The 144,179-nt window shown below is 24.5% G+C and overlaps 2 protein-coding genes and 2 pseudogenes across 2 annotated transcripts; all 4 read right to left on the bottom strand.

Moving 5' to 3' along the window:
- Positions 1-12,526: 12,526 nt before the first annotated feature.
- LOC145844315 (uncharacterized) lies at positions 12,527-21,101 on the bottom strand. Its single transcript, XM_082951706.1, has 3 exons — positions 20,875-21,101; positions 12,789-13,182; positions 12,527-12,643 (listed from the first exon to the last, which is right to left on the bottom strand). Exons 1-3 carry the CDS (start codon positions 21,099-21,101, stop codon positions 12,527-12,529), a joined length of 738 nt encoding a protein of 245 aa, XP_082807832.1.
- Positions 21,102-45,300: 24,199 nt separating this feature from the next.
- LOC145844312 (uncharacterized) lies at positions 45,301-76,146 on the bottom strand (annotated as a pseudogene).
- A 4,661-nt stretch (positions 76,147-80,807) lies between these two features.
- Positions 80,808-101,877, bottom strand: LOC145844310 (uncharacterized; annotated as a pseudogene).
- Positions 101,878-101,923: 46 nt separating this feature from the next.
- On the bottom strand, positions 101,924-103,782 carry LOC145844309 (uncharacterized). The gene is made up of 4 exons (XM_082951701.1): positions 103,728-103,782; positions 103,221-103,394; positions 102,117-102,289; positions 101,924-101,959 (listed from the first exon to the last, which is right to left on the bottom strand). Exons 1-4 carry the CDS (start codon positions 103,780-103,782, stop codon positions 101,924-101,926), a joined length of 438 nt encoding a protein of 145 aa, XP_082807827.1.
- Positions 103,783-144,179: the final 40,397 nt, after the last annotated feature.

The raw sequence follows: 144,179 nt of genomic DNA, 5'->3' as shown, positions 1-144,179 counted from the left end.
AGGTTACTAGAATGATGGTTTGCGTCAAATATTTTTTGTTGAAATTTTTGGTTGTAGTTTAAATTCTTATCTACAGCGTATTTAGACCCTTGAACTGTTTTACCATTAGGAGTTGTCACGTTTGCGGCTTCTGACATGTTATTTTTACCTACGACAATATCAAACTTGACTTTTTCTCCTTGTGCAAGAGACCTTAAAAATTTTTTCGGTTTGTTTTGTATGATAGCTGTATAATGAACAACAAATATCGCTGTTCCAATCATCACGATGAATATGAACTCACGGCAATTGCTTCATTTATAGTATGTTTTATATCAGAAATTTAATTTAACTTATTGTTTGATAGTTTTAACACTTCACATAAAATTATTTTATGACAAGAGATAAACAACAGCAGGTGATCTAACGCGCAATCAAAAGTCAAACGCCGATTTAAATGCATTAGATCAAAGGTTAAATTCTTAAATTATCTATGCGGCAGCTCGTCAAAAAAGTCCTTAAGATAACGATTATTTCTAGATATCAGTTTCGTTCATAGTTCAAAAATATATTCTTTCTAATAACTATAAAACAAAATCAATCGTGCGGTTTGAAGTGCTATTGAAATCAAAAGATCAGTTGCGTATAATAAAATGTATAAAAAGTTAGATTTTAGAACAACATTATTTTATTTTATTAATAAACGAAAACTTATTCTCTTTTTTTCAACTTCAGTTCGCCTGATATTAAACACTACATTGAATATACTCTGCATCTGTATTTAAAAGTTCCGGCAATAATCTTTAACAACAAATAAAACAAACTAAATTGTTTTTTTAAACAAACACGGTAGTTGTGTAATAAACATAACTTGTATTTTGACGATTTTAGTTTATATTAATCGTAATAGATTGAAAGTTTAACGTTTTTTGTTCACATAAATAAAGTTTTTTTTTTCAATTTAGCTAATAGTAATTTTACTTTATTTGAAAACAAATCTAAAGTTAAATATAAACTAAAAATACGTACGACTCTAATGATTAGTTTTTAGTATAAAATAAGATATTTGATAAAATACAATTAAAGTTCATTTTATTTTCTTTAATCATTGTTTATAAACATAATTAATAAATATATTTAAATCAAAAAAATTTTTAATCTATATAGAAAATATAAAAGTTATAAGACAACATAGTCAAAACTAATAAATGTTTTCTAAATTTTAACTTTTAAAATAAATGCTTTAACTACTAATGACTTGTTTAGACACCTTATGAGAATTAACGTATATTATTTATTATTATTATTACAACTGATATCTATAATAACGATAATAATAAAAGAATCATGTTATATAAAAACGCGATTTAATTATTTATAAAAACATCAACCAGCAAAATTTAAAATAGTATAACTTGTTTTAAAACTGATATATTGTTCTAATAAGTTATAAGTATTTAGAATTTTAAACTTTTACTTTTCTAGGTAGTCAATAACTATACTTCTATATATTTTACACTTCAGTTCTGATTGTTGTTCCTTAGTTAATTCCTTATGATGAATACGTATATGCCTACAACGTTGAGAACTATAAGTTACCATTTTCCACATTCTGCACAACAATTTGGTTTCTCTCCTAAATGAATTCTAAAGTGATCAAATAAATCACTTTTCAGTGAAAACTTCTTCCTACAAATATTACATTCATGAGCTTCTACTTTAGTGTGTGACAACATATGATTTTTCAAATGATTTTTCCGAACAAGTTTCTTTTCACAAACTTCACACTGAAAGTTTTTGTTTCCGCTATGAACTAACATGTGAGTTTTTACATAACTTTTCTGAGTAAAACATTTGTCACATAGTTAACATTTAAATGCTTTTTCTTTAGTATGAGTTACAAGATGCCTTTTTTATTTACTATTTGTAGCAATTTCTTTTTTACAGAAATAACATTGGAAATCTTTTCTTACCACTATGTACAACTATATGTCGTTTCAAACTACTTTTTCGAGTAAAACTCTTGTCACATATATCGCATTTAAATGGTTTGACTCCTGAATGAATCTTGTTATGTGCAATCAGCTGTGACTTGTATTTGAAAGTTTTCCTACAAAAATTACAAGAAAATATCTTCAAATTGTTTTCAACAGCTTCTTTATTTTCCATGTTCACAATGAGTTTACAAACAACAATAGCTGGTTATAAGTATATTTAAAAAAAAAAAATGCACATTAAAGCAAATAATCGTCGAACATATTTAGTAAATTTAAAGAAAACTTTCAATTCATTATAGTTTTAACACATTTTTATTAAAACTTTATTTTTATTTAGAGTCTTAATGCGAAACTCTTACATAAAGCAGATGAAAAATAAATTTAAAAATAAAATTATATTAAACATTCTTTTGTTAACTTTGCAATTGGATATTTGGTATAAGTTTAAGTTTGTTAATGCTTAACTAAATAATTTGAGTTTTTTAAAGTTTTAACAAAAGCTAACACTTTAGAAACGTCACATCTAATTAGACTCCTAAATAAACTATGTTATGTACATAAATATGTGTATATATAAAGTTATCTTTTAAACATTCCATGAAATATCCCTCAAATTGTAAACATTTTCCGTATTCAATGAAATAACAAAACAACAACAACTAAAAATTAATAAAACTTTTGTTTAAAATTGCAAAAAACTATAACAAAGTTAGAAAAATATTTAAGCTCAGTATTCGAATTTTAATTGAATTTTATTAAGTTTAACAATGATAAGTTGTTTTTTATCACTTTATAACAAATATAAACTGTTTATATTAAATGAGTTAGTAATTAATACCAAAGGTGATGTACTTTTTAAGCAGATATAATTGAAAACTTATATATTTAATGGTGTCAGAATGTCAATTTAAAAAGCTTTGAAAAAAATTTATCAATTTTTTTATCAATTATCAGCAGAGGTTGCTCATTGTGCCCTGTATAGCGTGCTTGGGGGCAATCACCCTAACCTCTGGACTTTTGTTGATCTTTTAAAGACAACACAAAACTCCAGAGACTTGAGCGTTGAGCTATATCTGGCATAACACCGCCACCAAAAAACATTAGATTAAGACAAGCTGATCAGAGGTTGCACACTCTTGTCTCCGAATTCGGCAAAAACACCAATTTGATTGAATTTCTTAGGGTATTTCATACAATTTTTCTATGGACTAACATTTTTGTTTTTAAATTTTTGTTCATGTTCGTTTAATTTTTTGGTAAGATATTTTTTTAGACTAACTTATTAGTTTATTTATTTTTGTCCGAGTTCGTTTTTCTCTTTAATAAAAAAAAATAAAACTAAAACATTTATTCAATGTAATTAGTTTAGGTTTCGATGGAGTATTCTTAGGTAAGAATTATCAGTTCTTCAGATAAAAATTTAACTGAGGTAGAAATTTATCTTAATACATTTTACTAGCATATAATCTTTTACAGTTACGGCAGAATATATAAAATATTTAACTGACACTGTTAATTTTTTTAATCTTTTTTGTTACACCAAGCATTTCAGATAATAGAGGTTTAATAGAAATATTACCATTAAAACTTTCATTTAATTATTCAGAAACAATACGCATATTTATTATGTATGTGCCCCTTTTAATTTTCAGTTAGATACCAAGGGTATTGCCCAAGTTTTAATCTAAACTAGTAACAAACGGCGTTGACACAACTTGAGTCCTAATAAATTAAAATTAGTTGTTCTTAAAAATAGTGTATTAAATGTTAAGTTTATCGTCAATTTAGTTAATTCTATTAAAGTTAATACGATAAGTCTTTTTTATTTTTACAAAACTTTGTAGCCGAAAATATAAAGAATTAAACTTAGAGTAAGACAGATATTATAGTATTTTATTGCATATAAGGAATTAAATAGCATTCATATTTAAAACAAAATCAGTAGATAAATTTCATAATAATACAGTAAAAGCAGATTTTAATTTGCTTGTAAAACATTTCTGCTACTTTATATTCTTGAGTTTTATTACAAAGTTTTAAAAAACTCGGTTTTGTCTTAACTTTGTTATGAAAATAATATTTAATTTTCTATTTTTAATCTTGCGAATAAAAAAATGAGTTTTTTGTAAAAATAAATACATTTTCTAGAATTTCTAAAAACATTTTTCTAAAATCTTAAAACAATATTGTTTATTAGTTAGGAGTTAATTTCTTTCTAATAAAAAAGTAAAAAAAAATAAATAGACAACATTTTGAAAGTATGGGGCATTCGGCAGTAAATGGTGAAAGCGATATGCTATTTACCTAATTATCATAGACAACCCGTGGTCTCCAATATCTGTATTGAGATATTGGAGACCACGAGTTGCTTGAGCTTTAGGAATATTCCAATAGGAATCAGACGCCTAATCCGTTAAAAAATGCAGCGATAAAACAATTTAGATAATTACTAATCAATTTTTTAACGAGTTTAAAATCTTGACAATATTAATTGCGATAATGTTTTATTTTGCGAAGTTTTACTATTATAATATTAAGAAAAACTGTATTTTGTTTTAGCAAGTCTACAATTGTTTTACAAGTGTGTAGTTGTGGTTTATTGAGTTTTATTCAAGAGATACTTGATGTAGGGAATGTTTTGCTAAAAAAAACTAATTTATTTGCGGTTATTTGTACTTATACTTTTATCTGTGCATTTTTAGTGCTTAGGTGCACAATTTTATTTGCAAAAGAGCATTATACTTCTACTTCTAAGTGCACGATATATGTTGCAACTAACATAAGTCGCATAGAGGAGTAATATTTCGATCTTTTAAGTCAAATGCACAATGATTTTTTGAAGATGTTGCCATAACGTAAATCGTCAGCGAACGAAGTATTTTAGTTCAAAATTGCAACCTATTAAGTCGCCAAAAGAGCGCAAGTATTACTTTTTTTAAGCATCAAAACGTAAATAAGAACCGCATTAGAATTTAGATTTACAACAGCAGAATAGTTGTTCTCATTAACGTCTGAGTTTTAGCTGATAAAGCAATTTTTTCTATGTGTTTACTACTACTAGTTTAATGATTTGATTTGCTGATTGATTGTTCTAAAGAATAGATTGTATTTGTTTTAAATCAGAATGTTGCTGAAGTTTAAAAATATGCTTGAATGAGTTTTCATCTTTCTTAATTGCAAAATGGCAAGTCATTTGCCACATTTTATTTCTCGTTTCAATTTAAGTATACATTTGTTTTAAAGTTTTTCCATTCAAAAGAAATCAAAAATAAATTCCTATTAATTTTGGCAGTCGTATTTTGTTAAAAAAGTTGCTGCTTTTGCATCTTTGTGAACGTTGTTTGATACAAATAATTATTTGTCGTTTATTAAGCACAGCTTTTGAGCACACCTAACACCGTGCTACTGCTTAAAAATCAGTATATTGTTTTTAAGTACGACGTAGACAATAAAATGTATAAACATTACGTGTTTAACTTTATTTTATTAAGTCACAATCATAAATTCCTGCGGTCTTTGTTTTTAAAGTTAATCAATGTAATTGTTGCTGATTCTACAAAACTGGTTAGAAGACAGGAAACCGAAAAGTTTCCTAGAAAAATAAGATCGTTGTACATACCAATGAAGACAATGAAGTTTCACAACAAATCGTTCCCTCCCTTATTAACCACCGTGTCATTTTGTCGCTGCGCCAAAGTGACCCTCAGTGCCTAAGTGACGCACCGTGTCATTTTGTCGCTGTCCCAAAGTGACGCACCGTGTCATTTTGTCGCTGTGCCAAAGTGACGCACCGTGTCATTTTGTCGCCGTGCCAAAGTGACCCTCCGTGTCATTTTGTCGCTGTGCCAAAGTGACGCACCGTGCCAAAGTGACGCACCGTGCCAAAGTGACGCACCGTGTCATTTTGTCGCTGTCCCAAAGTGACGCACCGTGTCATTTTGTCGCCGTGCCAAAGTGACCCTCCGTGCCAAAGTGACGCACCGTGCCAGAGTGACCCACTGTATCATTTTGTCGCTGTGCCAAAGTGACGCACCGTGCCAAGGTGACGCACCGTGTCATTTTGTCGCTGTGCCAAGGTGATACACCGTGTCATTTTGTTGCTGTGTAAAAGTGACGCACCGTATCTATTTGACGACCGTGTCATTTTGTCGCTGTGTAATTCTGACCCGCTCCCTTTTAATATGTGAAGATAGATTATCTAGATGCAAAATTCAAACACTTAAAGTTAGTATTGGATGACTTTAAATATTGTTCGTCAGAATTCATTTATTTGAAATTTTAAATAAATGAAGCAACCTTTTACAACATTATTATCATATATCTCAAAAGAAAATGTTTAGTAACAAAAAATATAAACTAATGTTTTAACGATTGTTATTCAGCAATTTTTGTTTCATTTTTTTAAATATTTAAAGATTTTGTCTTTATCATTTAATTCTACCAAAAATGGTTGTAATAATAGGTTTCTTAATTTTTTAAGCTTGAATTAAAACAAACAAGTCTTTTATTATTAATTTTTAGAAATAAATAAGTTTTTTAGTTGTAATCGAATTTGTATCAAAGCATAAAACAGTCAAACATATAGTTTACACTATTCAATATCATTGTTTTAGGATCAAAATAAGACAAACTATTTATTATTTTGTACAATAAATGATTTATATGTATAACTTAAACTTTTAATTGTTTTTGTAAAATTCAAAAATTTTAAAATATTGCAAAAAATTGTGGATAATATTAAGTATACTATAATTTAATAATTACTATATAAGAATAAAGCTAAATTAAGTTTATAGAACCAAGCATATTTTCAAGTTGTGGAAAGTTTTATTCTATTATTATTTAGTACGCTTTTAAAACTTATAAAACAATCAAATCTTATGAAAACTAAGCATTATACTTTTTAAAATAGTTGTTCTAGTTAGTTCAACCTTATAAAGTTTTCAAAGTATCTCTTACACCAGGTAATCATAAACAATGCTTCTATATATTTTACACTTCAGTTCTGACTGTTGTTCCTTAGCAAGATCCTTATGATGAGTACGTATATGATAATTACGTCCAGAGCAATGTGTATACCATTTACCACATTCTGCACAACCATAAGGTCTCTCTCCTAAATGAATTCTAAAATGTGTGACTAAATATCCTTTCAGTGAAAACTTCTTCTTGCAAATACCACATTCGTGAGCTTTTACTTTTGTATGAGTCAACATATGTCTCTTCAAATTACTTTTCAGAGAAAACTTTTTTTCACACTTTTCACATTTAAAGTCTTTGTTACCAGTATGAACTAACATATGAGTTTTCACATTACTTTTCTGAGAAAAAATTTGTCACACAGTTCACATTTAAATGCTTTATCTTTAGTATGAGTAACAAAATGTGCTTTTAAGTTGCTATTTTTAGCAAAATATTTTCCACCAACATAACATTGGTAGTCTTTTCTTTCACTATGTACCATTATATGTTGTTTCAAGCTATCTTTTCGAGCAAAACTCTTTTCACATTCATCGCATTTAAACGGTTTGACTCCTGAATGAATCTTATTGTGTCTTGTCAAATTAGACTTAGTTTTGAAAGTTTTCTCACAAACATCACAAGAAATGTTCTTCAAATTACTTTCAACACCTTCTTTGTTTTCCATTTTCATAAAAAGTTTAAAAAACAACAATGACTAAAAGGATATTTTTTTAGTTTCAAAATTGTCTAAAAATTATTATTTAAAATTAGTGTTTTTTCGCCGATTAATTTTTTTTTACACATTTATGTTTATTTTTTTCAAGTTTTATTCTGAACTTTTGCATAAAGCAGAAAGATAATAACTTTACAAATCAAAACTACAAAACACTTTCTTATAATTTTTACTTGAAATTGCCTATTATTATCTGGTTAAGTTTAAATATGATAATGCTGAAAATAGCGAAGATATCAAGTAACTTTTTTTTATTGTTTGTTTTATAACGACAAAAATAAAAGTGCTCAAACTATTTGGTCCTAGGACCTGATGCATCAATAAACTTTTTATTTATCTAGTCGCACACCACGGATACATTTTAACGTCTTATCCAGGACTGAATTTGATTTTGTTATAGGTATAATTTTATTTCACGAAACCGCAATTAAATAGACTCCTTAATATATCATGTTTTGTATTATCTATGATTCATATTTGCAAGTTTTTTTTCAAACAACACAAAAATAAATTTTTCTAACTATTTTCGCACTTCCACTATTGTTTAAGTACAGATTGAGATGACTTAATAAAATAAACTAAAAAATTAAAAATAAAACTTTTTTTTTAAATTCCTAAAAATCTATAACTAATTTAGAAAAATGTTCAAGCTTAGAATTAGGAATCTAATAAAAAAATCTACTATTCGACAATGATAAGTAGTAGTTATGAGTTTTATTGTAATTATAAACAATTTAAATTAGATAAATAATTACTCATCAATACTGAAGATGTCGTACTTTTTGATTATAAACATTTAGTAAGTTTTATTTTTAAAATATTAATGATCATTTCAAAAACCTTTGAAAACGTTTTATCAACTATTTTTTTTTAATCAATTCACTGTTTATAAAAACGAGCTTTTTAAATTTAATTTAAAAAAAATCATTACCAACAAAAAACTTTATCTTTCTAGTTTAAAATCTATTCTAAAGTAGATTTTAGTAAATTTTTTATTTATATTTACATAACATTCAACAACTTTACTAAACTAATGACTAGTCTAAAACTTCTTAAATCGTTCATATCTTAATTTCAAAACATATTAATTAGTTTTCTAGTTTATTTGTTTATTTGTATTTTTATATTGTTTAAGTTGTATTACCTTTTAAATCCAAAATTAAAGGTTAACTAAGTTAAAGATAAATTATTCACAAACTAAAAAAACAGGAAATATTTTATGTATATTTAGCAAATATTTTGTCTAACAAATTGTTTGTATCAAATTAACGTATTTGCAAACTGTTTTGTAGTTGTTTTACAGTCAAAGTTTTGTAGACTAGTGTTCAATTTTTTAGTTTTACTTAATTGAATTGCAAATTAATTTTATATAAATAATATATCAATTATGATTTAAAATAGTTCGTTAAATAAATCCCTACGTACTGTAAACCACATATTATATTAAAACAAAATTGACAACTGAAAATAATAACTATTTTGTTACACTAGTTGTATTTGTATTATAGTACTATTAAAAAAATAAACTTAAAAAAACTAAATAAAAAGAATATAATTAACTTAGTATAACTTTATTATATTAAACTGTTTTAGGTGAAGATGTCATTACTTTTTTTTGAACAAATTAAACGAAAAAAACACTTCTATATAATAAATATTTTATATTAAATATCAGATGCATTTTAAATTAAATTTCATTGCCCTGTGAGTAAGTAGTTATTTTCTTATATAGAATATATGTAACTAAAATACTTTAAATCAGCTGAAACTCTTTTAAGGTGTAATCTATGTATCATAAGAAATTTATACCTTATGAGAGCCTATTTGTAATACAAAGCATTTCTAGTACAAAAATCTAAATTAAGTTTATGCCTAATTTTGCTTGTAGAATATTTATGAAGTAAAAGCAAAACTAATTAGCGATTAAACAATTTCTATTGTAACTACAAAAAAATATTTGATAGTTAAGTGCAGATTTATTGATATGTTTTATTTTTCTAAAATTTTCACAATCAAATTAATGTTTTATAAATATTCGACCTTCTAAAGTTTAGACTGTAAAGTTTATTACCGATTTCACGGTTCAATAGCATCAAGTTTTATTGATATAGTAAATAGATAATCATTTCTTTAAATTTATAATACATAGTAAATTTATTTTGTTCTAAATATAAAGTTACTAAAATGTTTGTTTTATTATTAACCAGAGTAGAGACACCGCTAGTTAACACTTTGCTACAAATTATACCTGATGTCTTTAATTAAAAACTCTTCTAGGCAACAATCTTTTGCATATATATTATTAATAATAAACTCATTTTTTAAGTAATTTGCCAAACAACAAAACTATACTTGTGATAAAATAACTTATTCCAATAATTAAGATTAAGTCTTAAAACTTAAAAATTCTAGGATACCCTGGTTAGAAATTAAAATTTTGCTATCAAAAAGTCTACTCAGTGCTAAATTATGAGAAAAAATTAAGTTAGTTTACATCAACCCGAAATAAAAATCTAATTTTTGTAGACTCGCAATTCCGACCCGATTTTTGAAAAATATATTTATTGTTATTGATATTTTTATTAAAAAACTTATTTAAGTTTGTCGTAGGTTTCATATATGAATTTGTAAGTATCATTTTAATCTTTATTAGGCACATATATTATTTGTCTTTTTGAAAATTTTTTGTGTATTTAATTTACTTATATTAAAACTTTTTTGACTGAATTATGTCTAAGAGAAATATTTATTGATCAAAATTTAAATAAGTTTCAATTTTTTTAATCATTGTTAAGCATTTGAATATAATTAAAATTAATATAACATTTCATTCATAGAAAGCATAAGTTATTTGAATACTGTGCGTTTAATTAATATATTGATTTAAGTTTGTGTAACGGTTTGAAAGAGGTCTTGTTTAACAGAATAAAAGTTTTTAGCTATTGTGTGTACTTTTCAAGTGTTGTACTTTTAATCTACTAGTCATTAATTGAAAATATTTACATCAGTGTTAAGAAACAATAAATTCATTACATTTGAACCTAATTTTAAATAACTATATTATAATTACTTAAGTAAAAATATCGATTTGATATATAAAATATGTTTTTTTTTTGGTCAGTCACATCAACATTGTCATCTCAACGTTTGGTACATTTTCCACAAGACAGCTGGTACGCTCGTATTAAATAAGATCAACAAAACATCGGCGAAAACCAATAGATCATAAACTTTTGTATGCAGACAAGCTCAAGTTTAACAAAAGGTTTGGTCATATAAATTAGATAATCAGACCACAAACTTTCGGTAGACTGGCACTGTTTTCGTTCTTATTCGTAGTCTAAAGTCACAACTGAAAAACGTATAACGTTATGTTTTCGTTGATCGTATTCAATACGAGCGTACCAACTATCATGCGTTGTGGACAATGTGTTACACGTTGCACGGCAAGAGACAATGCTGACGTCACTGATCAATACCAGCAAACGATTGCTTCATGTGAAAGCATCATAATCCGTTTGTAGATCGGATACTGTAAGTTTTACAGCTGTGACAGACTGATGAGTCGTAATAAAAACGAGGTATTGTGGTCTGATAATCAACTGGTATGATTATAGCTTATATTTAACATTAAGAATTTCACAGCTTTAGTGTTAATTAAAGTAAAATTTAGTACTAACTTTTAAATTTCACTTTTTTGCAGCCGTTACTGAAAATTTAGTTTTTGACTCGACGAAAGTTTTAAGTTTACAACGCTAACTTATTATTTTTTTTAATTACGATGTTGAATAGATTAACTTAGTTAAAAACTTTAGTTTAACTTTTGGAAAAATTTATTCTTATTTCAATCGGTTTTAAGAATGTTAGTAACTGTTACGTTGAGAACTAACAAATGTTTTTTTAAGTTAATTTAAACGTATTTAAATCTATGTTTACAAATTTCTTAATTAGTTTTCAACTATACCTGGTTTTAAACTAAAAAACGCCTTTGTTTATAAAACACAAAAATAAAATGAGTAAACTACTTTACCTATGTAGAAATTCAAATTTATTTACTTAGCATGCGATCACGTAATTAAAAGCGTTTTGTCTGAGCTAATCTATTTACACTGTAATTTTAAATGAAGACAGTACTATTTACTGAATTTTCATAAAAAGTGTAAATCATTGTTTTAAACAAAACCTCAACATCTAATACTTGGTGTTTTTTTAATTAAAATGGGTGCGTATTTATTTGTATTTATTTAAGCTATTACTTCAAATTTTAGTCATTATAAGCTTCGATATAATTTTATTTCAACAACATAAAGCTACCTAATAATTTTTTTTTTAAGTTTTATGTTATTTAATCTTGAGTAATTATTTTTAGTAAGTTTTAGTGATAATAAGTTAAATACCATAAGATACTTATTACAAAGTTTTTATTGTTTTATAAAAATAAGATGAAATTTCGAAAAATCCTTCAACGCAAAATAGTTTATCAGACTAATAAATTTTAGACTGTATTTGTTAATTTATAAAAAATTTATACAATTAGCAGTTGAAATTGAAAATACTACTCTAATAAAGAAGAAAAAAACATAAATCGTTGTTTAATTTATTCATATAGTTTACTATCGACAACATTTAAAACTATAAATTATACTAACGTGCATTTTATATATTAAAAAACTTTGCTTATTTGTCTTTGTATATTTTTATACTAAATTATAAAGCATAACAACTAATACTAGTTAAAAGATTATAAATATGTGGAACTTTAAACAGTTATTGCGTTTAGCTCAAAACTAGTAGGTTTATCATCATTGTTCTTACACTAAGTAATCATAAACAATGCTTCTATATATCTTACACTTCAGTTTTGATTGTTGTTCCTTTGTAAGTTCCTTATGATGAGTACGTATGTGCTTACAACAATTAGAACTATGAGTAAACCATTTTCCACATTCGGCACAACCATATGGTTTTTCTCCTAAATGAATTCTAAAATGAGTAACTAAATTAAACTTAAGTGAAAACTTCTTTTTGCAAATATCACATTCGTGAACTTTTACTTTAGTATGTGACAACATGTGAACTTTTACTTGACATTTTCGAGCAAAATTCTTATAACAAACTTCACATTGAAAACTTTTATTTTCATTATGAATTAACATGTGGACTTTCAAATTACTTTTTTTAGAAAATAATTTGTCACACAGTTCACATTTAAATGCTTTTTCCTTCGTATGAGTTACAAAATGCCTTTTTAAGTCACCATTTAGAGCAAAATTCTTAAGGCAAACATAACATTGAAAATCTTTCTTCTGGCTATGTACCAACATATGTTTTTTCAAATTTCCTTTTCTAACAAAACTCTTGTCACATACTTCACATTTAAATGGTTTGATTCCTGAATGAATTCTGTTGTGTGTTATCAACTGTGACTTGTATTTGAAAGTTTTCTTACAAACATCACAAAAGTTTTTTTTCAAATTGTTTTCAACAGTTTCATTTTTTTCCATGTTCACACTTTAGTTTACAAAATAACAAAAACTAATAGAAAACAACCAAAGTTTTGTTTTAAATTCTTAAAAGCCTATTTATAAATTATAAACATATTTAGCCTTAATGTTTGAATTTTAGTTGAAAATGTAGTAGATATTATTCACAATATTTTTATAATGAAGTGTCTTTTTAACAAAATACACAATAATAATATTTAACAGTGCTAAGTCAATTGTTATTTTTAAACCTGTAAAAACTTCATTGTATTATTGTATAAATACAAATTTATAAACAGTTACTAAACATTGCAAAACTTTTGAATTAGCTTAATATAAAAACCTGAACACTTTATTTTTTGAAAATTATAAAACTAGCTATAAATATTGATTTTCAACATCATACCTTGATTTAAAAAAAAACTCAAGTTTCCGTAATAAGTTTAAGTCTTAGTTATAATATATGTAAAAAGACTAATGAGATTAGAAAGAGCGAATTCAATCAAAAACGACATAGATTATATTACTAGTTTGCTACTTTTTTCTATGATAAATTTCAGTAAAACGTTATTTGTTTTACTAAATGTTGCTATATTTATATATATATATATATATATATATATCAGTAGCCTAAAACAATTTAGTCTGTAAAGTATAAACTTATAATTATGATTTAAATTTTACAAGTTACTCATATTTATCAGTATCTTAGTTTAGTTATTTTGTTTAATTATTTTGAAATTAAGAGATTTGATTTTAACGATGTGTAACATAACAACAATCTAAATTAATACTTACATAAATTAATAATATTATATTAATAGAAATAAAACTTTTTTATAACTTGAACTTTGTTTTTTAAATTATTTACAATATAAGAGATTTTAGTAAAAATGTTATCGTTAGTTTTAACCGTTAGAGCAACAAGGCCATAATTTGAAACTTACACTAGACATTCTAAAGTTAATGATCAAGAGCCAAAAAAGGTCTTAGGCGGTTTTAATGGTAGCATTTTGAGAAATCTTGATGAAGGAGACCATTGATTTAGCTTTTTTAACTTCTTAAAAGGGAATCTTTTAAACAAAATTGATTCATGGTCTACAGGTGAGCTTTATATTGATTTCGTGTAAGTTATTAAAAATTATATTTGTTTACTAATCAGTTTTATTAGTTATAGTTTTATAAAAAATTACAGACTAAATAGGTCCCTAATAATACACACTTTGCACTTTCAACTTTACAAACTTTATTATTTTTAAGTTAGTAAAAAAGTTACATTATCAAAATAAAAAAAGCTTTTTTGTTTTTACTGCTTTAGTTTTGTTTAAATTATTCGTAATGTATGTTTGCAATAAATTTTTGAACAAAAGGTTGTAAACTTAGCTGTGCTCTTTATTATATAAGTCAGTGCTTCTGAACCTTTTTTTAATGACGGAACCCTTTTCCAAAGTTCAACTTTTCCGTGGAACCCCTAATTTAATTTTACATAAAATGTCTAATATAGTATTTCCTGCAAAAAACAAAATAATTTCAGTGAAAAACGAACTTTTTAGCAAAACTATATAATTTTTAGAAATCATACCTATTGTAATAGTATTAAGTCGAGTCAAACTTAAAGTGCGACAGAGGCAATAGGTATTTTATGATTCTAAAATAAATAAACTAAAACAAACATGATTAATCGCAACGTCATAAATACAAACAATAACGAAATGAACATGACGCTAATCGAATTCACAGATTACTGTAATAAACGGGTAAGATGCCTAACGAAAAATAAATAAAAAACATTTAGTGCGAAACTTGAACTTGTCTCTTAGCAACAAGCATGTCAATGCGCGGCTGGATTTTGGATAGACTGAGACGGAGACAGGCAGATAAGGTTGGAGTCAGCATACAGTTTATTTGCTTCGTTTTAATGTTTGTTACATTCGAAAAGCCGGACTCGCAAAGATAAGTGGTGGTGAATGGTAAAAGAAATTTTACTGCACGCTTTACTTAGACTAAGCAGATCAATGAATGCTTTAATTAAATGTGATTTCCATTTTATGTGTTCCATTTTTTTTGAAGTTTTATGACTTTTTTTTTTTTTTTTTCAAATTTCTTTTTTAAATTTCGAAAGGCTTTGCGGAACCCCTGAGAGGCGTCGCGGAACCCTAGGGTTCCGCGGAACCCCATTTCAGAAGCACTGATATAAGTTATATGCTATTAAGTCTATCTTTGATACAGTTTGTATTTAGTATTTATTTATAACTACCTATATGGTTACGAGTTAGATAAAGTAGACAAATGTAAATTAGAATAAAAAAAAATAAATGTTACGTTTTATAAAAACAAATTACTTTCTTACTTTTACATACTTTTGTTATAGTTTTTAACCAAATAACCAATATAACAATTACAATTAAAACCACGTAATTATCTTTTTAATTACTAGCTTCTTTTAAAACATTAAGGATGTTTAATAAATAAATTATTAATGTTATTTAGTTCTTTTGGTTAAAGTTAACAATGTTGATTAGAGCTAGACTAGTTGTTTAACAGTTTACGTCGAGTTTCTTAAAACATTTGTTAAAAGAAAGTGAATTATAAAATTCAAGCAAATGGATAAATCTTTTAAACTTATAAATGTTTGAAGGTTTAATATAAAACTTCACAGAACTATATTAATGTGTAAATTCAGTTTTACATGATTCTCTTTTCGTCAAGTTATGTTCAAACCCGGCAGATATATAATTAACATTAATGTTCTATAACTAAAACATAAATAAACGGATTTGATGTCTTTGCTTAACAATTTAGAATAAAACATAACAAGGAAATAACGTTTTATAGCTTACTATTTACAAAATTAATTAAATTAGTTTTTTCAAAAATCTTAATAAAATTTAAATTTTTTATTATAACACATTTGTTTACAAAACACAAAACAATTTTACTTTTTTCAAAATATCTATAAAATTTTTAAACTTTTATGTATTGTCAAAATTGATGGAAACGAAAACTGGTTTTAAACCTTTTAATAAACAATAATGTATCGAATAAACTTTACCGTTAACTTAAATTATTATATAAAAAGTTGCTGTTACTGCGTACTGCCATAAAATTATTTTAGATAAAGACATTTGTTTTATTTAAAAACCTAATATAGTTTTATTTGTTATCAAAAATTAAATATTACTACTTAACTTGTGTTTTAAAGCTAATATTTCTTATTTTTTCTCACTTTCACAATTACGCAGACACTTGTAATATGTTTACTTAGAAGCCTGATAAAAGATAAATATGTGTAAAGTATAAAATTAGTAAGTATAAGTTACTTGGAACATAAATTATGATCTTTTATAGCTAATAACTTTTTTTTTTCCTGTTTCATACTATTGTAATAGAACATTTTTTAAACTTTGCTAAAATTATTAAAACTTTACTGATTTAAATACAAGTTTATTTGAAAAAAGTAAAAATGCATTTTTGATAAAAATATACTGCTTTTATTATTCATGATTCATCTTGACAAAATTGTAATAAAACAATTTTAGAGTGGTAATAAACTTATTTTAATTATATGCAAAACAATTGTTGCTTTAAATTATAAACCTGAGGTTTAGTTTTCTCTAGTAGTGCCGTAAATAAGGATAAAGAATTTCAATATCTGTGTAACTAAAATAATATTATTTTACGATTGTACAGAAAGAGTCTAATTGTTATTTTATGTAATTCAATGCTTTCAAACGTATAATCAGCTTTATATTTAACAATTTAATAAATAAAATTTAAGTAAGTCCCTGTTTAACTAAAAATTGGATGGGATTTTGTTTTTAATTTAGATAATTTAAAATTGGTACTGATATTTTTTAAATAGTTAAATAGCATTAATTGCTTTTCAGTTTTCTTCTGTAAAATATGATTTACAGAAGCTTGGTTAGATGTTCATAAAACCTCATTTAAATTGTAAAACTATTATAAGTTTTTTGTAATTGCTTTTAATTTAACTTAAAAACATTGATTAGAAGTATAATAATCTTCTGAACATAACAATGATGTCAATACAAGCAAATATTATAAAAGTAGGTTTGCGTAAGTGTAACATTTGACATAACGTATAGCTAGCTTATTTACCAAGTAGCTATTTTTGTTTTGATCAAAATCCAAACAACAAATATTTCGCACATGAATTAAATACAATAATAATAAATAATTTCTAAGAAAATAATATATAACACGTTTTATTATCTGAAAACGAAGTAGGACGGAGTTTACGTAAATTTAAAAAAAGTTTATGAGTATTTTAGTGGAAACAGTGATATATAACGTAAGAGAAAACCAAATTATATATATCTTTAATTCAAGCAATAACTATAAATCTGTTACGATATTGTAAAGCAGCCTATAATATTGGTTGTATTCAAATAGCGATGATTTTTGAAAACTTATATTTAAAGAGGTAAAACATTTAACTTATAATTCTTGTACGAATTGTTCAGTTTCAAAAACAATTTTTTGGTAATCTAATTAAGAAGGTAATTTAATTTTTACTAACTATATTTACGTAATTTTAGATTGATCAAAAAAAAAATCAAAGTTTTAGAAAACCACTTATTTCTATCAAGTATCTATCTCATAAGTTTCACTGACAAAATAACATATTTTAACCATATATAGCTCCTTTGATATGAATAATAATAAGAGGTTAACATCACCGTTCTTTTCGGTGGAGCTTAAGCTTCTCTTTAGCATAAAGAAATTTGAATAATACGTAATTGCTTATTTTTTTAGGCATCTTTTAAGCAGCTTCTCTGCTATATAAAGAGCCTAAAATCGTATGGAAAGGTTGCGTTGTCATTATAAATACTTTCCTCTATTCTGTAACTTTCTTAATCGACATTTAAGTAAAGATTCCGCTTGTATAGTTTAGATTTTGATATTAATCATAAAATTCTTTTTTGAGTAACCCGAATTTTTAACTCAATATTGAAAAAGTTTTTCACTCAGCAAACTCATCCTACTAATGCTAATTTACTCTTTTCTTGCCTTGATTTATTTAGAATTATTTAAAAATATTATGTATCAGAAAATTTCTTCTTATTTAAGTTTCCTAGTTTCTTATTTTATTTATTTTTACATATATTTTAGTGTAAGCTGATAAACTGCAGTTTATTATTTCGCTGGTTCAGTTTGAACTCTCTTTGAAGGACCACTTGTAACAAACTGAAAACTTGAGAGGACTTAAATCTAAGGCTGTCATTTAATATTTTGCATAATCAATATTTATAAATCAACTTTTGTTTTTTATATCCCTTATTTTAAGAAACTATACCTTTAGATTGGTTTCCTTAACGAATTTAACTTCTACAACATACCTACTATGTATACATATTTATTAAACACATAAACATAACTAACAATATACAAAACTAAGCTGAAACAAGGAAAGGATTTTATGAGACAGTGAGTATTGACGTCAAAGCGCCAACACAAACTGAATACATTTGTCTCTATTTCTTATGTTTTATTATAAAATACGAGAGAGGCAGAGAAAAGCTAGTCATCTAGCGGATTTAAAAGTAATTAAAACTTTCGAAACAAATAATTCAGGGCTTATAAAATCCTGATAATTTTGCAACTGTGCTAACGTCTCGAAACAATTAGGTAAATAAATAAAATGTTCATGTTTTTCTTGCATCTAGCGTTCGTAATGTGGAGATCTGATTTAATCTGATACTCATCTTATAAATTTCGTTTGACAATTTTCTTTATTTTTTTTGTTAACTGCTAAACTTACCTTGTCTTTTTTAATTTTTAAATAGCTTTTGCCTAAAAAAACTGATTATTATTCCTTATCGTCTCTGCTTATTCGGAATTATCAAGATTAAGATCGTCATGTTTTATGGTGTGTATTTTTTATACTGTCTGATTAAATATTTTAGAATTAAAAAACTTTAGTTTCTTAATGGACTTCAATACCAACACTAGTTGTCTTGAATGTATTGTGTAAATACTACTATCAGTAAATACTATTATAAGTGAGCGTTGTAATATATTGTGCTCTTAAATACGTTTCTCCAAATATTTATCTAATCTGAGCGCATTAATAACGTGTAGCCTATAAAATAGTGTACTTATTAAATATAAAAAATATTGTATGATGTGTTCATTTTTATCAGATATTCTAACAAGATTATAAGATATGTGTAAGTAAGACACACACTATTTGTAACTACAAGTATTTTGTAATCATTTTATAGTCCAAAGTAATAAATAAAAAGCTCAGAGTGTTTTCTTCATACACTTTTTAACAAAGTAAAAATAGTGATAAGTGATTGAAAAAAATAAACTAAATTACTACACAAGTAAAATTTTAAAAACAGATTAAATATAGCAAAGAAAACATAAACGAATAACAGTTTCGACAAATTAATTGTTTAGAAGGAACTCACGGCAATTGCTTTGTTTATAGTCGGTTTGTAACCGGAAATTTAATAATGTCTTTATTATTTGATAAATTGGAACTTAACTTAATTACGTGAAACTTACTTGAGGACAACATAAAATCGGTTTTAACGAGAAAACTAAATTAGCGTATAATATTATCTAACGACAATCAAAATTCAAACGCCAATTTATAAGCATTTTATAAAATGTTAGTAAAAGGGATGTTATTTATCTATGTGGCAGCTCGGCAGAATAACCTTAAGATAACATTATTTTTTTAGTTTCAAAACTTATTCATTTTAACAACTGTAAAACGAGCTATGTGGAGCACAGATTTTAATTTAGCAATTATCAAAAGATTAGTTGCGTAAAATCAAAGAGTTTATAAAATTAATTTTTAGAACAAAGTTAAGAGTTGTTTTTGTTAATTCAATTAATAAAGCGAAACTTCTTCTAATTTCTAACTTGATATTGACGGAATTAATTAATAAAAAACAAATTACAAAACTTTTGTTTATTTTTTTTATAGCTGAATTGAGTTCTGGCAATAGGCTTTAACAAAAAATATAACTAAATTAATTAATTCATTAAAACAAAAACAAGAGCTGTTAGCCCGACATATTAGTGTATTTTGCTGAATTTCACTTTTATAAATTAAATCAAGTTTAAAATTTTAGACTATATGTTTAAATAAGAACATGTATTTCATACAATACACCTTAATAGTAGTGTTACTTTATTTATAGACAAATGAGAAGTTATATAAACAAAAAACTTATATATCTAATTTAAGTTAAACCATTTAAACTGCATTTAGAGCTCAATACACTTGATTTTCAACATTGTTTGTAATTAGATAAACATTTTAATTAATTAAAATATATAAGTCAAAAATTTTTTTTTTCTATGTTTAAAAAAAAAAGTTATGATACAAGTTATAATCAAAACTGAACTACATTTTCATAACTTTAACACTTTTTTATAAGCAGTACCTACCGGAAAACTTATTTAGATACTTTACTCTAATTAATGTAGAAAATTTATGAAAATAGCATACATAATAACTATAAAAAAAGACACATGTTATGTAAATAAGTGCTTCACCTAATTGAAAAAAAGTTTGAGTATTAAATTAAGGGTGTAGTTTAATGTCTAAAACTTCTAATTTTCCAGGTAGTCATAAACAATGCTTCTATTAATTTTACATTTCATTTTTGACTGTTCTTTCTTAGTTAGTTCCTTATGATAAGTAAGTATATGTCTATTTCTACCAGAACATTGTGAATACCATTTACCACATTCTGCACAACCGTAAGGTTTCTCTTCTAAATGTATTCTAAAATGAGTGACTAAATGACTTTTATGTGAAAACTTCTTCTTGCAAATATCACATTCGTGAGGTTTTACTTTAGTATGTGACAACATGTGAATTTTCAAATTTATTTTTTGAGAAAATTTCTTTTCACAAACTTCACATTGAAAATCGTTTATTCCAGTATGAACTAACATATGCATTTTCACATTACATTACTGAGTAAAAGATTTTTTACATAAATCACATTTAAATGGTTTATCTTTTGTATGAATAACAAAATGTCTTTTTAAATGAACTCTACGAGAAAAATATTTTCCCCAAACATAACATTTGAAGTCTTTTTTAACCACTTTGAACTAACAAATGTTTTTTTAAATCACTTTTTCTAGCAAAACTTTTGTCACATACTTCACATTTAAATGGTTTGACTTCTAAATGAATAATCTTGTGTATTACAAGTTGTGATTTATAGTTGAATGGTTTATTACAAACATCGCAAGTAGTTTTATTTAAGTTGTTTTTCTCAGCTTCATTGTATTTCATTTTCACCTTGAGTCTACAAAATGACAACAACTAAAAAAAAACAACAAAAATTTATATTTTTTTACTAAAAGGTAAGTAAAAGTATTAAAAACAGTTTCGGTAAGCTTAATATCTTGATTTTTTTAATATTAAATGGTTAATTAAAGCATTGTCTTTTTGTTTTCATTTATTCTTTAAAAAAGGTCTATATTAAGACATAAAATTTTATTTGCTTAAGTAACAAAGGAGTTTTTTATCAGATATATTGCAAATATAAACAAATTAAATTATTCAAATATTTACTACGCAAAAAAAAAGAAGGACAAATAACTATAAACAAATAACAACTTTTATCTCTTTAGTTTTAATACTTTGAAAATAGTTTATCAAATTATTTTTTTTTTTGTTTAAATCATTGATTATAACAACAACAAGTTTTAAGTTTGTTCAAAAATAATAGTACAATAATTCCAAATTTAAAATTTAAAATTCAGTGAAACATTTATTTGTTTTTACTTAACATTCATTAACTTTGCTATACTAATAACAAGTTCAAATATTTAAATTGTTCGTATATAAAATTTAGAATATAATAACTAGTTTTGTTTTTGACTCACTATGTTTATAATCATTGAATATACAATATATGTATTAATGCAAACTAAAGATTAAATAGATTTGAAATACTTTATTCAAAAATTAATTGAACAACAGTATAAATGTATTTTTAGCAAATATTTAAACTTTAAAATAACTTATCTTATAACAAAAGAATTGTAAACAGTTTAGTTTTAATTAATTTTTAAAATAAAAGTTTTGTAGAATTGCGTTAATCTTATCTAACTGAAATGCAAACTGTAAAAACAAATATTAGGAGTTTTGTTTATCAATAACAAAAAAAAAGTTATTCAAAATAATACGTTAAGTACATGTCTACGTACTTTATAATTTAAAAAAAAATTGACACAAATTATTGATATCTATTTCGTTAAATAAAATATCTTTGTATTAAAATATTTACTTAATAACATCATTTTAGAGGTCATAAATAAAAGAGTACAATTAACTTAGCATAACTTTATAATATTAATAAGTTATGAATAGTTTAGTTTGTTGAACGATAAAAATAGATGGTAAAAATATTTGGTCTTAGGAATTGGTACACGACAAACCGTTCAGTTATCGAGTGCACACCACGGATAACATTTTAATGTTTTATTCAGGACGACGAATTTATTGTTTATTGAATGTTTAATATTTAAGTGTTTAATTTTCTATTTCGTTTATGCAGCTTCATTAACTTGTATGTAATAAACTTTTAGTTTTTAAATGTTAATAAAATAAATAAATGCTATATTTACAAACGTGACAAGTTCTAAAGTTAAATAAACAGTATTTAAAAACAACTGATTAAGTAAACAAATAGTCAATCTCTAAAACATGTTATTTTAATATGTAAAATTTTGTAAGATTATTCACAGTTTTAAGCATACGACTTGTAGAATTAATTGAAATTTAATCAACTATCTAAAATAAATACATAAATTTTTTTAACTATAAATGTAAATATAAACATGTTTTATGTTTTTGGAGACTAGTAGTATTTATGTTTCTAACAAATGATAATTTATATATAGCATATTAAATGCATTCGCATTACTACGTTTAATACTTAACCAATACAATGTAAAATATAAACTGACTATATCTAAAAATATTTAATAGTTTGATTTCTATTCAGAGACTAATTCTTTTTTATCAACAAATACTATAAGAAAAATGTTAAAAAAAAAATTCAATATCCAAATCATCGTAAATTTAAATATTCATTATAAGTAGTTATTAATGGAAACCAACTATCAGTATCTACAATTTTAGTTACTTATCAGGTTTTCTAAAAATACTTTTTATAGAACAACTTTGAAAAATAACAACTCTATATTTTAATGGGCATCAGTGTAAAAAATTATAAAAAACTTTTAAAATATAACTCAATAACAATGCTATTTGAGCTCAGTTCTTAAAATCGAAGTAGCTGAATAAAAATATTTTAATTAAAATATTTTTGTTCATGAAACTGTTTATAGTTAAATTTTAATTAGACTAAAATATTTTGAATGTTTAAAATAACTAAGTTTAATCAAATGCAACTAACAGAATTTATTATATATCTCAAAATTATTGTTGCTTTTTTAACGTAATTTAACCTTATAAAAGTTAAACATTTTTCTTCTATAGTTATACAGCTTACATGTTTTTCTTAATAAGTTTGTAATTAACATAATTTTAATTCATCAACTACTTAGGTTTCCATAATTAAAATAGTTTAAGGTTATTTTGTTATTTATTATGAGTTATAACAGAACTTATTTAAGTTAAATAGTATTTAATAACTTTACTTTATCGTTATTAGGCCAGTTATTTTGAGTACATTTTTTACGTTCAATAAATAACTATATACTAATAGTTAAAGTTGTAACTTCCTAGATATTTTTGAATAGATAACAGAGTAACAACAATTATTAAGTAGTTTTTTATATTTTTGTATTTTAACAATTAAGATGGTATTTGTCTGATAAATTAATAAGCTACAGCTAAATTGATATTTTAATTTCCAACGTAAATTATCATTGGATTTATTTTAACCAGTTTTAGCTAATTTTCTAATTTCAATTTTAGAAAGAATTTAATTTTCTGTTATTGATCCATTTTCTATTTCAAATAAAACACAATTTACTTTGAACTATGATCATTCTACAAATAAAAAGCAAAACTTTCTTTAAAATAATTTATTAAAAAGAGTGACCATAATATAAATATTAATGATTTTAAAAATGAACAAAATATTATGAGTCATTTTTATATAATTTGATATCATTGTTAATCATAGAACATTTTAAAAGTATACTAAAGTTCTCTTTTTGCAAAGAGTAACATAAAATTATAAATAACTTACTTAACATTCTAAATGTTGATATATGTTTTTCTTTGATTAAAACTGATATATGTAGCTACTTAGAAAAAAAATCGTAAGTAATAAAAGCTTTTCTTTGATTGATATAAAAATTTTGTTACAAAGATTTTTAAATTTATGATAGTTTTTTCATACTATAAACTGAATAGTTTTTTTTTTTAGGTTTTGTTGTTTGGTAAGCTTGTATTTTATTTATAATTTGTTTTTAATCAAATTTTAAGACTTTTTTTTTTCATTTAGTTGCTGTTATTTTGTAAAGTTTTTATGAAAATGAAAAATAATGAAACTGTTACAAAAAGCTTAAAGCATTTTTCTTGTGATATTTGCAAGAAAGCTTTTAAATCAAAGTCACTGCTTGTCATTTACAACAAGATTCATTCCGAAGTAAAACCATTTAGTTGTGACGTATGTGAAAAGAGTTTTAATCAAAAAAGTTAATTTGATGCGACAAATGTTAGTACATAGTGATAAGAAAGATTTTCAATGTTATGTTTGTAAAAAAAAAATTCTGTAAAACTAGATTTAAAAAGGCATTTTTATTTTCTCTGCAAAAGAGAAAGCATTTAATTATTAACTCTGTGACAAAACCTTTACTTAAAAGATCAGTGTAAAAATTCATATGCTTATTCAGACTGGAAACAAAGACTTCAAATGTCAAATTTGTGATAAGAAGGTAATTTGAAAATTCACACGTTGTCTCATACTAAAGAAAAAACTCACGAATGTGATATTTGCAAGAAGAAGTTTTCACAGAAAAGTAGTTTAATCAATCATTTTAGAATTCATTCAGGAGAAAAACCTTATGGTTGTGCAGAATGTGGTAAATGGTATACACAATGTTCTGGTCGAAATAGACATATACGTACTGTTCATATGGAATTGTTTAAGGAACAACATCCAAACTGAAGTGTAAAATATATAGAAGCATTGTTTATAATTACTTCGTGTAATAACAGTTTTGTAAAACAAAATCTGAGTGAAACAACCAAGTTAAAATTGAAAATAAAATAGTGTTCAGTACTTTAATTAAGGAATTTTTAAAAAAGTTTTTTTAACTATACTTGCAATTTCGATTTTATGATAAATTTATAATTTTACTGGTTTTACTTTTGTATAGTTTATTAAAAACTGTGTATAAACATTCGTCCAGTGCCTTAGTTTTTTTATGTTGGTCGTTATAATGCTTACAATAAATTATATAAAAAAGCGTAGTTAGTAGTACTGTTTACTTTATTGAAATAAATTATAAAGATTAGTCTTAATATAATAATAGATAAATATAATATAGACGTTTTGTTTCTATAAACGGTAAGTGGTTAACACTGTCTTATATGTAAACTTTGAAAGTATTTAACGTAAACACTAGAAACTTATCTCATGTTCAAAATGTCTATTAACATTTACTAAGTTTTAAAACAAGTATACTACTGATAGTTGTAGTAAATAATAAAAAGTATTTTCTGTTACATTGCAAAACAAGATTTTTTACAATACAATATTTGTTAATTATCTAAATAATTTCTCTATTTTCTATAATTAACAGAATAAATCTAAAAAGTAGTAATAATGTTAACTTATAGGCATTAAAAAGATTTTAATATAAAATTTTATCGTTATCTTTAATTTCTACATAAGGTGCTAGCTTGAAAAAGAGTCCAATAATTTTTTTAATAAATAATAGAAGAAAAAAAAAAGTTTCTTTTGATGAAAAAGTATTACAATTTAATTTTTTGCTTAAGTTAATACTATTTTCAAATTGCTTAAATACTTGTAGTATATTTACTTAAAAGCCTGATACTAAATCAAAAATTGTAAAACCATTAAAAATTATTTACTTGAGTAAATAGTGTATGTTTGCTATGTAAAAACTAAATCAATTCTTGTTTTACTTTTTTATAATATTATTTACTTAATTATTGAATTTAATTTATTAAAAGTAAAAAATAATATTTTAATAAACTCTGAAAGATATTTAACTATATACGAATGCAAAAATTAAAAAGATGCAATATAACAGTTAATATTTAATGGGAGTATTCAGATAGATATATACTTATTTTTAAAACAGTACAATCAGTAAACATGAAAGGTGTTAAAAATTCATTACTAACAGTACCTCAAAATTTTTATTGTACCAGGTAGAATCTAAGTCTATAAAAGATGTTAGTGGTAAAAAATACTCTTATATATAAATCTAAACAAAATATAAAACTTATGATCGTAAGAGTTAATTTCTAATTTTCGTCAAATCATGAAATAATCATAAGCATGTTTCACACTTTGTTTATTTTATCGATATAAGATGAAAAACAACACAAATTTTTGTTTATTATGTTATTAATATTCAAAATCGCACTCTACAATTATTGAATGTTTGGATATGCTTTGCTTACTTTTACTACAAAGAAACAGTCTATAAAACGCATTTTGTACTTAAAATAGTTCTGTTGGTTCATAATTATTAAGTTTTCCAAAGTATATTTTACACAACGTAAACATAAACAATGCTTCTATAAATTTTACACTTCAGATCTAATTGTTGTTCCTTAGTAAGGTTCTTATGATGAGTTAGGTAAACCATTTTCCACATTCTGCACAACCATAAGCTTTCTTTCCTAAATATATTCTAAAATGATCAACTAAATGACTTTTTTGTGAAAACTTCTTTTTGCAAATATCACATTCATGGTCTTTAACTTTAGTGTGAGACAACATGTGACGACTTAAATTACCTTTTTGAGAATTTGTTTTTTACAAACTTCACATTGAAAGTCTTTTTTTCAACTATGAATTAGCATATGAGTTTTAACATTACCTTTACGAGTAAAATATTTGTCACACAATTCACATTTAAATGTTTTTTTCTCTCGTTTGAGAAACAAAATGCCTTTTTAAATCACTATTTCTAGAAAATTCTTTTTTACAAAAATAACATTAAAAGTCTTTTCTTCCACTATGTACCAATGTATGTAGCTTCAAATTACCTCTTTTAGCATAACTCTTTTCACATATTTCACAGTTAAATGGTTTTACTCCTGAATGAGTTCTTTTGTGTGTAAGAAGATATGATTTGTATTTAAAAGTTTTTTTACAAAGATCACAAGAAATATTCTTTACCATACTTTTTAGAATTTCATAATTTTCCATGATAACAATAAGTTTAAAATCCAACAATTACTGAAAAAAATTAAATTGTGGCTATTGCTACAAATTTCCATAAAACTTTAACTAAATAAGACAAATGCTTAATCTTAGTATTAGAATTTAATCATTTCTTAAAGATTAACCAAAAACATTATGATAACATATGTCTCTTCAAATTACCCATAGAGAAAACTTTTTATCACAAACTTCACATTGAAAATCTTTGTTTCCAGTATGAACTAACATATGTGTTTTCACATTACATTGATAAGGAAAAGATTTATTTCATATGTAAGATTTAAATTCCTTTTCTTTTGTATGATTAATCATAAGTGCTTTTAAGTGATCTTTTCGAGCATAACCTTTACCACAAACTTTACATTGAAAGTCTTTTTTATCAGTATGTACCATCATGTGCTGTTTCAAAACATCATGTGCTGTTTCTTTTATAAGCAAAACTCTTGTGACATTCATCACATTTAAATGAACTCCTGAATGAATTATTTTGTGTGTAATAAGCTGTGACTTATATTTAAAAGTTTTTTTACGAACGAATATCACAAGAAATATTCCTTAAATTTTTTGTAACAGCTTCATTGTTTTCCATTTTCGCAACTAATTTACAAAATAAAACAACTAAAAACAAAATTAAAACTTAATTTTCTTTTTTTCATATTATCTCCAAAAATTTCAGGATCGAACTATTAAACTATTTTTTTTTTCAAGTGTTTTTGAGCTATGAAAATAATTAGTTCTTATTCATTAATATTACATAAGAAATTATAGCGAAAAAAGACACTAAGTAAACTTTAAAATTATAACTTCGCTGAGAAAACAAACAAGTTTTTATCTATAACAAACTGAATTTTTCATCTCTCCATGGTATTAAGATTTTAATTTAGACTAATTATATTAGAAACTTCATACTTTTTTTTTATACAAAAATATCACTTTTATTTTTGACGGGTTTACAAAGTTCCTTTAATGCAATGTTTTAATTTAATGAAGTTAACTTAATGTTCTTAAACTTATAACTACTGTTTTGATCAATATCAAACTTAAATAGTAAAACTAATTAGCAATGTCAAAATCTATTTTATTTTATGAACTTTATTTATTGAAATGATCAATAGACATCAAAGTTTTAACAAATTTATAAAATTATTTTTAAACCGATTAATACTTGTAAAGTTTGAAATAACTTAGTCAAAACTACTAAAGAAAAAATAATATTGTTCTTTTACGATGAAAATGTTAAATTTCGATAAATTTTGTAAAAAAGATCTACAAATTTGCAAATTTTTTTTCTGATTTATTATATAGATAAGTAGTTCAAACAATCTTTTTAATCCAGTAAGGAAATTTATAAGCTACACACATTTAAAAGTAAACATCAGTGTAACGCAGCATAAATATTAAAGTTTAGTTAAAAAAGTAAATAAATTAAACAAATTTATAAAACTAATCATGTTAAATGAGGAAAACTTAATCTAAATATTATCAATCCAAAAACAAACATACTAGTTTTGTAAATTATGTAACTGCAATATTAATTAAGCATATATTAGGTAGTTATTAAGTGGAAAAACTTGAATAAATCTAATTAATGAATATTGAATAAGTTGAAAAACAATTGTTCAAATTATAAAAACTCGAAACTTTTTATTTTGTGTATACATAAAATCAAATACAAATAAACGAATATAGACTGGTTTTAATAAAATAGCAAAAAATGGTTTTTTAAGCTATTAAATATCTAAAACTTACTTAGTTACAAGATTTTTTTCCCATAAAAAAATCTACTCATAAAAAGACTATGCAAAGTTGCAGGTCCAATAAAAACAACATAAATTTTTTTTTAAACTAATAACTATTTGATACTAATAATAATTAATTTCAAAGAAGTTTTAAATAGTATTCATTTGTAAACCAGATTTAAATCTGTATGTATTATATATCTAAAAGAGATAAACAATAGCTACAAAAAAGCAAAAAAAAATCGTTTAATAGTTCTTTTTATATATATTACTATTCAAAAAACAAAATTTTATTATATATTAAATAGCAAAATGATATTATGTTTATTAAATTTATGTTTTTTGCTAACATAATTTTATTTAATAAATTTTGTCCGTTGTTTTTACGTGTTGAACCTAAAATTAATTGAAACAGTAATCAACTATTTTTCCTAAAAGTGTTATGTGTACTGTTAGTAACTTTATGTCTTAAATGTATTTTACTACTTTATGTGTTAACTACTTTATTGTAGATAATTACTGTTATAAAGCTATTTGAAACAATAGTGAAATTGTCATCTAGGTTAAGTAAGTAAAATAAAACTTTTAACCTCAAAAAAAAAACATTTGTAACTTGCTTATTAAAACGTAAACTAATTGTCAAAATAATGTAAATATATGTTTTAAACTTTTTTAAAATAACAGTATAAGTTTATTTTAAATTAATAAAGGCCAAGTCTAGTGTTGGAAAATTAAATTTATTATAAAGTTACTTATTAATATCGTTAGACCACTTGCAACATTAAAAGTTGATTTATAATTTAGAATAATAAAGGTTTGGTTGGCTTAAGTTACTTAGTTTTATAAAAAATTTAAAAGGATAAATGTGAACAGATAATGTTTTTACTTAACTCACCATAAAGTATAGGCATGTACTTTGTGGTGTCGTATTTAATTGATGATAAGTTTTTCTATTCAACTTAACTAGTTGTTCAACAATGAACTTGTTAAATTGAACAAAAATAAATTTTTTGTAATCGTACGGTTCACTAAACAAAATATTCAAGGTGTTAGATACGCAGTCAAAGATTTTAAAGTCGAACTTAAAATAGCCAACTCAAAGTTAAGTTTATACCAGGGGCGGTATTTAGACTGGTTTTCTGTGAACCCCCTAAAAAAAAAAAAAAAAACAAAAATAGAATATCACTAAAAACGTTGTTTATTGACTTGTTTTGGTTATTTGATAAACTTTGAATAATAAATATCGAATTTATAACACTAAAAAATTTAAAAAATCCGTAACAAAAAAAAACATTTGAACTGTCAACAGTCATTAAAGAATTTAAATAAGGATGAATTTTTTACAAGTAGAAAATCTTGATTTTCTGTTGGACGAAGAGTTACCTGAATTAGATCATTAAATGGTCGAAAACTTATTTCGTCCCATTCAACAAGAAGAAGAGTTTGAAAGAGCTAGCGACCTAGGTTATGAAAGTGACGACGAAAACAAATACGTCGAAGAGAGGGAAGCTCCACTGATAGCTCCACCAGTGCCAATTATTGAACAGAACTGGCATCGTTTGCGGGATGACGAAAGGATGCTGGATCCTGAGTTGCTCACAATCCTCATCGACATCATGTTAGAGGCCGAAAGACTGGGAGATAACGTTTTTGAAGAAGTGTATGAGGGCGACTTTTAAAGGAAAGGTATTTGAACTTAATGCTAAATAAAAGAATTTTTTTAATTATAATAGTCATAAAATATTAACATTTTTTTGTTTCTTCCCAAGTATTTTTGTTTCGTTTTGATAAAATAAGAAAAAAAAAAAAATAAATAAAACAAAATAAAAATTAATTAAGAAGAAAAAAAAAATATAAAATAAAAATTTATAAACAAAATTATATAAAAAAAGAAAAAAAAAACAACTTGTTAACAACTTATTTGTCTATATATGTGTGTTTATTTTTTATTATTATTTTTATTTATTTTTCTGATTTTTTTGTGTACCTTTGACCTTATAAACTACAATATCTCCAAGTAATAAAATAATAATAACATTGATTTGCTCCTATTTATTCACTTTTAACCTTAAGCAATCCAGAATTCAAATATATTATTAACACGTTTATTTGAGTTGATACCTTTACACATTTTATTGCCGAGATCTATCTGAGTAATTCTTTTGAAATACAAAATTTTAATATGACAACGTTGTATACTTATCGAATTAATTTTTTTTTTGAATGTTTGAATAAGTACACCATTTGAATTAGTTATAAGTTAAACTCAATTTTCTTCTCTCCTTCAATGTTTAAAATTTTTCATTGTAAACCTGTTTTGTTTCTACAGTAAATCTTTGATTTTCTAATAATACATTTTTCCGTTACCTATTGATATTTCTTAACTAAAGAAAATAGAAAAATAAAAAACATTGTTAAAATTGTTATTTGTACTCTAAATTTATTTGCATTTATCATCTCAATCCTCCGACAACTTGCTAATGTGTCATTTTTTTTAGAAAGATTAAAGTTATTAATTTGAACATTTTTTTTTTTTCAAGCATGATAAACCCGCTCTAATTTTTTATTATTCTTTTCTTTCAAAAGTTATTTTACACTTAGATATTTTAAGTTCATTTTCGTCCCCTTAATAATATTTTTTTCTCATAAGTTTTTTTTTTACAAGTTAATAAAATTTTTTTAGTAAAAAAAACAAAAAAAGAAAATTTTTTTTTTTTGGACATAAGTCGATATGTAGGACACTTGTGCAAAATCTTATTTTGCCTTGTGTCCAAATTTTTATAATTTAAAGGAATTAATGTTTTTCACTTGATATTATATTTTTCTTTAAAAAAAAACAATGAATAAATATAGTAAAACTGATTTCCAAAGAAAAAACTATTTTTCACAAACAAAATAAGTGCTAGTTAAAATGATTGTTGTCTTTGATTTCTTGATTCAACTGGAAATTGCTTGTTTATGGGTGTGGCTAAGGGAAAATGAGAGAACAAAATAAGAGATCAAGTGATCTACAGTCCAAAGTCCAGGAAAATGAGAGAATCAAATGAGAGATCGCGTGATTTATGGAAAATTCTAGAAAAAGAATTCAAAATCTATAAATACGCCCGATCAGAGCATGAAGCAGGCAATCCACCTCGAAACAAGCACGAAGCGACACTCTGCTCCGCAAAAGAAATAACATCGTCAATCTTCAAGCAAGAAGATTTCAACAACCACCTAATCGAAGAAGCCCACGCATTCTGTGGCATCGAGAATTTAAGTACTGGAAGTACTCTGTCATCAAATACTCTAAGTTGGACTCCACGATTGAGTCACAGCGTTCAATCAGATTAAAGTGAACATCCATCTCAGCAAGTAAACCCACACAGACTGGGCGTCAACCTTAGCTACACTTCTACGAACAAGTTGTTTTCATACTGTTTAATTCTATCGTATTGTTTATATATATTCATATTATCATATATACTCACTATTGTATTTGCATTGTAATTTTTATATATATTTATATCACCGCATTTATTCACTATTGTACTTGTATTGTAATATTTATACATATTTATATCATCGTGCCTATTTAATATCGTATTTTATCACCACGCTCCGATTACGGAAAGGAAAGGAAAACAGACCACGCAACGTTTAGCAAGATTCTGCAAACGAGACGGACCAACGTCGAGTGCCAGAAGCTGAGCGACCGGAGACCAGTGACACGTCAAGGGGGGAATCCGGAGCACGTTTTCCTTCTATTTGTTAACATTAAGTGTCAATACTTATTGTGAGCTGTCATTGCGTATTTGTACATAATAAACCAACATTATTTAGTTTCATTATATTTAGTTAAATAATTATATAATTATGTCCTTAAAACCCTTAAAAAAGGCATTAGTCCTGAAGGTGACCAGAACTCGGTCGCGCACCGAAATAAGTTGTTCCGAGACTACTGCTAACCTGGAATCCGATGAGATTGTTGAGACTGAAACCGAGGCAATTTCGAAGGAAACCAGTGAGGCTCCTAGTCTGGTTAACAATAATGGCGTCCTCCGAAGCGAACATCCGCCAACCACAGAAGACAACACTAAAAAAATTATCGAATTAACTAAATTAGTAGAAAATAGTAACAAACTAATAGAAGATAAATTTAATACTATTTTAAAAACAATTTCTATACAGAATTCTCAATCATCGAATATCCCTACAAATACCGAGGTAAGTACAATTAATAATCTTAACTCACATATAAATTTAACAGATCCTGAAAAAATACAACCAACAATGATAACAGAGGCGGTATCAACATTACCTACCAACAAAATCCAGACACCAATTCCATTATCAAGCCATGCGTCCAAATCTTGCACAATAACAAGCAATTACAATTCAATTTTAAACGTTGACCAGTCAAACGAAAGAAATGGAAGTCAACCACAAGATAATAACCAGTCGATTGCACAGTTACAAAGGCAAATTGACAACCTCCAAAAGACAATAAACCAAAATCCTGTCTACGAACGTATAACAACCCAACCTAACACCAACCACATTTTCGGCAACCACGATCCGATACCCAGAAATCAACACTTCCAGCAAACAGTTAATTCGAGGCTATCAAATAACATTTCTGATAAAGCATTCAGAAAAATTTCAGGGGAAAGACCAAGAGAGGAGTTGAGCCTCTTCGAGGTTCAATGCAAAAGCCAAGGAATTTTTGATGATCAAACACAATTTGAGATTATTATCGGAATCTGGCCAATTAATGACGTACTTTCTTATGTAAAAGCTGGCAAACCATCTAGTTATATCTGTTTTAAACAAGAAATCTTAAGTATGACCCCATGTTTGCCAGACATACTTAAACCTCCACCTATCTGGAGCAGCACTCCAACCTTTAAAGATATCCATCAACTAATATCAAAAGGTCTTACATGCTCTCAAGATGACCTTTACAAACATTTGACACTGATTTATTGCCCGAAATGGGCTAGTAACATTCTAAAAAAAGACCTTGAATTACAAATTGATAAGTTCAAAGGTCGGGTCATGTGGACTCTTGAACAGGGCCCAATTGATTTGAAAACAAATTACAACAACAGAAAATCGAACAACCAGTATAATTTTAATGACAAATTTCACAACGCATTCAACCAACAACAAAACCAAAACTTTTCAAATTATAACCAGAACAGATACAATCAAGCACAAAACTATAGACCAAATCTAAACCAGTTTGATAATAAAAATAATAACAGGTGTAGTTATCACGTTAGGTTCGGTGAAAAATCCAATAATTGTGAAGGCCAACAATGCGATATGTACCAAAAATTTTTAGAAAAAAAATTAAGCTTTCTCAAAAATAAACCTGCAGCAGTTAACATGTCAATAATACAAGATATTTCGAATGCTGAACAAAGTGAAAATTCCATTAAAGACAAACCAACAAACAGTAATAAAGTAGATGAATGCATTACTAACGACACAAATAATGAGGAAATTAAACAAGAAACAAACGAAATAGATGATAAACTCATTAAAAGGAAATTACCTTATGAAACAAAATTAAAAAACAATACTGAACTATTAATAATTGACGACAATGAATCCTCTGTACAATATCTTTTCGATACTGGTGCAGAAGTTTCGATTATACCCAAATCCATGGTTGACACATATGAAAAGGACAAGTCAGCACCTAATATTTGCGACATAAATGGCAAAACATCTAGAGCATTAGGTTATTCAATGAAGGACGTTAAAATTGGCCTGAAACCGGACCTGCCACATTCCTTCTACGTAATAGACACAGATATTCCTTTTGCAATTCTAGGTTTAGATTTCATAATTAAACATAAATTAACAATAATACCACAAGAAAAAACTATCGTACAAGGTGATTCAGGAGTTAAACTGAAATTAAAACAGCTAACTACTCCTGAAACAAAAACGAAAATAGAAGTAGAAAATCTCCTAAATTTTTTTCCTGAAATCGACAAAGAACCAAACTACAAAGAAAAGCCCAAGCACAACCATGTCTTAGATATAAAACTTGAAAAAGAATTTTCACCCCGACACCAAAGAGCAAGGAAAACTAACAAAACTATTTCAAAGGAAATAGAAGATAATTTTGATAAATTACTCAAACAAGGGGCGGTAATAAGAGGCATTTCTGAAATAGTCTCACCTTTAACTGTAGTCAGAAAAAAGAACGGAAAGCCAAGGGTATGTGTGGATTACCAATATATTAACCAATACACTAAAATAATAAGCTACCCTTTACCAAATACTGACGATCTTTCTTCTATTATACCAGTCAACTCTAGGGTTTTTTCAACACTCGACCTGAGAGAAGCATATTTGAATCTTCCCTTAACTTACCGAGCACAAAAAATAGCAGCCATGATTTCTCAATATGGCACATTTTTGCCGTTAAGAACAACCTTCGGCCTTAAGAATGCCCCAATGGCATTCCAAAGGCTTATGGATGACATAATGGCTCCATGCCATAATTTCAGCTTTACATACATAGATGACATTATAATTTATTTGAAATCAATGGAAGAACACATGCAACATCTGTTTGAAGTATTGTTTCAACTTAACAAATTTGGATTGCATATCAATAGGGAAAAATGTAAATTCGCAGCTGAAGAAGTTCAATACCTTGGACACATACTGAGTAGCAAAGGTTTCTATATGCAACAAAGTAAAGTTAAAGCTATCGAAATCTTCCAAACCCCACAAACCATCAAACATTTGCGGTCCTTTCTTGGCTGTCTAAACTACTACAACAAATTCGCTCCGAAACTGGCAGAAATACTTCAACCATTATATAAATTAACAACAGGAGAGCCAAAAAATTCTAGAAAAAAGTTAATCTGGGAAACTGAACACCAAGCAGCATTTGAAAAAGCTATACAAACTCTAGTTTCGGCCACTCATCTCTCTTATGAAGACCCAAAAAAAGAACTAGTTCTTTCTACAGACGCATCCTCTACTCATATTGGAGCCGTCCTCGAACAAAAGCATGAACTAGGAATTTATAAACCCTTGGCATTTTTTTCAAAAAAACTACCAGTCCTTAAATCAGTAAGATCCGTATTTTTCAGAGAACTCACAGGTCTTTATATGAGTATTAAACATTGTAAGGTCAGAATCATAGGAAGACAGCTTCGGGTAAGAACAGACCATAGAGCCTTGGTAGATGCTATTAACAATGCTACGGGAAATCATTCACCAAAAGAAGAAAAATATATTGCTATAATAAAAGAATATGCCCCCTTGATGGAATTTATTCCGGGCGATCAAAATACAACAGCTGACTTATTAAGCCGTCCGGTACTCGTTGCATACAACGATAAAAACTCAGAAGAAGAGGAAGAAAACAGTGGAGAAGTTGATGTTAACGATAAAACAATAAATTCTTACACAAATTATGATTTAGACAAGGAAATCACACAAGAAGAATCAGAATCTAATCAATTCATTCCCTTAAATATTCAGATAATTTCAGAAACGCAAAGCCAAGCCAATGTACATTTACCTACCGTCATAGCAAACTCTCAAAAGCAACAAAACCCGATCATTTTTGAGTCTAGATTGATAGATGATTGTGTAGTACAAGGTATCATTGAAACAAAAACCCATAGTTTTCGTATATGGGTTCCGCCCAAATTAAGATCTAATATCTTGAATCAAAATCATAACATCTTACACCAAGGAATTGATAAAACTTTAACAGCAGTAGGATCTAATTTCTGGTGGCCAAAAATGAAAAAAGATGTTGAACTCTTTGTAAAAACTTGTATAACATGCCAAAAAGTGAAGGTAAGGAAATATAATAGACCTAAATTAGGTTGTTACCCAAAATCACTTGGAAGATTTGAATACGTTCATGCAGACTTGGTAGGACCTTTGGTTGAATCTCAAAACATGAAATATATACTTACCATTAAAGAACGGTATATTGGTCTTTTTGCATCATGTCCCTTACCCAACAAAATGGCAGAGACCGTAAAGAACGCGTTTCTCCAAAATTGGATTGTTCATTATGGAATACCATGTACAATAGTTACAGATAATGGCAAAGAATTCTTTAACCATCATTTCGAAACTATGTGTTTGGATCTATCTATCAAACATAATCTCACCGCGCCATACCACCCTGAAACCAACGGAATGGTAGAGAGACAACATAGAGAGTTAAAAACGGCCTTAAGGACATTGAAGAATAAATTTAACTGTTCTTCCTATTATCACTCTAGCTCTAAACAATCAGAGCATCGGTCGTAAAGGATTTAGCCCTGCTCAATATACTTTTGGAACACCCTTAAATATTCCTGGAAATTTATTCTTTCCCAACACAAACACATTCGAACCTCCTTTATTATTTGAAAAAGAGATATTTATAAAAAAAATGAAAGAATTTACTAGGGAGTGGAGAAACCCAGACGAAGCTATAACATATATCGAAAAACATTTACATGAAGCAAAACAAGTTCTAGTAAAAAATCACACAAGACATTCACTAGATCATTTGTACAAAGGCCCGTTTAATGTAATAGAACGAGGTCCGCATTCTTTCATAATTGACCAAGGGTCAGAATTTAAAAAAATTGCTATTGGAAATTTGAAAGCATATTTTCCTAGATATCCAACTGCAAGTAGGGACAGATCTGAAAATACTAACTATAATTTGAGAGCGGGAAACAAACTCAAAATTAATACAAAATTCAGCATGATGAGCGAAAACAAACTAAAATATATTTAACGTCCATTAATCAGAGACAAATCTAATGGACTACTATATTTAATTGATTCAGGCTCGGATGTTTCCATCATGCCTGCACATCTAACTAATTACATAAATTGCGCCAAAACTGATGAAATAAAGAGTTTCTCTGGTCAAACTGAAAGAGCACTAGGAATAACTCATGCTAACATTAACATCGGTATTCCCAAACTGTACTCCTACGAATTTTCAGTTTTTCCCAATGGACACAATTTTGCAATTCTGTGACTAGATTTTATAAATCAATGGAATATCGTTATTGCTATAGCTGCAAACGCAATTTTTCATGTCAATGGCAACGATTCGCCAATCAGAATAGAAATAGAAAGAAACCATATTGAAAAAATGCAAGAAAAACCATTAGATTTTAGGACAGATCGCTCTAAAAATGATAGCAAAGTAACAATACCAAAAATAAAAAAATCGATAAAGGAAACAATTGAAGTTACAAAAATGGAAAAATATCAAAGTAAGCACGAAGGTCTTAAAAACCTCTTGACAAAGAAAATTCGAAGGAAATTTAACCCAAGAGACCAAAAATATAATAACAACGATTTAATACATAATCAGAAAAACATCGTGCAAAATTCTTTGGAACTATACCCAACTCATAACTCAACTAGAACAAGACCGCTTCACCAATATTCTACATCGAAATATTAAGCAAATATGGTTGGATTTCACAACAAACGTAAAAAAGTTTTTTTTGAAAACTATAACAAATAGCTAGTATCAACGTTTTAAAATTCAAATATATCCTTTTAATTTAGCTTTTATTTAATTGATAATAATTAATTATTAACCAATTAATTCGTTTTTTTGTTTTTGTTTTTTTAACTTAATTGAAAGACATGATAAAACAAAGGCTTAATGTAACAATACGGTTTGGGAACTAATAAATAAAGGAATCCAAAACATCACACTTAACCGTCATAACGATCATTTACACTTTGCTTCGTACAATTAAAATTATATCGATAAATTAACTAATAGCATTTTTTTTTTAACAATTAAAAAACTTTATGTATAAAACTATGTTTAAAAAAATATATAAACATAAAACTAAAATAATTTAAATAAAAAGTATTAAAAATAAAAAATGATGAACAACAAAAAGAAACAAAAAAAAAAAAAAAAGAATATATCTAATTATAAATATATTAATTTATATATAACATATATCTGAATTTCTAAACTAACACCAAAATTTATGTACAAACACGCTTTTACTTTTTCTCATTGCATATTGGTACTACTCCATCTAATGCGAATGACTAAATGCAGTAAACTTAGTGTGTACATACTAAATGTAAAGAAAAATCGTTTTTCTTTTTTTCTCTATTTAGCTTCACTTCTGTTATTTTTATCTTTCCCGTGCACCTGTAATTAATTTTAAATTGACAGTTTTGTGTTATTATAGATAAATTTAGTAGAGAAACGAGGGAATCATGTTTACAACACACCTGCAAAACAAACTTAACTATTAGGGTTAAATTATTTCGAATGAACTCGCTTTAAGTTTTATTAAACGTTTCCCAATTTGAATCGCTACACGTGCTTCGTTACATTGATGCACGTGTCAATCAAATCAGAAGGGCTTAAAGACTCCCTTTAACGCTTTGTTACTATCGTTAATTCTACAATAAAACTTAATAGCACTTGTGAACAAATTGGTAAACGTTTCTTATCTTTTTTTTTTTTTTTCGAGTTATAACTTTCATTCACTGAAACAAGATTTATTTCAGATTTGTATTCATTTAGAACAGCTTTCATTAGCATATGTAACTCAATCTAAAAGTTGTAAGTCTAGATTATGTGTTTTTGCTTTTTAGTTTGTTAAAAATTTTTTTAAAAGAAATAAAAGTTTATTTCTGTAAAAATAATTCTGTGTTTATTTTTTTTCGAGAATTGAATTAATAGTTGTGTTAATCATAATCAAATTAGTTGCCAGATGTATGTTATTTTAATTTTCGTTATTAGAAGTATGCATTATTACTTTTTGTCTTCCTTTTTTTCTTTTCACTTTGTTTATCAAACACAGATTATAACTGACATTAAATATTTCCACTGACTATTTGAATTTTAATTTACTCTACAACTTTTTTCTTTTCGCTTTCCACCAATCAATTGTCCCATCTTCATAAAAAAAACAATACTTAAAACATGAATTATATATATTTATACACCCTAAAAAAGAAACTTAATAGTAATAATTGTGGAATTAAGTAAATAAAAATAAAAAAATTATCAAATTAGTAATACATAATTAAATATCAAAAATAAAGATATCTAAAAATATACAATAATAAATATAAAACCTTGTAGTAAATACTTTAAACACTAACCAAACAAAATACGCATAATATCAGACGATATCCCAGAATTACTACCAAGTTAATCAAACCAAACTAAATTAACTATAAGTTAAGTAATTTTGTTTATGTAATTCCTGAACAATACATTTCAGAACAACATTCAAAATGCATGTGTAATCTATCCACTTAATTCATTTTAGCAATCTTCAGTCATCATCACTATTAAATAAACAATAAAAAGAACTAATATTCGGCGTTATGCCGTACATTTTGTTGATTATACATGTAAATATACAAATACACTATACACATAATTGCCTTGCCACATATCGCCTAAAAACATTATTAACAAAACTAATAACAAACTAATATTTTCCAGATTTAGCTTTTAATAATTATGAAGTTATTCTTTCTCAATATAAGTCTGTTTGCCTGTCTTTTCTTTCTTGGAGACAACGTTTTTGTCAATCTAACAAAACAATCTTAGACCTAAGATTTCAAAACGTAGACATATGCTTCGATCAGCACATTGTAAAAACTTACTTTATAACTCCTTCTATCGGAGGATGCGCTGAACCGGACACAACTTACCAAATAATTAAAGATATTAATATATACCCGCCAGCAGATTTGATAATACACATAAACGCAATAGCGTGTAGAGAGGTTGTGTCCACGTACGAAAACGTAATGTGGTGGACTTTCACAAAAACTTCTACATTGATAAATAAAAGGTCTTTTTCAGTCGCAAGCGATCGCTGTGTAAGGTGGGTCAAGCAAAGAACTGACCCAATTCTTGGGGATCTATTTAAACATTCAATAACTCCTCATACTTATGTTAAACTGAATAAAAAACAAAATATTTTTTATTATCTTCAAGGAGTGACTGAGAAAGTTAGAAACGCACAAACTTTGAAAACAACTTTAATCTTTAATAAACAAACCCTAACAGTTAGCCATTTTACCACTTCAGACTTAGAATGTAATATTTTAAAGGGGGTATGTATTTCCAAGACTGACACATTCTTATTTACTCCTTTTGAGAATAAATGTAAAACTTGGAAACCATATAAAGGGTTATCTTTACTTAAATACAACCTGAAAAATGGAAACCTTTACCAGGTTCCTGAACTCGACCTTGCGTTTCATAGGTTAATACCTTGCCCTGAATATGTACACAAATGCATTAGAGAAGTCGATGAAAATAAACAAATAAGGTGTACACCCACAAATTTTGCTCTTAGATTTTCAAATATTTCAACGCTAGTAGATGATAACTTAAAAATAAAGCTAAACCAATATAATAATATAAGTGCACGAGACAATATATTAAGTCAAGCTATTAAATCTTTGGCCGTTAAAACAAATTCAGCCATAGAAAAGCTCGCCCAAGAGTTCTCAAGTGTGCTGTGCAAATTGGGTGAAATCTCAATAACCAACTTGCGCAACACCCAATATCGCAAACCCAGTGAGACTTTGAGTCTCATTCTGGGCAGGAAAGTTAAGGCAACCATGATAGGTGAGTTACTTGCACAAATCGCGTGCACCAAAGTGAACGCAACCTTAGTACCAACTCTACGTATCGGCGATGAAATGTCTCCAAGGCCTCTATTTAGGATTCATTTCGCAAACGAGTCAAAAATCGCACAATACACTTCGGAGGGCTAATTAAGATGGGGTCTCAAAGGCTTAACCTCTCATTTAACTGAACAAGTAACCATATTTGTAATAGAGGGAATCGCGATAGCGTTTAAAAATGGGTCTCTCTTAAATGAACTGCCTGAGATAAATAAATTAGGGCTTCATCCTACTTCTGTTATTCCTGATTCCATAGACTATGATACAGGAATACTTTTAAGTGAATTATCGACTGCGTCAGATCCAAATAATTTGGGTTCCATGAACCATATGCTGCAAAGCATACTGGGAATCACTTCTGAGCATCTTATAGCTAATGGGGTAAACAAGGAGCTGTTAAATAAATATTTGACTGTCCCTATGAATAAAAATGAACATCTGTCCTTCATTAAAGAAATTAAACAATTCTTCCGCCCCAAAATTTCTAACATAATAAAAAAAATTGCTCTATTTGGATCTTTAACAATCACCTTTCTAACTACTCTCTTAATAACGTATATCTTTTGTGGATTTACACTTAAAGCTATTATTAAGAGTACCAGAACAAAAACAAAAAATAATAAAAATGAAAACCAGAGTTAATGACATTATAATTTGTAGCTCATACTTAATTTTTTTTCTCTTCTTCTCCTTCTTCAAATTCTATTGATTAATGTAAAAGCTTGCTACTTTTATTCTATTTTCTTGTCTTTATTTGGTATATCAATAAAAAAAGAAAAAAATTATACAAAACAATCTTTCTATTCTAAACACTCTCTTTGCCATCCTTGACCTGAAGGACCTCTTTCTCATTTTTCTGCATAAGTCTAGATAAAAAGGAAAAGATAGCCAAAAATTATTTTTTTTTCTTTTTACAATAAAACAAGTTTAGTACCAATCCTTACTACATTTATGAATCATTGATAATTATATTTATTTTTGTTTTCTTTTTGTTACTGTAACTATAAAAAATCCGTAACAAAAAAAAGCATTTGAACTGTCAACAGTCATTAGAAAATTTAAATAAGGATGAATTTTTTACAAGTAGAAAATCTTGATTTTCTGTTGGACGAAGAGTTACCTGAATTAGATCATTAAATGGTCGAAAACTTATTTCGTCCCATTCAACAAGAAGAAGAGTTTGAAAGAGCTAGCGACCTAGGTTATGAAAGTGACGACGAAAACAAATACGTCGAAGAGAGGGAAGCTCCACTGATAGCTCCACCAGTGCCAATTATTGAACAGAACTGGCATCGTTTGCGGGATGACGAAAGGATGCTGGATCCTGAGTTGCTCACAATCCTCATCGACATCATGTTAGAGGCCGAAAGACTGGGAGATAACGTTTTTGAAGAAGTGTATGAGGGCGACTTTTAAAGGAAAGGTATTTGAACTTAATGCTAAATAAAAGAATTTTTTTAATTATAATAGTCATAAAATATTAACATTTTTTTGTTTCTTCCCAAGTATTTTTGTTTCGTTTTGATAAAATAAGAAAAAAAAAAAAAATAAATAAAAAAATTAAAAATAAAAAATGAATTAAAAAAAAAAAAAAAAATATAAAATAAAAATTTATAAACAAAAATATATAAAAAAAGAAAAAAAAAACAACTTGTTAACAACTTATTTGTCTATATATGTGTGTTTATTTTTTATTATTATTATTATTTATTTTTCTGATTTTTTTGTGTACCTTTGACCTTATAAACTACAATATCTCCAAGTAATAAAATAATAATAACATTGATTTGCTCCCACTTTTAACCTTAAGCAATCCAGAATTCAAATATATTATTAACACGTTTATTTGAGTTGATACCTTTACACATTTTATTGCCGAGATCTATCCGAGTAATTCTTTTGAAATACAAAATTTTAATATGACAACGTTGTATACTTATCGAATTAATTATTTTTTTGAATGTTTGAATAAGTACACCATTTGAATTAGTTATAAGTTAAACTCAATTTTCTTCTCTCCTTCAATGTTTAAAATTTTTCATTGTAAACCTGTTTTGTTTCTACAGTAAATCTTTGATTTTCTAATAATACATTTTTCCGTTACCTATTGATATTTCTTAACTAAAGAAAATAGAAAAATAAAAAACATTGTTAAAATTGTTATTTGTACTCTAAATTTATTTGCATTTATCATCTCAATCCTCCGACAACTTGCTAATGTGTCATTTTTTTTAGAAAGATTAAAGTTATTAATTTGAACATTTTTTTTTTTTCAAGCATGATAAACCCGCTCTAATTTTTTATTATTCTTTTCTTTCAAAAGTTATTTTACACTTAGATATTTTAAGTTCATTTTCGTCCCCTTAATAATATTTTTTTCTCATAAGTTTTTTTTTTACAAGTTAATAAAATTTTTTTAGTAAAAAAAACAAAAAAAGAAAAATTTTTTTTTTTGGACATAAGTCGATATGTAGGACACTTGTGCAAAATCTTATTTTGCCTTGTGTCCAAATTTTTATAATTTAAAGGAATTAATGTTTTTCACTTGATATTATATTTTTCTTTAAAAAAAAACAATGAATAAATATAGTAAAACTGATTTCCAAAGAAAAAACTATTTTTCACAAACAAAATAAGTGCTAGTTAAAATGATTGTTGTCTTTGATTTCTTGATTCAACTGGAAATTGCTTGTTTATGGGTGTGGCTAAGGGAAAATGAGAGAACAAAATAAGAGATCAAGTGATCTACAGTCCAAAGTCCAGGAAAATGAGAGAATCAAATGAGAGATCGCGTGATTTATGGAAAATTCTAGAAAAAGAATTCAAAATCTATAAATACGCCCGATCAGAGCATGAAGCAGGCAATCCACCTCGAAACAAGCACGAAGCGACACTCTGCTCCGCAAAAGAAATAACATCGTCAATCTTCAAGCAAGAAGATTTCAACAACCACCTAATCGAAGAAGCCCACGCATTCTGTGGCATCGAGAATTTAAGTACTGGAAGTACTCTGTCATCAAATACTCTAAGTTGGACTCCACGATTGAGTCACAGCGTTCAATCAGATTAAAGTGAACATCCATCTCAGCAAGTAAACCCACACAGACTGGGCGTCAACCTTAGCTACACTTCTACGAACAAGTTGTTTTCATACTGTTTAATTCTATCGTATTGTTTATATATATTCATATTATCATATATACTCACTATTGTATTTGCATTGTAATTTTTATATATATTTATATCACCGCATTTATTCACTATTGTACTTGTATTGTAATATTTATACATATTTATATCATCGTGCCTATTTAATATCGTATTTTATCACCACGCTCCGATTACGGAAAGGAAAGGAAAACAGACCACGCAACGTTTAGCAAGATTCTGCAAACGAGACGGACCAACGTCGAGTGCCAGAAGCTGAGCGACCGGAGACCAGTGACACGTCAAGGGGGGAATCCGGAGCACGTTTTCCTTCTATTTGTTAACATTAAGTGTCTATACTTATTGTGAGCTGTCATTGCGTATTTGTACATAATAAACCAACATTATTTAGTTTCATTATATTTAGTTAAATAATTATATAATTATGTCCTTAAAACCCTTAAAAAAGGCATTAGTCCTGAAGGTGACCAGAACTCGGTCGCGCACCGAAATAAGTTGTTCCGATACTATTGCTAACCTGGAATCCGATGAGATTGTTGAGACTGAAACCGAGGCATTTTCGAAGGAAACCAATGAGGCTCCTAGTCTGGGTAACAATACACTCATCACATTTAAATGGTTTGACTCCTGAATGAGTTATGTTGTGTATAACAAGCTGTGACTTATATTTGAAAAAAAAATTTACAAGCTTTTCAAAACCATACAAGAATTTTTTGTCAAGTGATAAATTTTAAATGATAATAAGTTCATAATTTTTGTAAGTTCATCTTTAAAAGCGGTAAAATTTGAGCATATATTAATTTATCTAAACAGAGCGCTTAATATATGCTCAAATTTTACCGCTTTTAAAGATGAACTTACAAAAATTAAAAAATTATTACTCAAGAATCAGTATCCAATAAACCTTATAGAGTCCAAAATCAACAAATTTCTTGAAGCTCACATAATCGACTATTCAACATTTAAACAAAATGAAAATATTAACACAAAAAATGAAAAGAAAACAGAAACCGAAAACTACGCTTATTTCACTACAGTTTACGTTGGTAGTTGTTCAATAAGATTCCAAAAACGAATAGCATCCATATTTCAAAAACACAACATTAATATTAAACCGGCTTACACCAGCAAAAAGGTTTCTGACTACTTCAGCAACAAAAGTAAATGCTCGGAAGTATTTGACGCAAATGTTATTTATAAATATACCTGCTCTGCAGATCAGAGCATCTCTTACATTGGAGAAACATCACGGCAAATATTCCAACGAATTACAGACCACTGCGGAACAGATAAAAACAGCGCAATATTTGAACATCTATTTAATTGCACATTCTGTCAAAACTCTAACATTGTTCAGAATTTTAAAGTTTTAAAACGATGTAAAAAAAGCGAACTCTACAGCCTGGAATCAATATTGATTGAGGCAGAGCGACCTAACTTAAATACGCAAGTAGCATTAAATGGTAAAACAAAATTATTAACAATCTATTAATCAACATACCTTTAGTTTTTATTACTGAATCTCTAATTTTTGTATTTATTTTAATTTATTCATACGTCATAATTTAAAGTTATTTTTTAAGCTATTCACTTTACAAAAATTTTTTAAATTTCATTTAAAATTTATCACTTGATAAAGAAATCTTGTGTGGTTTTGAAAAGTTTTGTGTAATAAAATATAAAAAACAAAATGAATTATCTATTGATATTAAGTTGCAAATGGTATATAATACTGTTTTGGTATAAGAAAATATCTCTTCAAATTCCTACTTAATTTTCTTAAAATTGTACCTATGGTTTTTAATGATATCATAGTTAGAAACAAAACTAGTTTAACAAATTCAAAGAAGTAAATAAAAATTACTTTTCTGTATAAACAAACTTGTCGTTACTTCTGCATCTATTTGTTGTATGGTGATTTAAATTTAGACTAATTCATACTCAAAATTTACACTTTTTGTAATTAAAATTTTTAATACATTAATTCAAATAAAAAACAACATCATGAATTTACCTTTAGTTTATGTTGACACTACCAATCACGGACAAAAAAGTTAAAATATTTTAAAAGTTGAATAACATTTTTTTAACTAACTCCACATACGTTTAATAACTTTATATATAAATTGTTTGGGCCGGTTCTAGGTTGGTTTCCTAGATAATTTAAAATCAAAATTAATAAAGAAATATGGAACTAATTGAAAATAGTTATTCAAATTATAGAAATTAGAATTGTTTTAACTTTATGGTTTTCCTAATAAAAAAAATTAATAAACGAATATAGAGGAAACAAAATTGCTCTTTTAAGCTTTAAAATGTTTAAAACTCTTGTAGTTACATAATTTTTTTACAATGATAAAATATTCATATCTACTAAATAAAAAAAAGTAATATACTTGAAAAAAAAACCATATGTTATACAAATATTTAAAAGAAAGTAAATTGTTTTTAACGAAATTAACTAAATTTTACGTTATTTAACTAAAAATATTGACGAGCGGTGACATATCAGGTCAAAAAAAATATATAGTAAAATATGTTAAATAAATGCACTTCTTTTATTTGATATTTTGTTAAACATTATTAGTATTAAATTAGTTTATTAATACAATGATATTAAATATATCAATTTATTTATTAATTTTTAATGTCACTTTTGTTTGTAAATTACAAACTAGCAAAATTATGCATAAACTTAAGTTTCAAATAACATCAATTGAATTTAAATGATATTAATTGTGGTAACAATAATTTTTACAACTTGCATGTCGATTGACAAATGTTTAAAAACTGAAGAAAATCCTAAAAGACTAAGTTAAAAAGTCAAATAAAAATATAAATATAGGTAAAAGTTGTTTAAAACCTAATGATTGCTAAGAATAATAAAAAAAACTTTTCAAACGTTTTATTAGTTAGTGATTAGTTTTTATAACTTTAGTTAAGCTAAAGAGAAGATGTAAATAAAAAAGTTTTTTTATCTCTTTTTTAAATAAATAATTTTTTTTTTAACTTATTGCATGTTAAAAAGTTGAATGGTATAATGTAAAATAATTGGACCATAACATTGTAAAGCAAAATTAAAAACGTTTATGTAAGAGCAGATACACGTTTTACAGAAATTTGTCTTAGAAAAAAAACCATGAAATGGTTATTGCAATTTATTGATTGACAAAAATTAATTGATTGATTGAAAAAAAGTTCGGTCTAAGATAAAATCTTTCGGTTATCGAGTATTACTTACGGTTGTAATGTCTTGACATTTTCAGGCGATATAAGGTTTGTCATTATTAATTGTTTTAAACTTTTTATAGAAAAAGTAAGATAGAAACTCAAAATAGTTTTTTTCATGAACGTTGACTTCTTTAAATAAAATTGTTTAATTACAAGTTACATACTCCAATACAAGTATGTCCGTTACAAGGCTGGATAAAATTATCTTTTAAGACATTTAAAAATAGGTGATTACATACTACAATCATATGACAATTCTGTATTGATAAGTTTTAACTTAATTAATTTAAATTTGTTTTAAACTGAATTAGATATAGTTATAAATTTGATATAAATACTTACTAACCATTGCAAAACTTTTAAACTTTTATTTCATGTTTTTTTGAAAATTAATTGACTTGAAAATAATTGACCGTGATTTAAATGAATATTTGTAAAACTAACTGAATTCAGATACATAGATTAGTTTTTTTTAAATTTAGGTAATATTCAATTTTCTAATGTTAACTAATACTATTGTTGTTTCTTTTAGGTACTGTAGATTTGTAAATTCTTTTGAACATGGAAAAATATTATTCCATTATAAACAATTCGAAGGATATTTCTTGTGATTTTTGCAAGAAAAAATTCAAATACAAGTCACAGCTGATAACACACAACAGAATTCATTCAGGAGTCAAACCATTTAAATGTGATGTATGTGAAAAGGGTTTTAGTCAAAAAGGTGGTTTAACAAGACACATCTTAATACATAGTGGTAAAAAAGACTTTCAATGTTATGTTTGTAAAAAAGAATTTACTCAAAAAAAAAATTTAAAAAAGCATTTTGTTTCACATACAAAGGAGAAATTATTTAATTGTGAAATTTGTGACAAATCTTTTACTCAAAAAAGTAGTGTCAAAACTCGTATGTTAATTCATAGTAGAAAAAAAGATTTTCAATGTGAAGTTTGTGATAAGAAGTTTGCTCAAAAATGTATTTTGAAAAGACACATGTTATCACATACTAAAGTTAAAGCTCATGAATGTGATATTTGCAAGAAGAAATTTTCACATAGAAGTGGATTAGTTAAGCATTTTAGAATTCATTTAGGAGAAAAACCTTATGGTTGCGCAGAATGCGGTAAATGGTTTACTCATAGTTTTAGTCGATGTCAGCATATTCGTATTCATCATAAGGAATTAACGAAGGAACAACAAGCAGAACTGAAGTGTAAAATATATAGAAGCATTGTTTATGATTACCTGGTGTAATATTAGTTATGTAGAACTAAACCATTGTGAAACCAGCAGGTAAAGAATAAAATAATGTTCACTACAATAAGACTGTACTCTTAATAATTATATAAAAGTATTTATGAAGATGTATTTGTATAAAGAAAACCTAAGTCATATTATCTAATTGCAAACTTAATTTTAATTTTAGTTTCTTAATTTTAACTTTTTATAAGTAGGTAAGAACTGTGTATATATAAATAAAATCAATATCTAATTAACTCTTCTAGTGATTAAGTATTATTTTAGTTTAGTCGGTACGTATGTGAACAATAAATTTTCAAAATAACAGAATGTTAGTAGTGCAGTTTAATCTATTGTAAATTTTTTTATAGTTTAACTATAACAATTAACATAAGAAAATTATAATTAAGTTAAAATTTGTTTCTATAAACGGTTCGCGTTTAGCAAAAGTTTAATTTACATACTTTATATACTATATAAACTTTTAAAGTATTTTTACATATTTATTAAAAACAAATGAATTTCAGCATCTATCTGGAAAATTTTCGATATTTTGATATAACTTTGAAATAATAAAAAATAAAGTCGAAAATTCACTTTTTGTTTTATTAACTTTTGTTTTTATGTGTTATTATTTAAAGTTTTGTGTAAGATTTTCAAATTGAACAAATTGTGTTACACAAAAAATAAATAAGTTACTAATAAAATTAAAGTTTGAAGTCTTTTTACAAAATTTGAGAACAATATTTGTATTATAGTGTATAATGACTATTTGTCTACTTATTGGTCCGACACGATATTGTTTAAAAAATTAAATTGTTTTTAATGTTTAATACTTAAAATGAATATAATCATTTCTAAAGTTTTTAATTTGTTACAGCATTAATTGTGGTAAGTAAAAATATCATATTAAAATTTTATTCAAGTTTAGTAGAGCCTAAATTTTACTCCAAAATGTTTAATTACAATTTCTACACTGTAATCTAAAAACTATTGTCTTCTGTAATTGTAATTTACAAATAGTTAAAACGATCATTATATTGTTTAAGTTTATCTTAATACTACTTTGAAACATACTGTTTTACTTTAAATATAGCTTTACAAACTGTGCAACAACTTTCGAATTAAATTAAGAACATTCATGTTTTTTAAGGTTAAGTTTAAACCATTATGTTTATATACTGTACATTATCATATACATAATGTTCATAAGAAACTGACTAAGCAGCAGTCAGAATTAAAATGTATAATATATAGACGCATTGTTTATGATTACCTGGTGTAATAATAATGAACGTTAATACTGATTTTTATTTTACTTTTCATAATCAAAAGCACTTCTTCTTATACATTAACAGATTGTTACTTTTATAATAAAGTGATCGAAGGATATGCTTGGTTATATATGTAACGCGGGCCTGGCAGTTACTGACTATAACGCGCTATTGTATCGATATCCTTCACTAGTGTTAGTCTGATCTCGATATTTGAAAGTGTAAATTGAACTTGTTCTATTATTCTAATAGGCTTTAAGTGCTGAATGAACCTAAAGTACTGTTTATGGAAGTAAGTTCAAAAAGTTTAAAAAAAATTAACCTACTTGTATAATTTAATTCGAGTCTATAAGTTTAGAATGTATTTATAATGAACGAATGTGCGAAATAATACAACAAACTGTACTAGCAGGTTAATACAAAATAAAATACTTCGGCTTAACAATCAAAGTTCATTACAATGTGTACTGTCACGTTAGTAACGATGGTGATAAAAAACTCAGAAAATAACAAAGCTAAAGTGAAGGCAAAGTCGAAACAAACAAAGCAAAAACCAAAATCAACAAGCCAGCCCACAAGCCAAACTCGAAAATTTGAACTTGGAGTCCTTTACTTTTTACAATATATTTGAGAGAAGAGAGAGAAAGACATCTTAAAATTGCAGAAAAAAGGGCTTGGTACTGAAAAAAAACATTTAACAGCATTTGGGTGGGTCAAAAAGCCAACAAAAAAAAAAAACTTTTTACAACACGGTATTATAAAACGAATCTTGCCATTAAGACGTATGATGTAAACCCTACTATAAACATACGGGTGTGTTTATAGGGTAAAAGGTTAACTACATTATTTAAATTGCTCTCCAAACACTTAAGCTCATTAAAAGGTTCATGTTCATCTAACATTGGTAATGTGGTGATCTAGACTGATAAAATCTGATACTCATCTTTTGAATTTCGTTTTGCAATCTTCTTTAATTTCTTCCTTTGTTAACTGCTGAACTTGGCTTGCCTACTTTAACTGCTGTTGAATAGCGTTTGAATAAAAAATCAGCGTTATTCTTAACCCTTGTTTGAATTATTAAGATTATCATTGATGATGGTGTGTATTACTTATGTTGACTGCTTAAAGATGAGCAAATTAGTTTAGTTTCATAACGGACACTTCGTGATTTTAAATGTAAACACGGGTGTTTTTATGTAGTAAAGTATAACGTGCTCTAAAATACGTGTCACCATAAAATCAAGCTAATCTGAGTGCCTTATTTACGAGTAGCTTTCAAAATGATGTAGTTACAAAATACAAACATTAAGAGGGTTTTAATATTCTTGTAAGTACGACACAAATTACTTGTAACTACAAGTTTTTTATCAACCTCTTATAATCCTAAATAATAAATAAAAAACTTTAATGTTTCCGTCATACACTTACAAAGAAAATTAAGTTTATTATAAAAACTAATACAAAGAAAATTAATTACTGCTTAAAAAATATATAAAACAGAGTTAAAGATAATGAATAAAAAATTAGCGAAGGAATTATATCAAGGAATTTGCAGCAATTCCTTCGTTTAAATAGTGTTTGTAAACAGAAATTAAAATTTATTTGATAAGTTCGAACTCTACTAGACGACGTAAAACTTCAATATAAGTATATTTTTGTTTTTTGACGGGAGATAAACCGTATGTCAAACAAATTCAATCACCGATTTATATGCACTTAATAAAATGTTAATTCCTTCAAGTAAAAAGATGTAAATTGTCTTTGCGGCAGCTCCGCAAAACAAACCTTTACAAAAAAAAGTTAACGTTTATTTAAGATGTCATTTTTATTTTTAGGTTCAAAATATATTCTTTTTAAAAACCATAAAACAAAAGAAATCGTGCGGTACAAAGTGCTTTTAACATCAATAGATCAGTTACGTTAAATTAAATTAAGTATAAAAAGTTAAATTTAAAGAACAAATTTCATTTTTATTTTATCTAATTTTTAAAACAACACTTTTCATGTTTTTTTAACTTCAAATCAACTGAAATCAAAAATTACACTGGTGTGTTTGTACATCTATATAAAATTTTCTGGCAATGATCTTTAACAACAAATATAACAAATTTAATTGTTTTATTCAAACAAACACGATAGTTGTGAGATCAACATAATTGTATATTTGAAGTTACGCTCATATAAATCATAGCAAATTAGAAGTTTAAGGATAAACGTTTATATACACAAAAGTATTGTATACATTGCAGTTAAATACCAAATTTACTTTATTTTAAGACAAATTAAATTTTAAGCAGATAACAAAAAATGTACGATTCTAATGAATAGGTTATGGTACTAAATAAAACGTATATTAAAATACAATCAAAGCTCAACTTATATTCTTTTATCATATTTAAGTCTTGAACTTTTTACATATAAACAAATTATAAAAATTTTAAGACAATTAATAATCAAAACTAAATAACATTTTCATAATTTAGACTTTTAAATAAAGCTATAACTACCGATAACTTGTTTAGACACTTCTAAAGTTATTATTACAACTAACATATATTTCAACTATGATAAAAAGACACATGTTATATAAAAACGTGCATAAACTATTTATAAAAAAGATTAACTGGTAAAAAAAATGTATAACTTGTTTTAAAACTTAGATATTGTTCTGATAAGTTATAAGTATTTAGTATTTAAAACTTTTACTTTTCTAGGTAGTCATAAACAATGCTCCTATATATTTTACACTTCAGTTCAGATTGTTTTTCCTTTGTTAGTTCCTTGTGATGAGTACGTATATGCTGACATCGATTAGAACTTTGAGTAAACCATTTACTACATTCTGCACAACCGTAAGGTTTCTTTCCTAAATGAATTCTAAAGTGATCAACCAAATTACTTTTCTGTGAAAACGTCTTTTTACAAATATCACATTCGTGAGCTTTCACTTTAGTATGTGACAGCATGTGACTTTTTAAATGATGTTTTCGAGCAAATTTCTTTTCACAAACTTCACACTGAAAATCCTTTTTTCCAGTATGAACTAACATGTGAGTTTTAATATGACATTTTTGAGTAAAACATTTGTCACACAGTTCACATTTAAATGCTTTTTCTTTTGTATGAGCTACAAAATGTCTGTTTAGTTTGCCCTTTTGAGAAAATTGTTTTAGACAAACTATTCATTGAAAGTCTCCTTTACCACTATGTACCAACATATGCTGTTTCAAATGATGTTTTTGAGCAAAACTCTTTTCACATTCATCACATTTAAACGGTTTGACTCCTGAATGAATCTTGTTGTGTCTAATAAGATAGGACTTATATTTAAATGTTTTCTTACAAACATCACAAGAAATGTTCTTCGAATTACTTAGAACAGCTTCTTTATTTTCCATGTTGCCAAAAAGTTTACAAAATGACAATAACTACAAAAAATTCAATTTATAAAAAAATTGCTAACTTTTGAAAAACAATCTCCCAACTTATTAAATGAATATAAATAATAAGTGTTTAATTATTATAATATTAACAAAAAATCATAAAAAGCAGGTTTATAATAAGTTTAACGATGAAAACTAAAATATATTGTCTTAAAAATTACCTTGTTGAAATTGCAAATTTATGTTACGAAAAATTTAAGTTTCATAATGCTAAACAAATCGAGGTTGTTATTAAATTTAAAAATTGAACCGCTTATTAAGATGTGATTTATGTTAAAATTCGGTCAAATCCGACAACTGCTTATTTATTGTTTAGTAAGTAGTTTACGATTTGAAATTAACACGTTTAATAAACGCTTCAATTTTCAATCTTTTTTATCATATCGTATATACAGAAACATTTTAATTAATTGTCATGAATAATTCTTAAAACGTGTATTATATACATATATAGTAAAAAAGTTTAAAATTAATAATTAAAACTAAAATATAATCCATAAATTTAAAGGTTTTTAAAAGTTAATAACTACAGACAGTTTATTTAGATCCTTTGTTATAATATTAATATAACTGAAATATATAATAACTAAGATACAAAAGACCTATATTATGTAAATAAGTGCTTTAATTACTTTCAAAATGGATTTACCAGTTATATAAAGCAATTGATCTTGTTTTAAAGTTGAGACACTGTTATAATAAGTTTAAAAGTATTTAGTACTTGAACTTTTATTTATATCAAGTAGTCGTAAACAATGCTTCTGTATATTTTACACTTCAGTTCTGATTGTTCTACCTTAGTTAGTTTCTTATGATGAGTACGTATATGATAACTTCTACTAGATGAGTAAGTAAACCATTTTCCACATTCTGCACAACCATAAGGATTCTCTCCTAAATGAATTCTAAAATGATTGACTAAATCAACTTTCCGTGAAAATTTCTTCCTGCAAATATTACATTCGTGATTTTTAACTTTAGTATGAGACAACATATGAGATTTCAAATTACATTTTCGAGCAAACTTCTTTTCACAAACTTTACATTGAAAATCTTTTATTCCAGTATGAACAAACATATGTGTTTCCACATGACATTTTTGACTAAAATATTTGTCACACAGTTCACATTTAAATGCTTTATCTTTTGTATGAGTTACAAAATGCATGTTTAAGTTGCTCTTTCGAGAAAAATTTTTACCACAAACATAACATTGGAAGTCTTTTTTACCACTATGAACTAACATATGTTGTTTCAAATTACCTTTTCGAACAAAACTCTTTTCACATACATCACATTTAAATGGTTTGACTCCTGAATGAATCTTGTAGTGTGCAATAAGATGTGGTTTATATTTGAAAGTTGTTTTACAAATATCACAAGAAAATTTCTTCAAACTATCTGTAACAGCTTCATTATTTTCCATGTTCACAATAAGTTTACAAAATAATAATAACTTAAAGCAAAACTGTTTTATTCAAAAAACTTGTTTTCTAGAAAATTATCATCAAACTTATCAAGTAAATTTTGATATATTTTTTTAACTGATTTAGTCTTAATATATTTTGTTTATAAATTTTAATGTCTTAAATAAACAAGTTTTATAGAAAGCAGATAGAAGATAATTTTAATGATTAAAATTTAAAAACAATTCTTAAAAACTATTATTTGAAAATGCAAGTTGATATTAGAGTATAAACGAGGCTACTAATTATTTTAGTTTTTTTAGTTTTAATATAAATATATCAATTTAAAAACACCATAATTAAATGATTTGAATTAACCATTTTTGTTCAATCAGCTGTGATTTATTATAAAGATTTTTACAAACAAAAAAATTCTTAAATCTAGTACTTCTATTATTATTAATGTTCATGATGAAGTTATAAAAGTACAAAAAAATAAACGAAACTTTTTTTTCTAGTTCAAAAAAACTATAAATAAGTTAGATAAACATTCGAGCTGAGTAACTGAATTTCATTTATATTTTACTAAACCAAAGAATAATTAAATAGCTTTTTGTTATTTTCATTACAAATATAAATTTATTGAATAAATACTAATCAATATTGAAGGTGTCGTACTATTTGAACATATATAATCATTAACTTCCATCTTTTAAATCCATAAACGACCACTTTATAAAGCTTAGAAAAGAATTCGGCACGTTCAAATACGCTTATTGTTTAACGAATTCGACATTTAGTAAAATAAATTTTAAGTTATACTTTTTTTTTAATTGAATTTCTTCAACAATAAAAAATGTTATAATGCTAGTTTACAATTTTATCGTATAGTTTATTTTTGCAAAACGCTTATTTTGTTTTACATAAAATTCAATAATTTTTCTGTACTAATTATTTCTTGAAAACTTTATAACGTTTTATGTTTTAGTGTCGTAAATTAAACTAAATTTTCGTATTTTAGTAAAAATTTTCCTTTCTATGAGTGACAAAATGTCTGTATAAGTTGTTTTTTAGAGAAAAATATTTTTCACCAATTTTACATTGGAAGTCTTTTTTTCCATTATGAACTAACATGTGAGCCTTAACACTACTTTTTACAGCAAATGATTTTTACTTAGTTCACATTTAAATGCTTTTTCTTTTGTATAAGTTACAAAATGCCTTTTTAAGTCACCATTTCGAGCAAAATTCTTAAGACAAACATGACATTGAAAATGTTTTTTAACACTATGTACTAACAAGTATTTTTTTAAATCACCCTTTTTAGCAAAACCTTTTTCACCACCATCGCATTCAAACGGTTTTGCAGTGTTTGTTCAAATGTGACTTGAAATTGAACGTTTTCTTACAAACATCACAAGAATTTTTTATGAAGTTGATTTTAACAGTTACATGTTTTTCCATAACCGCAATTCGATTACGAAACAACAAAAACTAAAAGAAAACATGAAGAATATTTTTTTAGCTCTGAAAAACTAAACAGTAAAATATATCCAAGCTAAGTATTTTTTTTATAAATTAAAAGTTTAATATATCTTCTTAACAACATTCTTTGAAATGAAAAGTATCTACAAAATACCAAATACTAAAGTTAATTACTATCTAGGCCTAAAAATGATAAATAAGCACTTTTTATTCTGTTACCATTTTATTCGTATTATTATATAAATTTGTATTTAATAAGATAATTACTAATCATTACATATATTGTTATACAACTTGTTTATTTTAGATTAATAACTTTATCTTAATACTAAAAAACTAAAGCTAAATGCACTAATAAACGTGCAATTTAATTATTTTAATTATTATCCGATTTCATGTAAAAAATTTTACCTTGCTAAATATTAATAGCGTGGTAAGATCCAGTGAGAAATGGCTTTTTTATAAGAATTAAAATAAACCTTAAGAATTATTTATCAACTTTATGTCTTAAATTTAAAGAAATTAACATTTACACAATAAATTTATTTAGCTAAAAGTTAATTTTTTGTAAATAGACCAATCAAATTAGAAAAATAAAGATAACCAACAACGACGTAGATTATACTGCTAGTTAACTATTTTGTTCTATGGCATAATTTAGTAAAATGTTTGTTTGGTTTACAAAGTACTTTTTAATGTTGCTATATAAATCAGTAGCCTAATCACTAGCTTAAATATATTCAATAAAAATTTGTGAGAAAATGTTTTCTCAAAAAGGTAATTTAATAAGTAACATGTTAGCTCATACTAAAGTAAAAGCTCATGAATGTGATATTTGCAAGAAGAAGTTTTTACATAAACATAATTTTGTAATTTTGTTACTCATTTTAGAATTCATTTAGGAGAATAACCGTATGGTTGTGCAGAATGTGGTAAATGGTATACTGCTAGTTCTTGACGCAATAAACACATAGGTACTGCTCATAAGGAGCTTAGTAAAGAACAAAAATCAAAACTGAAAAGTAATACATATAGTAGCATTGTTAATGACTACCTGGTGTAAGAGAAAGTTTTATAATACTTTTGAACAAAGCAAGTCTATTTTAAGTATATGATTTGCTTTTCCTAATAATGCTTGTTTGTTTTATAAGCTGCTCAAAGTATATACAAACTTCTTAAACTAACTTATAATAATCATGAAGTACGTTAATGTTTTTTTTTTATCACTAGTCTAAAATTGAATTAAATAAATCGTCCTTATTTTTCGACAAATTGTAAGCAATTTAAACAGCAGTTTTTTAACAACTATTTATTAAGTAATGCAGTTAAAAACAAATTACTAATAAATAATAGACGTAATTTATATCTTATATCGATAAAGTTAGTAAACTTTGAAAAATATGTAAATTGATTTGAAGTAGGGTAACAATTTTGATAGTTTCTATACATTTGTTAACTATTATAATCTTAAGTTGTTGATAAAGATAAATATTTCTTTCAAGATATATAAGTTTAAAACAAGTTTTAACATATTTTAATTAGAAAGACAAAAGTAAATCATAACCACAAAACCTAATATAAGCAAAACTTGAATAAAAAATACTAAATAATAATCGTTTAGGTAACGATTCATTGTTTTAGTCACTAATTTATTAGCTTTGAGATATAATAACGTATTATAATGTATTCACTTCATTTACTTATAATTAGTACTACAACATAAATAAACTAACTTGGATGAGCAATATTTAAATAATCGCATACGATTTTATATGTTTTAATTTTATTATTTAGACAACTCATTTAAAAAAAAGTAATTGTATAAATTGTAATAATTATGTTAAGTATTTATATATTTTTTATATAACCATTTTCCTTATCTTTTATTGTATTAACAGCAAGTTAAGAAATGGAAACCATTTTAATTTATAATATAAATAGGTAAATAAAAAGATATTTAAGTACACTTTTTAAATTTTTCGATTTATTTACACTTATTATAAATTAATAACGGATTTTTATAAATTCAGCTGATTTAATTTAACTTAGTTGAACATATCACAAAATTTTCTACACTTTAAATTAAAGAACAATTAAAACAAAAAAACTTAAGAAACAATTTTAAACTTAATTAATGTTCAACCGTACTAAGTAAAACTAAAAAATTAAAACAAATACTAAAAATAAATACTAATTCAAAAAAATGCGTGAACTACAGTGCGTAAAAATGCAGTATAAATAAAGTATACATCTAAATATTGAAAATAAGAAAGCCTTGTAGTATAAGTTATGCCATTTGACATAACAGTTCTTTTATAAATATAGGTTTGGATAGCTTAACATATAAATAAAGATGTAATTTGCATAAACTTATTTTTCTTAATACTAATGTAAATATAAGATTTTAGTATTCCAGTTTTATATTCCAGCTGGTTTTTATTTCATTTATTATTTTTCGCTTTTAATTAAAGACGTATAACAAAATGATTTTCGGAAGCAAGTATTAGCTTAATTATTTTTAAGTATACTTTAGAAAAACAAAAGTATAAAACAAATAAAAAAATTAAAGATTAATTCAAAAAAAAACGTGATTTACAGTACGTCGACCTGCAGTATAATATGGAGAAATAGAAAGCCTAGCAATTATCGTGACGTTCGACACGAGTATATTTCAACAGTTCTATTCTTTAAGTTAGGTTTGGATAAAGTAATAACAAAAAGTAAATTAAAGCATTAAAACTTAAGTGGCATGAAATTTAATTTCTTGGTACTAATAAAAGTATAAAAAGTTAATATTTCAATTTTATACTTTTAAAAAACTAAATTATTAAACAAATACGAATAGTAGATATAAGTTTTATTTTTTTAACCAAAAGCTCAAAAAAAAGCTTTTAACGACATGGTATACACATAACTTATACTTGTGATCAACAAAATACTATATATATATTAAATATTTTAATAGTAAACCATAGACATAAATCTATTTATAACTTTATATTTATGTAAACAAATCTTATGATAAATCTTAAAACAACCAAATAATTGTCTTGTAAGAATATATACAACTAGTAAGATTTGTACAAATTTTTGAAAAAACCTCTAAACAAACTATAATAAAAGTTTATGAAACTTGCGTACAATTTTTAAAGTTTTAAAACAAAGTAACCAGAAAAAGCAAATAAATGGTCTTCCTGTGAACAAACTGTTTAAATAAAATCTACATAAAATAAAAGGTTTTTAATCACTTTTCTTACACAAGGTAATCATAAACAATACTTCTATAAATTTTACACTTAAGTTTTGATTGTTGTTCCTTTGTTAGTTCCTTATGATGAGTACGTATATGCTGACATCGATTAGAACTTTGAGTAAACCATTTTCCACATTCTGCACAACCATAAGGTTTTTCTCCTAAATGAATTCTAAAATGAGTAACTAGATTAAACTTGAGTGAGAACTTCTTCTTACAAATACTACATTCATGAACTTTAACTTTAGTATGTGACAGCATGTGAACTTTTACTTGACATTTTCGAGCAAAATTCTTATAACAAACTTCACATTGAAAACTTTTATTTTCATTATGAGTTAACATGTGGACTTTCATATTACTTTTTTTAGAAAACAATTTGTCACACAATTCACATTTAAATGCTTTTTCCTTCGTATGAGTTACAAAGTGCCTTTTTAGGTCACTGTTTCGAGCAAAATTCTTAAGGCAAACATAACATTGAAAATCTTTCTTCTGGCTATGTACTAACATATGTTTTTTCAAATTTCCTTTTCTAACGAAACTCATGTCACATACTTCACATTTAAATGGTTTGATTCCTGAATGAATTCTGTTGTGTGTTATCAGCTGGGACTTATATTTGAAACTTTTCTTACAAACATCACAAGAAAATTTCTTCAAACTATTTTTTACAGGTTCATTATTTTCCATGTTCACAAATTAGTTTACAAAACAACAACAACTAACAGACAACAACAACATTTTTGTTTTAAATTCTTAAAAATCTGTTTAAAAATTATAAACGCCGTATTGTTTGAATTTAATTTGGAAAATGTAGTAGATTTTGTTCACAATATTTTTATAATGAAATGTCTTCATAACAAAATACACAATAATAATACTTAACAGGGCAAAGTCAACTGTTATTGCTAATGTAAAAGTTTAATTGTATTGTTGTATAAATTTAGATTAATGACACAGTTACTAAACATTGCAAAAAAATTTAAATTAGCTCAATAAAAAAACCTTAACACTTTAATCCTTAAAAGTTAACAAACTAGCTATAAATATTATATTTTTTTAACGTCATACCTAAACATTAAAAAACTCAAGTTTTCAAAATTAATCTAAGTTTTAGTTATAATTTTTGTTAACAGACCAATCAAATTAGAAAAAGTGAAAGCAATCTAGAACGACATAGATTTTAGTTTTAAACAGTTTACGACTTTTTTGTTTGTTAAATGTCAGTAAAAGTTTTATTTGTTTTACAAAATGTTGCTATATATATCAGTAGCACAAAACAATTTAGTCTAAATTATGTAAACTTAAAATAGTAATAATAAATTCTACACGTTACTCATATTTATCATGATTTCTATAACTATTAAGTTTAACTAATTAAAACTATGAAACCTAAATTTTGTTACATGTAACACAAAAACAATTTAAAATAAAGCTGTAGTTTAAACAAATTGGTTTTTATGAACAACATAACTTCCTATCTTAAGTAGTTCATTTTTATTCATTAAACATGCGTTTTCTTAACTATATAGAATAAGTTTGTTGGGATTCAAATTACAAAAAGAGTTCTTAGAATACTTTAAATTACTAATTAATAAATAATAATCTCTACAATAAAAGTAAAATAGTAAGGTGAAAATTAAAAAAAAGAGTTTATAGTTTAAATTTATTAATCAAATATTTATAAGTTGTACTAAGTGCGTTAATTATATGCCTAGTAGTACGTACTACATGCAAAATAAAAAATTTATAATAAAAACTGACAATCTTCAATCATTATATTTTATTTATTAATATATATATTTCAATATTATCATTATATTTACTACATCTGTACCAAAAAACAAATTAACCTAAAACAAATATTAAAATTAATTTTGAAAAAGTGCAATTTACGTATCATTATGTTACATTAAAACGTTATCTTAATAATTTACAAGCACTTTCTATTACAGTTTTATTGTTTTACTACAATGTTTAATTCGTAAACTTTTGTAACATAGATGTATAACGTTTCTTTGTTTTATGAAATGTTGGTTAATAAAACAGTAGCCTAATACTGTATAGTCTTTTATGTCTAAACTTAAAATGACATTAGTAATTCTACTCGTTGCTCATATTTGTTGGCATTTTAATAACTATTAATGTTTAACTGTTTTTAACTTATAAAACTTAAATCTAAATACGTGTAACATAACAAACAGTTTAGAAAAAAAGATTGTAGTTTAAATAATAGGTTTCATGAAACAATTTAAATTTCTATATAAAAAGTTTGTTTAAAATTTTAATTTATGAAACATCTGTTTTCTTTGATTAATAGAATTAGGTTGTCATAATTCAATGACAAAAATAGTTCTTATAATATTTAAATTTATAAATTAACAAATAATTTTGTTCCAATAACACTAAGTACTAGCCAACTAATGCGTATTACGTGTATTATAAATAATTTATAATAACAACTGACAACCTTCAATTATTATACTTTATTGAGTAATATTTTTTAATGTTATTATATTATTTACTACGTCTGCACCAAAATATGTCTTAACTTAAAACAAATGTTTAGAAAAACAAATTTTATAAAGTGCATTTTACGTAGCATAACTTTTTATTGAAACAAACAATTTAGAAGCAGTTTTTGCACCAGTTTTATTCTTTTACGACAGTATCAAATAAGTAAACAGTTGAAACATTGATGTATAACTTTTTTAAGTTTCATTACTTGAAAATTCTAATTTTTTAAAATAAAAAAATTTCAATTAGTTTGCAATAAGTTAAGTTTCTCACAAACATCAAAAGAAAAAAATTTTAAAATATTTGTAATAGCTTCATTATTTCACAATGAGTTTACAAAACAGCGATAGCTGGTAAGAAGTATATTGAATATAAAATGTTTTAAAAGTAAGAGCAAATAATTATATAACTTATTTTGTAAATCTAAGATAATTTTCAGATTATTATACTTTTAAAACATTTTTATTATAACTTTTATTGTTTAAAGTCTTAATGAGTAACTTTTATATGAAGGAGATGGAAGATATATTTAACATTAAAAATATATATATATATCAAAAACTCTCTTGTTAAATCTGCAGTTGGATATTTCGTATAAGTTTATGTTTAAAATGCTAAGTTAATTAATTTGATTTTATTAAAGTTATAATGTAAGATTAATACTTTAAAATTGACATACATTTAAATTGGGCTTGTGAATGAACCATGTTGATTACAATTATATGTAACGTATGTATTTAAAAGTTTTTAATTAACATCATATAAAAGATTCTTTAAATTGTTTTCAACATTTTCTGTGGTTAAAATGAAATAACAAACAAACAACAACTGAAAAGCTATTAAAAAATTGTTTAAAATTTCAAAAAAAATATATAATTAAAGTAGAAAAATGTTCAAGTTTAGCAAATAAAATTTATTAATATTCTATTAAATTCAATAATGGTATGTAAGTAATTTTTTTATGATTTTTCTACAAACATTAACTGATTATATTAAACTAGTTACTAATTAATACCAAAGATGTCGTACTTTTAGAGTACTATAACTAAAAAAATATTTTTTTAAATTTTAAAATATCAACTCAAAAAGTTTTGAAAAACAATTCTTTAATTTTTCTTTGTTTTTCGACCTCAACGTTTATTAAAACAATTTTCTTAATTTATATTTCATTTAAAAAAATCCATTTTATCCACAACAATAAATATTACATTGATATTGTTTATTTTACTTTCTAGTAATATTTAGTACAAGTTTTTTTTTTACACAATATTCATTCAACTATTCTATACTAATCACTAGTTTGAAATTGTTAATTTTTAAAATTTTTAATTTAAAACATAATAATTTGTTTTTCAAGTTTTTCATGTTGATCATTATTTTTATAATCATTGAATGTAGAAAAGTTTTAAATTCTAACTAAAGGTTAACTAAATGTAAGATAAATTGCTCACAAACTAAACAATCTGAAATCTTTTATATGAATATTGAGGCTTCAAAACAATTTGTAAGAACTTTCTTTATTTGCAAACAATTTTAGTTATATATTTTGTAATATTAGTTTTTAAAAGTTAAGTAGACTTGCGTTCAGTTTTTATTTTGTTTAATTTACATGCAAACAAAATTTTGTTTCGATAATAAATAAAACATTATTAAAAATAATACGTTAAATACATGTCTACGTACTTGATGTACCACATATAATGTTAAAACAAAATGACACCAAATTTTAATATCTATTTTGTTGAACTAAATATATTTGTGTTAAATCATTACTTAAAAAATAAACTTAAAAAAAAAGTAGTACAATCAACTTAGTATACTTTTTTTTATGTAGTTGTTTTAGGTAAATATGTCTTACCAAACTAAATTAAACTTTAGTATAACGTCTATATTCTCAATTTCTTGGCTAAAAAATAATCAGAAGCGTTTAAGTAAACTTTTTATTATATTGTGAGTAGATAGTTGTATTTTCATGTAAAACCCCTGTAACTGAGTTTTTAAGTACTTTAAGTTTAAATAAATGTTTTACAAATTCGTTATATACTTATAATTATAATTTAAAAAACTTTTATTACCTTTATGACATTTTACTAACTTTAACTCAATTTATTTGTTCCTAGTTTACTATTTTCCTAGTTTAAATATTTTGTTTTTAGTTTCCGACCGTAAACAAATGTTCATTTTTGTATTGTTATAAATATTACACAATTATGTTAAAAGTTTCTTTTTAAAATTGCAAAATAATTTGGTATAAGTTTAAGTTTGCTAATGATAAACATATTTACAATGTTATATAATTTGAAATTTTATAAGTTATAATTTAAGCTCATGACATTCTATACTTTTTCATTGAAATAATTCAACTCAATGTAACATTTTTCAATGACCTTTTTAAACGATAACAATTATGTAATATGTACTAGTAAAATTTTTTCAAAATAATCCTTAATATCTTTCAAAACTGTTTTGAACGAGAATAACAACGTACTTTCTTAATAACTCCTTAAGATATTAAAGTTTAATTAAGTTCGTAATTGTTAAACATTTTTTCTAAGAAAAAAATAATTATATATCAGGTTGAAAATATTCAAAAAGCTTGTAATTATTCAATTTCTAAGACTGTACTTCTTTAAAAGCTTAAGCATACTTTCGTTTAGACAAAACTACAAAGTTGTTACGTCGAAACTTGTTTAAAACAACCAACAATTTTCCGTTCAATAATAATCTTTGTTTACATGAAAACACACATTAATTCTAAATAGAAGTCGTAAAACATATTATTACATCTAACCAGTGATTCAATACAAAATTTCAAAAATTAAACATTAGCAAAATTGACAAAGGGTTGATCATTCCAATTCGATCATCAGACCACCAGCTTCGGTAGACTGAGACTGGTTTCGTCCTTATTAGGACTCATTAGTCAGTAAAAACTAAAAAACTTGCAGTCGTCAATCTAATAACATAAAGTTACCATTTGCTGGCAATGATTAGTGACAATGTTCTAAGTTTACCGAAGCTTGTGGTCTAATGATCGAATTGGCGTGGTCAACCCTTTGTTAATTTTGAGCTGGTATCACGGAAAACGAAAGTCAATGCAGCTGCGCTGCAGACTTTAACCGATGTTTTTTTTTTGTTGATTTGCAAAATTTATTAAACAATAATATTTTCTTCTTCTTAAAAAAAACTGCTTGAAATTTAGAAATTATTATATTTGCTATTTAAACTTTATAAAGAAAATTAAGCATTTATGTCTACAAAGTTTATAAGTAGGAATCAAAAAAAATACAGCCATCTAGTTCTGAATTAGATTTCTGATTTTATTTCTAACACGTTTATAATAAAACGAATTTATTTATGTTTTAATTTGGTTGCTCTTACTACCTTTTTAGTAAGCGTTTCCAACAAAAAGTAAACAAGTTGTAAAAAGTGTATAAATTTTTTATTTTATTTTTAAAACAAAATTTTCGATAATCTAGTTTAGAAAGTTAATTAAAGTTATAAAAACTATGCTTGCGTTATTTCAAATTGGTATAAAAAGAAAGATTAAAAAAGTATCAGAAAACTTCCCACTTCTATCAAGTATTTATCTTCTAAGTTTCATTGACAAAACAACTTCTTTTAATTGTATATAACTTCTTTTATATGAATAATAACAATAATAAAAGTTTGACAGCACCGGTCTTTTAGCTTGGTCTTAAGCCGCTTCTCTGCAAGATAAAAAATTTAATATATGGTGTAGAAAATTATTCATCTACATACTTCTCTTTATTTTTCTTGATCGACATTTAAGCAAAAATGTTGCTTTTATAGCGTGGTTTTTGTTTTTATTCATGAAAAACTTTTTTTAGTCAATATTGATATCATTATTTCACTTAATAAACTCATTCTACTAATGCTGATATACTATTTCCTTGTTTTGATTTTTACTGTTTTCATTAAAAAATATCTTCTACCAGAAACTTTATTTTTACTTAAATTTTCTATTTTCTTATTCATTTATTTTAATATAGACTTTAGTGTAAGCTTATAAACTGCATGTCGTTATTTCGCTGCTCTCTTTGAAGAAATTTCTTTAAAGAAAAACAAATTGAAAAATTGATTAGACTTTAATTTAAGGCTGTCATTTGTTACTAAACATAACTAATATTCATAAATTAATTTTCTAGTTTTTCTTCTTCTGTTTAACGAAAGTGTATACTTATAATTGGTTGCCATGATGAATCTAACTTGTGCAAATTACATTACAATTTGTACATACACATTTATTAAATACAAGAGACATAAGTAACCAATATTCATAACTATTTACAACAAAGGAAAGGAAGGAATAAAACAGTAAATATTGATGCCAAAGCGCCAACTAAAACTGAATACATTTGTCTTTGAACTCTTATGTCGTTATTAAAATACAAGAGAAGCAGAGAAAAGCAAGCCAACTAGCGGATAGTTTAATAGTAATTAAAACGCTTTGAAACTAATAAGTCAGGGGTTAGAAATTCCTGATCATGTTACAGCTGTGATATATGATGTGATCTCCAAACAATTAAGCATGTAAGCAAGTAAGCATTAAAATGTTTATGTTGTTCTTGCATCTAACATTCGTAATGTGGTAAACTATACTCATATAATCTGATGCTCATTTTTTTAATTCCGTTTTGCAATTTTTTTTCTTTGTTAACTGCTAAACTCTTCCTAAAATGTAAAACAGACTGAAAAAATTCAGAGTTATTTTCTATCAACGATGCTTCTTAAGAATCGTTAGGATTAAGATCTTTATTCAAATAGCATTTCTTATATTGACTGCTTTAAAAAGTGTAACACTTTAGTTTCTTGATGAACACAACGTGGATTTTCATAAACACGTGCCTTGTGTGTAGATACTACTACCAATAAGTACTCATAAGTGTATTGATGGGTTGAAATACACTGTGCTATTTAATACGAGTCTCAAAATTATTAGTCTAACAGTAAGTGCCTTACCTCCAAGTAGCTCAAAATACCAAAATTAAAAATAATGTGTATTTTATTAAAAATTATTCTATAATCCTAAGAAATAAAATTTAAACTATAAGTATCTTTAGCATATACTTTTATAATAATGTAAAAGTTATAATAATGCTAAGCAAGTAAAATTCATAAAGCTAAGTTGAAGATAGAAAAAAAAAAACATAAACGAATTACAGTTACGACATATTAATTGTTAAGAAGGAACTCACGGCAATTGCTTCATTAATATGTGTTCGTAATTTAAAAAGCCCATTTACTTAATGAACTATAACTTTACTTGACGACAAACACCACTTTAGAACAATATAGTATTCCAGTCTGATAAGAGATAAACAACCAGAAAGGTTATGTTATATAACGCGAAATAAAAGGTCGAACGCGGGTTAACACGCGTTTAACCGAATGTTAATTCCTTTAAATATAAAGATGTAAATTATCTATTTAGCAAAACAAAACTTAGGATAATGTTTATTTTTAGATATTGTTTTCGTTTTTAGTTCCAAAACAAATTCTTTCTAAAAACTAGAAAACAAAATAAACTAAGAGCCTTAACACCAAAAGATCAGTTGAGTAAAAAGAAGTAAAGTAAAAAAAGTTGAAGTTTATAAAAAAAATTGAATTTTTATTTTATTTTATTGTAAAACAAAAGTTTATTCTGCTTTTCACCTTGAAATCTACAAATATCAAATATTACATTGAAAATTTTCTACATCTGTATAATAAGTTCCGGCAATAATCTTTAGCAACAAAAATAAAAACTTAATTGTTTTATTCAAACAAACATGATAACTGTAAGATGAACATAATTGTGAATCTTACTAAATTACGCATATATAAATCATAGTAAACTGGAGTTTTAATTTTTTATGTTCATATACATAAAGTATTTTATCAATACTGCTGTTTAGTAATTTTACTTTATTTGAAAAAAAATCAAAGGTTAAATAGATAACAAAAATTACGTACAACTCCAAGGAATGAAGAATAGTATATATTTAAACGTATAATAAAGTACAATCTAAAATATATTTATTTTTTATCATTTTTTGTAAACATTTCAACTAATTAAGATAATTAAGTCATAAATTTTTATCTTTATATGAAACATTAAAGTTGTACCATAATTTATACGCAACACTAAAAAATAATTTATAAATTTAACACTTAAAAAAAATATATTATTAATATATAGTATCATTACAGCTAACATATATTATAGTTGTAATCAAAAATGAAATATATTAAATAAAAAAAGGGTTTTAATTATTTATAAAAATATTAAATAGTAAAAAAAAAGTTGTATAGCTTGTTTTAAAATAGAAATATTGTTCTAATAATAGTATTTTAAAGTTAAAACATTTACTTTTGCAGGTAGTCATAAACAATGCTTCTATATATTTTACATTTCAGTTTTGATTGTTGTTCCTTAGTTAGTTCTTTATGATGAATACGTATATGCTGACATCGAGTAGAACTTCGTGTAAACCATTTACCACATTCTGCACAACCATAAGGTTTTTCCCCTAAATGAATTCTAAAGTGATTGACCAAATTCCATTTATGTGAAAACTTCTTCTTGCAAATATCACATTCGTGAGCTTTTACTTTAGTATGAGACAACATGTGAGCTTTCAAACTACATTTTCGAGCAAACTTCTTATCACAAATTTCACATTGAAAATCTTTGATTCCAATATGTATTATCATATGTGTTTTGACATGACTTTTCTGAGTAAAATATTTGTCACACAAACCACATCTAAAAGATTTCTCTTTTGTATGAGTAACAAAATGTATTTTTAAATTTTCTTTCCGAGAAAAATATTTTCCACAAACATAACAACGGTAATCTTTTTTACCACTATGTACTAACAAATGCTTTTTCAAATCACCTTTTCTAGCAAAACTCTTGTCACATACTTCACATTTGTATGGTTTAACTCCTGAATGAATTTTGTTGTGTCTGATCAAATATGATTTATATTTGAAAGTTTTTTTACAAACATCACATGAAAAATTCTTTTTCCAAGCTTCATTATTTTCCATGTTCACCATTAGTTTACGAAATAAAAACAACTAAAAGAAAGCAACAAAAAAAATTTCTTTTTATTGAATGATAAGTAAAATTATATACACAAATTTCTTTAAGTTTGGTATTCTAAGTTTAACAAAATTAAAAAGTTAACTTAAAGCATTTTCGTTTTGTTTTGTTAGCTAGTGTTAAAAAATTATGTATATTGAAACATATAACTTAATCTAACTTAAGTAAGTAAGCAGTTTTTTATCATATATAATGCAAATACAAACAAATAAAACCATCCAAATAACTATTAACCAAAACAAAAATTTATGACAGATGGGTATATACAATTAACAACTTTTATTTTTTTAGTTTTAAAATTTTGAAAATAATTTACCAACTTGCAGTTTTTGTGGAACTCAAAGTTTATACACCAATACGTTTTAACTCTTTTTCTCAATGAGTAAAATTGATTTAACAATTTGTCACTTTTGTTACTGGAATAAACCAGTTACTTTTAAAATTCACAAAATACGAAATACACTAAAGTTTTAAATAACATAAATTGTTTTTTAAAAGACATCTATTGTGGTAACAACTATTTTTACAACTTAAATGTCGATTAATACACAGATAAAAAATAAACGAAAACCTACAAAATTAAGTATAAAAGACGTAAAAAAAATCTTTGAAATATAAATTTATAATAGTTTGTTTAAGAACCTAATTATTGCTAAGAAATATATAAAACATTTTAGCTGTTTTATTAGTGAGCGAAAAAAACTTTATGGTATTTAAAGCTTGAGAGTACATATTTATTCAAAAGTGTATTTGAATTTTTTAAGTACTGATAAAAATTTTTTGCAAACTTATTGTTATATTAAAAAGTTCAATTACTTAAAGTGAAAATAAAATGTTGAACCGTAATGTTATACAGCAAAATTAAAAAATATTCTGTAAATCAAATAAACGTTTTACTGAAATTCGTCATACTAAAAAAGTTTAAAGCTGGCTAATACAATTTACTGATTGACAAAACAAATGCTAAAAAAGTTTGGTCTAAGGATTTTGTGTATGATAAAACCTTTCGGTTATCAAGTATTACTCAACAGTTATAATATGTTGTTCAGGACATTTTCAGGCAATATAAGGTTTCTAATTATTATTATATAAATTTTTTTATATAAAAAGTAATATATAAACTCAAAAGTTTTTTTATGTACGTTGATTTCTTTAAAAAAAAATTTTTGATTTACAATCCGTTACAAAGCTTTATAAAATGATATTTTAAGACATTTGAAAATAAACGTGATTATAAACTCCAGCAATATAAAAATTTCTGTATTGATAAGTAAAAACTTAATTAATTTAAATTCTTTTAAAACTGAAATAAATATAGCTATAAATTTAATATTAATACCTACCTAGCATTGTAAAGTTTTATTATTATTACTTTCAAATTTTTATTCTATGTCTCTTTAAAAAGTTGTTCACTTAAAAAAAAATTGAGTATGATTTCATTGAACCTTTATAAAATTAACTAAACTCAGATACACATCTTCGTTTCTTTCTAATTAAAAATTTACTTAGTTTTTTTACCATTAATTAACAATTTTGTTGTTTCTTATAGTTATGGTTAATTTTTAAACTCATTTTGAACATGGAAAAAAACAAAAAAAATACAAGTAACTTGAAGAGCATTTCTTGTGATGTTTGTAAGAAAACTTTCAAATATAAGTCACAGCTGATTACACATAACAGGATTCATTCAGGAGTCAAACAATTCAAATGTGAAGAATGTGAAAAAAGTTTTAATCAGAAAAGTAACTTTAATAAACATGTGATGGTACATAGTGGTAAGAAGGATTTTAAATGTGTTGTATGCAACAAAAGTTTTACTCAAAAAGGTGATTTAAAAAGACACACCTTAATACATAGTGGTAAAAAAGACTTCCAATGTTATGTTTGTAAAAAAGAATTTACTCTCAAACAAAGTTTAAAAAGGCATTTTGTTACTCATACAAAGGAGAAATTATTTAATTGTGAACTGTGTAAAAAAACTTTTACTGAAAAAAGTAATGTCAAAACTCATATGCTAATTCATAGTGGAACTAAAAACTTTCAATGTGAAGTTTGTGAAAAGAAGTTTTCTCAAAAAGGTAGTTTGAAAATTCACATGTTGTCACATACTAAAGTTAAAGCTCATGAATGTGATATTTGCAAAAAGAAATTTTCACGTAAAAGTACTTTAGTTGATCATTTTAGAATTCATTTAGGAGAAAAACCTTATGGTTGTGCAGAATGTGGTAAATGGTATACACAACGTTTTAGTCGAAATAGGCATATACGTACTCATCATAAGGAACTAACTAAGGAACAACAATCAGAACTGAAGTGTAAAATATATAGAAGCATTGTCTATGATTATCTAGTGCAATAATAACTTTGAAATACTATTTAATGAGTAAAATATAACATCTACCATATTTATTAGTTGTACTGTTTTATGACGTAGTCTGAATGAATACAACTCAAATGTCTGTATGATTATTTGTTGTTAGAATAGTAGAACTAAACCTTGTGAAATTAGTAGGTTTAAAATTATGTAGTTTTTACTTTTATAAGGCTGTACTTTTAACATTATAAAAAAAATAAAGTTGTTGTGTAAAAACAGAACAAAAACTCTATCATTACAAACAATAGTTTAGTATTAAACTTTATATTTTTACTTTTTATAAGTACGTAAAAACTGAGTCTATATAATTGAATAAATAATTATATTTTTTCTTCGTTCGGTATGTATGTTTTTAATAAATGATTAAAATCACAGGTTGTTAATATATGTTATTACTTAATTGATCAATAAATTTAAGTTTATCTATTAATAATCGAATTCATAATAGAATCGAAGTTTTGTTTTAACAAACGGTAAAATTGATGCTAATTTATATTTACAGAATTAAATTAGTTTGTATACTTTTTAAGTATTTTTACATAAACGCTAGAAACAAATAATATATACGACTAAGTGTAATAATTGAAGATTGAAATAAAACTTTATCCTAGTAGCTTATTTATCGATAGAAAACTAAAGTCACGTTATTACATTTTTACTACTAGCTCTGTTTGTTTTATACTTTAAAATAAAACAAACTTACATACACAAATTTAAAAAACCTGCAAAAAAAAGTTCAAGTTAACTGTTAAGTTTTTGAAATTAAAACAATTTTTTTACAAGAATGTCAGATAAACGCTTGTATGATGTATATAATAACTTGTCTACTTATTTGTCCGGCACAGTATTGATTCCAAAAGTATAATTGGTAGTAATACTTTAAACGTGTATTAATATACCACTTTTATTACCTTTTGGGGTTTTAAAATTAATATACCATTAGTTGTGTAATGTAAAACTGTCACTTAATAAACAATAATGGATAAAATAATAACGGATAAAACTTTTTTTTTTATTTAACTTAGTTTTTTTAACACAAAAACGAATTTGTGTATATTGATTAATCATTACCTTCAAATATTTTTAGTTTTCACAATTAACAGAATAAAATCTAAACTGAACTATAAGCAGCTAAATTTTAGATTATTAGAGGTTTTAATTTAAATTTGTGGCTAGCTTTAATTGCTACAAAAGAGTTCTACTTTAATGAAAGATTAAGAAAGATTAATGAACATAACTGTTTTCCTAAATACATGTTAAAAAATTGATTTGTTTTTATTTAAAAAGAAGTATTAAATTTTAAGTTGTGATTTAACTGCTACTGGTTCTAAATGTTTGCAACTTAGGTAGATGCTTGTCATATATTTATTTTAAAGCCTAATACGGCAATCAAATTTGTAAAAAGGACATTCAATTTAGTAAAAAGAGTCAAACTGAATCGCTTGAAATTATAAAGCAAAGAATAACATATAAAACCTATTCGTCATATTTAAGCATTCTTGATTTTCTGCAACAAGCACCAAAAAAATAATATTAATTAATAGTTAAAGGACTTAAAATAATTTTTTTTTGGTTAATTTTTTTTTTAATTACGAAGAAACAAAACCAAAAATTGATTACAACTTAGGTTTAACTCGTCGTATGTAAGTTTATCTTGAAAATTAAGCAAAGAAATTTCTTGTTTTTTTTTAGTATTTAATTTAGATTTATTAAAAAGACTTGTTACAATACAACAAACCAAATCTTTCAAAATATACATGACAACTTTTCTTCGTTATCACTTAAAAGTTATCAAAAATGTAGCTTTTCCATTTTGCAATTTTTTAACAACATTGTTTATTAATAAATTAACTAAAATCAGTAGAACTTAAAACAAGAACTAATTAACTTTGTAAAAAAACATTAGTAGAAAAGGCGTTTGTATTTTTACAAGACTGATTTATAAAAATTCAGCAACAGAAACAACATTATTACTCCTCCGTTTACTTTTTTTGTCAACTGATTTACATATATTTAGTACCCGTGGTATTTTTTGTGCTAATTCTAAGTTATAAACGTTTTGAATGTAAAATAACATATAAACTTTATTAACATTTTTAAAATATATACGTTTTAATTTTGTAATTTTAACAATAAATTTACGTCGCCTCAAAATAATTGATATTTAACATTAACATTATAAATTTTAAGTTCGTTATTTTAATTAGTGAAAATGTTTTAAAAGATTTAAAATAAATAAATTTGGTTCTAGTTCTTCTCACAAAAACTTAAAAAAATTTTTTTTGTGTTTAATTATATGATAAGTGCTAAGTTCTTTTTTTTTATATTAATATTTTCTTGTTTAATTAAAAGTCTACAATTTGAAGTTAGGTTCAAGTGTTTTTTTATTCTTTTTATACTATTTATTATACTGATTTAAATACAGGAAATTACTGTTTCAAACTAATATGTTTGCAGATCTACATAAATTAAAAATTATATTAACTATAAATTTTGTTTTATTAATAACAAGCTTTACGTACAATTGTATACAGTTATACAAAGGGTGTATAAACAATTTTTAGTTCTGTTCAATTAAATCAGAAGCTATTAAAACCTAAGAAATCGTTAACATAGTTCAAGAAACTTTTTTTAAAAGGTTACGGCCAATTCGTAAAAATCTAAACAAAAATTTCGTCTAAAAAACTTATAAGGATATGTACAGATTCTTTTATAAACATTAAAACAAACTATAGTTAAAATTTATAAATGTTGCATACTGTTTTCAAAAACATATGGAACAAAATTTTTAAATAACTATTTGGTCAGACATTTTATTTAACACCAAGTGTAGAAATATTATCAATTATGTATAACAATTATTACATCCATTTCATTTATGTTGTTCCATGTTTGCTAATTATATAAAAAAAGTAATATTTCTAAAAGTTAGATTTTTCTTGTAGACTCAAAAAATATTCTGTATTAAAAAGTTATTCTACACCAGATAATCATAAACAATACTCTTATAAATTTTACACTTCAGTTTTGATTGTTGTTCCTGAATTAGTTCCTTGTGATGAATACGTATATGCTGACATCGATTTGAACTATAGGTAAACCATTTACCACACTCTGCACAACCATAAGGTTTTTCTCCTAGATGAATTCTAAAATGATCAACTAAATTACTTCTTTGTGAGAACTTCTTTTTGCAAATATCACATTCGTGAGCTTTTATTTTAGTATGTGACAACATGTGAATTTTTAAATTATTTTTTCGCGCAAGTTTCTTACCACAAACTTCACATTGAAAATCTTTGTTACCAGTATGAACTAACATATGAGTTTTTACACTACTTTTCTGACTAAAAATTTTTCGCACAACTCACATTTAAATATCTTTTCTTTTGTGTGAGAAACAAAATGTGCTTTTAAGTTGCCTTTTCGAGAAAATAGTTTTAGACAAACTTTACATTGGAAATCCTTTTTATTACTATGTACCAACATATGTTGTTTCAAGTTATCGCTTCTAGCAAAACCCTTTTTACATACATCACATTTAAATAATTTGACTCCTAAATGAATTCTGCTGTGTCTACTAAGATTTGACTTAGTTTTAAAAGTTTTCTTACAAACATCACAAGAAAAATTCTTCAAAATACTTGTAACAGCTTCATTACTTTCCATGTTCACAATGAATTTATCAACTAATTACAACTGAAAGCAAAGTTGATTTTTATAAAAAAATTTTAAATATCCTAGCAAAATATCATTAAACTTATAAAGTAAATTTTAATATTTTTACGTAATTCTTTTAGTTTTCATCTAACATTGTTTAATATTTTTTTATGTTTTAAATAAATTACTTTTATATTAAGCAGATAGATGATTTTAAAAATGACAATTAAAAATCAAATTATTTTAAAAGCTTCCTTTGAATTTGCAAATTGATGTTTGAACTGAGTTTAAGTTTGTTACTGCTTAGGATAGCGAGGCTATTAAATAGATATAGTTTTTCAAGTTATAATTTAAGCTCACAAATTCAAAAACACCACATTTAAACGAACTCCTGATTGAAGCATTTTGTGTGTAATCAGCTGTGGCTCATTTTTATATTTTTACAAACAAAACCAAAACCATTTTTAAATCTTTTACTTCCATTACTTTTCAATATCAAAATAAAATTCCAAAATTACAACAACAAAGAAGAACTAAAATTTGTTTCAAATGCCAAAAAAAAAACTAAAAATAAGTTAAATAAATGTTAAAGTTTAGTATTGAATTTTATTTATACTTTAATAAATTTAACAATGATAAATAAGTAGTTTTTTATTAGTTTTATTACAATCGTGAAATGTTTAAATATATATTAATCAACACTAAAGGTGTTGTACTATTTGAGTAAATAAAATCAATAACTTTTATCTTTTAAACTCCTAAACAATCATTTTATAGAGTTTTGAAAACAAATCGTCAATTTATTGTTTTTGTTAAACGAACTCAACATTTAAAAAAGCAAGCTTATTTTTATACTTTCAAAAATGTTATTATATCATTAATAAAAATGTTATAATTCTAGTTTATAATTTATTTCTATAGTATATATTTTTGTAAAACGTTTGTATGTTTTTACAAAAAATTCAATAACTTTTTTGTACTAAACACTCGTTTAAGACTTTATAACGTTTTATGTTTTTAAAATAAATCACAAAAATTAGTTTTCTAAGTTATTCATGTTTATCAGTAGTTTAATAATCATTGAGTATAAATACGTTTCGAATGCAAAATCAAAGTTTAATTAAACTTAAAATAGTTAATGCACAAACTAAAAAACAGCAAAAAATTTATGTATGCTTTTTAAATATTAACACTTTTAAACAATATTAGTATTAACCCGATACAGTTTTTTAACGTTGAGTTTAAAATGCATTTTAACTTGGAAAGTAGAAAAAACAAGCTCAAAAATATTAATGCAAAAGTATTAAACAATACAAAAAATTATATTTAGAAATAAATATTTCAGTAGCAAATAAAAACTAAAGGTAATTTAAAATGTTTATAAATTTACAAATTGTTTATCAAATCCATTATTTCAACAAAACTTTTTCAATTTTTCGTTTGTTTTTTCAACACGATTCAAATTTTTATTCCAATGACCAACATAAAATATTTAAATGATTACTAATCAATACTTAAGGTGTTGTACTATTTGAGTATATACAATTAAAAACGTTTATCTTTTAAACTCCTAAACAATCATTTTATAAAGCTTTAAATACAGTTCGTCAATTAATTGTTTTTGTTTAACAAACTTAACATTAAAAAAAAAACGTTTTAAGTTTATTTTTGTTTTTTCAAATTTAAAATTTATCAACAATAAAAAATAACATAATGCTAGCTTACAATATTATACTAAAATATATTTTTGTAAAACGTTTGTTTATTTTACATAAAGTTCAATATTTTTTCTGTACTATCCAATAGTTTTAAACTTTATAACGTTTTATGTTTTAAAATTGAACAGTAATAAAAAGTTTTTAATATTTTTTATGTTTATCAGTAATTTCATAGTCATTGAATATAAATACCTTTAAGTGCAAAACTAAAGATTATTTAAAACGATTGCGTCCAACAAAAGACTTTTTTCTTTATAGTCCAAATATTTTAAGAAGTAGGCCAAAAGTTTTTAACTTTTCGCCGAACCATGGACTAGTGCCTAAATTTTAAAATGTTTTTTATGGTATCAACTTAGATTTTAAAATATTATAAAATAAACTGATTGGTATACATTTAATGAGATAAATAGAAATTATTAACCCATCTTTGAAGTCACAAAATATGTTTTAAATACTTTCAACAACTCGGCTTCTTAAGAATTTAAATAAAAATAAAAAATTCACTAATAAAGTTAACAAGTTATGTAAAACAAATATTATTTAATTTCTAAACCCTAGGTATTTGCTAAAGTCTAAACTGTTTTGAATATTTACAAATTAACAATTCTTTAATATGTTCGTTATCTTTTTTTTTAGTTTAGCGATTAACACGTAAGTAAACTTAACTATATTAGTTTTTAAACGCTTACAAACTTCAAGTTAAATAATCAAAATTTAATACTCTTGAAATACGTTTATTTATCTTAAAAAATGTAATATCTGCAACTCAATAGGTTTGAGCTGAAAATTTAAAGGACTTTCTGTGAAAGTAGTGAAATTTTTCAGTACGATCTATCTTAAATTTATATCATGTACTAAAAATACAGTTCTAATAATGATAAGTATTTTAATTATTTTAATTGATTGTTCTATTAACACAATATAGTTTAAAAGTTAACTTCACAAAACTAATTTAGTGAACTGTATATTAGAATCTCGTATTAAAACTATAAATAGATAATTTTATAAATCAGATTGAGTTACTATACATATTCAAGTTACATGACTTTTTCAGTTTGTGTTAAGTTAAAAACATGTTACAGAAAACAATTAGTTAAAAAAGTATAACTGTATTTTTCAAATATATTTTTATCCATTACCTTGCTTTGTGATGTTTAATATATACATGACTTTTATTTGATGTTTTTTTATCACTTGTTTTCAATGAGAAACCAAAATCATAAAACAGTTTAACTGTTATCTAATTATTGATAAATTAAGTTACTAAGTTTGATGAATCTGTGTTGCAATTTTTACACATTTTAAATCTTTAAAGTCACCAAATATGTTTTTAACTACTTTTACTACTAGGCTACTTTTTAAATAAATGAACAAAAATGAAAAATTTACTAATAAAGTTAACAAGTTGTGTAAAAACAAATATTATTTAATTTCTAAACCCTAAGTATTTTCTCAAGTCTAAATTATTTTGAATATCGATAAATTAATTAGTCTTTAATATTTTAGTACTTTTTTGCATTCAAGTTTAGCGTTTAACACGTAAGTAAACTTAACTATATTTGTTTCTAAACGCTTGCAGACCTAAGACTAATTAATCAAAAGTTAATACTCTTGAAATACGTTTATTTATTTAAAAATATTATATTTTATATAATTTATTATTTATTTATATTATTTTATTAATATTTATATATTTTAAAAGATGTTATATCTGCGATTCAATAGGTTTAAATTGTAAATCTATATTATATTTAAAGGACTATCCGTGAGAGTAGTGAGGTTTTTCAGAACAATCTATCTTAGATTTATATCGTGTACTAAAAATACAGCTCTAATATTGATAACTATTTTGATTCTTTTAAATTGGTTGTTCTATAAACAACAATATAGTTTATAAGTTGATTTCACAAAACTAATTTAGTGTACTGTATATTAGACTCTCGTATTAAAACTATAAATAGATAATTTTATAAATCAGAATGAGTTACTATACATATTCAAGTTACATGACTTTTTCAGTTTGTGTTAAGTTAAAAACATGTTACAGAACAAAAATTACTTTAAAGAGTATAACTGTATTTTTCAAATATATTTTTATCCATTACCTTGCTTTGTGATGTTTAATATATACATGACTTTTATTTGATGTTTTTTTATCACTTGTTTTCAATGAGAAACCAAAATCATAAAACAGTTTAACTGTTATCTAATTATTGATAAATTATATTACTAAGTTTGATAAATATTTATTGTAGTTATTCCACATTTTATATTACTGATTTGAAACATTCATAATTAGCATTTATTAAACTTATTGCAAACATGGAAAAAGAAAAAAATTGTTTCTAATTGTTTGAAAAACAAATTGTTACTTTATTATTACATTATTACTTTATTAACTTCAATTTTTTGTTTGTTGAACTAAATGAAAACATAACAACTATTTTATCAGTGAAAAGTTCTACTTAAAGTAAAAATACGTTAAGTAAAAACTTGGTCTTTACACAATTTATGATTTTTATTGACAAGACATTAAATAATGTTTTAAAACATTAACAAAAATAGCAGGTTAGTTTTTGTGCGCAAAATAAAATTTACAACAAAATTTTTAAAACCAAGTTTAAGGTTCAAACAGTTTATTTGTAGAGTTAAAATTGTAACGATGTATTTTTATTTTCACACAAACACTTAAATTTAAATTCATAAATATTGCATTAAGTTTAACCAGACAAGATCAATATAACAACATTATTTTATATAGACACTAAGTTTTGGACTAAGGTAAAACTATAAATGAAGCCACTAATGTTAATAGTTATTATAAAATAAGTTGTGTTCATATAGATACATTAACATATTATTTATAAAAAAAATACAACTTTATAAAACGATACAACTAGTAAAGATAGTAGAAGTGAAATTTACTCTTCATGATTATTTACAAAGTTGTTATTAAACGAGGTAATCATAAACAATGCTTCTATATACTTTACACTTCAGTTTTGATTGTTGTTCCTTGGTTAATTCCTTATGATGAGTTCGTATATGCTGACATCGATTTGAACTATAGGTAAACCATTTACCACATTCTGCACAACCATAAGGTTTTTCTCCTAAATGAATCCTAAAATGGTTGACCAAATTACCTTTAAATGAAAACTTCTTCTTGCAAATATCACATTCGTGAGCTTTTACTTTAGTATGTGACAACATGTGATATTTCAAATAATTTCTTCGAGCAAATTTCTTTTCACAAACTTCACATTGAAAGTCTTTGATTCCAGTATGAACTATCATGTGAGTCTTAACACTACTTTTTCGAGTAAAAGTCTTTTCGCATAGATCACACTTAAATGCTTTTTCTTTTGTATGAGTTAAAAAATGTTTGTTTAGATAACTCTTTCGAAAAAAAAATTACCACAAACATAACATTGGAAGTCTTTTATACCATTATGTACCATCATATGTTGTTTCAAACAATCTGTTCGAGCAAAACTTTTTTCGCATACGTCACATTTAAATAGTTTAAATCCTGAATGAACCTTATTGTGTCTTATCAAATTAGACTTTGTTTTAAACGTTTTATTACAAACATCACAAGAAATGTTCTTCAAATTTTTTTCAACTCCTTTATTATTTTCCATATTCACAAAAAGTTTACAAAATAACAACAACTATATGAAAGTTATTTCATTTAATTTTTTGTTAAATAATCTAGCAAGTAATCATCAATCTTATTAAGTTAAATTAAAAAAAAATTTAAATAGTTTTAATTTTTTACATTTGTGTTTATAATTTTATAAGTATGATTTCGTAACTTTCGCAAAAAGCAAATAGAACATAAATTTAAAGTTAAAAATTTATCAATTACAAAAACTCAAACATTTTGTTAAAATTGTAAATTTATTTTTAGTAAAGTTTAAGTTTGTTAATGCTAAACATAGCGAAAACGTTATATAATTTGAGTTTTTTAAAATTATAACTTAAGCTCATCTCTTCCATAAAACATTTAAATGGTTTGAATTTTAAATGAAACCTGTTATGTCCTATCAGCTGTGACTAATATTTCAAAGAGTTCTTACAAATAGCAGACGAAATAGTTTTAAAACTATTTGTATACGCTTCATTATTAATTTCGTATACAATATATTAAATACTAAATAAATAATTAAATCTCTTGTTTCAAATTATTGTAAAACTACAATTAGTTTTAACTTAAGCTTGGTATCAGAACTTAATTTACTACTTTTTAGAGAAATATAAACATAAATTAAAATATTTATTTTATTTAAAATGATAAGTAAGAACTTTTTTTTTCTCAGTTTTTTTAAATCGTTAATTAGTACTGAACATATCGTACTTTTTGAGTATATAAAATTAACAATTTTCATCTTTTCAATTCTTAGAATATCAATTTAAAATGCTTTGAAAACAGCTTGACAATTTATTGTTTTTTTTTTAACGAGCTTAATGTTTATAAAAACTCTTTTTAACTCTAATTTATTTTTAAGGTAAAATTAATCAGCCATAAAAACAGTCTTATGCTAGTTTACAATCTTATTCTATAGTAAATTTTAATAAAATGTTGTTTATTTTTACGTAACATTTAATAAATTTTCTATACAAATCACTAGTTCAAAACTTTTTAATCTTTTACATTTTAAATTTAAAAGATAATAACTAGTTTTCAAAGTTTTTGATGTTTATTAATATATTATAATTGTTGAATAAACATACATTTTAAATTCCAACTAAAGCTTAAGATATATTTTTCACAAACTAAAAAAACAGGAAAAAGTTGTGAATATTTAGCAAATAATAAGGCTATAAAGTAATTCATATATTTAGGCTTTAAAATGATTTATTTTATACTATTGTATTTCCAAATAATTTTGTTTTAGTTTTTGAATTTAGAGTTTTGTAGACTCGTGTTCAGGTTTTTTATTCAACTTACATGTAAACCAATATTTATATAAATAATAAACAAATTATAAATTATAACAGTACATTCCTACTTATTTTATGTACTACATAAAATATTAAAACAAAAGAGACATCTAAATTACTATTTACTTTGTTGTATCTTTGTATCAAAATATTGACTTAAAAATATCAAGTTGAACAAATAATGTAAATAAAAAGTACACAATTGTCTTATTTTTATATTATTGTATTTTTTTGTTTCGAATAAAAGTGTCTCTGGTATGTTTTAATTAACTAAACTGTACAATAGCATAACATTTTCTTTATACAGTTGATATATCAATTGTTTAGCCAAAAAAAAACAGCTTAAAGATTTAATGTGAACTTTTATTTTTTGTGAATAGATAGTTATTTTATCTTACTATATTATCGAAACAATAACTAACTATAAAAAGGTTTAAATCTTTATAGTTTGATCAACTATTGTACAATCTAATTATTCATAAGTATAATTTAACCTCTACAACCTTTTATGACCTTAACCTTTACTTTTTCGTATTTATGTTCCCAGATTATAGTTTAAATAATTTGTACTTATGAATAGCTTTTAGGAGCATGTGCTACCCCTTAAAAAAAACTTTACATTATTGCATAATTTTAGACATTACACTTGTAGATAAACTTGTTTGTGTTTTCTAATTATTATTTTTAATAAAAACTGTTGAATTTACAGTGTAACTTTACAAACTATCAGAATAATTTGTTTTCAGTTTATATTTTTTAAGGAGATTATCATTTAATTTAAACTGTTTTCAAAAAAATTTACGATATTTAAACATTATAAATCGTTAGTGTATTTTAGAGATGGAAAATCTTTAAAATCAGCTGTAACACATTTTAGATAAAAACTTTTGTGTCATAACACATTTATAATTTATGAAATCCTATCTTTAAAACAAAGCTATTCTAGTAAAAGTTCAGTGAAAAGTTCAGTAAAAGTTCTAGTAAATTCAAGTTTATGCACAGCTTTTATTTGTAGAACATTCAAACTAGAGAAAGTAAAACTAGTCAGCACGAAAATAATTTTATTACTACTACTTATTCTTATTTATTGGTAAAGTTTATTATAGAACTAATGTTTTATTTATTATTTCATTTTTAGATATTAAATAGTTATTCACAGCTATTAAACCTTCTATACCAGGGGTCGGCAAACTGCGGCCCGCGGGCCAATTGCGGCCCGCGAAGGGTAAATCTGCGGCCCGCGAGCACGTTATTTTTTGAATGGAATGCGGCCCGCGAAAGAAAATTTTGTGGCCCGCGAGCATGTAAAAGTGGCCCGCTGAGCAAAAATATATTTCAAGTAAAATTTTTTTCGGTATTTCGATTTAATTGGTTTAGTTTGGTTTTAAGTCTCTGTATTACATTTAAAAACAATTAGAAGAAGTTGCTACTTTAATTTAAAAATGTGAAAACGACAAATTAGCATTCTATCAGGATATTTTTCTGAGCTTCTTAATGACTTCTATTTTACAACAGCAAGTAATTATCTGAAATAAGAGTGCTTGAATTTAATAAGTTAGTTATATTATACCTATTTATCAAATAAACTAAATGCAAATGTTTTCCATTTTATACAAAAGTAATGCACAGTAATTAACTAAAGTGTCATTTCTTTATAGCTTAAATATTCTTTCCAATATTTTTTATACCTAAGTTTCTTTTATATGTTTTTTATTTGTAAATGTTATGTTTTAGTGTAAAAACATTTAAAATAACATAGCAATAAGAAAAAAAGGTTTATTTAAGTTTTGTTTTGACACATTTTAATTTTTTAGAAGTTTTCTTTGCACTTGAACTAATTTATATGCACACCAACTTAAAAAAATGCTAATATTTTAAATTAATTTTTATAAAATACTTTAGTTAGTTTAAGTTTAGTTTATGCATTATATTCTAAGTTTGTTTTTTCTACATGTAATATCTAAATTTGTACAGACACAATTAAAACAATATATATGACATAAACTAATATAGTTTTTGTTAGGTATACATTTTTATTTTTCAAACATTGATTTTGTCAAACTAAGTTAACTTTTATGCTTTGCATATCAATACACACATTTGCTTTTTTTTGGAGCTACCTTTTAGTTTAAATAGGTATAATATAACTAACTTATTAAATTCAAGCACTCTTTTTTCAGATAATTACTTGCTGTTGTAAAATAGAATTTATATAACATATAAACTAGACTTAGGGATAGTTTATAAACATTGACACACACTCAGACTATCACTATTTGAAGACTTCAAATCTCAGGCTTACTAAGTCATTTTACAAGTTTTCGGCTAGAATTGTTTTTTGTATACAAAAATATCAGGAATGTTTTTGTTAATTCAGGCTGGCTTTTTTGCTTAAAAGAGTGGCAAATTAAGCTTATGATGTAAGTTTTGCTCAACCCAAAGTGTAAGTTTCAGTTATAATAATATATGTTATAATATATGAAGTTCAAGCTTTAAACTTGAAAATTTATGTTTTAAAATTTTGGAAAAAAAATCGAACTTGAGAATTTTTGAAAAAGCCTGGAGTTTCAAACAATTTTTACATGTAAAGTATTAAAATTTCGATTTGAAACAAAAAAAATTAGCAAATAAACATTTCTTTATTAAAAAATATACTAAAGTAGCTTAACAGTGTTTTTTAATATTGATATACTTTATAAGACACTTTTTAAACTTTAACTAAACTTTATACTAAAAATAAAAGAAAGAATTGTACTTCTAAAAACTTTTGGTGCATTGCACCTTTACTTGTAAAATTTCACCGATTGTTGTGCTTCGTGTTTGAACTAAACCAAGAAATTATACTAAAGTGTCAAAGTTGAAAAACATCTCTTAAAAATTCTCAGATGAGCAGTAGTTTTTCTATCAGTGCTCTCATCTTAACATATTGATTAAAGTCATAATTTGATTTATGCGACTTTATAACCTTAATGCATTTCCTAAATAGAACTTTTTGTTGTCATTGAAGAAATAAAAAAAATTTTTTCATTACTGCCAACAAAAATTCTTTAAAAAAGTTTTCAATTATAAACGGTGTCTCATTATTAATAATAAATTTTGCTACTTTATAACTTGCCTTAACAACTTTTTTCTGATAATTCTGTAGTTACTGAAGATAATCATGTGCTTTGTTGGAACTGACTTTGGTGATTTGTTGTTTTATCGTTTCTCGCGATAACTCCTAACTAACGTTTTTTTTTTGTTGCTCGTCTTTTATTTTATAACTAATATTTTTAAATTCTTATTGCAGATAAAGAATTCCTGTAATGCTTAATAAAAAAGAGGTTTTTCTCTTCGCTAAAGACTCAATTAAGTTTTATACTTTTGTTAAAAATGTTTAAGAAAGTTAATTGTCTATTCCAGCTGACTTATATTTTTTTGGCATTTAATTTGTATACTATTAATAAGTTTCGTTATTTCTTTATGTTGTGAACTTTATTTTAACTGAGTTGCTACACCAACAGGCTGTTTTAAAAGCTTGAAAACTCAGATGTGTGTGAAACTTTTATTTCAAACACTTTAAATAAATCTTAGAATTCCCAGAATAGTTTTTATGACTGTAGTGTAGTTTACTAATTGTAGTTTTTTCTTGTTTTTTTACACTTTATGTACTTTTTAATGATGATGATATTTTTACTAGGTACTTGAGCAAGATTTACAACGATTTACTAGCTTTTTAAACTTTTAATGAACTTCGGCTGGTTTGATACAACTCAGACGCTTTTGCTTTTTAAGTGACAAGCATGTAAAAGACTAGTTACTAATAAGATATTTTATTTAAGTATTCAAGAATTAATTATGATAAAGAATTTGTTCTAGCTTTCTATAATACAAACAGGTATTAATTTTATTAAATTAACTAATTACTAAGTTTTTTAATAAATGTATACTATTTAACACGCAAAAACTTTTATTGAAGTTAATATTCTTAGAAATATGAAAAAAGGGGTTGATAATATAAGAAATATACAAAAGTAACTAATAAATTGTCTTTCAAGTTTGGTTTTTATAGAGAGTTAAATTGTATGTAAAATTACAAAAGTATTAAGTTTAACTTAGTAAGTGCTTATGAAAGTACATAGTTTATTAACACTTAAGTATATTATTCAATGTAAACTTTATTCTAATTTTATTTAATTTAATTTAAATAGTCATTCTATGTATAGCTAAAAGTTATTTAAAATGATAAGGTGAATAAAAGTAAAACTTTTCTCTAGTGTGACTAAAACTAAAAGATTATTCAAATGTCACTAAAACTAAAACTGCGGCCCGCGAAGACTTTGTAAACTTAAAATTTGGCCCGCGACCACCAACTGCCTGCCGACCCCTGTTCTATACTGTTTGAATATTAAAAAACAATATTTTAAGCCTTTTATATTTATCAGTTATTCAAAATTAATTATTAACTTTGATTTAGGAAATTGAAAATAAAACATGAAAATAGATAACTGACTGCAGACACTTTTTGTTAATAACATTTCATTGTTTATTAAAGCTAATACTTTATAAGGAAAATGTTTTAAACAATTGTTACAATTTTGTACTACTAAAAGCTTGTTGTTATAAGTATGAAGAACTGAAGATAATAATCTTTTTAATCTTATGCAGAAATTATAAAAATTATAAGACAAATCACAATCATAACTAAATAATATTTTTATGATTTTAACTTCTTTAAAAATAGCTATAACTATCGATAACTTGTTTAGACACTTATATTATTACAACTAACATATATTTAAACTGTAATAAAAAAGACACATGTTATATATAAACGTGCTTAAACTATTTATATAAAAGATTAATTAGCTAAAAAAATGTATAACTTGTTTTAAAACTGAGATATTGATCTGATAAGTTATTAAGTATTTGATATTTTAAACTTTTACTTTTCTAGGTAGTCATAAACAATGCTTCTATATATTTTACATTTCAGGTCTGATTGTTGTTCTTCAGTTAGTTCCTTATGATGGGTACGTATATGCCGACATCGACTAGAACTTTGAGTAAACCATTTTCCACATTCTGCACAACCATATGGTTTTTCTCCTAAATGAATTCTAAAGTGATCAACCAAATTACTTCTTTGTAAAAACATCTTTTTGCAAATATCACATTCGTGAGCTTTTATTTTAGTATGTGACAACATGTGACTTTTTAAATGATGTTTTCGAGCAAACTTCTTATTACAAACTTCACATTCAAAATCTTTGTTTCCACTATGAACTAACATGTGAGTTTCCACATGACTTTTTGCAGCAAATAATTTGTCACACAGTTCACATTTAGATGCTTTATCTTTTGTATGAGTTAAAAAATGTTTGTTTAAATTGCTCTTTATAGAAAAATACTTTCCACATACATAACATTGGAAGTCCTTTCTGCCACTATGAACCAACATGTGTCGTTTCAAATTACCTTTTTGAGCAAAACTTTTTTCACATACGTCACAATTAAATTCTTTTTTACCACTATGAACCAACATATGATTTTTCAAATAACCTTTTTTAGCAAAACTCTTTTCACATACTTGACATTTAAATGGTTTGACTCCTGAATGAATTCTTTTGTGTATAACAAGATATGACTTGTATTTAAAAGTTTTTTGACAAATATCACAGGAAATGTTCTTCAAATTGTTTTTAACAGCTTTATTATTTTCCATGTTCACAATGAATTAATAAAACAAACAATAACTAAAAGTAAAACTGTTTTATTAGAAAGCTTCATAAATATTCTATTAAATTTCCATGAAACTTATAAAATAAATACAAAAATATTTTCCAAACTTATTTAGTTTTTATACATTTTGTTTATTAAATTTAATGTTTTTAATAAGTAATTTTATATAAAGCAGATAGAAGGTTATTGTTTATTGAAGGAAAAAAATAGTACTCAAATATTTGGTCCAAAGACCTGGTGTACGAAAAAATCTTTCGGTTCTCGAGTCATACACCAGAATACAGTTTAAAGTCATGTCCAGGAAGATAATTTCAACAATAAAATCTAATAATAAACATGACTATAAAAACTTACTTTTAAACTGAAAATTAATATTTGAGTTAAAACAAGGCTACTTAAAATTTTAAGTTTTTTAAAGTCATTATTTAAGCTCATGAAATTAAAAATACCTCACTTAAATGGTCTAACTCCCGAATGAACTATTTTGTGTACTATCAGCTTTGACTTATATTTAGGTTTACAAAATCCTCAAAAAATATCTTAAAACTATTTTAAGCACTTTCATTATTCTCCACGTTCACAATAAAATAACAAAAACAACAACTACAAAACAATAAGTATTTTTAAATCATTACTTCCATATTTTTTTTACGTTCACAATAAAATTACAAAATTACAACTTCAAAATAAAACTAAACTTTTTTTTTTTCAATTTCCAAAAGAAAACTACAAATAAATTAGACATATGTTCAAGCTTAGTATCTGAACTTCATTTATAATATATTAAACTTAACAATGACAAGTAAGTAGTTTTTTATTATTTTATTACAATCATAAACTTTTTAAATAATTACTAATTAATATTGTATATTTCGTACTATTTGATTATATACAATTACAAGTATATTTTAAATTCCTAACGATTATTTTATAAAGCTTCGAAAACAGTTTGTCAATTTATTGTTTTTTGTTTAAAAAACTTAACATTTAGAAAATAATTTTTTAAGTATAATTAGTTATTTCAAAAAATTAAATTCATCGACAATAAAAGTTGTTGTAATGTTAGATTAGAACTATAGTATAACTTTGTAAAACGTTTATTTGTTTTTACATATTCTGTACTAATCACTTGTTTAAAACTTTATTACATTTTATGTTTTAAAACTACAATATAATAATTAGTTTTCTTGGTTGTTCATGTATATCAGTAGATATTTTTATAATCATTTAATATACATATGCTTTTAATCCAAAAATAAAGTTGAACAAAACTTGAGATACATTATGCACAAAATAAAAAACAGCAAAAAATTTATGTTCATGTAGCAAATATTACACGCTTTAATATTGATGTTAACCATATACAATATTTTTAAGTAGACAAACAATGTGTTCAAAATATTTTTTTTTATTTTTTAGGCCTGAGCCGTTATAAAGATTGTTTTAAGAGAAAAAAATTAGAAAATCTCAAGTTAAAAAGTAGTATATACTAACATAATAATTAAAAAATTATATTAGTCTTTGTGAAAAAAATGTTTATTTTACACTATTTAAAAAATTACTCTTATAATAAGTGATAATAAGTTTTGTTTTAGTTAATATAAATCATAAATTGAAAAGCAGTTATACGACAAGTCAAAATGTTAAATATTAATAAAATATGGTACACAAAATGCTTTTACTTTCATTTTGTAAAGTTGACTTATGTTAAGTAAGTTCATCGAAACAATGAAACAAAATATAATAACTTATCACTTTATTTTACCTTTAAATTGTAACCTGTGACTTATAAAATATGCAAAATTAGGTATAAACTTAAAACTCTAAGTTTCAAATAACACTTTGTTTCTCAATGAAATCGAATGTTATCTTAATTGTTTCTTTTTCTTTAGCTTTTGTTATAAATATGAAACAAAGTATTTACTAAACAACTTAAAACTTTTTATAACTTATTTAAATATTTTTTTAAGTAATTCTATATTCGTTTATTAGTTTTCTATTTAAAATTTTCTAGGTCAGCTCAAGGTTGGTTTCCTAAAGCCGCTTAAACAAACTCAATAGAAAATTAATAAACGAATATGGAGTTATTAAAAAATCTTAAGTTTTGAAATTTTTTATCTATTGTATAGTTTATTTTAGTAAACGATCAAAATTGTTTTGTTGCTTCTGTTATTGTTAATTTTAAAACTTAATTGTGGTCATGGAAAATAATGAAAAGGCTACAAACTGTTTATAAAAATCTTTCTGTGGTTTTTGTAAGAAATTTTCAAACACAAGTCACAACTTGTTATAGGCAGCACAATTGATTTAAGAGTCAAACCATTTAAATGTGACATAAGTTTTAATCGAAAACTTAATCAACGACGTCATATGTTAATACATAGTGGTAAGAAATACTTCCGATGTTAAATTTCGGAAAATATTATTTTTCAAACAACAGTTTAAAACCATATTTTATTACTCAGACAAAATAAAAGATATTTAAATGTAAACTGTGTGACTAACTTTTTACTTAAAAAATTCATTAGAAATCACACATGTTAATTCATACAGGAATCAAAGACTTTCAATGTGAAATTCGTGATGAGAAATTTTCTCTTAAAATCATTTATAAATTCATATGCTGACTCAAGAAAACCTCACGAGTATATTTATCCACAAGATAAAAGCAATATTTAAAAAACTTTGTATTTTACAAAAAAAAATTAAATTAAAATATTAATTTTACTAATATAAAAAATAATGAGAAATAGTTTGTCATATATTACATCCTAAAGCAATAAATTTATGAAGTTAACATGATCTATATGTATGATTATTTTATGTTTAAAAAAATAAAAATTATTATAAACTTACTATCGTTTAAAAATATAAAGTAGATGATAAAAAAAGTTTTTTAGTTTTATCTATAATAAAAAAGCTAATAAAATCTTTTACTAAAACTTTAACACAAAACTTTTTACCATAACTACTATACGCAAAACTTTAATAAAAAATAAACAAATAGTAATCGTTTAGTTTTCGTTATAAAAACAACTATTTACTACACTTAAATTTAAAATAATATTTAAATATTTTAATCAATTTCATTTATGTAAAAGTTCAGTATCAAGTACTTTTAACTTGTATATAAATATAAAAAATATTGATAATAAATGTTTACAAAAGGTAAGGTTGTGCTGTGGCTATATTTCGCATTTTGATGCTGAAAAATTTTGCTTGTTCTAATTTAATTATTCTACACAAAAAGTTACTGCGTAAACTTTATTTAATTATTTGTACTAGAAGCACTAAAAAATACTAATGTTTTAATTTATTTAGTATTGTAAAATGTATATTTATTATCAAAAACTATATTAAAAGAGCAAGACTAAAAAAATTGTATAGTCTTAATATAACAACAAAAAGGAAACAACACAACTCATAGTTATTACTTAATTTTTAATATAAAAAACTTTAGACCCGATATATCATATCAAACATATCGGCTAAATACATCTATACTAAAAGAAATTCAAGTTTTAAGATGTTTTAGTTTTTTTGAGTAATTTAACAAATGTAACTACAGAAATAGTATATATCAAACTAGTTCAACAATTCGAAGAAATGAAACTTACTATTTTTTATATTAAATTTTACCGTTACATCTGCATTTATATGTTCTGGTCAAACTTAAAGTATAATGTTTATTTACTGTAAATTATCATATAAATAAGGTTCAAAGAAACTAACAAAGCAGAAATCAGAACTGAAATGTAGAATAAACAAAAGTATTGTTTATGATTACCTCGTATATCATTATATTATTAAAGTTTAATCTAATACTACTTTAAAGTTTACCGTTTTATTTTAAACTTTTTTATAACAAAACTTTACAAACTTTGCAATAACTTTGGAATTAGTTTATATACTTAAAGGAACTTTAATGTTTTTAAAATTAAAATTTAAAGCATAATGTTTATTTACTGTAAATTATCATATACATAAGGTTCAAAGAATTTAACTAAGCAGAAATCTTAACTGAATTGTAGAATATACAAAAGTATTGTTTAAGATTACCTCGTTTTAAAACCTTAATACTGAACTTTTATTCTACTTATCAGAATCAAAAACATTTCTTCTTATAATTTGTTAGATTGTCATTTTTGTAATAAACTGGTCAAAGGACATGCTTTGTTATATATGTAACGCGGGCCTGACAGTTACTGACTATAACGCGCTATTATATCGATATCATCAGATAGTTGTACGCTAGTGTTAGACTGATCTCGTTAATTATTAAAGTAGGTTTACAAAGTGTAAATTAAAATTATACTGTTATTTTAATAAATTAAAAGTGTTAGTTTGAAACTAAACTACTGTTTATTAACATAGGTTTACAAAGCTCTTAGTTAACTTAAACTATTGTACATTAAAGTAGGTTTAAAAGGTCTTCAGAAAAATTAAACTACTTGGATAATTGCACTTAAGTCTAAAATGTATTTACAACAAACAAATGTTTGAAACAATATTCCAAAATGTACTAGCGAATTAATACCAAATAAAATATTTAACAACCAAAATTTATTACAATTGACATCGTTACGCTAGTAACAATGTTGAAAAAAAAAACTTAGAAAATAACAAAGCTAAAGTGAAGGCAAAGTCGAAACAAACCAAGCAAAAACCAAAATCAACAAGCAAGCCGAGTAAGCCAAAATCAAACGAATGCATCACTTAAAACAGGGAGTAATTTGAGAGAAGAGAGATAGAGACATCTTAAATTTGTCGAAAAAGGAGCTTGTTGCTGAAAAAAACGTTACTCAACATTTTTAAGGTAAAAAAACTGAAAATTTCTAACAAAACTTCTAACAAACTTTGTCATAAAAACGAAATTAGCTATTAAGACGTATGACGTAAACTTTATAAACATACGGGTGTGTTACTACGTTACTTAAAATGGTCTCCAAACACTTAAGCTAATTAAAATTATTTATATTCATCTAACATTGGAGATGTGATTATAGACATATAGACATTCTGGTGTTTTTATGGGGTAAAAGAAATACAGTACTTTGTAATGTGGTATCCAAACAAATAAATTTTATCTGATTTATAAAATATAATTATATGATTTAGATAACTGATAATAATAGGTTCATCTAACATTGGTAATGTGGTGATCTAGACTGACTTAATCTGATACTATCTTTTGAATTTCATTTGTCAATCTTCCTTAACTTCTTTCTTTTTTAACTGTTGAACTTGCGTATTTAAAACTGAACTAAGTCTATTTAAACTGTTGTTTTGGTAAATAGCATTTAAATAAAAATTCAACATCATTAACCCTTGTGTGAAGTATTAATATCATCATTGATAATCGTGTGCATTACTTATATTGACTGTTTAAAAAATAATATGAAGATTTCAGACTCTTAACTCAATATAAGCACCGGGTGTCTTAAATGTATTTATGGATTGAAGAATACTGCGCTCTAAAATACGTGTCTCAAAAAAAAATCTTATTTTAATTGATTAACCTAACCTACGGGTAAGTTACGAAATAACGTAGTTAGGAAATACGAAAAAAAGAGATTATAATACTTAATAGTAAATGATAAACTAAAGTGCTTTCGTCATATACTTCACAACAAAGTAAAATTTATGATAAAAGTTGATATAAACCAAATTAAATAACCACACAAGTAAAATATATAAAATAAAGCGATGGTAGTAAAGAAAAAAATAAACGAACGTACTGAAATTTTGACATACTGAAGTTTACTAAAGAATTTACAGCGATTGCTACGTTTATAGTCTGTTTATGAACAGAAACTAAAATTTACTTGATTAATTTGAACTTTATTTGTCGACATAAAACTTCACTTAAAAACAATATTTTTTGTTTGACTAAAAATAATAAACGAGTTATTTTAACAATCTAAATTCAAACGCCGATTCGTACGCATACAATCGAATGTTGACTACTAAAAAAATATTTACAAATTCGACAGATCAGCAACAAAAACTCAAGATAACGTTTTTTTTTCATAGATTTCATTTTTACTTTTAGTTTCAAAATAAATTAATTCTATAAATTAAAACAAACGTCCAATGCCGTAATTTTAATTTAATATTTTGAAAAAATCATTTGTGTAAAAACAATAAAGAGTTAAAAAGATTAAATTTAGATAATATAATTAAAAATTTGTTTTATTTAATTTTCATATATTAAAACTTCTTCAGTTTTTAATTCTAAAGTTTAATTGATTACTAGGTATATGTTAAACAATAAATTGAAAATTTTTTACATCTATATTATAAATGCTTGAAATGGTCTTTTACAATGATGTTGACAAACTTAATCATTTTATCCAAACAGAAATAATAGTTGTGAGTTGAACATAATTGAGTATTTTGCCAAATTACGCTTATGAAATTATATTAAATTTAAAATTTAAAGTTCATTGTTTATATAAGTATATAAATTATATTAGTACAATGCATTTCATGTAAAACAGTTACTTATCTATAGACAAATCAAAGGTTAAATGATTAACAAAAATAGCTTATATTGAATAGGTTGTACTATAAAACAAAACTTTTAATAAAATACATTCAGAGCTCACTTTACTTATTTTTTTCATCATTGTTTGTAATTAGGTAAACATTATAACTAAATTGGACATTTAAGTCAAATTTAAAAATAATAAATATAGAATAATAAATTTAAAGTCATTAAAGTGTGTGTATTAAGTATAAAAGTCAAAGACAAGTTATAATCAGAACTAAAAATGATTTTAACACTTTTTAACTAAACAATAACAACCAATAAATTGTTTAGACAGTTTATTGTAAATAACATATAAAATTAATAACAACTGACATATATATTAACTATAATGAAAAAAGACACAAATTATATAAAAACGTGATTTACTGTTTAAAAATAAGATTGAATATAGAATAATGGGTGTATAGTTTGTTTTAAAGTTGAGATACTGTTCTGTAAAAGTTTAAATATATTTAGTATTTAAAACTTTTATTTTTCCAGGTAGTCATAAACAATGCTTCTATAAATTTTACACTTCAGTTCTGATTGTTGTTTCCTAGTTAGTTCCTTATGATGAGTTCGTATGTGCTTACAACGTTGAGAACTGGTTTTTACCACATTTTGCACAACCATAAGCTTTCTTTCCTAAATGAATTCTAAAATGGTTGACTAAATCACTTTTATGTGAAAACTTCTTCCTGCAAATATCACATTCGTGAGCTTTAACTTTAGTATGTGACAACATGTGACTTTTCAAAACATCTTTTCGAGCAAACTTCTTATTACAAACTTCACAATGAAAATCTTTGATTCCAGTATGAACTAACATGTGGGTTTTCACACTACTTTTCTGACTAAAATATTTGTCACACAGTTCACATTTATATGCCTTATCTTTTGTATGAGTAACAAAGTTTTTTTAAGTTGCTCTTTTGCAAAAATAATTTACCACAAACATAACATTGGAGGTCTTTCTTACCATTATGTACCAACATATGTTGCTCCAAATGATTTTTACGAGCAAAACTCTTTTTACATATTTCACATTCAAATGGCTTGACTCCTGAATGAATCTTATTGTGTCTTATCAAATGAGAGTTTGTTTTAAAAGTTTTCTTACAAACATCACATGAAATGATCTTCAAATTATTTTCAACAGCTTCTTTATTTTCCATGTAAACAAAAAGTTTACAAATTAACAATAACTAAAATAATGTTTAATTTAAAGTGTTGACATTATATTTATTCTTTCAAAAATTTATTTTGCAAACTAAGTTTCGGTCAAAGACCTCGTCAGTGCTTAAATAAATCTAAAAAAAGATATGTGACAGTCATGGAAAATAGCATTTAAACAATTAAATTAAAATAAAAACAAATTATTACTGAAAATTTTTACTTAAGAAACTAAACAAATTTTAATATTAAGACTGAGTTTTAGTAGAAGTTTAAATTTTTAGCTAAGTTTTAAAACCAATATAACAACAATAATAATAATAATAATCAAAGATGTATGTAGCTTTCTTTTTTCTTCTAGATAATTTACAGTCTAAACATTGCTTAAGCAAAAGTGTAGTTAATGAAATGAGCTTAAAATTTAATTGAAATTGAAGTAGCTTATTTTAATCGTGACGTAATTATTGAAAATTTGAACAATCTTGTGCTTTTAAACGTTATTAAAATTTAAATTCCCGTTCAAATGCTTTATATGAAAGCTTACAGTTAAAACAAATTTTTACCTTAAAACAAAACAATTTAAATTATGGTACTAAGTTTGAATTTTTGGCAAAGTTTAAATTCTAGTTAAATTTAAAAATCAAAGAACAACACAAATAAATAAGTAAAAGGTTAATAATAATAAGTGGGCTTAAGTTAAGATGCATTTTAATCAAGCTAAATTTTATTGTGACTTGAATATTGTAAATTTAAGTAATTTTGTGCTTGTAATAGTTACCAAAATTTGAAAATTTTGCTTTAATAATTTAGAAAAAAAAAAAAAACTTTAAGAAAATTATAGTTACAAAAGTTAAAAAGCATGCATAAAACATGTATTACGAACGAGTAATTTAAGTTTTGAAGTGGAGTTTTCGGAAGTGCGGGCAGGAATAAAAGAGTTCGTACCGTTTGTTTAGATTATCCCTTCTGTCTGCTTTAGCGATCGCGACCTTTTCTAATATGCAAGTACTGCAAATGCTTTGTGGGTTTTTTGCTTTGCCAATGTGGTGAATAATTTCCCAATCTATTTTGTATACAATGTTCTTATTTTTAAGCTTCAATATATACTTCGATAATTCTGTTCCGTTCTCTTTATAGTTTTTAAAGTCACTAATATGGTTGTACCATCTTTTTTTAAAAGTTCCACCCGTTGAGCCTAAATAGTTTTTTGTTTCGTTTTCCGATTTGATTGTCGCTTTATATACCACATTTTCAACTAAGCATTTATTCTTAAGGGGACATTTGTTTTTTTTTTCGGCAGTTGCAAAGTGTTTCGTTTGGATCATCGTTTCTTGTTTTTAAGTATTTTCGATTGTGTTTTTGGATTGAGTTTCTTAATATTGCTCATGCAGCTATACGAAATTTTACAATTATTTCTGTTTATTATTTTGTTTAACTTGTGGTCTTCTTTGAAATGTTTATCTATTAGTTGCAGAAAAGCTTTACCTATATTGGTTCTTACTGATTGACAGTAGGGTGGGTTGAAGTAGATTGTTTTTCTTGTTCGTGCTGGTTTCTTTTTGCTTTGGTTGTTTTGGTGGTTGGAGTATATGAGTTTGTCTTTGAAATTTGAGTTGGTTAAAGCATTCTGGTATCCAGTTATTGATTCATTGAAAATTTCTTTGGTTTTTGAGAGTCTATTGAGTCTTTTTTCGATCATTTTTGGTAGGTTCTTTTTGATAATGGACGGGTGGTTCGAATACTTGTTAATATAATTGTTGACATTATAACAAATAGTTATTTACCTTATTAAAAAATTATAAATAGTATGATTTTAATTGTTTCAATATTAATACATTTGTTTTTATTCATATAGTATAACTAACAACCCTTTATGAAAAGCATGTTTATAGTAAATCAAACAATCAAACCTAACAAAAATTATTTTAAAAACTTTATTAAAAGTAAATTGTTGTTTAGTTAAGTTTAATTTTTTTTAATGCTAAACAAACTTGTATTGTTATATAATTTGAATTGTAAAAGTTGAGTAGTTTCAGTTAGTTTTGTTGAGATTCTAACTAAGTTATTAATAAAATTAAAGTTAACAGTCCTATTGTAGAAGTTTGAAGTCTTTTTACAAGTATATTTTGAGAACAAATTTTGTATTATAGTGTATACAATAAATTTTGTCTACTTATTTGTCCGACACGATATTGGTCAAAAAAATTAAACTTTTTCTAATGTTTAATACTTTAAATGTGTATTATCATTTCTAAATTTTTTAATTTATTACAGCATTAATTGTGGCAAGTAAAAATATCATATTAAAGTTCAATGAAAGTTTAGTAGAGCCAAAATTTTACTCAAAAATGTTTAATAACAATTTCTCTACTGTAATCTAAAAACTATCGTCTTCTGTAATTGTAATTAATAAATATTTAAAACGATCATTATATTGTTTAAGTTTATCTTAATACTACTTTGAAACATAGAGTTTACTTTAAATATAGCTTTACAAACTTTGCAACAACTTTCGAATTAATTTGTATACCTAAGAACATTAATGTTTTTAAAGGTTAAAGCATTATGTTTATATTCTGTACATTATCATATACACAATGTTCATAAGGAACTGACTAAGCAGCAGTCCGAACTTAAATGTATAATATATAGACGCATTGTTTATGACTACCTGGTGTAAGAATAATGAACGTTAATACTGATTTTTATTTTAATTTTCATAATCAAAAGCACTGCTTCTTATACATTAATAGATTGTTACGTTTATAATAAACTGATCGGAGGATATGCTTGGTAAATATGTAACGCGGGACTGGCAGTTACTGACTATAACGCTCTTTTATATCGATATCATCAGATAGTTGTACGCTAGTGCTAGACTGATCTCGTTATTTGGAAAAGTATTTAAAAGTGTAAATTCAACTTATTATATTATTCTAATATGCTATAAGTGCTGATTGAACCTAAAGTATTGTTTATTGAAGTAGTTTTATAAGGTATTTAGAAAATTAGCCTACTTCTATAATTTAGTTCAAGTCAATAACTTTAGAATGTATATACAATAAATAAATGTGCAAAATAATACAACAAACTGTACTAGCAAGTTAATACAAAATAAAATAATTCGGCTTAACAATCAAAGTTCATTACAATGTATACTGTCACGTTAGTAACAATGGTGATCAAAAAACTCAGAAAATAACAAAGCTAAAGTGAAGGCAAAGTCGAAACAAACAATGCTAAAACCAAAATCAACAAGCCAGCCCACAAGCCAAACTCGAAAATTTGAACTTGTAGTCCGTTACTTTTTACAATATATTTGAGAGAAGAGAGAGAAAGACATCTTAAAATTGCCGAAATAAGGGCTTGGTACTGAAAAAAAAACATTTAACAGCATTTGGGTGGGTCAAAAAGCCAACATAAAAAAAAAAAAACTTTTTACAACACTGTATTATAAAACGAATCTTGCTATCAAGACGTATGATGTAAACCCTACTATAAATATACGGGTGTGTTTATAGGGTAAAAGGTTTACTACATTATTTAAATTGCTCTCCAAACACTTAAGCTCATTAAAAGGTTCAATAATGTTCTGATAATAATAGGTTCATCTAACATTGGTAATGTGGTGATCTAGACTGACTTAATCTGATACTCATCTTTTGAATTTCGTTTTGCAATCTTCTTTAATTTCTTCCATTGTTAACTGCTGAACTTAGCTTGCCTACTTAAACTGCTGTTAAATAGCGTTTGAATAAAAAATCAGCGTTATTCTTAACCCTTGTTTGAATTATTAAGATTATCATTGATGATGGTGTGCATTACTTATGTTGACTGCTTAAAGATGAGCAAATTAGTTTAGTTTCATAACGGACACTTCGTGGTTTTGAATGTAAACACATATTTACATTGTTTTCATGTAGTAAAGTATAACGTGCTCTAAAATACGTGTAACCATAAAATTAATCTAATCTGAGTGCCTTATTTACGAGTAGCTTTCAAAATGATGTAGTTACAAAATACAAACAATAAGAGGGTTTTAATATTAAGTTTTTTATCAACCTCTTATAATCCTAAATAATAAATAAAAAACTTTAATGTTTTAGTCATACACTTACAAAGAAAATTAAGTTTATTATAAAAGCTGATACAAAAGAAACTAAATCACTACTTAAAAAATATATAAAACAGAGTTAATAGTAATGAATGAAAAATTAGCGAAGGAATTATATCAAGGAATTTGCAGCAATTCCTTCGTTCATAGTTTGTTTGTGAACAGAAATTAAATTTATTTGTTTGGTTGGAACTTTACTAGACGACGTAAAACTTCAATATAGGTATATTTTTGTTTTTTGACGAGAGATAAACTCCGGGTAAATCAAATTCAATCACCGATTTATATGCACTTAATAAGATATTAATTTCTTCAAGTAAAAAGATGTAAATTGTCTATGCGGCAGCTCGGCAAAACAAACCTTTACAAAAAAAGTTAAGGTTTATTTGAGATGTCATTTTTATTTATAGATCAAAATATATTCTTTTTAAAAACTATAAAACAAAAGAAATCGTTCGGTACAAAGTTCTTTTAACATCAAAAGATCAGTTGCGTTAAATCAAATAAAGTATAAAAAGTTAAATTTTAAGATCAAATTTTATTTTTATTTTATCTATTTAATAAAACAACACTTTTGCCATTTTTCTAACTACAAATCGACTGAAATCAAAAATTACACTAATGTGTTTCTACATCTATATAAAGTTTTCTGGCAATAATCTTTAACAACAAATATAACAAATTTAATTGTTTTATTCAAACAAACATGATAGTTGTGAGATCAACATAAATGTATATTTTAAGTTACGTTTATATAAATCATAGTAAATTGGAAGTTTAAGGATATACGTTTATAAACACAAAAGTATTGTATACATTGCAGTTAAATAGTAATTTTACTTTATTTTAAGACAAATCAAATGTTAAGCAGATAACAAAAAATATAAGACTCTAATGAATAGGTTATGGTACTAAAAACGTATAATAAAATACAATCAAAGCTCAATTTATAATCTTTTATCATATTTAAGTCTTGAATTTTTATATATATACAAATTATAAAAATTTTAAGAAAATTAATAATCAAAACTAAATAACATTTTCATGATTCTAATTTTTATAAAAAAAAGCTATAACTGCCGATAACTTGTTTAGACACTTCTATAATTATTACAACTAACATATATTTCAACTATAATAAAAAGACACATGTTATATAAAAACGTGCTTTAACTATTTATAAAAAATATTAACCAGTAAAAAAAAGTATAACTTGTTTTAAAACTTAGATATTGTTCTGATAAGTTATAAGTATTTAGTATTTAAAACTTTTACTTTTCTAGGTATTCATAAACAATGCTTCTATATATTTTACACTTCAGTTTTGATTGTTGTTCTTTAGTTAATTCCTTATGATGAGTACGTATATGCCGACATCGACTAGAACTTTGAGTAAACCATTTTCCACATTCTGCACAACGGTAAGGTTTCTCTCCTAAATGAATTCTAAAGTGATCAACCAAATTACTTTTTTGTGAAAACTTATTCTTGCAAATATCACATTCATGAGCTTTTACTTTAGTATGTGACAACATATGACTTTTTAAATGATGCTTTCGAGCAAATTTCTTTTCACAAACTTCACACTGAAAATCCTTTTTTCACATTCATCACATTCTTTAATATGACATTTTTGAGTAAAACATTTGTCACACAGTTCACATTTAAATGCTTTTTCTTTTGTGTGAGCTACAAAATGTCTGTATAGTTTGCCTTTTTGAGAAAATTGTTTTAGACAAACTATACATTGAAAGTCTCCTTTACCACTATGTACCAACATATGCTGTTTCAAATGATGTTTTTGAGCAAAACTCTTTTCACATTCATCACATTTAAACGGTTTGACTCCTGAATGAATCTTGTTGTGTCTAATAAGATATGACTTATATATAAATGTTTTCTTACAAACATCACAAGAAATGTTCTTCGAATTACTTAGAACAGCTTCTTTATTTTCCATGTTCCCAAAAAATTTACAAAATAACAATAACTACAAAAAATTCAATTTATAAAAATTGCTGACTTTTGAAAATTAATCACCGATCTTATTAAATTATTATAAATAATAAGTGTTAAATTATTATAACTTTCACAAAAATTCATAAAAAGCAGGTTTATAATAAATTTGACGATGAAAACTGTAATATATTATCTTAAAAATTACTTTGTTGAAATTGCAAATTGGTGTTACGAAAAATTTAAGTTCTTTTATGCTAAACAAATGGAGGTTGTTATTAAATTTGTATTTAAAAATTGAACCGCTTATTAAGATGTGATTTATGTTAAAATTCGGTCAAATCCGACAACCGCTTATTTATTATTCAGTAAGTAGTTTACGATTTGAAATTAACACGTTTAATAAGAGCTTCAATTTTCATAGTTTTTTTATCATATCGTATTTACAGAAAGATTTTAATTAATTATCATGCATAAGTCTTAAAACGTGTATTATATACATATATAGTGAAAAAGTTTAAAAATAATTAATTAAAACTAAAATATAAGTCTATAGATTTAAAAGGTTTTTAAAAGGTAATAACTACATTTAGTTTATTTAAACCCTTTGTTATAATATTAAAACTACTGACATGTATAATAACTAAGATACAAAAGACCTATATTATATAAATAAGTGCTTTAATTACTGTCAAAATAGATTTACTAGTTATATAAAAGGTGTAGATCTTGTTTTAAAGTTGAGACAATGTTATAATAAGTTTAAAAGTATTTAGTATTTGAACTTTTATTTATATCAAGTAGTCTTAAACAATGCTTCTATATATTTTACACTTCAGTTCTGATTGTTGTTCCTTGGTTAGTTTCTTATGATGAGTACGTATATGCCAATTACGACCAGAACTTTGTGAATACCATTTACCACATTCTGCACAATCATAAGGTTTTTCTCCTAAATAAATTCTAAAATGATTGACCAAATCACTTTTCTGTGCAAACTTTTTTCTGCAAGTATCACATTTGTGAGCTTTAACTTTATTATGAGACAACATGTGACTTTTTAAATAATCTTTACGAGAAAACCTTTTATCACAAACTTCTTATTGAAAATCTTTGATTCTAGTAAGATTTAACATCTGAGTTTTCACACTACTTTTTTTTGGTAAAGAATTTGTCACACAGTTCATATTTAAATGCTTTTTTTTTTCGTATGAGAAACAAAATGCCTTTTAAAGTCACCATTTCGAGCAAAATCCTTAAGGCAAACATAGCATTGAAAGTTTTTTATCCCACTTTGTACTAACATATCTTGTTTCAAATTACTTTTAGATTAAAACTCTTGTCAAATTCTTCACATTTAAATGGTTTGACTCTTAATGAATCTTGTTGTGTCTTCTCAAATTAGACTTAGTTTTAAATGTTTTATTACAGACATCACAGGAAATGTTCTTAAAATTATTTTCAACACCTTCTTTGTTTTCCATTTTCATAACAAGTTTAAAAAAATAACAATGACTAAAAGGATATTTTTTTAGTTTTCAAAATTGTCTAAAAATTATAATTTAAAATTAAGTTTTTTTCTCCAATTAATTTGATTTCATACATTTATGTTTATTTTTTTCAAGTTTGATTTTTTAATTTTTACATATTTTTAATTAACTTTTAATTAAATTAAAAGATTTTTAACTTTACCGATGAAAATCAAAAAATACTACCTTAAAATTTTTAGTTGAAATGGCATAATAATATTTGGTAGAGCTTAAATACGATAGTGCTAAACATAGCGAAGATATCAAGTAACTTTTTTCTCATTGTTTATTTAACGACAAAAATAAAAGCGCTCAAACTATTTGGTCCTAGGACCTGATGTACCAATAAACTTTTTATTTATCTAGTCGCACACCACGGATACATTTTAACGTCTTATCCAGGACTGAATTTGATTTTGTTATAGGTATAATTTAATCTCACGAAACCGCAATTAAATAGACTCCTTAATGAATCATGTTTTGTATTATCTATGATTCATATTTGCAAGTTTTTTTCAAACAACACAAAAACAAATTTTTCTAACTATTTTTACACTTCCACTATTTCCCAGTTCACAATGAGATGGCAGAATATCAACAACAAAAAAATAAAAAATAAAATTTTTTTGTTTAAAATTTTTAAAAGCTATAACTAAACTAGAAATATGTTTAAGCTTAGTATCAATTAAATTTTTAAATTTAATAAAATTATAAGGAATGAACATCAATGATAAGTAAGTAGTATTTAATGAGTTTTATTGAAATTATAACTAATTTAAATTAGTTAAACAATTACTAATCAATGCATAAGATGTTGTACTTTTTGAGTATAAACATTTAGTAAGTTTTTTTTTTAATTCTAAAAAGGTTATTTTATAAAGCTTTTAAGCAGTTTATCAACTCTTTTTTTAATCCAACTCACAGTTTATAAATAAAAAGCTTTTTAAGTTTAACTTTTTTTCAAAGCAGTCACTAACAACAAAAATATTATAAAGCTAGTTTACAATCGACTCTACAGTAATTTTTAGTAAAATTTGTTTATTTTATACATAACATTCAACAACTTTGCTAAACTAATGATTAATCTAAAACTTATACATAACATTCAACAACTTTGCTAAATTAATGATTTATCTAAAACTTCTCAAGTCTTTTGTATCTTAATTTCAAAACATAATGATTAGATTTCTATGTTTTTTGTTTATTTGTATTTTTGTAATCTTTAAGTTATACATAGCTTTTAAATGCAAAGTTAAAGATTAACTATTTTAAAGATAAATTATTTACAAACTAATGAAACAAGAAATAGTTTATGTATATTGAGCAAATATTAAGTCTTTTAAACTATTTGTATCAAACTAACGTATTTCTCAAATAAATAATTTATTTGAGAGCATTGAAACGCCGTTAGTCAGAATAAAGTTTTAACACAAAAACATCTGTGGTTAAAGAAAAATTATTGATTTTAAATTTTTACCAAATTTTGAAACTAAAAAAATATTTTTTTAGTCATTGCTATTTTTAAAACTTCTTGTGAATATGGAAAACAAAAAATTAGTTAAAAACAATTTGAAGAACATTTCATGAGATGTTTGTACGAAAACTTTAAAAAATAAGTCTAATATAATAATACACAATAGAATTCATTCAGAAGTCAAACCATTTAAATGTGAAGTATGTGAAAAGAGTTTTACTCTAAAGCATAATTTAAAACAACATATGTTTGTACACATTGGGAAGAAAAATTTTCAATGTTATGTTTGCCTTAAGAATTTTGCTCGAAATGGTGACTTAAAAAGGCATTTCGTTTCTCATACGAAAGAAAATCATTTAAATGTAAGTTGTGTAACAAATATTTTACTCGGAAAAATAATGTTAAAACATATGTTAGTTCATAGTGAAAAAAAGATTTCTAATGCGAAGTTTGTAGTAAGAAGTTTGCTCAAAAAAGTAGTTTGGAAAGTTACATGTTGTCACATACTAAAGTAAAAGCACATGAATGTGATATTTGTAAGAAATTTTTTTTACAGAAAAAACATTTAGTAACTCATTTTAAAATTCATTTAGGAGAAAAACCTTATGATTGTGCAGAATGTGGTAAATGGTTCACTTATAGTTCTACTGATGTAATCATATACGTACCCATCATAAGGAACTTACTAAGGAACAAGAATTAGATCTGAAGTGTAAAATTTATAGAAGCATTGTTTATGATTATCTGTTGTAGAATAACTTTTTAATATCCATTTTTTTTTGTCTACAACAAAACTCAATAGTGTTTTGTTTAATAAGTTAATTAAAATGAAACTATACAAAAAGATTGCACTATGTAACTTTTTTTTACTATCTAACTTCTCCAAGATAATTACACTTGGTGTATCATTTACTGTCTTAACAAATGACTGTAATAATTTTACTGTCTTTATCTTTGTATTTTAAAAACTATTTCTAAAAAATAATGTTAAATTAAAGTTTGTTTCAAATTTTATTTATAATTTTGTACATATCGTTAATTTTCTTATTAAACAAATATATTTTTTCTGTTTTTCAATATGTTTTCGTGTATTATATTTACTTTTCAAGGTCAGAGTTAACTGTTGCCTTATTAATAATGTTCTCCAAACAGCAATCGCTACCTTTTAAATTAAAATTTAGAAGTCCTACATCTGCTTCCGTTCAATACTGTTCAGATTTCAGTATGCTAACCATAAAGAGTATACAAAAAAAAACCTTATTACTTTTACATTAAGACCTTTAATAATATAAATTTACAGATTCAATCTATCATATCGCTTGGACCACAACTTTTTAACTAAATAAACGTTTTTAAAGATTATAAGTTTATAATTATTTATTAGGTTAAATTACGCGTTAAACGTTACTCTTAAAACCTAAAAAGCTAATAGAATATTATACACTAAGTAAGTTATCTATATAAAAATAATTAATTTCAGAAAACAAATACATAACTATCTTTGTAAAAATTAAATAAGAGCTGTTTATTAACTTTACCGACCACGTGTGCAGGATTTTTGTTTTTTTTCTTGCATTTATCTTACTAAACTTATTTCAAAGGATAAATTGAAAAAAAAAATCAAATTTACTTTAAGTGACTTAATGATATTTAATATTTTTTAAAATATTTATTGGAAGTAAACTGGTAAATTTTAATTTCCACTCTAGGCTTTAAAGTAATAGAATTACCAAATACAGAGCTAAGAAAGTTTCAAAAAACTGGTAGCTTTTTAATTTTTGTTTGCTACAAATTACTAAAACAAATTAAAAAACTAAGATAAATAAAAAAAAATTAAAAATATTTTTGGACAACTGCGAAAAATCATATAAACTTATAATTTGAGTGGTTTTGAAAATTTTATTTTTTCAGATATTTTTTTAAATTTAAGATTTATCTTTTTTTTAATGTTAGAAAATCCTTTTCACAGCCCAGATTTAGTTGTACAAGAAACTTTCAGTTGATTTTAAACTTATGAGTTTATAGAATTACTTTTGTATAACTTATTTTAAAACACATTAAGGACATTTAATAATAAAGACTTGACTGTATACTTTATTTTAGTAAGGCAAAAAAATTGAAAAATAAAAAATTGCAAAGTACTTTTAATCAGAATTTATAGTAAAAAATATTGATGTAGCTTTAATGATGGTTGTTAAAAAAGCATAAATTATTAATGATAGCAAGCATTGTAAAGATTCGATTAAAATAACTTTAAGTTTAGTTAAAAACCATATTAAACTAATATTTTAGATTTTGTTGTTGTTATAACTAAATTTACTACACTTTTTCTTTTACTAATGCATATAAAGAAAGAATAGAGTATACTAAATAGAAATATCTTTTTATAGATTATTTCTATTTAGTACGAGCACAATTTGGTACATTTTAACGTCATAAATGGTTTTAAAATACAATGTTACAACTTACAAGAGTATTTTTAATCACGTCTTAAAAATTTGCATACTGATTAGCTATGAAGTAAAGAAACTTGGCTTTTTACTATGATGTTAAATTTGACTTTTAAAATTATAAATAACAATCTATTTTATTTTTTGTTTTTTATTTATGATTTGTGTCTCTACGACATCAATGTCGTTACAGGTTTAAGTAACTAACCTCCAAAATTTAAAAATTGTTTCTTTTAAGAGCAACAAATTGTTGTTTGATAATTAATAATCATTGAATTTGTTGTCATGACAACCTATTTTTATTTATAAAAGTTTTATATGAAATCAATATATGAACCGTTACATAATTTTGCACCATAATTTTTAAACAAATTATAATTTGTTCCAACTTATGTTTGTTTATTTTCTCAGCTAGTTTTATTTTGTTAGATGATAAAATTTCAACAAAACGTCTTTTAATAGATACGCTCTAGTTTAATTACAAAACAAATAACCAGCTTTGTTTGTGTACCAAAAAAAAGTCGTATTGAAAATTAGTTGAAACTTTTTTATTTTAGAAATTAAAAAAAAAATCTTTAGTAATAAAATTAAAAACGATTATACATGTAGGTTAAAGCTGCTTACTTATCTAATATTTTCATAAAATAATAAAACTGGTATTGAAACTTTTTTTAAATTTTTATTTAAACGTTTTAATGTAACATTATGTTACGTAAACTGTATTTTATCAATTTTATCTTTCTAATGGTTTAATTAGGTTAAGATGTATCTTGGAACATACGTATTAAACATAATATTAATATTTTTAAAAAATTAAATGAGAAAATCTAATAATTAAACATTGTTGTTTTATATTTCAAATTTTTAAATTATTCGTATTGTATATAAATATGTATTAATTGGCATGTAACTAATGCATTTGGTACAAGTTTTGATTAGTTGATTAATAAATTTTATTATATATTTCAACTTGCATTTGTATAATTAACTGTTATAATAGAATTTTTGATTCGTTAATTACTAAATTCTAAAATAACTTTTTGTAAATTGAATGTTAACAAACTAATTATTTCTTTAGAACTAAAAAAACGAATGTTTTGTGTTTTTTAATGTTCAACTGTTTCAATTTATTAAGAAAGAAATGTAAACTGTTTCATAAAAAAAAAATTGTTTAAGCTACATTTTATTTTAAATTGTTTGTTTTATTACATGTAGTTAAATTTAAGTTTATTTATTCACAAAAAAATTAAACTAAATTTTATTAAAACACTGATAAATACAAGTAACTTGTAGAATTAACTGTTATATCTTAATTTTAAACATTAACAACTTAAGTGTGTTAGCCTACTGGTTTAAACATTTCGTTAAACAAACAAACGTTTTACTGAAATTTATCATATAAAACAGTTCTAAACTAGCAATATAAATTTTGTTGTTGTTTATTGATCTATAAACAAAAATTATAACTAAAGCTAATTAAGTTTATCATGTAAACTTGAAGCACTTTAAATTTAAGACACAAAGTTTAAAAACATTATTCTAAGCTAACTTTTTAAAGTTCAAACTTTTAAGAGTTTTGTATCCAGCAGATTAAACGTAATTTGCAATGTTTATTATTTGTTTGATTTAACTTAATTTGTATAATAATAAAAATAAATTGGTTAAAGATTTCAAAATGAAAGTTGAATAACCTTTCTAAGCCTTATTATACTTTATTGTTGGTTATAAGATATCTTTATTATCAAAAAAAACTTGTTAATAAATTCTATTTAGTTTTCAATATACTAAAATGCAAATAATTTGCTTAAAAATTTTTATAATTCGTTTATAGGTTTTAACCATTCCAAAATATATTTTTGTTGTTTTCTTTTAGTTGTTTTTGTTTTGTAAACTAAATTCTGAACATGGAGAATAGTAAAGCTGTTACAAACAATTTGAAGAGTATTTCTTGTGATGTTTGTAAGAAAACGTTCAAATTCAAGTCATATCTTATTAGACACAACAAGACTCATTCGAAGTCAAACCATTTAAATGTGAAGAATGTGAAAAAAGTTATGCTCATAAAAGTAGTTTAAAACAACATATGTTGGTACATAGTGGTAAGAAAGACTTCCAATGTTATGTCTGTCATAAGGATTTTGCTAAAAATGGTGACTTAAAAAGGCATTTTGTAACTCATACAAAAGAAAAAGCATTTAAATGTGATTTGTGCAACAGATCCTTTAGTGTAAAAAGTAATGTGAAAACTCACATGTTAGTTCATACAGGAATCAAAAACTTTCAATGTGAAGTTTGCGGCAAGAAGTTTGCTCGAAAAATTCAATTAAATAGTCACATGTTTTCTCATACCAAAGTTTAAGATCACGAATGTGATATTTGTAAAAAGAAATTCGCACAGAAAAGTGGCTTAGTAACTCATTTTAGAATTCATTTAGGAGAAAAACCTTATGGTTGTGCAGAATGTGGTAAATGGTATAAACAATGTTCTCATCGAAATAGACATATACGTTCAGTTCATAAGGAACTAACTGAAGAACAAAAGTCAGAACTGAAGTGTAAAATATACAGAAGCATTGTTTATGATTACCTAAAGTAGATTTATTTTAAATACAGAAGTCTTTTGAGTATACAAGTAAAGTTTTTATTTACTTAACAAATTTCCTTGTTGTTTCGTTTTATAAGTTAATGAAAATGGATTAATCTGAAAAATGTATTTTGTAACAATTATTAAACAAGTCAAGTCAGCGTCACTAATATTTTTGTACTTCGTGTAAATTTAAGTGTCTAGAAAATTTATTGTTATGAATATTTTTTTCCAGAACTATACATTTTCATTACAATTTGTTTAAAACTTATATACATATTTGTACATACCATAATAAATCTTACTCGAAGAATAAATTGTTTGGTTTACTTTTAAATTTTATAGCTAGTTTTATTTACTTGATTAAAAAGTTAAAACTAGAACTATATCTCTGTTTTATTATTGGTATAATTGAACAGATTAAAATATAATTAGAGTTAAATGACTTAAAATAAAAATTAAAAACGACAAATTTATATTTTCTTAAATTTAACTTAAATAAAGTGTATTACTAACTTAATATTAATAAAACGAAAATTACATAATATTTAATATATTATAGAGATCTATTTTTTTTAATGAATGTTTGTTTTATGTTTTAGTTGATTTCATGTTTATTTATAACGTTATTGCATATAACATATTTAAATTTATCATTTTGTATAAAAAATGTAATAATTTTTGAGTTCCAATTTTTTGATTTTGTTCAAAGTGCGTTTTCGAGCGGAAGTCATCTGTATTTATTAAATGGTTTATGTTTTAAATCTGTTAATAGATTTATATTAACCTGTTTAATTTTGTAGTTTGTATTTATCGTTTTACAATACACTCAAAGTTTTTATAAAGTAGTGATTACAGTATATGTTTGTAAGAAATTTATTTGAAATAATTTTGTTATTACTTGATTAATATGTATAAATAAAAAAATCTTTATAACCAATAAAGTTTTTATTTCAAAATTTTTTTTTTGGTTTTAAAACAGTATAGATTTGAAGTCGCTATTTGAAGTGACTTCAAATTTTTTATTTAAAAGATTCTTAAACTCAATTTTTATTTATAACTTAATTTATTATTGTTAAAAAATCTATATATTAAGGAATTTTAAACTATTAATACAAATGATTTTTGTTTTATCTTAATTTTTAATATATTAGCAATTAGAATGGGGTAGCTGTCTAAATTGCGCGAGCGTACAAAATTGCACGAGGGGACAAAATTGCACGAAAACATGAAATTACACGAAGATACTTTTGCACGAAGACTAATTTGCACGAGAGCACAAAATTGCACGAAGATAAAATTGCACGTAGACAAAATTGCACGAAGGTTCACTTTTGCACGAGCAGACAATTTTGCACACAGACACTTATACATGAAGGGTCATTTTTGCACGAGAGACAGTTTAGCACAGAGGGTCAATTTTGCACGGGTTTTATTTTCTACCCATGGACGGTTCAAAATTGCGCGTAGACATTTTTGCACAAGGGGACAAAATTGCACGATAAAACTCTTTGCACGAAAAAAATTATATAATATTTTTAAATAAAAAATCAGGTTTAGAAAATTACGAAAAAAAACTGTAAATTTAAAAAAATAAAAAATCTAAATTAGAAAATTTAATTACTAAAAAACAAGAGTTAAAAAAAAATTAGTAATAAATTTTAAGTAAAAAATAAAAAATAAATTAAATATAAAAAATAACAAATATTAAAAATTGCTTCTGACAGTTCTTTTGCGCAAGTCTGGGTTAGATAAAGAGAGAATATAGAGCAGGAGAAACTTAAGATATAATTAGAGTAAAACGCGTGCAAATAAATAGTAATGCAACTAAGATAAAATTTATACGAATAGAACATAATGATATATAAATTATGTTTAAAACTTATATATAAAACAAAAAAAAAACATTTTAAGTGTAATTTATGGAAGTACACAGCCATAACAGAACTTTCTGTACAATGCACAATAAAAATTTCATCAAACGGATTTTCTCCTTTCTAAATTTATTTAATTGTCTCACTGTTTTGGATGCTAGTTTTTTACTGCAATCTTTCGTGCAATTTTGTCCCCTCGTGCAATTTTGTACGCTCGTGCAGTTTTAACACCTACCCATGTAAATATTTTTTTTTTTAATCTTGTTTTATTTCATATTGAAGTTTAGTACATTTTTAATTTAATTTAAGTTTACATCAATACATTATTATTGTTTAAAATTGGATGTTTTTAATAAAATAAAATTCTAGTTTTACTTTTATTAGAAACTTTTTAAGTTTATATTAGTTTTTTAACACAATAATTTTGTTTCAATTAAAAAAAAAGCTAAATAAATGAAAAAAATAAATAAAATTAATATAAACCTAAATAAATTAAAATTATTTACTCTAATACATGCTTATCTTTTTTATTATAAAATATACAAGTTTTAATATAATTTTTATTTAGTTATTTTATGTTAGTACTTTTTTGTGCAAAATTGACCCTCCGTGCAAAATTGACCTTCCGTGCAAAATTGAGCTTCCGTGCAAATTAGTCTTCGTGCAATCTTGTCCCCTCGTGCAATTTTGTGCCTGCGTGCAAACTAGTCTTCGTGCAAAAGCATCTTCGGGCAATTTTGTACACTCGTGCAATTTTGTTCTCGTGCAATTTAGTCCCGACGTGCAATTTAGTAACCTCATGCAATTTTGTCTTCGCGCAATTTAGACCCGTTCCCATTAGAATATGTTGTTTATTTTAATAGTTCAACACTAGCTTTTTGTTTTTCACTACTTCTGGTAAATTATTATAGGCTAATAACTAACGGCTTAATTAAGTTACTTAGTATTAACTTCTAAATGTCCGAAATTCGTTATATGAGAGATTATTAAAATGTCAGGTTTTAGTTAAGATTTCTGATGGATAACGTACGGTTAAGATCCAGTCAAATGTCGGCCCGCTTATTAACTTGAAAACTACTTGTGCAAAATAAACAAAATTTAGTTTTTTGATATTTAATCTTTTAAAATACACTATCAATTTGGTTTTCAGTTCACAATAGTATTTAATAGATCACAATAATACTAAATCATTTTATTACACATTCGAGTTTTTTAGTTTTCTTATATGTTATTTTATTAAATTATGCAGCCCGAAATTACATTTTTTTAACGAGTTGAAACTAGAAAAAATATTTTAGTAAACATGAATTGCTGATTACAAAAGTTGTTCGAAACTACCCTTAAAGTTTCTTTAGTTTCAAAACAATCATATTTAAACAGGAATGATTACAGATTACACAAGGTTTTTTAATAATTAAGTATTTTAATACACTTTACTGGGCTTATAAGAAAACAACTGTAACTTATTTTCTCAAGCCCTGTAAACTACTTGGAAAACAGCCACAAAAATGTGTGCATAAGAATTACCAGACTAGATTATATTTCAAACACAACTTTTGTGGCTCAAAAGTTTGTACTCAAGAGAAAAACTTCTTTGTAAAATCGTGGGGGCGATTACTTTTCAATCAAATTCTGAAAAGGGGGCGATTTAGTAAATGAGTTTGGGAAACCCTGATCTAGACGAAAGTATCAAAAAAAACTAATTGTTTTCAAAATAACGAATAGACTTATGCTAAACAAAATAAACCAACTTAGTTAAGATTATGAGTTATCAGTTTTAAAAAAGTTTAGTGAAAGCCTAATTTTTTCATGATTGTTAGAAGCTGTTGTGTTTAGATTTGTAACAAAACAATTACAAATGTTTACTCAGATTAAATATCTTTTAAAGTATACCTAAAAATGTTTGTTTTTATGTTTGTAGACTTTCAATTTAATTCGAAGATTTATCTAAAAACCAAAAAACACACATACTTTTAGCTATGTACAAATTAAAATTTAACTTAAATTTTTTTAATTTATTTGTTACAATTTCAAAATAACATTAGACAACTATATAATAACTACTTAAAATATTTATTAGTTTTTTATAATTGTTTAAAGTTTTTATGCTTTATTTGTAATTATTTTTGTTTATCAAAACCTAATTTTATAAATTAAAGTGTTGTGACAACGTATTGAATGGCATAACTAAACGTTTAAGGAAAATTAAGGATTTAAAAAAGTTTTAACTACTGCTATTTGACAATATCATTGCTCATAACATTATTTTTATAAAACTTGACTTTGATAATTTCAAAGTTATTAATGAGTTCATAACATTTTCTTTCACTAAAACTAATTTAAAATGTATGTTTACGCACGGTAATGTATAGAATAACTTTTTAAACTTAAATTTAATAATTGGTATTTTTGTTAGATTTTTAAGCTTAATTTATACCGTTGAGCACTTATTAAAATTGTATGTTTCTATAATTTTTTTTTGTATGCATGCTTGGATTGAAAGAATAAAAAGTTTTATCTGTTGTTTAAGAAAATTTCAATTAAAAAAAAAGAAAGTTGAAAAAAGAAATAAGTTTATATTTTATAATAAGTGAGATAAACTATTTTTTTTTTGTGATTCACAATGCATTTTCTTTTAAAATTGATTCTAAGATTTTTAGCTTGATATCAATTAATTTATATAGCTCGGTATAGAATTAATTGTATAAGTATATGCTTTTTAGAATGTGAAGATAGTTTATCTAGATGCAAAATTCAAACACTTAAAGGAAATAAGTTTTAATGTATGGGATGACTTTAAAAATTGTTCTTCTGAATTCATTTATTTGCAATTGTAATTAAAAGAAGCAACCTTTCACAACATTATTATAATTTATCTCAAAAGAAAATGTTTAGTAACAAAAAATATAAATTAAATTTAAACGATTTTTTTTCAATATTTTTGTTTAGTTTTGTAAATATTTAAATGTTTTGTCTTTATCATTTAATTCTACCTAAGTAGTTGTGATAATAAGTTTTATTAATTTTATAAACCTAAATAATACTCACAACTTTTGTTATCTTTTATTATTAATTATTAGGAGTTTATAAGTTTTATAGTTATAATCGAATTTATAATAAAGCATAAAACAGTCAAAATACTGTTTAAACTTTATTGTTATCATTGTTTTAGGATCAAAATAAGACAAACTATTCATTATTTTGTAAAATAAATGCTTTATATGTATAACTTTTGTAAAAATCAAAATTTTAAATGTTGCTGAAATTTTGTTGATAATAATAAGTATACTACGATTTATTAGTTACTGTATAAGAATAAAGCTAAATTAGTTTAAAAATCCAAACATTTTATAAAGCTGTAAAAAGTTTTATTTAAAGAATATTGATACGCTTTTAATAACTTATAAAACAACCAAATCTTATGAAAACTAAGCATAACACTTTTTAAAATAGTTGTGCTATATAGTTCAAACCTATAAAGTTTTTAAAGTATCTCTTACACCAAGTAATCATAAACAATCCTTCTATATATTTTACATTTCAGTTTTGATTGTTGTTCCTTAGAAAGATCCTTATGATTGGTACGTATATGATAATTACGTCCAGAACATTGTGAATACCATTTACCACATTCTGCACAATCATATGGTTTTTCTCCTAAATGTATTCTAAAATGTGTGACTAAATCACTTTTCAGTGAAAACTTCTTCTTGCAAATATCACATTCATGAGCTTTTACTTTAGTATGTGACAACATGTGACTCTTCAAAGTACTTTTTTGAGAAAATTTCTTTTCACAAACTTCACATTGAAAATCTTTGATTCCACTATGAATTAACATGTGAGTCTTAACATTACTTTTGACTGTAAAAGACTTATCACACACTTCACATTTGAATGCTTTTTCCTTTGTATGAGTAACAAAATGTTTGTTTAAATTTCCTTCGAGAGAAAAATATTTCCCACAAACATAACATTGGAAGTCTTTATTATCACTGTGTACCAACATATGCTGTTTCAAATAACCAGTTAGAGTAAAACTCTTTTCACATACTTCACATTTAAAAGGTTTGACTGCTGAATGAATTCTTTTGTGACTAGTTAAATTTGACTTAGTTTTAAAAGTTTTTTTACACAAATCACAAGAAATGTTCTTCAAATTATTTTCAACTGCTTCATTATATTCCATGTTCACAAGACGTTTACTAAAAAAAATAAATTGAATAAAAACTGTTATTTTCAAAATCTTGTGAATATTCTAGCAATTAATCATCAAACTTATGAGTAAAATCACAGATAATTAAAAAATTTTTTTTTGTCATACAATTGTTTTTAAACTTTAACTTTGTAATTCATGTATAAAGCAGATAGAAAATAAATGTGAGAAAATAAGTTTAATAAAATATCTCAAACTTTTTTATTAAAATTGAAAATTGATTATCGCTAAACTTTAAGTTTTGTAATGCTTAATTCAGCAAGAATGTTATATACTTTGAGTTTAGTAAAGTTTTAAATTAAGCTCACTACTTTCAATACTTGAAATTTAAATGGTTTGACAAATGAATGAATTCTGTTGTATCTAATTAGCTGTGGCTTATATTTAAATTGTTTTTTACAAACTTCGCAAGATTTTTTTTAAATTGTTTTTAATAATTTTAACACTTTTGTGCTTATAATAAAGTTAACAAATATTTACAAATTAATAAAATTATACAATTAATATTTTCAATTGCTGTCAAACTATAATTGAAAAACAAAAATGTTCAAGCTCAACATCCGGCCTTTAATGATTATTTTTATTTATAGTCAACTTTTTTAATTACCCACTTTTTAAAGAAGTCATAATTAATAATTTTTTTTTTATTAAACGACAAAAACTAAAAGCGCTCAAAAAGTTTGGTCTAAGTAATTGGTGTACAAAGGAACCTTTCGGTAATCAAGTTGTACACCAAATGCTTATAAAATTTCTTAGGAGCTACTACACATAATTTATCCTTAACATCGAAATATTTAAATATTTATTAATAAAACGAATGGACAAAAATACAAAATTTAACTTAATTCTGTGTTTAAAAATGTACTTAAAACTTTGTCTAATAATATAATAACTAAAAGAAAACATCTCCAACTTTAAATTAATTTCTAAAAGGTGATAAGTAATACTAAAAGCAAACATGTGAATACTTGAATGATAGGTTAAAACTTCTTTAAGGAAAGTAAAAATGTAGTACGCTTAAATATTTCTGCGTAAAAATTTATCAATATTTATATTTCAATTTAACACTTTTTAGATTTTTTTATTGACATAATTAATAATGCATAATGATAAAATAGTATATAATTTTATAAAAAGTATTTATATAGTGATAGTATAAATAAAACGAATAAGTTTATTTTTAAATAAAATGGCATGTAAGTAGGTTTATTGATCATTTAATTGCAAATATGTTTTTTTTAAATCAATTAAATAATTAATAATCAATAATGAATATACCGTACTATTTTAGTATACCAATTAGTTAAATTTAGACTTTAAAATTAATATTTTAATTAAATACAATATATCAATTTTTTGATTTTGTCTAACGATTAAAACGCTTACAATTTTTTTTTTAAATTTTAACTTGTTTTCAAAAATTCATTAACAATCAAAAGTATTATAGTGTTATTTTACAATCATATTCTTTAGTAAAGTTTAATAATTTTTTGTTTGTTATTTGACAGTATTTTGTATTTTAAAATACAAATACAATAGTTTATTTTCTTAGTTATTCATATTTGTCAGTATTTTTTTATATTCGTATAATAAATATACGTTTTTAAAGTATAACTGAAGATTTACTAAACATAAGATTCTTATTCATAAACTAGTAAAACAGAAAATAATTTAATGTATACTTTGGAGATATTTAGGCTTTAAAACAAGTTGTATAACACTTAATATATTTGCAAACAATTTTGTTCTAGTTGTAAAAACAAACCTTTCCTACATTTAAGTCAAAAACAAATAAATAATGATATAAAATAGAGCATTATGCAGAATATATAACGTTAAAATAAAATTGACACCTTAAGTTGCAAACTATTTTAGCGTATAAATATCATTGTATAAAATTTTTACTTATAAAACGTAGGCTTCAATAAGCACGTGAATGAAATAGATAAGATTTACGTAATAATTTATTGTAATTTATTGTATTAAATAGTTTGAAGTAAAATGTCGCTGCTACATTTAACTTAAATAAGTACAATAATATCATAATTTCTATATTACACAGTTAATTTGATAAAAAATAAATAACACAAACATTTTATTTGCATAACTCATTGTAATGTGAGTAGATTTATTTTTTGTTCAAAATATCAGTAACTTAAGAACTTTAACTTTTATAGTTAAATAGTTAAAGAAACAACTTTACTATCAATTAAGTAAAGTTTAAATAATAAATAATCTCCCATGATTAACTTAATTTTAACTTATTTATTTGCTAAGGTTCTTGTTTCTAGGTTTTGTAACTAGGAATAGTTTTCTAAAGCATGTCCTACTTCTGATAAAAAAACTGTTCACTGTTGTAAAACTGGAAAAATTACAAATTTTATAGTGTTACTTTTGTTTTCAAAACAAACTTTTAAGTGATAACTGTTAAATTCACAAGATACAAACATTTATCATTAGTATAACTTTAGTGCTGGAAATATACTTAAAACCAATTGTAACATATTTGAAATTAAAATATGTCATAACAAATACATAATTTATAAGAGCCTATTTGTATAACAAAGCTGTTTTAATAACAGTATATAAATAAAGATTATGCCTAATTTATTTGTTAAATATCTGATTTAGTAAAATCCAAACTAATCAGCTATTAAACTAATTCTTTTAAAAAGTCTCATTTCAGAGTAAATTTCAGTTTATATCTATTATTTCTTTATAATATTCATTAATTACTATTAAAAACTAATATTTCACAACTAAACAACCTTATATAATATTTTAACTATAAGAAATAAAGTTAACTTTTCAAGCTGTACTTTATTTAAAACTCGTTGAATCTATGTTGATCTCAAATGCCCAACTTAGACTTAATCAAAACAAAACTACATTTTATTTACAATACTAAAAACTTTGAGAATATATTACGTTGTTTCTAATTTTATATTTTATTTAAAATGAATAAAAAGTTACTTTTAAAGAGTTAATGCTTTTAAAACTGTTGGTTCTGACAAAATTTACAAAGTTGGTACAAGTTACATTTAATTTCTAAAAATAAACTATTTTGAATGCTGAAAACCATTGGTTTTGAATATTATAAAACAAGCTTAAAACACCATTTTTTTAATTTCAAGTATTTTAAGTTATTTATTCTGCTTTTTTCTAACACCATTTGGATATTCGATAGGCTAAAAAACAAAAGAGAAAAAGATTTTTGCTTCTGATACATAGAAGAAAAATAATATTGGTCAATGACAAAAGCAGTTAAAAAGTACAAGATATTTAAGATTTTTATATTTCATTGCATATTTACTATCTTGAAATTTGTTTAAATTTAACTTCACATGAACAAGATTACGGTTAAATAGTCTCGTACTAATTAATAAACATAAATAAAAAGTATTTAATATTTTGAATATTTTAAGCTGGAAAATTTACAGTCACTTGTTTACAAAAACAATGATTATATATATTGTACACTTTAGTTCTGATTGTTGTTTTTAGTAACATCTTTATGAACATTACTTGTATGCTTATTTCTACTAGAAAGATGAGTATACCATTTACAACATTCTGCTCAATCGTAAGGCTTCTTTTCTAAATGAATTCTAAAATCAACAAAAGTCATTTTAATTATTTTCTCGCTAATTTAGAGTTTATATTTTCCTAATTACTTTGATAGTAATTGTTCTTAAAATTTATAACCTGATTACCTAGTATAAACTTTAAAGTTGTAAAACTTTTTTAGACTAAAATATTTTGGAAGTTTTCTAATTAAAAAAATCTAAGTTGTAAACATAAATTTTGAATTTTTCTTTTCTTTAACAAATGCTTTTAATATCTTCACTCAACACAAGGTTATGGTAGACAAGGTACAAAGCTAAATTGTTTTCCGTATCAAGTAAAATTGTTTTTACATTAATTTTTATAATAATTTAATGTAATAATAAGTAAATAAGCGTCTTTGTTTAAAAACCTGAGCCTTAAGTTTAAAGTTTAAATTGCTTTCAAGAATATTAATAGAAGTAGATAGTTTTGAATAAACTCTAAAAACATGTTTTCAATGAAAACTATTACATTTCAGTTTCAGTTCAAAATATAGAATGTGTAAAGTTTGTAATCATCTATCTATATTAGGATTAAAAAGCTTTATATACGAAAATGTCAAATAATGCATTGACTTTTTTTCTTAATTACTTAAGATGTTTAAATGATTTTAACAACTATATTGCAAAAGGAAAAAAATAATTTATAACATTTTATTTATCTCAATTTATAACTTTTATCTTTATCCATTTTTATTTTTGTTTAAAATATAGTTAAGTTACCTCGTGTAAAACAGCATAAACTTAAATAAATATATTTTGTTTTCATATTTCAAGGGTTATTTTCGTAAAAGAAAGTAAATAACATACACCAAATTTCTGAGTCACGATGAAATAATAAAAACTTTTTAAACAAATTATTTCAAACTGACATTACAATATATACAAGAAAAACACAGAAAAACAAAAAAAATGTTTTTAAAATTATTAAACTGTTCATACCAAGTAAGACAATTGCTTAAAGTATTGTAAAAACAAGTTTTGTATTAGTTAAATTTAACAACGAGAATCCGTTCGATTTAATTTAAAAATAAAAAACAAGCTCTGTATATAAATTTTTTTTTTAACAATCATAAAAAGACTATAAAATTTAATACTTTTCCAAAAAATTAATGACTTAAAGTAATCTACAAAGTGTTAAAAAGCTCTTAAATTTGAAAACAAACAAAAAATATAAGAAAAAAGATAGAGGTGTTTTGTTCAGAAGTATTAAGTTTTTATAATTTTATTTTACTCAAGGTAATCAAAAACAATGCTTCAGTTCTGAATGTTGTTCCTTTGTTAGTTCCTTATGATGAGTAAGAATATGTTTATTACGTCCAGAACATTGTGAATACCATTAACACATTTTGCACAAATATAAGGTTTTTCTCCTAAATGAATTCTAAAATTAACAAGTGTCATTTTGTTATTTTTTCGCTAATTTAGAGTTTATATTTTCCTAACTATTTTGATAGTAATTGTTCTTAAAAATTTCTAACCTGATTACTTAATACAGGAGTCAGCAAACTGCGGCCCGAGGACCAATTGCGGCCCTCGAAGGGTAAACCTGCGGCCCGCGAGCACGTTTTTTTTTTGAATGGAATGCGGCCCGCGAAAGAAATTTTTGTGGCCCGCGAGCATGTTAATGTGGCCCGCTGAGCAACAATATGTTTTAAGTTAAATTTTTACTGGTAATTTGGTTTTGTTTTATTTCGTTTTAAGTTCATGTATAAAATTTTTAAATAATAAAAAGACTTTACTGTATTAAAAGCTTAAAAATGTGTAAAAAACAGATTAGCTTTCTAACAGGCTATTTTCTCATTTTCAAAATAGCTTTCTTTTTACAACAGCAAGTAAGAAATGACAGAAATGCTTGTTACAGGGATTTGTTGCTTTGGAACGTATAATTGGAGATTGGTGACTTTGGAATCGTTGAATATTTGGTTGTGAAAGTTTTAATTTATTTAGTTTGTGCCTTGTATAAGTTTTATGTTTATTTAATCACTGTAATTTGTTTTTTCTTTTTATGTTAGTGTCTTTCAGTTTAAGTGGCTTAGGTTTTAATGCCTAGGTCCTTCGTTGGACAATAAACTTAATAATAAAGTAATTATTTGAAAAAAAGTGTAAAGAGTGCCTAGATTTAGTCAGTTATTTAATAGCTACTTAGTAAATAAACCAATTGCAAATGTTTTTCATTTTGCACAAAATTAATGCACAGTAATTAAATAAAATAGCATTTCTTTACAGTTTAGGTATTCATTTTAAATGTATTTTATACCTAAGTTTCTTTTATAGATGTATTGTTACTAAATATTATATTTAAGTGTACACAAATACATTTAATATAACATAATAATAAGAAATAAGGTTTATTTCATTTTGGTTGTAACACGTTTCGATTTTTTAGTAGTTTTTTTCATTTAGAATTAATTCCAATGCACACAAGTGTATAAAGATGCTCATATTTTAAACACTTTTTATTTACTGCTTAAGTTAGATTAAGTTTAGTTTATGCATAAATGTCTAACATTATTGTATCTAAATGTAATTTCTAAGTGTGTTCAGAAACATTTAAAACAATATACATGATAAAATTAAAATAGTTTTTGTTATGTACACTTTTTATTTTTTAAACAATGTTTTTAGGCAAATGAAGTTAATTGTTATGCATTGCATACTAATATAAACAATTGCTGTTTTTTGAAATTACCAATTTAATAAAAGCTAGATTCAAGGATGGTAAATTTTTTAAGTTTGTACATTGTGAATCAAATAAGTTCAAATTCAATTTTATAAATAACTAAATATTGCTACAAACTCAGACTATGACCTTTTGAAGACTTTAAATCTCAGGCAATTTTACTCTTTATTTCACTTAATTACTTGAATTGCTTTTTGTATACGAAAATATCAGGCTAGTTTTTTGTCACTAAGGCTGGCTTTTTTTCTTTAAAGAGTGGCATATTCAATTTATGATGTATGTTTCGGTCAATACACAGTGTTGGTTTGAATTATAATATATGTTAAATTTTAAATATTGCAGCTGTGAATAATCAGTGTTGCCAAACAACTTGAGTCCCGGTAAATCTTGGAATCTGAAAATTTATACTTAAATAATCTGAAAAAAGTTTGAATTTAAGAATTTTTGAAAAACCTGGAATTTCAAACAATTTTTACATATAAAGTAATGAAATTTTGACTTGAAACAAAAATTTACCATATAAATATTTTTATTTAAAACCACATTTAAAGTAGATTAAGAGAATCTTTTTAAAATTGATATTATTTTAAAAAGATTTTTTTATCTTTAGTTTAATTTATTCTGAAAACAAAAGTAAAAATTTGTACTTTCACAAACTTTATATTGGTGCATTGCACCTTTGCTTTTAAAATCTATTTACCTATTGCTGTGCTTTGCATTGGAACTAAACCTTGAAATTCTTCTAAAATTTCAAAATTAGTAAAAACAACTCAAATAAAAATTCTCAGATAACAATATTTGTTTTATCAGTGCTCTCATCTTAACAGATTAATTAAAGTCCTAATTTGATTTATGCTGCTTTATAATCTTCAGGCATTTCTTAAACACGACTTTTGTTGTCTGTAAAGAAATAAACAAAAATCTTATACTACCGTCAACATAAATTCTTTAAGAAAATTAAAATTCTAAACCGTATCTTCTTTTTAGTAATTAGTTTTGCTACTTTATAACTTTTTCTTCAATCAGTCTGTAGGTACTGAAGATAATCATGTGCTGACTTAAACGTTCCTGCTGTTGGAACTGACTTAAACGATTTGCTTTTTTTTCGTTTATTGCAATAACTCCTAAATGACGTTTTTCAATGCTTATAGCTCGTCTTATATTTCACATTTACTTTTTTCAAATGCAAGATTTTTATTGCAGATAAAGAATTGCTATAACTCTTAATAAAAAGTTAGTTATTCTTCTTCATTAAAGGCTTAATAAGCTTTTCTACTTTTGTTAAAAGTGTTTAATAAACCGTAATTGTCCATTGAAACTGACTTATAATACTTTTGTTTTTATTTATACATAATTCACTGTTAATAAACTTCGTAATTTTTTTATTTTGTGAACTTTCTTTTAAACAGTGTTGCCCAACAAGCAGGCTAGTTTAAAAGTTTTAAGAATACAGACTAGTTAAACCTGTTTAAGACATTTTTTTAAGACTCAGGTGTGTGTGAAACTTTTATTTTAAACACTTTGAATTCTCAGAATAGTTTTTACAACCGTAATGTAGTTTACTAACTGTATTTTTCTTTCTTGTCTTCTTACATATTGTGTCCTTTTTTATAGTGATGATATTTCAATTAGGTATTTAAGCTTGATTAACACTAAGTTTTATGCTTTTCAACTTTTAATTAACTTGGCTGGTTTGATATAACTTAGACATTTTGCTGTTAAAGTGGCAACCATGTAAAATACTAATTAATTACTAATAAGGTATTTTACTAAAGTATTTGATAGATAATCAGGTTAAAAATTTGTTTTAGATTTTTACGTATCGAATTGGTATTAGATTTATTTAGTTAATTAATTACTGAATTTTCTAAAGAGTGTAAACTATTTTAGACGCAATTTTTTTTTATTTTAAATAAATATTTTTAGAAACATGAAAAAAGGGTTAATAGTACAAACAAGGCATAAAAGTAACCTCTTAAATATTTTTAAGCTCGAATTTTTATACAGAGTTAGGTTATAAGTAAAAGTACAAAATATTAAGTATAACCTATTAGTCTTTAAGAAAGTATATAGTTTATTAAGACTAAAGTACATTAGTCAATGTAAAATTTATTCTATAAAGTATTTATAATTTAAATAGACATTCTCTGTATATCTAAAAGTAATTTGAAATATCAAAGTGAATAAAAGTAAAACTTTCTCTAGTAAGACTAAAAGCAAAATATCATTCAAATGTCACTAAAACTAAAACTGCGGCCCGCGAAAACTTTAAAAACTTGAAATTTGGCCCGCGAGCACCAACTGCCTGCCGACCCCTGACCTAGTACAAACTTTAAAGTTGTAAAACTTTTTTAAGACTAAAATTTTTTGGAAATTTTCTAATTTAAAAAATTTAAATTGCCCACATAAATTTAAAATTTTCCTTTTCTTTAACAAATGCTTTCAATACTATATTTACTCAACACAAGGTTATGCAATTTTACAAAGCTAATTTATTAGTCTAAATATTTTTTTTAGTTATTTATTGTGAGTAAACCTTAATATAAAAACATTAGTATTTATTCATTAAATATATATTTATCTTATGATAGAAAACCTTATGAACTTAAAGTTTTACAAAAATATTAAAACTATCTACAAGTTATGTCGTTTGACACGAGGACATTTCAACAGTTTTTTTTAAATAAAGGTTGGTTTGGATAAATTGAAAACTAGAAATAAAGCACAAATGAATTAAGTTCTTTAAATTAATTAGAAAAGTTTAAAGTTGTTTTTATAGGTGTACAACTTATTTACTTTTAAAATTCTTATATTTTTAAAGTAATTAAGTTTAGTTTTAGTTTGTATACAAATAAAAGTCTTTGTGTTTTTCATTTAAAGCTATGTAAATCTTAAAACTAAGTAAGAAGCAAATATGGATTTATACGCTTTTAAGTATACTTTAAAAAACATTTTTTAAATCTAGACATAACAGCTACTAACATTCTTGAAAAAAAAAAGATCAGTATTAAAATCTTCAAAAGTTAAACAAAATTTTTAACAGAGTTGCTTTTTTTTTACATTCAATATATATCTATATTTTCAGCAAAGTTTCGGAAAAAAATGTTGAAAAGCTTAAAACTTTCGTCGGGTCAATAAATGATTTTAAGTAATCGCAAAAAGAAAGTAAAATGTAACAGTTCATGTGTACATAAAGCTGTGCAATTCTTAAAGTTTTACTAAAGGTTTGAACCAGTTTGATTATCAGACCTCAAGCCTTCGTAAGACTGAAACCGGTTTCGTCCTTTTTTATACTTTAAAGTCACAACCGAAAAACTTGCAGTCATCAATCTAGAAACGGTCTATCATGCTTTCACATTGAGCAACCGTTTACTGGTATTGATCAGTGGCGTCAGCATTGTCTTTCGCCCTGCTAAGTTTGTTCCATTGTTTGATAGACTAGACAACTGGTATGCTCGTATTGAATACGATCAACGAAAACATTAAGTTGAAAGTTTGTTAGTAAGGACTATAAATAAAGACCGAAGGCTTGTGGTATGATGGTCAAATTTATATGCTTGAACCTTTTGTTAAACTTCAGCTTGTCTCACGGCATACGAAAGTTTAGGCTTATGTTTTGTAGACTTTCGCCGATATTTATGTTGATCGTATTTTAAACGAGTGTACCAGCTGTCTTGTTAGTGGATAATACATTAAACGTTGCACGGCAAAAGAAAATGCTGTAGTGAATGATCGAAAGAATGCTTAAGAATGTTTTTGCATATCGAATTAATATTCTGAATTCAGTTAAAACTCAGAAATTTATTATTTGGTTTAAGTGTAATGGACTTAATTTTCTTAATACTGGTGTAAGTTAAGCAAATTTTAATATTATCAAAACTGCATTATTTAAAAAAGACACATAACAGCTACGTAGCTATATTTTGTTAAACAAGAGCTTTATAAACTTTTATACAATATATTAGCTATAAACATAGTTAAAAATGGCTTTAGATTCTATTAATTAAATATCAAATTGATTTTAAATACATTCAAACATATAATAACAAAATTCTTTAAATATTTAAGTTTATTCGAATATAAAACAATAAAAATAACAGACAAAATTCAGTTAAAAATTTTTAAACAAAGTAAATGAAATACACGAATAAATCTCAGAAAAACAAATCATATTTTGGTCTAATAAGAGTTATAACAATATGTTTAAATTAATTCATTTACGTTACACTTAACTTTAATTTAAATTATAAATGCTTTTAAAGTTTTAAATAACTTATTAGTACAAATATAACAATAATTTATTCAGACATTTATAAACACACAAAATATAAAAGTATTAATGAAACTAGCAAGTAAAACAAAAGTTATAAAATGGGTTTAAATCATATAGTTCTAATTTTTTTTAACTTATGAATCAGGAAAACTGATTAGAGTATTCTTGTTGATTCCAAAACATTCTGTATAACAACGTGTTTCTACACGAGGTAATCATAAACAATGCTTCTGTAAATCATACACTTCAGTTTTGATTGTTGTTCCTTAGAAAGATCCTTATGATGAGGACGTATATGATAATTACGTCCAGAGCAATTTTTATACCATTTACCACATTCTGCACAACCATAAGGTTTTTCTCCTAAATGAATTCTAAAATGTGTGACCAAATTACCTTTAAGTGAAAACTTCTTCTTGCAAATATCATATTAATAAGCTTTCACTTTAGTATGTGTCAACATATGACTCTTTAAATTCACTTTTTGAGAAAAATTCTTATCACAAACTTCACATTGAAAATCTTTGACTCCAGTATGAACTGACATATGAGTTTTTACATTACTTTTTACAGAAAATAATATGTCACACAGTTCACATTTGAATGCTTTTTCTTTCGTATGAGAAACGAAATGCCTTTTTAAGTCACCATTTCGAGCAAATTCTTAAGGCAAACATAACATTAAAAATATTTCTTCCCAATGAGTACAAACATATGTTGTTCTAAATTATGCTTTAGAGTAAAACTCTTTTCACATACATCTCATTTAATGGTTTGACTCCTGAATGAATCTTATTGTGTCTGATTATATTAGACTTATTTTTTAGAGTTTTCTTACAAACATCACATGAAATGTTCTTCAAATTGGTATAACTAATTTTTGTTTTTAATATTTACAAGAAGTTTTGAAAATAGCAATGACTAAAAGAATATTTTTTTAGTTTCAAAATTTGGTAAAAATTTTAAATCAATAATTTTTCTTTAACCACAGATGTTTTTGTGTCAAAACTTTATTCTGACTAACGGCGTTTCAATGCTCTCAAATAAATTTAAGAACAGATCTGCAGAGCCTCAAAAAAGCTCTAAGAGTAGCTTTTCGTATAAATTCTAATAAATAAACTATTTTTAGAGCTTTTTTGAGACTCCTTAGTTTTGTTCTTAAATTTGTTTTAGAGCAGTGAAACGCTGTTAATCGGAGTAAAATTTTGACACAAAAACATCTGTGGTATATATTCCAGATAAGCTTAGCTAACCAGGATCTCCAGGATTTAACGCTTTTTAACGTTACATCTTATAATTTTTCTTTAAGTAATTTATTTTTGTGTTTGTTTTTTTAGAAATTTTATTTTGTAACTTTTGCATAAAGCAAAAATAACATAACTTTACCAATGAAACCAAAAAACACTATCTTAAAATTTTCTAGTTGAAATTGAATATTAATATTTGGCTAAGTTTTAGTATGATAATGCTAAACATAGCGAAGATATCAAGTAACTTTTTTTTTTTTATTAAACGAAAAAAAAAGCGCTCAAAATGTTTGATCCTAGGACCTAATGCACGAAAAGTTCTATTTATTGTCTAGTCGCACACCACGGATACATTTTAATGTCTTATCCAGGACTGAATTAAATATTTGTTGTAGTTATAATTTGATCTCATGAAATTGCAATTAAATTGACTCCTTAATGAATCATGTTTTGCATTATCTGTAATTCCTATTTGCAATTGTTTTACAAACAACTGGAGGAAATTTTTTATTTAACTACTTTTACACTTCCACTATTTTCCAAGTTCACAATGAGATGGCAGAATAACAACAACAAAAAAATAAAAAATAAAACTTTTTTGTTTTGAATTTTTAAAAGCTATAACTAAACTAGAAAAATGTTTAAGCTTAGTATCAATTAAAATTCTAAATTTAATAAAATTATCAGGAATGAACATCAATGATAAGTAAGTAGTATTAAATGAGTTTTATTGTAATTATAACCAATTCAAATTAGTTAAACAATTACTAATCAATGCAGAAGATGTTGTACTTTTTGAGTATAAACATTTAGTAAGTTTTTTTTTTAATTCTAAAAACGTTACTTTATAAAGCTATTAAGCAGTTTATCAACTATTTTTTTTAATCCAACTCACAGTTTATAAATAAAAAGCTTTTTAAGTTTAACTTTTTTTCAAAGCAGTCACTAACAACAAAAGCATTATAAAGCTAGTTTACAATCTATTCTATAGTAACTTTAAGTAAAATTTGTTTCTTTTATACATAACGTTCAACAACTTTGCTAAACTAATGATTAATCTAAAACTGATACATAACATTCAACAACTTTGCTAAATTAATGATTTATCTAAAACTTCTTAAGTCTTTTGTATCTTAATTTCAAAACATAATGATTAGATTTCTAGGTTATTTGTTATTTGTATTATTGTAATCTTTAAGTTGTACATAGCTTTTAAATGCAAAGTTAAAGATTAACTATTTTAAAGATAAATTATTTACAAACTAATAAAACAGAAATTAGTTTATATATATTGAGCAAATATTAAGTCTTTTAAACTATTTGTATCAAACTAACGTATTTCTCAAATAACTAATGTAATTGAGAGCAGCAAAACGCCGTTAATCAGAATAAAGTTTTGACAAAAAAACATCTGTGGTTAAAGAAAAATTATTAATTTAAAATTTTTACCAAATTTTGAAACTAAAAAAATACTCTTTTAGTCATTGTTATTTTTAAAACTTCTTGTGAATATGGAAAATAAAGAAGCTGTTAAAATCATTTTGAAGAACATTTCATGTGATGTTTGTATGAAAACTTAAAAAACTAAGTTTAATATAATAATACACAATAGGATTCATTCAGGAGTCAAACCATTCAAATGTGAAGTATGTGAAAAGAGTTTTACTCTAAAGCATAATTTAAAACAACATATGTTTGTACACATTGGGAAGAAATATTTTTAATGTTATGTTTGCCTTAAGAATTTTGTTCGAAATGGTGACTTAAAAAGGCATTTTGTTTCTCATACAAAAGAAAAACATTTAAATGTGAATTGTGTGACAAATCTTTTACTCAGAAAAATAATATTTAAACATATGTTAGTTCATACTGGAAAAAAAGATTTCTAATGCGAAGTTTGTAGTAAAAAGTTTGCTCAAAAAAGTAGTTTAAAATGTCACATGTTGTCACATACTAAAGTAAAAGCTCATGAATGTGATATTTGCAAGATTTTTTTTTTCAGAACAATCATTTAGTCACACATTTTAGAATTTATTTAGGAGAAAAACCTTATGGTTGTGCAGAATGTGGTAAATGGTTTACTTATAGTTCTACTAGATGTGATCATATACGTACCCATCATAAGGAACTTACTAAGGAACAACAACTAGATCTGAAGTGTAAAATGTATAGAAGCATTGTTTATGATTATCTGTTGTAGAATAACTTTTTAATATCCCTTTTTTTTTTGTCTACAATAAAACTCAATTGTGTTTTGTTTTATAAGTTAATTAAAATGAAACTATACAAAAAGATTGCATTATTTAACATTTATTTTACTATCTAACTTATCCAAGATAATTACACTTGGTGTATCATTTACTGTCTTAACAAATGATTGTAATAATTTTACTGTCTTTATCTTTGTACTTTAAAAACTATTTTTAAAAAATAATGTTAAATTAAAGTTTGTTTCAAATTTTTTTTATAATTTTGTACATATCGTTAATATTCTTATTAAACAAATATATTTTTTCTGTTTTTCAAGATATTTTCGTGTATTATATTTTCTTTTCAAGGTCAGAGTTAACTGTTGCCCTATTAATAATGTTCTCCAAACAGCAATCGCTACCTTTTAAATTAAAATTAAGAAGTCCTACATCTGCTTCCGTTCAACTCTGTTCAGATTTCAGTATGCTAACCATAAAGAATATACTAAAATAAACCTCACTACTTTTACATTAAGACCTTTAATAACATAAATTTACAGCTTCAACCTACCAAATCGCTTGGACCACAACTTTTTAACTAAATAAACGTTTTTCAAGATTATAAGTTTATAATTATTTATTAGGTTTAATTACGCGTTAAACGTTACTCTTGAAACCTAAAAAGCTCAGAGAATATTATACACTAAGTAAATTATTTATATAAAAATAATTAATTTCAGAAAACAAATACATAACTATATTTGTAAAAATTAAATAAGAGCTGTTTATTAACTTTACCGACCACGTGTGCAGGATTTTTATTTTATTTCTTGGATTTATCTTACTAAATTTATTTCAAAGAAAAAATTGAAAAAAAAAATCAAGTCTACTTTAAGTGACTTAATGATATTTGATACTTTTTAGATATTTACTGGAAGTAAACTGGTAAATTTTAATTTCCACTCTAGGCTTTAAAGTAATAGAATTACCAAATACAGAGCTAAGAAAGTTTCAAAAAACTGGTAGCTTTTTGATTATTGTTTGCTACAAATTAATGAAACAAATTAAAATACTAAGATAAATAAAAAAAACTTATAAATATTTTTGGACAACTGCGAAAAATTATATACACTTACATATTTGAGTGGTTTTGAAAATTTTATTTTTTCAGATATTTTTTTAAATTTAAGATTTATCTATTTTTTTAATGTAAGAAAATCCTTTTCACGGCCCAGATTTAGTTGTACAAGAACCTTTTAGTTGATTTTGAACTTATGAGTTTATAGAATTACTTTTATATAACTTCTTTTAAAACACATTAAGGACATTGAATAATAAAGACTTGACTGTATACTTTATTTTAGTAAGGCAAAAAAAATTAAAAATAAAAAACCGCAAGATACTTTTAATCAGAATTTATAGTAAGAAACATTGATGTAGTTTTAATGATGGTTGTTAAAAAAGCATAAATAATTAATGATAGCAAGCAATGTAAAGATTCGATTAAAATAACTTTAAGTTTAGTTAAAAACCATATTAAACTAATATTTTAGATTTTTGTTATTGTTATAACTAAATTTACTACACTTTTTCTTTTACTAATACATATAAAGAAAGAATAGAGTGTAATAAATAGAAATATCTTTTTATAGATTATTTCTATTTTGTACGAGCACAATTCGCTACATTTAAAAGTAATAAATGGTTTTAAAATAAAATGTTACAACTTACAAGAGTATTTTCAATCACGTCACAAAAATTTGCATACTGATTAGCTTAGAAGTAAAGAAACTTGGCCTTTTACTGTGATGTAAAGTTTGACTTTTAAAATTATAAATAACAGTCTATTTTATTTTTTGTTTTTTATTTATGATTTTTGTCTTTACGACATCAATGTCGTTACAGGTTTAAGTAACTAACCTCCAAAATTTAAAAATTGTTTCCTTTAAGAGCAACAAATTGTTGTTTGATAATTAATAATCATTGAATTTGTTGTCATGACAACCTATTTTTATTTATAAAAGTTTTATATGAAATCAATATATGAACCTTTACATAATTTTGCACCATAATTTTTAAACAAATTATAATTTGTTCCAACTTATGTTTGTTTATTTTCTCAGCTAGTTTTATTTTGTTAGATGATAAAATTTCAACAAAACGTCTTTTAGTAGATACGCTCTAGTTTAATTACAAAACAAATAATCAACTTTGTTTGTATACCAAAAAAAAGTCGTATTGAAAATTAGTTGAAACTTTTTTATTTTAGAAATTAAAAAAAAAAAATTTTTAGTAATAAAATTAAAAACGGTTATACATGTATGTTAAAACTGCTTACTTATCTAATATTTTCATAAAATAATAAAACTTGTATAGAAACTTTTTTTAAATTATTATTTAAACGTTTTAATGTAACATTATGTTACGTAAACTGTATTTTATCAATTTTATTTTTCTAATGGTTTTATTAGGTTAAGGTGTATCTTGGAACATACGTATTAAATATAATATAAATAATTTTTAAAAATTAAAAAAGAAAATATAATAATTAAATATTGTTGTTTTATATTTCAAATTTATAAATTATACGTATTGTATATAAATACGTATTATTTGGCATGTAAATAATGCATTTGTTACAAGTTTTGATTAGTTGATTAATGAATTTTATTATATATTTCAACTTGCATTTGTATAATTAACTGTTATAATAGAATTTTTGATTCGTTAATTACTAAATTCTAAAAGAACTTTTTGTAAATTGAATGTTAACAAACTAATTATTTCTTTAGAACTAAAAAAAAACGAATGTTTTATGTTTTTAAATGTTCAACTGTTTCAATTTATTAAGAAAGAAATGTAAACTGTTTCATAAAAAAAGAATTGTTTAAGCTACATTTTATTTTAAATTGTTTGTTTTATTACATGTAGTTAAATTTAAGTTTATATATTCAAAAAACAATTAAACTAAATTTTATTAAAACACTGATAAATACAAGTAACTTGTAGAATTAACTGTTATATCTTAATTTTAAACATTAACGACTTAAGTGTGTTAGCCTACTGATTTAAACATTTCGTTAAACAAACAAACGTTTTACTGAAATTTATCATATAAAACAGTTCTAAACTAGCAATATAAATTTTGTTGTTGTTTATTGATCTATAAACAAAAATTATAACTAAAGCTAATTAAGTTTATCATGTAAACTTTAAGCACTTTAAATTTAAGACACAAAGTTAAAATACATTATTCTAAGCTAACTTTTTAAAGCTCAAATTTTTAAGAGTTTTGTATCCAGCAGATTAAACGTAGTTTGCAATGTTTATTATTTGTTTGATTTAACTTAATTTGTATATTAATAAAAATAAATTGGTTAAAGATTTAAAAATGAGAGTTGAATAACCTTTCTAAGCCTTATTACTCTTTATTGTTTGTTATAAGAAATCTTTATTATCAAAAAAAGCCTGTTAATAAATTCTATTTAGTTTTCAATATACTAAAAGCAAATAATTTGCTTAAAAATTTTTATAATTCGTTTATAGGTTTTAACCATTATAAAATATATTTTTGTTGTTTTCTTTTAGTTGTTGTTGTTTTGTAAACTAAATTGTGAACATGGAGAATAGTAAAGCTGTTACAAACAATTTGAAGAATATTTTTTGTGATGTTTGTAAGAAAACGTTCAAATTCAAGTCATATCTTATTAGACACAACAAGACTCATTCAGGAGTCAAACCATTTAAATGTGAAGAATGTGAAAAAAGTTATGCTCATAAAAGTAGTTTGAAACAACATATGTTGGTACATAGTGGTAAGAAAGACTTCCAATGTTATGTCTGTCATAAGGATTTTGCTAAAAATGGTGACTTAAAAAGGCATTTTGTAACTCATACAAAAGAAAAAGCATTTAAATGTGATTTGTGCAACAGATCCTTTAGTGTAAAAAGTAATGTGAAAACTCACATGTTAGTTCATACAGGAATCAAAAACTTTCAATGTGAAGTTTGCGGCAAGAAGTTTGCTCGAAAAATTCAATTAAATAGTCACATGTTTTCTCATACCAAAGTTTAAGATCACGAATGTGATATTTGTAAAAAGAAATTCGCACAGAAAAGTGGCTTAGTAACTCATTTTAGAATTCATTTAGGAGAAAAACCTTATGGTTGTGCAGAATGTGGTAAATGGTATAAACAATGTTCTCATCGAAATAGACATATACGTTCAGTTCATAAGGAACTAACTGAAGAACAACAATCAGAACTGAAGTGTAAAATATATAGAAGCATTGTTTATGATTACCTAAAGTAGATTGTTCTTAAATACAGAAGTATTTGAGTATACAAGTAAACTTTTAAGTTACTTAACAAATTTCCTTGTTGTTTCGTTTTATAAGTTAATGAAAATGGATTAATCTGAAAAATGTATTTTGTAACAATTATTATACAAGTCAAGTCAGCGTCACTAATATTTTTGTACTTCGTGTAAATTTTAGTGTCTAAAAAATTTATTGTTATAAATTTTTTTTTTCCAAAACTATATATTTTCATTAAAATTTGTTTAAAATTTATATACATATATTTGTACATACCATAATAAATTTTACTCAAAGAATAAATTGTTAGGTTTATTTTAAATTTTAAAGCTAATTTTATATACTTGATTAAAAAGTTAAAACTAGAACTATATCTCTGTTTTGTTATTGGTGTAATTTGAACATATTAAAATATAGTTAGAGTTAAAAGAATTAAAATAAAATTAAAAACGACAAGTTTATATTTTCTTAAATTTAACTTAAATAAAGTCTATTAATAATTTTGTATTAATAAAACAAAAATTACATAATATTTAATATTTTATATAGATCTTTTTTTTAATGAATGTTTGTTTTATGATCTAGTTGATTTCATGTTTATTTATAACGTTATTGCATATAACATAATAAAATTTATCATTTTGTAAAAAAATTGGTAATAATTTTAGAGTTTGCACTTTTTGATTTTATTCAAAGTGCGATTTCAAGCGGAAGTCATCTGTATTTATTAAATGGTTTATGTTTTAAATCTGTTAATAGTTTTATTTTAACCTGGTTAATTTTGTAGTTAATATTTATCGTTTTACAATACACTCAAGGTTTTTATAAAGTAGTGATTAAAGTATTTGTTTGAAAGAAATTTATTTGAAATATTTTTGTTATTACTTGTTTAATATGTACAAATAAAAAAATCTTAGTAACTTAATAATAAGTTTTTATTTCAATTTTTTTTTTGGTTTTATAAGAGTATAGATTTGAAGTCTCTATTTGAAGTGACTTTAAATTTTTCATTTAAAAGGTTCTTAAACTGAATTTTATTTTCTAACTTGATTTATTATTGTTAAAAGATCTATATATTAAGGAATTTTAAACTATTAATATAACTGATTTTTGTTCTATCTTAATTTTTAATATATTAGCAATTAGAATGTGTTGTTTATTTTAATAGTTCAACACTAGCTTTTAGTTTTTCACTACTTCTGGTAAAATATTATACGCTAATTACTAACGGCTTAATTAAGTTACTTAGTATCAACTTCTAAATGTCCAAAATTCGTTATATGAGAGATTATCAAAATGTCAGGTTTCAGTTAAGATTTCAGATGAATAACGTACAGTTAAGATCCAATCAAATGTCGGCCCGCTTAATAACTTGAAAACCACTTGTGCAAAATAAACAAAATTTAGTTTTTTGATATTTAATCTTTTAAAATACACTATCAATTTGGTTTTCAGTTCACAATAGTATTTAATAGATCACAATAATACTAAATCATTTTATTACACATTCGAGTTTTTTAGTTTTCTTATATGTTATTTTATTAAATTATGCAGCCCGACATAACATTTTTTTAACGAGTTAAAATTAGAAAAGATTTTTTAGTAAAGATGAATTGCTGATTACAAAAGTTGTTCACCACTACCCTAAAAGTTTCATTAGTTTCAAAACAGTTCATATTTAAACAGGATTGATTACAGATTACACAAGGTTTTTTAATAATTAAGTATTTTAATACACTTTACTGGGCTTATAAGAAAACAACTGTAACTTATTTTCTCAAGCCCTGTAAACTACTTTGAAAACAGCCACGAAAATGCGTGCATAAGAAATACCAGACTAAATCACATTTCAAACACAACTTTTGTGGCTCAAAAGTTTGTACTAGAAGAGAAAACTTCTTTGTAAAATCGTGAGGTGCGATTATTTTTCAATTTTCTAAAAAGGGGGCGATTTAATAAATGAGTTTTGGAAACCTTGATCTAGACGAAAGTATCAAAAATAACTAATTGTTTTCAAAATAACGAATAAACTTCTGCTAAAAAAATAAACCAAATTAGTTAAGATTATAAGTTATCAGTTTTAAAAACGTTTAGTTTAAACCCAATTTTCTCATGATTGTTAGAATCTGTTGTGTTTAGATTTGTAACAAAACAATTACAAATGTTTACTCAGATTAAATACCTTTTAAAGTATACCTAAAAATGTTTGTTTTTATGTTTGTAAACTTTAAATTTAATTCGAAGATTTATCTAAAAACTAAAATCACACATACTTTGAGCTATGTAAAAATTAAAATTTAACTTAAATTATTTAAACTTATTTGTTACAATTTTAAAATAACATTAGACAACTATAGAATAACTACTTAAAAGATTTATTAGTTTTTTATAACTTTTTAAACTTAAACTTAATGTTTGGTGTTTTTATTAGATTTTTAAGCTTAATTTATACCGTTAAGCACTTATTAAATTTGTATTTGTTTCTATAATTTTATTTAGTATGTATGCTTGGATCTAAAAAATAAAAAGTTTTATCTGTTGTTTAAGAAAATTTCAATTAAAAATTAAGAAAGTTAAAAAAAGAAATAAGTTTAATTTTTAAAATAAGTGAGATAAACTAATTTTTTTTGTGATTAACAATAAATTTTCTTTTTAAATTGATTCTTAGTTTTTTAACTTGCTATCAATTAGTTTATAAAACTCGGAATAGAAGTATTTGTATAAGCATATGCTTTTTTAAATGTGAAGATAGATTATGTAGATGCGAAATTCAAACACTTAAAGTTAGTATTGAATGACTTTAAATATTATTCGTCAGAATTAATTTATTTGCAATTTTAAATAAATGTAGGAACCTATTACAGCATTATTATTATGTATCTTAAAAGAAAATGCTTAGTAACAAAAAATATAAACTAATGTTAAACGATTGTTATTCGGTAATTTTTGTTTCAGTTTTGTAAATGTTTGATGATTTTTTCTTTATCATTTAATTCTACCAAAAATAGTTATGATAAAAGGGTTCATTAATTTTATATGCTTGAATAAAACTAACAACTCTTTTATTATTAATTATAAGAAATAAATATTTTTTTTAGTTATAATCGATTTTATATCAAAACATAAAACAGTCATACATAGAGTTTACACTTTTCATTTTCATTGTTTTAAGATCAAAATAATACAAACTAATTATTATTTGTACAATAAATTATGTATGTGTATAACTTAAACTTATAACTTTTTTTGTGAAATTCAAAAGTTTAAAAATATTGCTAAAAATTTGATGATAATATAAAGTATATTATAATTTAAAGCTAAAATAAGTTTATAAAACCAAGCATATTTTCAAGTTATAGAAAGTTTTATTCTATTATTGTTTAGTACGCTTTTAATAACTTATAAAACAAACAAATCTTATGAAAACTAAGCATTACACTTTTTAAAATATTTGTTCTAGTTAGTTCAACCTTATAAAATTTTCAAAATATCTCTTACACCAAGTAATCATAAACAATGCTTCTATATATTTTACATTTCAGTTTTGACTGTTCTTCCTTAGCAAGATCCTTATGATGAGAACGTATATGATAATTACGACCAGAACATTGTGAATACCATTTACCACATTCTGCACAACCATAAGGTTTTTCCCCTAAATGAATTCTAAAATGTGTTACTAAATCACCTCTTTGTGAAAACTTCTTTTTGCAAATATTACATTCGTGAGCTTTTACTTTAGTGTGTGACAACATGTGACGATTTCAAATTAGTTTTTCGAGCAATTTTTTTTTCACAAGCTTCACATTAAAAATCTTTTAATTCCAATATAAACAAACATATGAGTTTTCACATGACATTGTTGAGTAAAAGACTTGTTACACAGTTCACATTTAAATGCTTTATCTTTTGTATGAGTTACAAAATGTGTTTTTAAGTTGCTATTTCTAGCAAAATATTTTCCACAAACATAACATTGGTAGTCTTTTCTTTCACTATGTACCAACATATGTTGTTTCAAACAATCTTTTCGAGCAAAACTTTTTTCACATATATCACATTTAAATGGTTTGACTCCTGAATGAATCTTATTGTGTCTTATCAAATTAGACTTAGTTTTAAAAGTTTTCCTACAAACATCACAAGATATTATCTTCAAATTCGTTTTAACAGCCTCATTATTTTCCATGTTCACAAAAAGTTTACAAATAACAATTGCTAAAATAAAATCGTTTAATTTAAAAAACTTGTAAACATTTAACAAGTAATCATCAAACTCACAAAGTAAATTTATACATTAAAAAAAAATATTCTTCATACATTTGTGTTTATATTTTTAAGTCTTATTTTGTAACTCTTGTATAAAGCAGATAAAAAAATAATATAACAATAGAAGTTGAAAAAAGTGCAAACTGAGTTTTGGGAAAGTTAAGTATATTAGATTAAGACATAGAAATATTATATATTTCGAGTTTCAAAAGTTATAACTTAAGCTTATTTATTCCCATACTTAACATTTAAATTGTTTGACTTCTGAATGAATTACGTTGTGTCTTATCAGATTAGACTTAGTTTTGATTTATTTTTACAAACTTAAAAAAAAAATCCAAACTGTTTTTAACATTATCAACATTTTACATGCTTAAGATTTCATGCCATTTAACAAATTAACAACAACTAAAATAAAAAAAAAAGAAAACTTTTGTTTCCAATTACTGTCAATCTATAATTGAATAAGAAAATATTCCAGCTTAGTAGCTAGATTTTACTAATGCTAAACGATTGATTATATTCCCCGTCAGTTGTTTTTTTATTTTAAAACTAAAATTATAAACAAGTTGTTTTAATGATCATTTTATCGCAAATATAAGCTTATGAAATCAATTAAAAATTACTAATCAATAATGAATGTACCCTTTTATTAGAGTACATCCAAATTAAAGAAATTAGTAAGTTAAAAACTTTAAATATTTTTTTCAAATACACATCGTTACGTAACATTAAACATCATAACTTGGTGTGATAAAAATAAAATACTTATAGTATTAATACTACTAACTCAAATATAATTTTTTTTTTGTTTTGCAAATAATGTTACTTTCAAATAAACTAGTATAAAGCGATATTTATTCAAAGTAAGTAGGCATAAAGATATTTCAAGTGGTGAAATAAAAATTAATTTATATTGGTTAGAGAATATTTAATTTAGTTTTTAGATGAAGTATATGTTTAATATTTGAAATGTATGTAGATACTACAGATGATGTATTTAAAATAAAGGCTGTTTTTTTTTAATTTTTAAATAATAAAGGTAAAGTTTTCTTTGAGCTTTTACATTGTATATAAAAACAGAAAAATAAAATAAGTCGTTACAAAAGGTAAGATTGTGTTGTAGCAGTACTAATCATTTAATTGCTAAACAGTTTAGTTTGTTATAATTTTATTATTCTACATAGAAAATTAGTGCATATTGTTTATTTAGTTATTTTAAGTTGAAGAACTAAAATAATACTAATACATTATAGTGCAAATATTTTGTAAACTTGTATTTATAATTCAAAAATTCAGTAATAAAGCACAAGCAAAACTTAAAACTTATGTATTTTCTGAACATAACTACAAAAAGTAAACATCACAAAGCACATTAGCTATTTTTACTATAAAAACTTTAGTTTTAAATTATCACACTTAGTAGCTACATTCATTAATATTTGAAAATACGTCTTGATCATACAATTTTTGATTTTTGTCAAAAGCAACTAGAACAAAAGTATGTACAAAACTAATACAACAAATTTAGAGAAGTAGATAAAACTTACAATTTTATATAAACAAACTTTCCGTTAACTGCTGCATTTCTTAGTTTTAATTATTTGATTTAAACTTATATTAGTTAATATTAAAGTACTAAAAATTCACATTTTTTTTATTAAATAAACATTTTTTGTAAATTAATTAAATAAACAACAAAATCATAAACATGACTTTTTTTTTCATGTTTTTGTTAGTAAAAGCTCTAGGAAACCAATCTAGAGCCGGCCCTGGTACAAAAAAATAAATATAAAACTAATAAAACTAATATCGAGTATACTACTAGTTGAAAATACTTTTTCATTCCATTAAAATTTAATTTTTTTTAGTTACATGAATTTTTACAATGAAATCATAGATATCTACTAATGAAAATAAATATATTAAATATATTTGTTTTACTAAAATGCAATGTATTTCACATTATTTTGATACTAAGTCAATTATTTAATTACTAAGTGCTAATTGTTATACTTTAGTTTAGTTATATATATTTTTTTTGTTTTTTGTGCATACTAAGTTATATTTGATCATACAGGACTATTTGTTTGTAATTTTTTATTATGTTATGTTTAGATTTTAATTTTCATTGAATGTAATTAGTTTATTGTAAAAATTGATGATATTTCGTTTTTCGTGTGTATTGTTTAAGCGGCTCAGGTTTTAATGCCCAAGTCCATCACAAAAAACTCCAATAAAAATATTAATAATAAAACTTAATATAAATTATAAATTGAAAATCAGTGACAGATTGTTTCAAAGAATTAATATTAGTAAAACATCTTACATAAATGTACTTCTTCTATTTGACTTTTTTAAAGTTTTTTTGTACTAAGTAAATTTATTAATCCACTGAAATTAAATATTTAAACATTTATTTATTTTTGATATTAATTTTGTTTCTTAATTGTAAGCTGTGACTTATAAAGTTCGAAAACTAGGCATAAATTAACGCTTTAAATTTCAAATAACATCTTCTGTTTTTTAATGAAATCAACTGTGGTACTAATTATTTTTACAACTTAAATTTCGATAAACAATAGTAAAAGTATGGATGAAAACCAAGTAATTAAGTATAAAAATAAATAAAAAATTAATAATTGTATATTATAGTTACTTTAAGAACCTAATTATTGCTAAGAATATATAAAGCTCTTCAGTAGTTATATTAGCAATTGAATAAAGTTTCTTATATTAAGTAAAGTTTAAGAATTGATATTAAATAGAAAGGCTATTTAATTTTTTTAAAGTACTGATAATCATTTTTGCAAACTTGTTATTATACTAATACAATTGAATTATTTAAGGTAAAAAATTAACCGTAACATTATATCAAAAAAATAATAACTGTTATCTAAAGGCAAATAAACATTTTACAGAATTTTGTCATAAAAAAAAAACTATGATCTGGCAATTAAAATTTATTCATTGACAAAAAAGGCGCTAAAAAGTTTTGGTGTAAGGACTTGTTGTATGATAGAACCTCTCGGTTATCAAGTTTTACTCGACGATTATAATGTCTAGGACAGGACATGTCGAGGAAATATAATATTTTTCATTGGTTTTTGTTTTACATTTTCTATACAAAAAATAAAATTATAAACTGAAAAAAAAAATTTAAGTACGTTGATTTCTTATAACAAAATTGCTTGATTTACAATCCATTACAAGGCTGAATAATGTTATATTTTAATACCTTTAAAAAAAGGTGACTACATATTCCAATAATATAACAAGTTCTGTATTGATCAATTAACTTAAGTTTGTTTAAAACTGAAATAATTATAGTTCTAAATTTAATAAAAGTATTTACTAAGCTTTGTAAAGTTTTATTACTTTTAAACTATAAATTTATGTTTTTTTTTAAATGCTGTTCACTTAAAAGAAAAACAACATGATTTCCATGAGTCTTTAAGATATTAATTAAATTGAGATACATAGCTTCGCTTAATTCTAATTTCAATTTTATTTTCTTTTTTATTACTAATAATGATTAATTGCTTTTTAGTTATTACTGATTTGTAAACACCTTTTCAACATGGAAAACAATGAAAACGGCACAAATAATTTAAAGAATTTTTCTTGTGATGTTTGTAAGAAAATTTTCAAATATAAGTCACAGCTAATTATGCACAACATAGTCCATTCGGGAGTCAAACCATTTAAATGTGATGAATGTAACAAGAGTTTGGCAAGAAAAGGTGAATTGAAACAACATATGTTGGTACATAGCGGGAAGAAAGATTTTCAATGTCTTGTTTGTAAGAAAAAGTTTGCTAGAAATGGTGACTTGCAAAGGCATCTTTTATCTCATACAAATGAAAAATCATTTAAATGTCAATTGTGTGACAAATCTTTTAGTCAGAAAAGTCATGTAAAAACTCACATGTTACTTCATACTGGAAAAAAAGATTTTCAATGTGAAATTTGTGAAAAGAAGTTTTCTCGGAAATATTTTTTGAAAGTTCACATGTTGTCACATACTAAAATTAAAGATCATGAATGTGATATATGCAAGAAGAAGTTTTCACAGAAAAGTAATTTGGTCAACCATTTTAGAATTCATTTAGGAGAGAAAGCTTATGGTTGTGCAGAATGTGGTAAATGGTTTACTTTTAGTTCCAATCGTTGTAAACATAAACGTACTCATCATAAGGAACTAACTAAGGAAGGACAATCAGAACTGACGTGTAAAATTTATAGAAGCATTGTTTATGATTATCTGATACAGTAATAATTTTGAAATACTTTTAGTAACGAAAAACGTTTCACTTTTATCATTTTTACTAATTGTACTGTTTTATGATGGAATGTGTATTAACACAATTCATCCATCTGCATAATTATCTGGTGTTAGAATAGTTTTGTTAGAACTAAGCCTTTGTTAAATTATCAGGTTAAAAATAAAAAAATGGTTACTACAGAAGGGTTATACTTTTAATAATTTTATAAATAAAAATTTAAGTTACGATTGGAAAAGCAGAACAATATTTGTATTATTTAACAACAAACTTAAATTTATTATTTAACTTTAAATTTTTACCTTTTATAAGTAAGTAGAAACTGAGTTTAAATATTTATTAGAAAATTTATTTTTTGTTTGTACGGCATGCATGTTTATAATAAATGGTCAAAACAATGAATAAATGGTTGTTAATTTTGCTGTTTACTTAATTGTTTCAAAAGTTTAAATTTATCTATAAATAACCATAACAGAGTTAAAGTTTTTTTCTATAAACGGTAAATATTTCATGCTAAATTATATTTAAATACTTAAATCAACTCGTAAATTTATTAAGTATTTTACATAAACACTAGAAACAAACAACATAAAGGACAAACTTCAACATTTTAACATTTGGATAAAACTCTTAACCTACTAGCCAAATTTAATAAAATAAAAACACGTAATTACTTGTGATATATTAGAACTTTTTCTTTATTAAAACCTCAGAAGTTGAGAAAAATTAGTTAGTCAATAAATAAAAAATGACTAACGAAGATAAACTTAACCTTTTAATACTATTTTATAAACATATAAAATAAAAACATTTATCTTATGAAAATTTTAGATAGTATCAATAAAGTAGACTTTTTATTTTGGTTTTCTTTAATTTCTTATCTTACTTT

This window comes from Thalia democratica, chromosome 9 (genome assembly GCF_965202585.1).
Source record: "Thalia democratica chromosome 9, ktThaDemo2.hap1.1, whole genome shotgun sequence".
NCBI lineage: Eukaryota > Metazoa > Chordata > Thaliacea > Salpida > Salpidae > Thalia > Thalia democratica.
This window is presented reverse-complemented; position numbering and strand designations above follow the sequence as displayed.

Bases quoted from the DNA above. Each gene is read 5' to 3' on its own strand.
- LOC145844315 (XM_082951706.1), bottom strand. From the start codon at position 21,101: ATGCATATGTTAGTTCATACTGGAATAAACGATTTTCAATGTGAAGTT. The intron at 13,183-20,874 runs GTATTCACAATG...TGTAAACTAAAG, and splicing joins TGTGCAGAATGTGGTAAATG to TGTGAACATGGAAAAAAATG. The intron at 12,644-12,788 runs GTTTGTTATAAG...GAATTCATTTAG, and splicing joins ATAAAAGTTTTCAATGTGAA to GAGAAAAACCATATGGTTGT.
- LOC145844309 (XM_082951701.1), bottom strand. From the start codon at position 103,782: ATGGAAAACAAAGAAGGTGTTGAAAATAATTTTAAGAACATTTCCTGT. The intron at 103,395-103,727 runs GTAATAAAACAT...TTCAATAAGAAG, and splicing joins GAACATTTCCTGTGATGTCT to TTTGTGATAAAAGGTTTTCT. The intron at 101,960-102,116 runs GTACATAGTGGT...GTCATATTAAAG, and splicing joins ATTTGAAACAGCATATGTTG to AATGTGATGAATGTGAAAAA.